The sequence below is a fragment of the Coenobita brevimanus genome, chromosome 47 (genome assembly GCF_032717465.1).
Source record: "Coenobita brevimanus isolate Jiangsu-jjx chromosome 47, ASM3271746v2, whole genome shotgun sequence".
NCBI classification, from domain to species: domain Eukaryota; kingdom Metazoa; phylum Arthropoda; class Malacostraca; order Decapoda; family Coenobitidae; genus Coenobita; species Coenobita brevimanus.
The window spans coordinates 12,858,883-13,003,061 of NC_137000.1; the positions used below are offsets into that span (position 1 = coordinate 12,858,883).

At 43.6% G+C, this 144,179-nt stretch overlaps 3 protein-coding genes across 3 annotated transcripts in view; all 3 read right to left on the reverse strand.

Annotated features, from left to right (window-relative positions):
• Positions 1-5,366, reverse strand: part of LOC145399087 (venom carboxylesterase-6-like) — an 8,082-nt gene extending 2,716 nt beyond the window's left edge. Inside the window, exons 1-4 of the mRNA XM_080271838.1 lie at positions 5,342-5,366; positions 3,246-3,431; positions 2,728-2,921; positions 1,686-1,836 (exon numbers count right to left, since the gene is read on the reverse strand). Of these exons, the coding sequence (XP_080127964.1) occupies positions 1,686-1,836; positions 2,728-2,921; positions 3,246-3,431; positions 5,342-5,366 (556 nt within the window). The remainder of the gene's footprint in view (positions 1-1,685; positions 1,837-2,727; positions 2,922-3,245; positions 3,432-5,341) is intronic.
• A 1,357-nt stretch (positions 5,367-6,723) lies between these two features.
• Positions 6,724-69,824, reverse strand: LOC145399088 (esterase SG1-like). Its single transcript, XM_080271839.1, has 5 exons — positions 69,794-69,824; positions 26,042-26,261; positions 25,424-25,588; positions 6,842-6,983; positions 6,724-6,749 (listed from the first exon to the last, which is right to left on the reverse strand). The coding sequence occupies exons 2-5, from the start codon at positions 26,252-26,254 to the stop codon at positions 6,724-6,726; spliced, it is 546 nt and encodes a 181-aa protein (XP_080127965.1). The 5' UTR covers positions 26,255-26,261; positions 69,794-69,824.
• A 33,236-nt stretch (positions 69,825-103,060) lies between these two features.
• Positions 103,061-128,512, reverse strand: LOC145399089 (carboxylic ester hydrolase-like). The gene is made up of 9 exons (XM_080271840.1): positions 128,488-128,512; positions 127,762-127,947; positions 127,183-127,376; positions 126,138-126,288; positions 110,324-110,583; positions 109,117-109,267; positions 108,391-108,526; positions 107,553-107,670; positions 103,061-103,120 (listed from the first exon to the last, which is right to left on the reverse strand). Exons 1-9 carry the CDS (start codon positions 128,510-128,512, stop codon positions 103,061-103,063), a joined length of 1,281 nt encoding a protein of 426 aa, XP_080127966.1.
• Positions 128,513-144,179: the final 15,667 nt, after the last annotated feature.

Here is a 144,179-nt window from a genome sequence, read left to right on the forward strand (position 1 = left end):
ACGTCACCGTACTGAAGGAGATAAACAAACAGCACAGCTTCTCTCATTACTTTGCGTCTGTCACCCGCCAAGCGAGTCAGACCAAGGCCGTCTATAGTTTCGCCTTGGTCAGACCCAGAGAGAGAGAGAGAGAGAATGTTATATTATGCTATATTATTATAGTTATTGTCGGACGAGTTAATTGAACTTATGGGAGAATTTTGATAGTGAAGGAGAACTACATTCAACTTCAGTTCTCTTTAAGAATCATCCTCATCATCATATTGATAATCATCATCTTTATCATCATCATCATATCATCATCATCATCATCATCATACTAGTCCTATGCCCCATCCCCTTAGGTTAACATGATAATAAGCAAATAAATATATGGGTGAAGACCAATAAATGAAGTTTGCGATCACAAATGTGATACAGTAAGCGAGAGATCAACAATGAGTACGAGACCAGACATGGAAAAACGAGGAACCAGTCATGAGTAAATGAGGAATCAGTTATAAGTGAGGGACTAACCCTGAGTAAATGAGGCAGCAATCATCAGTGAGGCAGGAACCAGTTATCAGTAAGAAAGGGTCCGACTACTGGTAAATAAGGAAACAACAAATGAGGGAGAGTAAGTGAGAGACCAACCATGAGTAAGTGAGACCAACCATGAGTAAGTGAGACCAACCATGAGTAAGTGAGACCAACCATGAGTAAGTGAGAGACCAACCATGAGTAAGTGAGACCAACCATGAGTAAGTGAGAGACCAACCATGAGTAAGTGAGAGACCAACCATGAGTAAGTGAGACCAACCATGAGTAAGTGAGAGACCAACCATGAGTAGGTGAGAGACCAACCATGAGTAAGTGAGACCAACCATGAGTAAGTGAGAGACCAACCATGAGTAAGTGAGAGACCAACCATGAGTAAGTGAGACCAACCATGAGTAAGTGAAGAACCAACCATGAGTAAGTGAAGAACCAACCATGAGTAAGTGAAGAACCAATCATGAGAAAGTGAGAACCAACCATGAGTAAGTGAGAACCAACCATGAGTAAGTGAGAGACCAACCATAAGTAAGTGAGAACCAACCATGAGTAAATGAGAACCAACCATGAGTAAGTGAGACACCAACCATGAGGAAGTGAGAAACCAACCATGAGTAAGTGAGAACCAACCATATGTGAGGAACCAACCATGAGTATGTGAGGGTCCAACCATGAGTAAGTGAAGAACCAACCATGAGTAAGTAAGAAACCAACCATAAGTGAGAAACCAACCATGAGTAAGTGAAAGAACCAACCATGAGTAAGTGAAGAACTAACCATATGTGAGGAACCAACTTTGAGTATGTGGGAGACCAACCATGAGTAAGTGAAGAACTATCCATGTTTAAGTGAAGAACTATCCATGTTTAAGTGAGGAACCAACCATTGGTAAGTGAAGAACCAACCATGAGTCAGTGAGGAACCAACCATGTGTACAGTAAGTGAAGAACCATCCATGATTAAGTGACGATTCAGCCATGAGTAAGTGAAGAGGCAACCATGAGTAGGTGAAGAACCAGTCATGTGAAAATGAGGATCCATCATGAGTAAGTGAAGAACCAACCATGAGTAAGTGAAGAACCAACCATGAATAAGTGAACAATGAACAATGATTAAGTGCAGAAACAAGCATGAATAAGTTAAGAACCAACCATGACTAATGAAGGCCCCGTCATGAGTGGTGATCCCCGTCATGAGGTCCACGCAGTTGTGTCTGGCATCACGCAGCATCAAGTGAGGGGCGGCGGGAAGAAAGTCTCCATCGACGCGGGGCGCCAGAAAAGTTGGAATTATGAGCCATCTCTGCCAGTAAAGTCAACCGTAACCATTCCTCTCGATACGTTGCTTTTTTCCCGAAATTAATTCAGCAAACAAGCTCAAAATAATCAGTGAAAAGAAATTCAAAATAACAAGTAATCTTAATCATCATCATCATCATCATCATACTCTGTTCTCCGCCTAAAGCTGGGATGAGGTAGGATCCAGAAACAAGGGATGAGAAAGTACAAAGTTGGAGAGCTATCAACAGCATGCCCGAGGAAACGGGTGGCACAGTCATTTGTACATAGTTAAACTCGAATTCAAAGCAGCCAATAAAATCTTAATAATGACTACTAAAAAGCCCAGAATAATCAGTATCAACATAAATTTCAGCAAGGACGAGAGCTACGACATTCTACAGACAATCTATGACCTGGGTAGAGTGGGAGGTATCAAAGTACTGTACCATTAAGAAGTTTAAAATAACAGTAACAAGTTTAGAATAAATAGTAAAAAGCTCAACATATCGAATACTATAACCTAACGATAACCATTATAAAGATTTTTAAAAATACGACCAGCATAACTAGCGATGACGAGGGCCAGGATGTGAGCTGGGGAATTATGCTGATGCACTTAAAGCCAGGGTTTCAATATCATAACAAAGAGGAAAACAGTTTGAAATAACTAATAAAAAGCTTAGCCTAATTATTACTAAGGACGATAGCCTTAGAGTGAACCTGTTCCCTATGCACCATGACCCAGGTGTTGAACTACTGCACTAATAAGCTCATAGTACTCAGTTATATAGAATAAATAAAGCAGAAATTTTTACAATAATTAACATGAAACCTAAATTATTCTCTTAAAACCCAAAAACAGTTACGAGATATCAGAACACAATTATCAGAGGCTAAGATAAAGAGTACCAACGTAATATTTAGCAGGGAGGACAGCCAATTCGTGAACCGGGGCCTTCTGCAGACACTCTATAATTCTTGCTGAGTCTGAGGTGTTGGGGCAGGCCAGGGCAAGGGCAGTCTCCAGCGCCACCTCCCTGTGTCTCGCACCCAGGGCAAAGGGACTCATGGCCGAGCCGGAATGTAGAATGGCTCGCGAGAAGAGGCCTGAAACGGAATTACCACCATAGTTCGAAGACGTAGTTTTTGCTTCGTGGTTAGCACCTTCAATAACCCCTTCACAACCTGATTTCTCTAAGTTGATTATAATCACCTGGAATAGCAAGAATAATAGTATATCTATCTATCTATAGCCAGATGGCTCAATCCCGGAGGGTGGCCACAAACGAATGGCCTCCATATCACCCTGCCCTCCACCATCCACATGACCTCTCTCCAACTCACAATCCCCTCTTGCATATGCCTCTCCACCCCGTTAAAAATCCGTAATCGAACTGAAAATCCTAATAATGTTCCCATAAATCTGCAAACCTGCTGATTTGGGTGAGAGAATGTGAAAGTGTGTGGATACAGCCCCAGTACCCTGGCTGAACAGCGTGACGCGGGTGGGGTCACCGCCAAAGCGACGTATGTTGTCCTGCACCCACTGCAGTGCTTGGGTCTGGTCCTTTAGCCCCACGTTACCTGGAGCGGCTGCGTCTTCAGTGGATAGGAAACCTGCGAGTGAAAATAATGTTAACAGACAAAATCCAGTTTACTTCATACGAGATGTATGACTCCAATATTAGGCGACAGTTGACTTATGCCTTTCCAGGTACTGTCTCTCTATAACCAGACGCGTAAATCCCTAAAAGGGTGGTCACAAACAAATCACCTCAGTGTTACCCACTTCTTCCCTATCAAGCTGCCCTCTCTCTCTAAGTCACTTCCCCTTCCTTCATACACCTCTCCTCTCCATTCCTCCATCTCATTTCGGTATTTTGCTCTCCATACCGCCAAACAGTTCTGTACAATGGAAGGGAAACCTCTCCCTATCTCTGTTTTAAGAAAGGAGGATTCTGCTTTTAAACTTATATACAACGTGGTCTCATTTCATCCTCCTCATCATCATCCTAATCCCATTTCATCATTATTATATTCATTATCATTATCATTGTTTCTTGTTCGTATTTTTAGTTAGTTGTTTTCCGGGGAGGGGCACCAACCCTCCGCCAACCCTCTTGTTGTTACGCAGGGAACACGTGTTGGTTGGTTATAAGGTTACCACCCAGCGTTGTAAATACTTTCCTGGTTTACAGGAACTCATTTGGCTTGCCGCTCATGGTAGAGCTACCCTAAAAACAGAGATCAGATATTTATTCTTAGATCTTTAGTGGAAAAGTTTCTAGAGAAGGGAAAGAAGTTGTATGCGGTCTTCGTGGATTTGGAGAAAGCATATGACAGGGTGGATAGACAAGGACTGTGGAAAGTATTAAGAATATGTGGAACAGATGGGAAGTTGTTGAATGCCGTATGAAGAGTATGTATAAGGATGCTAAGGCTGTTGTGCGTGTAGATAGTGAACTGAGTGAATTTTTCTATTTGAAGGTTGGATTGAAACAGGGATGTGTCATGTCTCCATGGTAGTTCAATCCATATATGGATGAGGTTATAAAAGAGATACAAGGTAGGGCAGCGGATGTTGGAGCGGCCCTAATGAGAGGGGGCAGTGTTTGGAAACTCCATATACTGTCGTTTGCAGATGATACTGTGTTGTTAAGTGAAGACGAAGGGGAGCTACAAGGCTTGGTGGATGAGTTTGGGAGAGTGTGTAAGAAACTGAATCTAAAGATGAATGTAGAGAAGAGTAAAGTTATGGCTTTCGAGAGAAGTGATGTCAGTGAATGTACAATGAGATTGGATGAGGAGGAAATGGAAAATGTGAGTGCGTTTAAGTACTTGGGTAGTGTGATGAGTAAGGATGGAAGTTTAGAGGGTGAAGTGCTTGAAAGGGTACGACATGGAAGAAAGTTGCTGGTTCCTTGAAAGCAGTAATAAGAAACAGGGAAGTGAGTATGAAAGTGAAAAAGTTACTACTTGACAGTATTGTGATACCATCTCTGACGTATAGAAATGAAGCTTGGACCTTGTTGGAAGGACAGAAGTCATGAGTGAGAGCAGTGGAAAAGAGTAATTTGAAAGGAGGTGTGGAGTCACATGGAGAGAGCGATTGACTAATGAGGAAGTGAACGAGCGTTGTGGTGCGGATATGGATGTGATAGAAAGCGTTAGGAAGAACACATTGAGGTGGTTTGGCCATGTGGAGAGGATGGAGAGTGAGAAACTGACGAGGAGAGTGTATATGAGTGAGGTGGAGGGTGGGAGAGGGAGGGGGAGGCCAAGGATGAGATGGAGGCATGGCGCGGAGAGGTATATGAGAGAAGGGGGTGTGAACTGGGAGCAGGGCAGTGAAATGGCGGGGGACAGGGTGGCATGGAGGCGATTTGTTTGTGGCCACCCCTTACGGAATTAAGGCGTTTGGCAATAGATAGATAGATAGATTATCAAGCTAAGCTTATTATATCATCGTAATTCTGTTTCATCACCATACTCATCGTTATCCGTTTTGTTTCATTATTGTTACAAACGGCGGTAGGTGGGGGCATCGGCCATCCGCTTACTTCATGTAGTGCTGTCTTCAGGTGACTCTCAAATGAATGACAAACCAAATGGTTTTCCGCAACCTATATTCCATTTACTATGGTGGGTGGTAACCACAGAATCAAATGACGCCTAATTGTCTAATGGAATAAGGCACTCCAAACGGACGATACCCGCAAGTGTTTACATACGAAGGGTGGTAGCGATTTGTTGCTTATGTAATACCACTTAGAGGCCAGTGTGGCTGGTCATCCTCGTCTTCAGTGTCAAGACTGGTTTAGACTGGCCCGAGTCCCTACGCACCTGATGGAGCAGGAAAGGACTGGATGATGGATGGATAGTTACAAATGGGCGATTTCATTCAACTTAGGAAGAGTCTCTCGAGCAGGAAGAGTTGCTGCCTATCATCTTTAATCCTTCACTACACGTGGTCTCTCCTAAGATGAATAAAATCGTCAGGTATAACAATAACAGAATTTAAAAGACGCCATCTTAATATGATGGTTACCCTTAACTGTATTGTCAGCAAAAATATATTATAAGTTACTGCTGCATCGCTCATCTCGGTATGATCAGTCTCTCAGTTCAGTTGCCAAAATAACTTTTTTATTATTACCTTCCTCCTTTTTAGTAATCCATTTCCTTGTTCGATTTTACCTTCCACTGTAAAAACAAGTGGTTCCAGGCACAACAAACCCCGCCCGACAGCAGTTATTTTATTATTGTTAGATACTAAACCGGTACTAAATGCCATGTTGATAATAGTAAATATCTCCCTAACTTCAACTTCTAGCCCTGTGAAACTCCTTGACGTTGCGTTTCACCTTTTAGTCTGGAAGACATTTAGATATACTTATAATAAAGGCGTTCAATTACATTATGCGTAAAGCTATAGCCTACTTATAGCCCATATGTGACTTCCTATATCTCGATAATAGTAAACATCGCTGTCTTCAACCAGTTTCGAGTTATAGCCTCCTGATTATCCGTGACCTTCATTTTGACCTTTCACGGGCACTCACGGTCAAAGGTCTTGGTGTCAGATGAAAGCCCATATGGAAGTTCCTGTATGTCGATAATAGGAAATATCTCTATCTTCAAGCGGTTTCAAGTTAAAGCCCTCTGAAAGTCCGTGACCTTGATTTTGACCTTTCAAGGTCACTCAGTTACCTCTTAAATTTAATCACTTCCTTTCCACCAGTGTCCATACTTCTTGAAAAGTTCCATGTAATTTCATTCAGCCGTTTTTCCGCGATGTTGCTAACAAACAAAGACACAAAGATACTCGACCAAAAATAATACCTCGCCGGACCCCGTCCTGGGTGAGGTAATTAGACAGACAGACAGACAGACAGACAGACAAAGAAAATTAGCTGCTGCTGGAGGACACTATACCTGTCAAGTGAACAAAAATATAAAAATCTCTCTGAGTTAAGCTTTCTGAAATGCATAAGTGCACAAACGACAGCAAGTCTCTAGTAACTGACCGAAAGTGCCAATTCTGAACTGCGGAACTACAAAGACGACGGGGTGATTCAGAAAAACGTATGGAGGGAATTTCTTTGCGGAACCACTCACGTACGCGCCCCCATGGAGGAACACAAGCACAGGCAGCCTTCCTCTGCACACCTGTTTGGATGATTAGATGGGATTAGACAAGCGTTAGATGGTGTTAAATGGTACTAAATGAAATGGTTGAGGAGGACATGTGAGGGAAACATGCTAGTGGAATCTCACACATACCTACCACCATGAAGGAACACCAGCACAAGCATATCTCCTTTGTATTTTTACTGGGATGGGGGCATGGTTAGATGGGGTTAGACAAGGTGTAAATGGAATTACATGGTGTTACATGAGATAGTTGACGAGGATATGTGGGGGAACATGTTAGCGGAACCTTCCACATACCCATCGCCATGTCGGAATATTAGCACAGTCGTATCTCTGTGTACCTGTTGGTGGTGCTGGAGAGTGATAACTTCACGTGGTAGCAATGATATAACCGGGTGGTCGCACTGCCTGATTATACTGGTCTCTCATTCTCTCCTGTTTCCCACAAGGAGATTGGTGTGCTGCAGAAGGGCAACTTCATCCTGCAGTCTACTGAATTCACATTCCAGATTAACCTGGGACTACAACTACTACTATTAGGACCCCTGTTGGGATGAGGGCATGGTTAGAGGGGTAGATTTAACTCCTTGGCTTTATCTGCCTACTTCTCTCGTTATTCCAGTGATACCATTCTACCTAACAGTGTCCACCACTGTCTTTATTACTGTCATTTTACCTAGACATGTACCCGTATGATGCGCAGTTAACCCCATCAGTCCCATGACGTATCTTCTTTTATTTTTTTCAGACTATTTTATTAAACGTACAATGGTTGTAGAGTAGCAAAGAAGGTAAATAATGGCTATATGTAACCCATCCAGTTCGAAAACTCTCTCCAAGGTTTCTCTAAAAACAGCAAGAATGCAAATAGTAACACGTCATCGGACTGAAGACTGAACTGTGTGGTCCATTTCACTAGCTATACCGTCTGATAATTCACGTGCTATTGTGCCTTATCTTCTTTTGTTTCTACATCCTGCTTCACTTCTTGTTTTAATTATTTCACTCAGACGTCGAATTGTTTAGGAAAATTCTTGCTAACCGAGGCCTACTTCCAGATTATGATCATTTTTTTTTTTTTTTAACCGAAAGGAAAATTGTCAAACTTTTCAAAATTCTATAGCCCCTTTACAAACAGAAATAATTAAAAATCACCAAAAGTTGCGACGTATCGTGGTACTGTGGCAAGAGTAAACTACTGTACTCTCTTCACCTTAACTTGGCCCAGATTTTCGTCCTTTTGGAGCTTATATTAACCCAGTGGCAGAAGAAAACAAAACTATGGGCTCTTTCCTTAGCATTTCCTCGTGACTAGCACCATATTTTAGTGTTGAGTTACTGATACCTTCCTACATTCAAAAAGGAGATACGGCAATTTTAGGCCAAGTTAAAGCGATAAAATATACTTTAATAACTTACTCTGGCCTGAAGGGGTTAAGTGGGAATCGAGTTGGGCTAATGGTAAACATGATAATTCATGTCCCTTCATATCAGCTTCGACTAAATTGACACCTTTCCATCTTGAATGCTTGATCTGGTGCCAATATTGTTTCCCATGACGAGTTGTAGTTTCACACTATTGTTACATATTACATACAAAGTTGTTTATTCATAATTAACAATGTGCAATATAGTGTGAATGATAAGCAATCAAACACCATTTCACTGTGAAGTGTGGCACGGGAAGGATGAGCGATCAGGACTTGCAGAGCCCAGCATTTTCTCTCATTAACACTAGAGTAAAGGGAAGGCGATAGAGAAATGTAAATTGTATATATGTTTAAAGTCTTGGGGGAAATACTTACCTTGTTGGTATACTTTAATGTAATCAATACTTCTTTACTGAGGTGTATAATGTACGTGGTAAAGTTATGATGCTTCTATTCATGTATAAATCCCAGTTGTCTGTGGGGTTTGGCACCTCTGAATATGCTGACCTCAGCGCCACACCCAGAGGGTACGCCGGCCAGCTAACAGCAGAACGCACTTATCATTCAAAAGAGATGGACGTATAAACTCTGAGCTCTCTCAGTGTCGCATGTGTATCTTTCTGTGGCCAATAAAGAGAGATTTAATCTGCTCAGTTTCAGTTCACCTGCACACACTACCTCTAATTTCCTTCAATAGGATTCTACACCGATTCCCACCACCTCCAGTGTGTGAGAAGACGTTTTGGTGGAGTGTGTCAGCCGGAGGTGACTTCGACTAGGCGCAACGTTATAACCTTGCTTGGAATAGAGAAGTCACGTCTAAGCTGATATATAAATTGGTGATCGGCTGTGGGGTTCCAAGCTGATATAATAGTGACCAGTTGAGGAATCCATACTGCCGAAACATTTTGGTGGTAGTGGTGGGATGACACACATAACACTGGTGTTCAGTGCTGGGATACGACAAGGTACAAAAGGGATTGTGCAGTGAAAACCCTTGCAACCGCTCGTGATCCTGCAGATGAAACAGAAAATCTTACTCTCCTGTTGCAAAAGGGACTAATTGCGGAGTAAGTAGAGCAGATATTAGAGTAATCTCGTTCTCTCTCCATCTTTGCCTGGCGAGATATCTCTACCTTCAAGTGCCAACTGGCAATTATCTTGCTCTCGTAGTGAGGCCAGTGCGGTGAAGGGTGGCATTGTCTAGACACATCTGGCAACTCTAGACGTGGATTTTTTTTTGTTTTGGGATATTCGTCCCAGTTGAACTGGGACACGGGCAAACAAAGAGCCCGTCACAGTTGCACATATAGTGCTCATTCCGAAATTAACGTGGTGGAGGGTAGTCCCTAACCATGTTAAGTAAAACATTAAAAGGTGCCCTGGCAACAATGCCAGCAGCATCCCTAAATTCATCACCCGATCGGGCATGGCCACCATCGGGGCAAGATCTTAGCAGAGATGTAGCGGGGCAGTGAAGGAGGTAATGTACGAGAGGCACATCGGACCTGGCCAAGCAATGAGGACACGGATCAGGCTCTGTACCAGCGATCTGTTTGAAGCAGGGGAACCCCAGGCGCAATCTCCGTATTCTCACTACTAAATAATTAGGCAGGCCCTTAGGAGGCAGGAGGGGAGAGTATGATGTAGCAGTGGCATACCAGTCTGCAGAGCTAGAGCCCCCCGAGATGCAGAGTTGGTGTTCCTCCCGGGACAGCCTGCCTATGGTTGCCTTTAGTGCTTCAAGAATGTATGAGGGGCTGGGGCGGAGGGGGAATGTTATCTCTGGATCAGTGCAGGCAGCGCGTGCCGCGTCATCAGCTCTTTCATTGCCAGTAATCCCGACATGACCTGGGAGCCAGTGAAGTATGATAGTGGCTCCCCTTTGGACAAGAAGAGTTGCAACCATGTAAATTGCTGTTAGGATGAACACATTATCATGGAGGGAGAAAGAGCGTAGCCGTTGAAGGGAGGAAAGACAGTCCGTATGGATAATGACACGTCTATAATGGTGGTGATGAGCATGGCGCAATGCACCCAAAATGGCTGCAAGCTCTGTTTGGAAGGCAGACACTCCTGGGGAGAGGCGCCATGATTCAACCATTCCCCACGACAAAAGCAGATCCAGTAGAGCCATCAGGAGAAACAGAGCCGTCAGTAAAGTAGGTGGCCGAACCCGGGGAGTCTAAAGCAGCCACCCGACTAAGACCATCCTGACGAATCATGGCGGGAATAGAAGAGCGAGGTTTGGCCTCTGATGGACTGATGATATGGAAAGGGAGTGGAGTCCAAGGTGGTGGATCTTCAAAGCCAGGGAAAGGAGAATCAGGGTCTTGGCACAAGCTTGGAGCAGCTCCCAAATTGTGAATGGTGGCAGCTGTGGTTCGGGCCCAGTCACGTTGAGGGAGCGCCTCAGGTGGATGGCCCAAAAGTCGTTTGAGCAGGGTTGAGACAGGTAGATCAGGCCGGCGCTGCACCAGCTGGAGTGTGATTGTTGCTGCGCGTAGCGCAATGCGGTGCATCAGTGATGACAGCCCACTCTCCAAACGCAAATTCACTAGACGGGTCCAAGGTGGAGCTCCGAGCATGATACGTAGAGCATTGTTTTGTAGAACTTCCAAGGACTTGGAGATAGGTGGGGAGAGACCAGTCATACAGATTGCTCCGTAGTCCACCAGGGATATTATGGAGTGAATGTAAAACGTGCGGAGGACAGAAAACGATGCCCCCAAGCTCCTTTTTGAAAGGTACCGGAGAGCAGCGAGGTGGGTGGAAGCACGTTCCCGTAGGTATCTGACGTGGCTTGCAAAGGTTAGGCCCTGGTCAAACCAGACCCCCAGATACTGGTGTGTAGTGACAAGAGTAAGCTGGTGACCCCCGAGAAGCAATGGAAAGTCTGGGGGACGGAGGCCGAATGGCAGACACTTTGTTTTTTCCAGATTGATTTTCAATCCAAGCTCGTTGCATTTGGCATGGAGTCGAGACAGGGCATAGTACGCCTGGGAGAAGCAATCTCGGCGTGTGAAGACCAGGGCCAAATCATCTGCATAGCAGAGGAGAGAGATGCCTGGCCCATAATCGACGGTTAAAAGCCCCTCCATTAAGATGTTAAAAAGGAGAGGGCTTAAGACGCTCCCCTGGGGGATGCCATTGGGATGGAGATGAAAAGCTGAGAGATGCCCCTGAAAACGGACCCCCGCAGATCGATCATGGAAAAAATCCTTGATCCAAGATAGGAGCCTGCCTCCTACACCCCTTGCTGCAAGAGCCGCAAGTATAACAGTGGGGTTTGCAAGTTCAAATGCCTTTTCGAGGTCGAGGAAGACAGCCATTCCCTTTCCTCCCCTCAGCTCTCCAAGGAGAGACGCAAGGCAATGAGTGGTACTCCTGCCAGGATGGTAAGCGTAAATCCTTGGGTGCAGTGGTCCCAGCCGCCAAGCAAGACGAGCCCGCACAACCCTCTCAGCTGTCTTGGCAACACAGCTGAGAAGGGAGATGGGGCGCATGGCAGTGGGATCACGAGGCTTCAGAATCGGGTGAATGACAGCCGCCTTCCACGACCTCGGCAGACGCCCCTCAGACCACGAGAGGTTAAGCAGATCAAGCAGTCGCTTGCTACCACAATCTCCAGCGTGTGATAGAACAGAGTATGTGAGCCCATCAAGCCCCGGTGCAGTGTCCTCCCTGCGTTGCAGAGCTTTCTGAAGCTCACCACTGGCGATTGGACAGTCAGCAGGGTCAGGCCTATTACACGCTGCCTGGATAACAATAACACGAGAGGGGGACAGCTGCGCCTGCAGGGCTCTGACAGACTGCGGGAGATTGGAAGATGCAGAGCGGTCGGCGAAGTGCTGAGCAAGACGGCTGGCCTCAGCGGCAGGGTCAGGATGGGAGGGAGGGCGAGGAGGGCGTGGATCAGAGACGGACCTGATTCTCCTCCACATCTCGCGGAGAGTGGAGTGAGAGTCTAGGGTACGACACCATCTGATCCACGCCTCCTCCCTAAGGCGGCGCTTCTCGGAAGTCACATGCCGTGTAACAGCAACCAGGTACCGGCGGTGCGGAGATGTACGGCGCCGTCGGTACTGCTTGCGCGCCGCATTGAGCCTCCGGTTCAGTTCCTTGACCCTGTCGCAGTAGATCCAGCCGTCTCGGTAGCACCTTGTCGAGCGCTGCCGCAACGGGATAGCAAGAGAGGCAGCTTGTGCAAAAGCACTTGCTACCTGATCCGCTCTGCTCTCGAGGTCTGAGGCAGGAGGGGATGTCTCAAAGGCCGTTGTGAGAGCATGGGCAAAGGCCGTCCAGTCCGCCCGGTGTAGGTCCCACCGTGGTGGTGGAGGTGGGGGTGGCGGGAGGGGAGCGAGAGGCAGATCAACCATAAGGGCAAAGTGATCACTCGCAAGGTGGGGGTGGAGTGACCACGACGCCAAGGCCGCAAGTGGTGCTGACACAACGGAGAGATCGAGGTGACCTCCCCGAATATGGGTGGGTTCTGCCACATCATTTAATAGGGAGACACCACCCATCTCCTCCAGAACCAAAGAGATGTGCCGTCCTGCTTCGTTGGACTGAAGAGGCGAAGATAGAAAGGCTTGGTGGGCGTTAAAGTCGCCCCCTATGTATACGGCTCCCCTGGCAGCCTGGGAGAACAGATCTCCCAACTCCAGGGTGCCCCTCTGGCTCCGGTAGACATTATATACCGTAAGGGGCGACGTAGCCAGATGGAGAACCACACCTTGAACCTCCACATCAGGTCCACAGAAAGGAGGGGGTTCACAATCCGTGCACGCGATGTGGTCCCGAACCAGAACGGCACATCCCCGTGTGGTGCCACGAATGTACGGGAGGAGATGGGTGGTGTAACCTGGGAGGCGAAATGTGGAACCGTCTGGGGGCAGGGTCTCCTGCAGTAGGATGACATGGGGGCAGTCCCTCTCGGCCGCCTCCTGAAAGAGTGGGAGCTTGTGCCGTGCTCCTAAACAGTTCCACTGGAGGAGTCTAAGGGAGGAGTCGTCCTGCTGTCTGGGGAGAGACAGAGACGACCCGCCTCCGACGTCTGAGTTGAGGTTATGTCCGTAATTGTCTCCACCGAGGGTGGAGACTCGTCTCTTTGAAGGGGGCAAGGTTGGGTCCGGTGAGGGGCTGCAGATAGAGCTGCTGAACTGCGGGGCTTGGACCGCTTGAAGGAGCGGGCTGGCTTGCGTGGGGAAGCCCGTTTCCCCCTTGAAGAGTGAGTAACGTGGCAAGGGGCAGGCCTGGCACCGAGGCCTTCCAGCTTCCTGGAGATCGCCTCGTCTATAATGCGATCTGCAGCGGAGCTGATCGCAGCCGCCTTTATGGTGATACCCAGCTTTAGGGACACTGCTTTGGCAACAGCCACAGCGATTTGAGATCCCAGATCTCTCATGTCCTCCTGTGTGAATGTTATGACAGGTTGAGCAGGGGCAGTGGGTGGGCAGGGCGCTGAGCTGGGTTTTGGTGGCAAAGTCGTAGATGGCGGACTGAGCGTCGGGCTGGGTGGCGATGAGAGGCTGGACTGCGGTGGGTAGTGAACCTCTGCAGTGGTCTGGCTCACTGTGAGAGCTGATGACAAGGGAGGAAAGTCTTGATCGCGGAAGGCTGGTGGGCGCGAAGCAAGAGGGCGGCGTTGTTGTCCCCATATGAAAGTGCCGGGGGGAGCTGGAGTTGCACTGGCGGCCTGTTGCTCTTGCACGAATGCAATCTGTCTCTCCCGACCCTGTTCCACGCGGCGAAGTCTCGCAGGGCAATTGCGGTGCCAGGCGTGATGTTTCCCTGAGCAGTTGGGGCACTTGGCAGCGACCGGTTCCTTCGCCTTGAACCGTTTCAGGTATTGGTCTGTGTCGTGCGCTCCACTGCACATACCGCAGATGACGGGGAGGTTGCAGGTGGCACGATGATGCCCGAAGCGTTGGCACCGGTAGCAGCGCAGCGGTTCTGGCGTGAAGGGGCGGAGATGAAAAGTGCCCCAATTGCCCAGGTCGAGGGACGGCACTAGAGGCCCGCGGAGGGTCACACAGACCTGCAGCGTCTCCTCCCGTGTCCTTTGATTCTGGCAGCGCTCTGCTGCCTCGACAAGAGGGTGCTGTAAGAGGATATCCACCGGCATACGCCGGGGATATCCCATGACTGTTGCCTTGACAGTTTGTCCTCCTGGAGACAGCTCCACTATCTTTATTATGGGTGCTTCCTCCTCTGCCACTGCCCTCAGCCGAAGGTATGACTCCTCCTCGATGGGGATCAGCACGCAGCTGTTGTTTCGGCCATAGCGATTCGCGGCCACGAGGCCTGGCAGGTGGTTCTCCAACGCCGCTACCGCATCGTAGCTGGTCTCGTATCCTTCCTGGAGAGGAACACGAAAGGCCGGGAAGGACGAGCAAGGAGGAGGAGGAGGCACAACTGAGACTGAAGGGCGAGTTGCAGACGGATGCTGCCGTGGCACCAAAGTCCTGTATGCAGGAGCGTGAGCGTTTCCCTGTGGCGCTCGTCGTGTTTTTTGTGTCACAGGAATGAAACCGTCGGCGTCAGAAGAGTCGACGGGCGTAGCAGAAGGGGCAGCTCCAGCAAGAGAGGCAACAGTAGCTGGTGCAATCGCAGCACAGGCTGCATCGTGTGCAGCCGAGGCAGTAGATGGTGACACCTTGGCAGAGGTTGGTGCCTGACTGCGCAGGCACTCAGAGGGAGAGACAGCTGGATGGGTGGCACCAGAGGTCTGTGCCTTAGCTCTGGGAACAGGAGGAGGAGCCGAAGCATCGTCCTCCATCGCCTCATGCACACGTGCAACCTTGGTTGCACGTGCCGAAGTGGAAGGGGGGCCTGAGGCGACATGCTGCGCGCGGGGAACAGTCCCCTTAAGCCTAAGAGAAGGAGGGGAGGCAGAGGCGTTGCCAGACGTCGACGAGTGGGAGCTAGCGTCTGAGAGACGCCGCTCCCGCTTCGCGCCTGGCATGGCAGCAGGGCGAGGCGTCCTCTGCTGGGAAGGGGTTTGACGGGCTGGGCCCGTGGGCCGGGGGATCTGCGTCCTTCCCATGTCCCTGAGGGACAGACACACAAACACACACAGATGTCACTCACACAGACACACAAACACACACAGACGTCACTCACACAGACACCCAGACAGGTACACCAACACTCACTCTGAAAATGGAAAGCAATAAACCGTAAAAATGGCCTAGTTCCCTACAGTGACGGGCAACCTATGCTCCCCGCGTAAAGGGCAACGTGGGAGGCCCCGCCACTGCCCCTTTCGGGACTTCCCTAATCTATAAGAGCCGCCCTCACTGCCTCCTTTAACCAGGCCCTAATGGCCCCCCTTCATGGAAGTGCCCTAACGGCACCCCTTCAGGGTTCGGCGTCGTACTACAGCGAGGGACACTAACGGCAGGCCAAAAACACACACACACACACACACACACACACACACACACACACACACACACACACACACACACACACACACACACACACACACACACACACAAACACACTACACAAACACTCTCACAGTCAAGCAGTGGCTGTCTGTCAGAGACAGAGTCAGAGCAAAAGCACAGGAAGAGAAAGAAATTCACTCTCTGTGCTGGAGACTAAGTCCAAAAGAGCCAAAAACAAGGAAAAACTGGCAAAAATCAACCTCAGTAAATGAGACTAAGTCCAGTCTGAGAGAGAGAGTGGCCAGAGCTCCGAACCAGACAGCGTCTGAGCAAGGAGTGTAGACGTGGAGATTGCAGTGAGGCAGGGTGAGCATGCGCTGTGTGTGGCTGTACGCAATACGGCGTCTCGTCTCACAAGACTAACAGTCACCTGAGGACCAGCGTGGGGAAAGGATCGTCGTGTGGTTGGAGGAGAAACCTGGCGAAGTGTGTGGACTTGCAGTACGAATCAACCGGGAACTTCAGCATCATATGACACGTAGGTAGTGTACATGCACAGTGAACCTTCAAACACACTTCTTAAGCAGCACGTGTTAGTTAGATAATGTGTTTAAAAAAATATAGGTTTCTCAGTTTATTCTAAATAGATACATTTGCTGTACATCTTGTCTGTGTCCAATTCTCTATTGCTAAGAGCCATAACTAATCTATTTGTGTCAGTTTAATTTTTCCTGTGACTGGGAAGAGAATAATTTCTGACAAGGTTAGATGGATACAGTGAAGAAGTGGGGACGAAAATTAAGGGGAGATTCAGACAAACCAACCTTGACGGAAAGTGAATCAGACTCAGAATTGTGAGTGGTTAGAAACTCTGGATAAAGGCACCCAGACTCTACAGAGTGAAGGACATCTTGAGGTTGAAAGTAGTCAGGACACTTCTGAGGAACTGGATAGTGGGAACTTGAACACTTTGCATTTGCGTTCTGGTCGTTCTTATTCAACAGTTCCTGAAAGTTCCGTTAGGTCCAAAATGGCCACTACTCTTGCTAATGAGGGTACTCCTAGTGAAGAGACTGTGGATATTGAACAGGCTACAACAGCACCCTTGGTCACTCAGGATAACCAAGGTCCAATAATCTCTCCTAGCTATGCAACCACTCACACACCCACTTACACCTCAGGCATGTTCAGTACACCATTAACTTTTGGACAGCAAGAACAAGACCATTTATTTGCTAATGTTTCTTATGTTAATCTATGGGGCATGAATACTAACAGTATTGGCATGCAAACCCAGGATCCTTCTGTTAATCCATGGGGCATGAATACTAACAGTATTGGCATGCAAACTCAGATGAATCTTCCTCCCTTATGGCAACTACCAAACATGGTGACCACTAATCTGGCTACTGCTAACGTTCCTTCAACTTTACCTCCTGTAGCGCCGGTTAGACAGTCCTAAGGACAGTTTGTTACTCAGGCATCTTCGAACCCAGATTGTATGAAGGTGCTACCTACAGCCCAACCGAGTTTACAGTTTACTGGGGAAGATGACTACTGCATCCACCATTTCTTACAAGACTGCGAGGCCCAAATAAATAGGCTGCAGCTTGCTAGTGATGGGGAAAAGATTTGGTATATTAAAGCAAATATTAAGCCAAATTCCCCAGTAGCGGAAATGCTAGAGGCCTCATTATTCCAAACTGGGCCTACTGCTCATGAATATGAAAAGTTTAAGGGAGCGCTAATTAACACTTTTGCAAACAACTGCTACATGTTGGATGCTTGGGTGTTTAGGTTCATAGATAGAGCACAGAAGCAACAACTGTACTGAAAGTCAGGCTTTGGCGAAGGCAGGCATATGCTATGCAAAAGATAGCAGAGCCTTGCAAACTTTGGGCTGGGGAGACACACCTTGGGGATTGACTTTTGAGAGAGTTGCAAGGTTACATGAATATTTACAATTCCTGTCTTGTTTAGCCCCTGCCAGGCGACGTCAGGTACTTAGGCAGACCAAAAGACCTCCTGAAATAGCCTTGCCTGACATGAACTTTAAGCTAAAAGCAAAGGCAGAAGGAGAGGGCGGTAGTGTCTTAGCTGAGCACACAGAGAAAAGCCCTGCTGGCAGATTCTGTACTGTATGCAATAAAGCTGGTCACACATAAGAAGTGTTGGCATGTTAAAAAGGCAGTTCGTCAGGCAGCCAAGCCCAACCTTCCCACCACGTCTGGAGCTAGTACTGAAAAGTAGGTAGACAACAAACAACCCAGTACTAGCTGTCCCCAGAAAAAGACCAAAGCTGTAAAGCCAAAAGTGCAAAGATGGTGTGTCATCCATGGGCAGTGTCCTCATTCGTCGGACTATTGCCCAATTGTTCTTGCCAATCAGGAAAAAACTAGGTAATCAAGCTAGTTCGGGGGAAGTTCAGGGTCGCACACAGAAGTAAATAAAATCGTACAGTCCACCGATGCGTGTGTGGCAGCTATTAAAAAGGTGGATTTGCTGTCGATACCTTGGATCATAGGGAAAGACCAGGTATCTTTGATAATGGACACTGGGGCATGTGCAAATATTATTTTTAGTAAGGCGCTAGAGAGGCTGAAGTATGAAATGCCTTAAGCTAATTGGACGTTGTCAGCACCTGACGTGATTTTGACAGGTGTGACAGGGAGTAAAATGAAGATCGCAAGCCACGTACCGTTGACATTGAGGGCAGATAAACCATCTCCTGTATTACGTGCTACATTTTATGTGGTTGAGGATTTCCCTCTGCCAGCTGATGGGTTATTGGGCTTTGAATCCATGGAGAAGTATAACGTGATTATACGCTCTCAGAGACATTCTATTTCCTTTAATGGAAAGGAGTTTGTAGGCCTTTGTCCCTCAGCAACACAAGCTGGAACTGGCATCCAATCAGGAGCCGTTCAACCAGTTGTGACCCCGACAAATGAAACGTCAAGGGAGTCCCCGGATGCACACGAAACAGACGGTATGGATTGCAAGCAGGTCAGGGCTATAGTGAGTGGGAATCACCACTTACCCAGTTGTACTGTCTGCAAAATTCCTGTCTGAGTACCTGATGTGTCGGAGGGAACTGATTGGTATGTTTAACAGAGACCGTAAAACATACGGCATTGTCGTTAGAGTCCACCCTGAGTAGTGTCGGACCACACCAGAAGATGCCCCTCTTCATCGCAAACATGAGTGGTGGCGCAGTTAAGCTCAGAGATAGTTGTTATATAGGTGACTTGATGTCCTGCGGTGCCCCTGTAAAGAAAGTCAACAATGTACAGTACCAGTGATCTCTCCCGTAGTCACATCACAAACAACGGCTCAGTCGGAACCTACACGTCCTGGGAGAGGAAAGCTGCTAGAACAATACGTGATGGTAACAGATAACATTGCCCATAAAACGCGGTTGCTAGCATTTCTTAAAGAATTCTCCGACGTAGTGGCACTTCCAGGAGAACTGCTTGGTAGGACGGACAAGGTGAAGCATCATATTGGGTTGTATCCTGGTACGAATCCGATATATGTGCCTCCATACTGCCTACCACACAGCCAAAGGAAAGCAGTGGAAGAAGAAGTTGAAGAGATGCTTCATGATGAAGTCATTCAGCCTTCTTCCTCACCTTGGAATGCACCACTCTTTCTAGTGCCTAAAAAGGATGGTGGTGTGAGACCTGTTGTAGATTTTCAGCAAGTGAACAAGGTAACCATACCGGAACGTTATCCAATTCCGCATCTCAGAGACTTACTGCAGTCCTTGGGTAAATGAAATACCATGTTCACCTGCCTGGATCTAGCATCAGGGTATTGGCAGGTGGACCTGACTGAAGAGTCGCATCCCATCACTGCCTTTAGCACTCACCGTGAATTTCTCCAGATGCCTTTTGGACTGAGTAATGCTCCTTTGACATTTCAGAGGATGATAAATCAGTTGTTTGGTGACATGATTGGGCAGGACGTCCTGGCGTTTCTAGATGACTTAATAATTGTGAGCAAGGATATACACACTCATTTTAGTAAGTTAAAACAAGTGATGGAAACTTTAAGATCCACGGGTCTGAAAATCAAGCTATAGAAGTGTGATTTCCTAAAGGCAAATGTTAGATTTTTAGGGCAATTAGTTGATGGAGATGGCATCAAGGCTCTGCCAGATAAGGTTACAGCCATGGTAAATTTCCCTACGCCCAAGTCCAAGGACGATGTTCACTCATTCCTAGGGCTCACTAGTTTTTACAGGAGCTTTGTCCACAATTATGCTACTATCGCATCACCATTGACGACGCTACTTAAGAAGGATGCTACATGGCAATGGGGACCATTGGAAGAGAAAAGCTTCAACGACCTCAAGAAAGCCATGACAGAGATACCTGTGTTAGCGTTTCCTAATTATACTCAACCTTTTTACCTGTGCACGGACGCCTCAGGTTTGGGACTGGAAGTGGTGTTACTGCAAAAGGATGAGGAAGGCAAAACTCACACCACTGCGTATGCCAGTAGGGCACTAAGACCCCCGGAGAAGAATTACTCGGTAACGCGTTTGGAGACATTAGCAGTCATGTGGGCGTTAGGACATTTCTGGGATATCTTCGGGTACCGTATAATTGTTTTAACGGATCATGCACCTATATGCGACTTGTTTAAGGGGAAGAATTTGCTCGGTAAGATCGCGCGTTGGTTCAGCAAGGTAATGGAGTTTGACCCAGAGGTCAGATATTTACCAGGCCGACAAAATGTCGTTGCCGACGAGCTGAGTAAAAATATTGCTGCTGCCATATCTGAGGATATCCCTCTTTCTGGGTATTACCCGGACACAGTAAAAGCGGCACAATGTAAAGATACAATGTGGTCTCAAGTCATCGATGCCTTGGAGTCTGGCGACTAGTCATGTCTACCTGACCTTCCGGTACCTCACTTCCATCTTCAACGGGGCCTTTTATATAAACAGTCCCCCGGGAAGGACACTGTTTATCAGTTGGTTGTTCCTACTACATTACAGCAAACCGTGTTACAGTTGGTTCAAGCAGGTCATCCTGGACGCGACAGATGCATACGTGAGGCAAGAAAGAAATACTATTGGCCGACCATGAGGAAGGACGTAGAAGCCCACATTAGTCAATGTATCAAGTGTACGGAAATGTAAGGAATAACAGGACCTCTGACTCCCATTTTGGAATATCCCCTACCTGAAAAACCGTGGGATACAGTCTCCATTGATCTCTTAGCGTTGCCAAGGAGTCATCAAGGCTCAAGCTATGTATTGGTGGCAGTAGACCATTTTTCGCAACTCACTGTTTTAGCACCTTTACAGACAAAAACTGCAGAGGAGGTGGCGCACGCTTTGGTAACTTCAGTGATATGTCCATAGTCAACATCTAAGGTATTGCTCAGCGATAATGGCAGTGAATTTCGTAACCAGGTGTTAGAGGAAATCTGTCGTACATATGGGGTAAGGCAAGTCTATTACGCCTTACAATCTCAAGAGGAATGGCCTGGTGGAGAGGACAAACAGGAAGATACTGGAAGTCCTGAGACCAACAATTACTGCTCAGGCAGACTGGCAAAACTGGTTGCCACATGTAGCGGCAGCCATCAGCTACTCAGAAAATTCGTCAACGGGGAAATCTCCTCATTATATCCTTTATGGAGAGAAGGTGTTACCCTACAATATGCTAGCTCGACCTCCTACCCCAGTGTATAATCAAGAGAATTATGCCAAAGTACAGCTTGCAAAGTTTCAACGCACACATTGTGAAGTACAAAAAAGATTAAAAGCCTCAAGAGCGGAGATGATGGTGATACAACACAGAGGTAGTCAAGAAAAGACGTTGGAGATAGGCCAGAAGGTTATGATCAACAACCCTGAGAGAACTTCCAAGCTCAGACCTAAGTTCCGTGAACCATATACCATTATTGAACACATGCGTGGACATACTTATCGATTAAGGAATGATGCTAGTGGAACTCTGGAGACAGTACATGCTGACAGGATCAAACCAGTAAGTCAAGAGCTAAGCCTAACTAACCAGTCGTCTGATGTGTTGTCCCCTCTGTCTTCGTTGCAGTCTATGTCGTCGTCCGTACCTGTCCCTAACCAAGAGTATCGCACCAAGCTACGATCCCACAGTAAGAGCGACTAAGAGAGTATCTTCTCTTACAGACATGTGGCTCGCACTTGGACTCCTCTTGCGTTGCTTGGAGTGGACCTATGGAACGACATCGGACACGGACACGACTGCATTGATGCCAGGAGCACTGAAGAGCCCACTTGGAGAGGTAGTGATAGTAGAGGATGCAGTATGCATATACTATCCAATGGAAGGGTATCTCCAAACTCCAGATATTGTTAAAGAGGTCTCTAAGGGATTGTTTCACCTCAGACAACAACTGTTGGAAGTCGACAAGTTATTCAACCGGAAACCACAGTTTACGACCTCAGATAATGAAGCTTTGGTACAACCAAGCTTCACACTGGACATACAGTTAGGGTCACAGACAGGCTCACTAAATTGCATGTCGCTTTACCTAATGCAGATTCTGATCTTTCCAAGCATGTAAATGCACGTACTAAGAGAGGACTTGTGGATCTCCTAGGTATCCTGTCTCAAAAGCTTTTTGATACACCACTAAACAAGGACGTAGTGCAATTGGGTAGACAGATGCATGATTTGGCATTGGCAGCAAAGATGAATAACAGGCTAATCGTACACACGTATGAACAATTAGGTGAGTTCACTAACAAAGCCAACGAGATAATTAAGACTACCAACCATCTCGTAGTTGTGAACAACATCCAAACTAACTTACCAACCCTGGCTAACTTAGTGTTAATTGCTGAGTACTTACATGCTCTCGACGAGTCAACCACTGCTTTGGAGTCGCATGCAGCCAATATGGTGGACGGCTTAATCGATGCAAGTTTGAATAGGGTTAATGCTTTATTGCTTCCTACTCACATTTTGATCAATGTTCTTGATGTAGCTATGGTGAAGCATGGATTTACGCTACTTTTTGGTATGAGTCAACTGGAATAATATTACCCATTGTTAGAGGCCCAGTTGACCCATGATGGCATCCTGATATCGGTACCTATGAGGAATGCTGTAGAATACCATGCATGGCGGTTCATTCCTTTCCTTTTTGCTACTACTAACAATACACTTGTTATTATGAATGAAGGACCAGAGTTGCTAGTTGTGTCGGATGACCAAGGGTATATAGCTGAACCGACTATGGATGAATTTGAGAAGTGTAAGGCCTCATTTCTTGATCTCCATGTATGCCCTGCTTTCCATTTTGTCTTCATTCCGTCAGAGGTAAAGAAATGTAAGATGACCTTGTTGGACACAAACACTTCCTCTGCACTGCAACATTGCACTTTCCAACCTATTCAGTTGAAGTCAGTTTTCCAAGCTCATGTACATGCGAAACAATACTTCTTCTCTCCTGAGACAGAGAACGTAAAACTCACATGTGCCTCACAAAACCAGTTCCTTACGGTAAAGGGTTACTATGTTGCACCCGATTATTGTGAATTACACAGTAAAGAGATAGCAGTTCTACCTAACAAGCACCATCTAGCCTTGTCGGTGAACTTCTCGCCTCAGTTACGACCCTTTTTACCTTCATTCAATGTTTCTACCTTGAATGTGAATAGCCTGTCTCATGTGCTCAAAGAGATACAGTTCCTCACCCACCTGAACAACACTGATTTAGAACCATATGTATTATCCTATCTCCCTTCATGCCTTTCTCGTTCCTATTTTGGTTCTGGCGTTGGTCTTCTACTTGTAGTGGTCTTATCCTGTGTTTGTGTTTGGAGTTACTATCTACGAGGCCGAATGAGAAACCCACTAAAACCACGGGTCCGTACTCGCGGATTGCAAGTGGACGTGGCTGAATAGTTAGCTACCCTATACACTGGTTAGGCTACACAGTAGTTAGGACAACAATGTCGACGGGGACGTCGAAAGGTGTGGCCGAGCAATGTTCTGGTGCCAATATTGTTTCCCATGACGAGTTGTAGTTTCACACTATTGTTACATATTACATACGAAGTTGTTTATTCATAATTAACAATGTGCAATATAGTGTGAATGATAAGCAACCAAACACCATTTCACTGTAAAGTGTGGCCCGGGAAGGATGAGCGATCAGGACTTGCAGAGCCCAGCATTTTCTGTCATAAACACTACAGTAATGGGAAGGCGATAGAGAAATGTAAATTGTATATATGTTTAAATTCTTGGGGGAAATATTTACCTTGTTCGTATACTTTAATGTAATCAATACTGCTTTACTGAGGTGTATAATGTACGTGGTATAATTATAATGCTTCTATTCATATATAAATCCCAGTTGTCTGTGAGGTTTGGCACCTCTGAATATGCTGACCTCAGCGCCACACCCAGGGGGGACGCTGGCCAGCTAACAGCAGAACGCACTTATCATTCAAAAGAGAGGGACGTATAAACTCTGAGCTCTCTCAGTGTCGCATGTGTATCTTTCTGTGGCCAATAAAAAGATTTAATCTGCTCAGTTTCAGTTCACCTGCACACGCTACCTCTAAATTCCTTCAACAGGATTCTACACCGATTCCCACCATCTCCAGTGTGTGAGAAGACGTTTTGGTGGAGTGTGTCAACCGGAAGTGACTTCGACCAGGCGCAACGTTATAACCTTGCTTGGAATAGAGAAGTCACGTCTAAACTGATATATAAATTGGTGATCAGCTGTAGGGTTCCAAGCTGATATAATGATGACCAGTTGAGGAATCCATACAGCCGAAACATGCTGAGCTGTTATAAGAGACTAACGTAAGAACATTGCGCAGGTCACAAGGAAGTGCTGTGGATAGGACGTAGAGCTCTAACCTTATTGTATTCTGCCACTGAAGTATGTGAAATTCGCCGAAAAAAAAGGACGAAAATCTCCCCAGGATGAGGTAAAAGAACTGTAGTATCACCTGACACCACCGCATATGATTTTGGATTATACAGGATCTTGTAACTGTAAAGGTGCAAACGTCTCTCGAGCGCTGCTAAATGTATTATTATTATTATTATGATGAAGATGATGATGATGATGATTATTATTATTATTATGTGGTAGGTGGTGGCGCTCACCATCCACTCACTCAGTGTAGTGCTGCTCTCGGGTGTCTGCCCTTTCCTCTCCTCCATCCTTTTTTTTCATCCTCTTCTGTCTTTCCTTCTTTCTTTCCTCTTCATTCTGTCTGTGGGTAGCTCTACACTGAGTGACAAGCCAAATAGTTTCCTGTATACCAGGAAACCATTTACTACTCTGAATGGTAACCATATAACCAAATTTTGGCGCCTGGTGGGTTAGTAGGTAATTATGGCGCTCCAATCAGACTGAGCCAGTGAAGGTTTATATTGAAGGGGTAGTTGGGGTTTATTGCTCACGTAATGCCATTCAGGGATGAGTGAGGCTGGTCACTCTCATCTTAAATGTCAGGACCAACTTGCCAAGCCCTGGGCTCCTACGCTCCTCATGGGGCAACGTAGGATTGGATTATTATTATTATTATTATTATTATTATTATTATTATTATTATATTAACTATTATTATTATTATTATTATTATTATTATTATTATTATTACCTGTGGAGTGAAGACATTGAGGTAGAGACAATCCTCAGAGCCCAACACGTCCTCCTGGTCGAGCGTATCATTGGCCTTGGTCACGGAGGAGGCTACTTGGATACAGGAATCAGGCTGCCAGCTCCCGTCCCTCACACCCACCCACGGTCTGGCTTTTATTGGGTCCTAGAAGAGAATGAAAATGAACAGTATGCAAGGACAACTAAAAAAAAAAAAAAGGATAAGGAAACGAAAGTGAATGAGACGAGAAAGAAGTAATATAAAAGAAATTAAAAAGAATAGAGAAGGGGTAGGAGTAGTACCAGCAACCCCAGTCTCATCTGGACGTGAATCCAATGGACTGCAGGCTGAAGTTGCCTGTCTTCTGTAGTCCACCATCCTTCTTTTGGAGGATAAGGAGGAAAGTGAGGAACGTCTGTACAACCCAGCAGCTCCACCACCCAGCAACATTGGCGCCACCACCTAAAGGCATCCCTCTCTAACACCAAACGAAGATGAACAGCTCCACACGGGAATCCGACGAAGACAAAATATGAAAAAACTAAAGATCTGACAAGGGCAAGAAATCGTCTGACGAAGGAAGCAAGGCACTGAAACAACCCTACTCCACTCACTCACCTGAAAGCGCAGTTTTCCCAAGGGCGGCTCAGCGTAAGGGATGCCGTAGAAGGCGAAGAAGGGGACACCCTTCTCCGAGTACTCCCTCACGCCCCTCACCACTCCCTGCCTCGTCACCACTACGGGGGCAACTTTCCTTGCTTCTACATGTGTGTTGTGAAAACTGGTGGCGAGAGCCAGGCCAGCCATCACCACTAACACCGCTACTGCCATTACGAGCCTGAAGAAGAATATGGTGCGTTTTTTCTTAAGTTTATGTTATTGTTTTAGGATTATGATATCCAGACAGATAGATAGATTGACTGAGAAAGGAAGACAGTCTGATACATAAATAACTTGAAACAGATAGAGATACATTAATGGACAGAGACCGACCGACAGACAGGCAGGCAGATCCAATATAAAACAGGTGCTAGCCAGGGAGAGATCGATGATGAGGATGTGCCTTTTATGCGTTACTGTGAATGTGACACTTGCTTTGATATCCTTTAAAACACACACACACACACACACACACACACACACACACACACACACACACACACACACACACACACACACACACACACACACACACACACACACACACAAAGCAACTGTTATATGAGATAAAAGAAAATTCAATAATATCAGACTTCACAATCACGTATAAAACTGAGGAACACACTAAGTAGTTGAGAGGCTGAGACACTCTTCATCAGAACTATAACAGCAATTAGAAACAACCATATAATGGCACAGCAAATTTACAAAAAGTCTGGAACACCAACAAAACGCTTAGGTTCCCAGAATCACACGAAGAAGAAACCATCTGAGTAAAGAACACTAATGTTATGCAAAGAAAAAGAAACCTAACAGGGAGATATGGACTAATAAGCCAAACTAATTAGATATCAATCATCCAAATGCAGGAGAATACCTATATATCTACCTTTATCAATATCTTTATGTGCACTTATGTATAACAAGAATTTAACGTAATGTACTAGCTCACTAATATCAACAGTACATTCCTGTTTGTAAAGAATAAAAATATATCTTTTAACTTGACAGCACTTCTTACTCCTAGTCAACTACTTTTCCTTCTTACCTTTCAAAACCTTCTATTACAGTGTCCACACCTCTATTCAGGCAATAAACTTTTGAAAATAAATTTAGTATTCCCAGTTTAAATTACTAAATGTATTATAAAAATGGTGATACTTAGCAACATCCCATCCATATACCAAGGTTACCTGTCCTTACCAAGGTCAGGTGGAGATGCGATCAGGGACGAGTGGACGAGAGCCAGGAGAGGAAGCGGCAGTCTTTCCTCCCAGCCACCTCTCTTTCCGCGTTAATTCTTCCCATTCTCTCTCCATGACCGTAAGGGGATTAGGGATTACTTAAAGCTTCACTCCTGTATTTGCATTCTGGAACTTAACTTCATTTAGGCCCTGGTGATTTTAATTACGAAAAAAAAAAAAATCCATGCAGTTACCTTTGCATTCACTGTGGAGGCAGAACGTGCATATTTTATTCTGCTTTACTCCTGTTGAATATTATTCAGTAGAAAGAATTTTTACACGGTTAAAAGGTTGAACACATAAGCAGAGAGAGAGAGAGAGAGAGAGTGTGTGTGTGTGTGTGTGTGTGTGTGTGTGTGTGTGTGTGTGTGTGTGTGTGTGTGAGTGAGTGAGTGAGTGAGCGAGTAAGCGAGTGAGTGTGTGCGTGTGTGCGTGTGAGGAGAGGCCAGGCTTATACTAGCATTCTAAGACCAGGCTTTTGTTGTTCGTAATCTTCCTCCACCTCTTTTCTTATTCCTTTCTGTCCTGTCACCCTTCATATACTCCTTTCTCCTCTCACCCGTTAGATCCTTCTCTCTCTCCTTCGCCTCTCAGATTCCTTCTCACCTCTCCTTCTTCCATCCCTACATTTTCCCCCTCTCACATGACACTTACTGCCCCTTCCTCTTCCCTCCATCCCTTCCAGTTCTTCTCCATTCCCTCACCTTTTCTCTTTTCCCCTTCACTACCCTTCCTCTCCCTCACAGTCCCACCTTTTCTCTCTTCCCCCACACCCTTCTACTTCCCTTCTCTCCTCTCCTCTCCTCCCCTCCGCCTTTCTTCCTTACCTACACCCCTCGTCTTTCTCGCCTCATCCCTTCTTCTACCTTCCCTCCCATCTCTTCATCCCCTTTCCCCTTACATCCTTACCTACGAGTTATTCCTCGCCCTTTCTTTCTATCTCCTCTCACACAATCTCCCTCATACCTACCTCCTGTCTTATTCTCTTCCCTCTCCTAATCCCATTCTTTCCTTTCCCCAATTCCTGTCTTCCCCGTCCCTTACTTTTCCTCATTCCCATTCCTACCACACACTTCCTTTCGTCTTCTGTCTTCCACTTCTCCCCTCTCCTCTTTTTTACCCTTTCTATCTCCTCGTTTATTTTCTCCTTCCCTCACTCCCATCTCGTGACCACCCCCTTACCCTCCCACTTCCCCCTCCTCTCACTCCCTCCTGAAGCTCTCCCCTCAGCTCTCCCTCATTCTTTACACTCTACCTTTTTCTCGCACCCCACATTTTTATAGTTACCCCTCTTTATGGTCTAATAAATACTCTCGTTTTCTTTTCTTTTTTTTTTTCTTTTTTTTTACGTGTCCGACTCTGGGCAAACGCTTCAAGGCTTATTCCCAAGTACCAGTAATCATCCTTGGGGCCCAGTAGTCCTCCTACATCTCCACATGTCACCATTTCGGCGCTAACATCCACCATCCATATTGAATATATGCTAGGGCTGTCTCATACGGGACTGGTGTACTGGTATTAACGGGGGTACTTTTATGACATGTCGGCGGATGATCTGGTAGATAAGAAAAGTCTGCTTTTTAAGAAATTCATATCCTTAAACTGTTCCCTGCCCCAGCCGGGATTCGAACCTAGGTCCATTAGGACTGCAGGCGCCTCTCTACTGATTCTGCCACCGCCTACCCCTATATCTACCTCACTGCTCACCTTAATTCATATTTTTACTGGATCACATTCCTATATTTACCAATCTCTCTCCCTCCCTCCCTCTCTCTCTCTCTCTCTCTCTCTCTCTCTCTCTCTCTCTCTCTCTCTCTCTCTCTCTCACTTTTAGTCTCTAACACATAAAATCACCGTCAAACGCACACAGACACATCCTAGCATCCACTAATTTACAAACACACACTCACACACCATTAAACACATTCAGAGTCAGTCATTGTCTGCAGAGTTTTTACAGATTAATTGTCTCATGATCTTGCAATCTTGCATTTGTCATTTTACTGATCCATTAAATATGAGGATGTCATTTTAAACTTTTCTTTTAAAAATCACACGAACATGACTACAAATACGAAGCCGACAAACCACAGGCAAAAAAGTAAAAAAAAAAAAAAAAGTGAAAAAGGACTTTAAATACAAAAGAATTACATGTTTTCAGATTCTCATCATTGAAGGTTTTCTGCTTCAGACCACCAGCGATTTTTCCTTTTTTTTTTTTTTTTTAACTACGGTGATACGTGTGGTAACGAAGGGCATGAGAGAGAGAGAGAGAGAGAGAGAGAGAGAGAGACAGAGACAGACAGACAGACAGACAGACAGACAGAGACATAGAGAGAGAGAAAGGGACAGAGAAAGGAAGGGACAGAGAAAGGAAGAGCGAAAGATAGAGGAAGGAAGGAAGGGTAAAAGGTAAATGGAAAAGTAGAAGAAGAGAGAGAGAGAGAGAGAAAGAGAGAGAGAGAAAGAGAAAGGGACAGAGAAAGGAAGAGAGAAAGAGAGAGAGAAGGAAGGAAGGGTAAAAAGTAAAGGGAAAAGTGGAAGAAGAGAGAGAAAGGGATAGAGGAAGTGAGAAAAAAAAAAAAAAAAGGAAGAAGAAAGAGAGGAGTTGAGGAAAGATGAGAGTAAAAGAAAGCGGAGAGGGAGGGAGGGCACAGAGAAAGGGAGAATGGGGAGAGGGAGGGAGGGCAAAGAGAAAGGGACAGGGGGGGGGGTGAGAGGATTATTAGACGACTGAGCACAATGAGAGACCAAGAACTATAGCCTCGACTGACCCGGGAGACCATGGAGGGTCGGGATGCTAGGGACGACCAACACCATCCTAGCTATGATCAAGACAGCATCCCTTTCACGGCAGCGGCAGCGGCGGCTAGACATCTCATTCGTGAGATATCGCTTTGAATTTTTGAGTTGTCTGAAGTGTAATGAGAAAACTGGGAGGAATTACGTAACGATCATCATTTTACAAAGGAAGTGAAATGTGATGACAAATCTAGAAAAAAAATGCATGTAGGGTTCTTTTGTGGATTTGCCTCCAGTTGACGAAAGAACTAACAAGTGCAACCCATCTATAAGAAGCCGAATTCTAATTTTCTTTTTTAAGTCAGTTCCCATCTATGGAAAGCCGAATCGTAAATTTTTTCAAACTAATCTCCATTTTAAGGGACAAGAGGTGTGATTATTAATGTGTACCTCATAACGCTGATGGTGTAGATTTTTATAACTTTATTAACGTTTTATATGTGAAGTGAAAGGTGCTGCGTACCAACAGAGCAGTAGATTCATATTAATGTAACTAAATGGCAGTGTTACATGAGAACTGGTTGTGTTGCGTAACTAAGGAAATGTAACAGTGTTAGGTAAATACTCGTAAAATTACAGGAGAAAAATACCGTAACTACACCGGCTTTGAGAGGTGACGGTAAATCTTGCCTTGCCGTTACAACGGTGATATTTAATTGGTGGCATTTCTAAGCATCATAGTGTGCATTGGTGAGATACCGTAACATTAGGTGTGGTGACGTCAAACAATCGTGAACGTTTAACACATAAATTTTAGGGAAGATCTCTTTTAGCCAAGGGAGTAAGAAGAGGCCTATATATCAGTTTTATCACACACACACACACACACACACACACACACACACACACACACACACACACACACACACACACACACACACACAATTATAAAATAGTAATGACGAAACAGCGATCTGAGATAAGAATGGTGAACAAACCACAAATAAATGAGAGTGGCAAACAGTATAATATTAGGCAAGAGACGACAGGGAACATTAGAGAAACTGCATGTACCAAAAACAATAGACTGGGCAGGTACTGGGGTGAACGTACTGGGTGGGGCGCTGGGGAGGTGTGTCGTGTTGCCTCCACCACGCAAGGACGCAGCGCCACACGAACCTATGGCCGTGTTATTACTTAAAAAGGTGCAATACAGGTGTGCTATATACTGTACTACTGCCGAGGGGGGCTGGCTAAGAGGATTACGGATATAGCATTATTACCAAAGAGAGAGAGAGAGAGAGAGAGAGAGAGAGAGGCGAACAATTAGAGGGAGAGAAGTGTCTGAGTGGAATACAAATCTGTATGAGAAAAAAGTGAAATACAATATTACTGAAAGTTCTGCGTCTGTGAATGTGGTGTTCACTAGAAATGTTGTTTGAGAATAAAAGGAATAAAGAATGTGAGATATAAGAAAAAAGGGAATAACTGAGGTGTAAGAGCAAAGCATAAATCTTGAAATGTTGGGGAGTTGCTTGAAACGGACGACCTTCCCAGCCATCTTGTTAATAACCCTGGTATAAGCTGCTTTGGTGCTTTGATGTGATAATGTACCGTGCGAGAAGTGAGCATAAAGTAAGTAAATGTGACAACAAACAGCAAGTGATATCCTGATGTGCAGGGAGTAGAGTTATGCATTGTGTAACTTAGTTTCTGAGATGTTTCTACTAAGCTGCATAAACTTGTCGCTTGTCTGGTGTTAGCAAAAATAACATTAAAAACACAGTCTTTTTATTAGGGGATTCATGGAGATTGTTCCCAAATTTTTCCGTTCCAAGGGTGTGTCACTGAATGAACAGCATCTTCTGGTGACAATAACCATCAAATAAAAGTAACTGAACTGAAGGGATTTAGTGTGAATAAATAACAAATGAGAAAGCAATGAGTACATGTGAGTGATGCACAGTGTGAGAAGTGCATATGCAATGAGTAAAATGTGAAAAAAAGTATGAGTGCATAGTGAAGGTTTTGTTTTAAAAAATGTAAGGGTGATGTGAGTGTACTAGTACAAATATGTCCTTGGATGAATGTAACAGAATAAGTAAAGCTGTGAGTCGAGATGGTTATAGTACCGGTATGTGACATGAGTACAATTATGCGTTAGTACCTGTGATTGAGTAGTAAGGATAGAATGAGTAATGTGTGAGTAGGATGTTAGCTCACGTTATTTGAGTTCAAGAATGAATATCAGCCTCAGTTTCAGTCTAAGTGATAGGTTGGGCAATGGCGTGAATGTTGGGTGTGTGAGGTTAGCTGTTATGGCAGAGTCGAGAGAAGTAACCTGAGTTCTCTTTCTCTTCCAGGGTATTTTCTTCATTCATCTAACATTTATGGTAGGTGTGTCTTGATACACTTTCTTCTTTGATACTCTTGTTTTCTCTCGTCTTTTCTCATTTGCCTTCTTTGTCCTTAAGCACTTTCCAGTCATTACATTTGGATTATTCCTGTCTCGTCTATTATGACTCTGTGCTATAATTCTTTAGTGTTGATTTTTTTGTCACTTCTTCCATTTATGTTTGATTTTTTTTTTTTTTTTCACGTGAGGAAGAAGGAACCAAAGGCAACGAGCCCGAAGAACTGTTCCTTCCAAGAAAAACGAAATACAAGAGAGAGTCAAATTCAAGATCCATTAATTTCGAGATGCCTGGACACACTGCGTTTGAAAGACTGGAGATCATAGGAAGCAGGAAATACAGACAGAGGGAGACAGTTCCAGAGTTGACCTGTTGCATAAATAAAGGACTGGGAGTAACGGTTAACTCTTGCATCAGAGAGCTGGACAGAAAAGGGGTGAGATTTTGCCGCTAGACGGGTGCTACGCGCCCGTCGTAGAAGTGGAGGAATGCATGCAGAATTTCAGAGGAACAGTAACCATTGAAGTAGTGATAGAAAAGAGATAAAGATGCAACAGTGCGGCGAGGAGACAGTGGTTGAAGGGAGTCAGTAAGAGAGGAAGAGTTAATGAGACGAAAAGCCTTTGACTCCACCCTATTGAGAAGAGCTGTATGTGGGGAACCTCCCCACACATGACAGTTGTACTCCACCCAGGGGCGGATAAAACCCCTGTATAGAGTCAACAATTGTGCAGGGGTAAAGAAGGCACGGAGTCGGCTAAGCACACCCAATCTCTTGGAAGCAGATTTTACAAGAGATGCAATATGATCTTTCCAAGATAAGTCTCGAGTAAATGAAACCCCAAGCTGCTCAACGATGATGCAGGATTAAGCTAAATATTATTAAATATTAGTGCGTATACCTATGGATGATCCTGTTGGGCTGATAGGTGCAAAAACTGAGTCTTTGATGCATTAAAAACAAACAGATTATTTTCACCCCAGTCAGAGACACGAGCCAAGTCAGACATTAGATGTGGCACAGCCTCATCCCTTGTTTGTTGAAGTAACTGCTGAGATGGACGTTGTGTGAATCGAATGGAAAGGTGAAGGGTGGAGTCATCAGCTTATGAGTGGATAGGGTTAGATGTAGAGCTTAGAAGGTCATTGATGAATATAAGGAAGAGAGTTGGTGATAGGACAGAGCCCTGAGGAACACCACTGTAACCGCCCCGCTTCCCCCACCAACGGACCCCAAGTATGACTGTAACCGCCTGCACTCTCGGAAGGGGAAACGGGTAATGAAACCCGCCCGGCTGGACTCGACTATTTATTCGGTCATACCTGGAATTGCAATTTTACTATCTCAGTATATTATAATAGCATTACTCATTGTTATAACACTTAGTCATACACATAATTACAATTTACCAAAGTTCACCTCGTATACACATATCGCTTTAATTCTCGTCCTTACTTTTCTACATTTATAATCAGATTATGTCGTGACATCAACCACGTGCAGATCAATAAGCATTCTTAAAGTAAGCAAGGGCAACTCACTCGTGGCGGGTCCAATTCTCATCTTACAGTATCAGTGTGTGGGTAGGGGTTTGAAGTACACAACACTACTCCCTCACGGGCGTAATATTCGTAGTAACACTTTCACGGGATGGACGTGGAGTCGCACATCGCTTGGAGTCTCTGTCTAGTAAATCCAAGGATCGACCTCACTTCGTCCCTCAATCGTCCCTGACTACCCACACACTGCCCCCACACTCGCCCATAGCGTCTATTCTAAGGCCTGGTGTTCATTATAGCTAGGCTAATGGATCTTATGCTGACGCAACCGTACATACATATAAACACCATGTCAGCATCCTTGTGCCTCTCTCTCTCTCTCCTACACTCTCTCTCTCTCTGTCTCTCTCTCTCCGTCTCTCTCTCTCCCTTTCTCTCTCTCTGTCTCTTTACTGCATTAGATCCGGTAAGACTCCCCCTGTTGGTCGGTTATGACCAATACCATATACACTTTCACTCGCAGCTCCCTTCCAGCAGACACAGCTTGTTTGCTTGCTGGGCGTGTTAGGGTTTTGTGTGTGGACATCCTGACCTTGACATGCCTCACCACACGATCGTCACCGGGATTCGCCTCTACCAGTCTTTCCAGAACCCAGTGATTATGGGGTACATTCCAATCCGTCACCAATACCAGGTCTCCCACTTGGAAATTACGCAACCGCTTGAAATGCTTCTGGCGTTGTTGTAAGGATGGTAAATACACCTTCAACCATCGCTTCCAGAACTGGTCCGCTAGGAACTTTGCATGCTTCCAACTCATCCGGTAGATGTCCCCTACAGGCTCTTCAGCCTTACCTCCTAATGGGCAATGAGGTACAGTCTTAGGGCACATAATATGCATTGGAGTAAGTTCTTCGAGGTCGCTGACGTGATTGGAGGTCGGGGTGATGGGCCTTCCGTTGACTATCTCCTCCACTTTGCAAAAGAATGTGTGGAGTCACTCATCGTCCACAGCTTGCACGCCTACTACCGCTTGCAAGACCTTCCTGACTGTCTGGATCTGTCGCTCCCATACACCGCCCATGTGCGATGCATGCGGAGGGTTGAACTCCCACTCAATTCCCTTCCTCAACAGTGAATTGAGGATCTTGTCATTCTTCTCCCAGTTGAGAGCTGCAGCCCAGAGCTCCTTATTTGCTCTAATCATGTTTGTTCCATTGTTGGAATGAATGCGCTCTGGTACACCCCTCCTTGCCGAGAAGTGCGTTATTGCATTGAGGAATGAATCAGCATCTAGTCCATCAAGAATCTCCAGGTGTATGGCTCTTGAGTTCAGGTAAATGAACAGACAACCCCACCGCTTCACCCACTTCCTACCCTGCTTTGTGATGAATGGTTTAAAGCAGTCCACACCAGTGTGTGTGAATGGTGCCTTCACCACGCATACCCTGTCGGCAGGGAGGTTAGCTTGTCTTTGCAGTGACTCCTTCCAATTGACTCGGTGACAAACGAGACACCGTTTTAGCACACAGTAAATCAGCCTTCGTCCCTTGGGCACCCAGAACTCCTGGCACATTACTGCTAGTGTATGTTCTCTTCCTGAGTGTCCAGCCTTGTTCTCATGGGTTTCTCTTACCATTAGCTCCGTGACATGGTGGTCCCGTGGCAACAGCACGGGGTATTTGCTGTCCGTCATCAAGGGGGCTTTCTCCAACCGTCCTCCAGCACCGAGGAGTCCGTCCTCCCCCAGGTGCGGCTCCAGCGGGAACAGTGGGCTTGTTTTCCTAAGTTCACCCCACTCCTTCAGGTCCTTTATCTTGGGTTCATAATATTCCCGTTGTACACAACCCAACACTGCCGCTCGAGACGCTCGGAGCTCACTCACCCTCAGTCTTGATTTGTCAACTTGCCTTGGTCCTCACATTTGTCTCCAATACAAAAACCTTCTAATCCATAAAACTCCCCACAGCAGCTTGTGCCAGGTTGAGTATCTGGACCACAATCTCACCAGCGAGTCTTCTCCATGCTTAGCCCCCATTGCCATAGTTGTAGCATCCCCCTTTACCTCTGGGTCCGCCCCCAGGTCGAATATAAGTCGGGGCTCTTGCGGCCAGTGATTTTTCTCTTGACAGAGAAAGTTGGGCCCTTCAATCCATCTACACCCTCCGTTCAGTTCGTAGCAACTCAGTCCTCGTGTCGCGTCATCTGCTGGGTTCAGTATTGAACCCACGTGCCTCCATTGGGTCACTTCTGATTGTTTGTGAATGGCCGCCACTCAATTGGCTACGAACGTGTGAAACCACCTCTCTATGTTACGTATATACTGTAGTACTATCACACTGTCTGTCCAGAAGACGGACCCTCCCACGTCGACCGATAGCTCGTGCCTTAATGGCTTGTCAACCTTGACAGCCAATGCGGCAGCACATAACTCCAGATGGGGTATAGTCAGCTGTTTTAGCGGGGCCAGTTTGGCCTTTCCTTAGACGAAGGCACAATGAACGTCTCCGGTCCCATCAGAGATCCTCAGGTATGATACTACTCCATACGCCACTTGCGAAACATCACAGAAGTGATGTAGTTGAAATGACATTCCTTTTGCACTTCTTGGGTCATAGCACCGCGGTATCCTGAAATCTGTGAGGTGAGTTAATTCTACCAGCCACTGTCGCCACTGCACCTCACTGCTGTCAGATATAGCCTCGTCCCACCCTTCCTTCCTTTTGCATTCCTCTTGAAAGAAGACCTTGGCGCGAATGAGGAATGGTGCAAGGAATCCGAGCGGATCATATATTGAGCTGATTACACGCAAGAGATCCCTCCTTGTAACTGACCCCCCTTGCTCAAAGAGTTTGATGACCACTGCCATTTGGTCCTTCTCCAGGTCCCACCTTACTCCAAGTGCTCGTTCCGCAGGAAGAGGTTTGCGTTCTATGTCGATCTCCTTTACTTCCTTATGCCTCTCTGATTCGGGAATGGATTCGAGTACAGTACTTCCCTATTGTTGCTCGCCCACTTGGTGAGTTTGAAGCCACCCAGCGAGGTGACGTATCACAGTTGTTCTGCCAACCTTATTCCTTCATCAGCAGATTGCATTGAGATAAGCAGGTCGTCCACATAAAAATTCCGCTAAGCATCCACCACGTTGTCAGGACATACATCTCTGTGATCTAGAAAGGTTTGTTTTAATGCATACGAGGCACATGACGGACTCCAGACCCCACTGAAAATGTGCACCGTCATCCAGTATGTCAGGGGACTCTGCTGTACATCCCCTTCTAGCCACCAAAGAAATCGTAGGGCGTCCCTGTGTTCCGGAGCTACCTTGATCTGGTGAAACATAGCCTCTATGTCCACCATGAGGGCCACTGACCCTTGGCGAAACCGGAGGAGTACCCCCAACAGTTTGTTATTTAGATCAGGCCCTTGTAGCACCTGGCTGTTTAAAGACACCGACCCACATTCTGCTGCACAGTCGAATACAATGTGCACCTTTCCGGGCTTGTTTGGGTTTAACACCGGATGGTGTGGCAGATACCAGGACACGTGAGGCCTTGCGTGAAGTTCATTATGAGGCACCGATTCTGCATAGCCTTTATCTAGTAGCAGCTGCATCTCTTCTGCATAGCGCTGGTGTAAGGGCGTGTTTCTGAGCAGCCCCTTCTTCAGGCCCTCTAACCTCCTCAATGCCATTAACTTGTTGTCTGGGAGCTTGGGTGGATTTCGTCTGAATGGTATAGGGAGCTGGTAGTGCCCCATCACCTTTGTCACCATGCTTGACCACAATTTTATCACCCTATTGTCTTCAATGGACAGGCCATCTCCCTTTTCCAAGTAACTTGCATCCAGTTCCAAAACTGTCGCACTTGCTCCTCCAATCGTGTTTCCTGGGAATTGTTGTCCACTACAGCCACATATCCTACCCCCTCTGGTCTGTCTTCTACCCAGAACAAGGTTGTACAGGTCCGCTGATGGTCCATCCCAGCGACATCCTTATCGCAAAGGGTTCTCCACTGCTCCCTGCCCTGACCTCCAAGGGCGTCAATGCTTGTGGAGCATCAAGACCAATCAATAGTTGCACCTCACCTTCATACATGTTCAGTGGCTCTATTCCCGCCAAATGACTCCATCGTGCTGTGTCCTGTACAGTGGCTGCTGAATCCTTCAACGTTGCAGGGAGTCGCTGAGTGACAATCACCCCATGCAGTGATATCTTCCGGTTCGGTTTACGGGAACACCCGCTGCTAACTACTAAGTCTATCTCCTCAGTTTGCTGCACTGTCACCTGAGTTATAGTGTCTTTTGTTACTCATACGTTTCTCCGTGGTGCCTCCAGCCTGCTTGCCAACTGGGTTGTACAGAAGGTTCGGTTGCTGCCAGAGTCGAAAAGTGCTCTCGTCCGGACTACGGCATCCGAGCCCTTACTAGCTGCCTTCACTTCAGTAATGGGCAACACCACCTTGCAAAGCTGCCCATGTATCCGTGTTGTTCTTGCCGTAGCAATGAGTCATTCGTTACCGCCTTTTGCCCCTTTCGAGCTTGGGCCTCTTAAGTGTTCCCTCCTTTCTTCAACTCTCATGGCACGGACTTTCTTGCAACCCACCAGGGTGTGCAGCCCCCCGCACAGCTGACACAAGTCTCTCTCACTTGCAGGTTTGTCATCACCAGTGGTGGCCAAGCCGATCACACGCCCATCTGGATTCCTTCTAACGCCAACCTCGGTGGATCGCTTGGTGGTTGCTCCCCTTTCCTTGGTTCTCCTCCTCACACACACTCTGTCTGCTTCCTCTAGGATAAAGGTTTTCAACCATTTAACGCCGGGATAATACCCGTATCGTATGTTGTGGGCATAAGTTTCATCCTCATACCGCATAAGTGCCCTTGTAGGCAACCGACGCGACAGCACGTCCATTGAGCGAATGGTGTCCAACTCCTGCAATCTCCCGATTGTCTTCAGACTCAGAATACAAGACCCCAACTTGTCGACGAATTTTTAAAGGCCACCCTCATCCTCAACTTGATCACGGACCCTTCAAGTATTCCTTCCACAATCTCTCGGACGTACTGATGTCTGACTCCATATCTGTCCTCCAATATGGCCATCGCCTTCTCATAACCCTCTCTTGGGTCCAAATAGTTGCATGTTTGTAGCGTGTTCCTGATAGGCACTGCACATCCTTGCATGAGCATCTGCAGCTTATATTCTTCTGGGACTGCGGCCCTCCCTATGTGTTGTTCGAATGCACGAATGAACTCCCAATACTTCCTCCGGCTATTCCCTTCGAAGGTTGGTAGTTGGGTCTGTGGCAACCTCATGGCTGCAATCAATTCCTTCACGCCAGAAGTTATCACCTCCATGCCCCTAGGGGCAGCGCATGTCAGCTCTTCCGTTCCTGATCTAGTCAGTTTCGGGTTCCCTGACCTCTGCCACCCTGGCCCTGGTCTGCTAACTGTTGACTCTTCTTGATGTAGAGTTGCGGCCTCTTGCATCTGTTCCTGCTCCCCCCGCTGGGTTCCCCTAGTCTCCCACATTTGTTTGTCTTCCGTGCCATCACCATGTCTTGGCCTCTTTGCCGATCCTTCGTGTACTGCTATAGTCTCTGGCTGCACCTGTGCCCTCAAGTTCATCTCGTTCCTCCCTTCCATTCCCATCAAGTTCTCCAACTGTGTCAAGCGATCATGGATCGCTTTGTTCTGTTCTTGCAGGGCTTCCAGAGTCGGCAGGAGGGCTCTCATGCACACTCACGTGCCTCAGCCAGTCTGCCTTCAACTGCCGGCCACTTCTCTAAGCATTCTTGCAGCCCAGATTCGGCCCTCTCCTCCTCTCTTTGTTCCATCATCGTCCCCGCAGCCTCCGTCTCGTACTCCTCTCCCCCCGTTGCTTCCCTTGCCTCCTCGATTATCCTTTGAGCCGTTCCAAGGGTTACGTTCTGCCCGTCATGTTCCGCACGTTCCTTTCCTTCTGGGTTGTCCATGGCGATATGTTCTGCCCGGTATGTTCTGCCCAGTATGTTAGGTTGGGTTCCGCCCAGTATGTTAGGTTGGGTTCTGCCCGGTATGTTAGGTTGGGTTCTGCCCGGTATGTTAGGTTGAGTTCTGCCCGGTATGTTAGATTGGGTTCTGCCCGGTATGTTAGGTTGGATTCCGCCCGGTATGTTAGGTTGGGTTCCGCCCTGTATGTTAGGTTGGGTTCTGCCCAGTATGTTAGGTTGGGTTCTGCCCGGTATGTTAGGTTGGGTTCTGCCCGGTATGTTAGATTGGGTTCTGCCCGGTATGTTAGGTTGGATTCCCCCCGGTATGTTAGGTTGGGTTCCGCCCTGTATGTTAGGTCCGGTTCTGCCCGGTATGTTGAGTTGGGTTCCGTCCAGTATGTTTGGTTCCGCCCTCTCTTCCCTCTTTTTTTTTTTTTTTTTTTTTAACTCTCTTAGTCACACTCTCGTTCATGCAACGTTTATCCCATCACACTCCAAAGAGCCAGACAGGAAGCACTAAGCTTTGCCTTTCAAGTATAGTGGCACACCAGAACCTTCTCTATGACAGCCTAGTATCAATCACAACTCTTAATATCCAAGGTGCACCAATTAGTTTTAATTCACAACCTTACAGCATATAAGCGACGTTACGATATCAATACCGACCTCCTGAATATTACACTCACATTTCTCACTGAGAGCCTAGTATCAATCACAACCCTTAATATCCAAGGTGCACTAATTAGTTTTAATTCACAACCTTATAACACATAATCGACGTTACGATATCAATACCGACCTCCTGAATATTACACTCACATTTCTCACATTTAATGTGTCACGATTATTTAACATCGTCTGGCACACGGGCGATAAATTCCTACCCAGTACGTAAACTAATGTATTTTTCTTCATAATGCACCAGACGTAACGTATCAACTCCCGGCTTTCAATCGCCTGAGTAAAGTTGCTTATCAACACTCGCGGTCCTGTGGAGTCTTCCCGCTCACAACCCAAGATGTCCTGAGTGGCGGTGTCACCGATCGTAGGTGGCCGGCCTCCGTAGACTTTAACACCCCCAGCGCTGTCGTAGGTCGTGATCGGGCCCGCTTCCCCCACCAACAGACCCCAAGTATGACTGTAACCGCCTGCACTCTCGGAGGGGGAAACGGGTAATGAAACCAGCCCAGCTGGACTCGATTATTTATTCGGTCATACCTGGAATTGCAATTTTACTATCTCAGTATGTTATATTGGCATCACTCATTGTTATAACACTTGGTCATACACATAATTACAATTTACCAAAGTTTACCTCGTATACACATATCGCTTTAATTCTCGTCCTTACTTTCCTACATTTATAATCGGATTATGTCGTGACATCAACCATGTGCAGATCAATAAGCATTCTTAAAGTAAGCAAGGGCAACTCACTTGTGGCGGGTCCAATTCTTATCTCACAGTATCAGTGTGTGGGTAGGGGTTTGAAGTACACAACACTAGTCCCTCACAGGCGTAATATTCATAGTAACACTTTCACGGGATGGACGTGGAGTCGCACATCGCTTGAACTCCCCCCTTTTGGAGTCTCCGTCTAGTAAATCCAAGGATCGACATCACTTCGTCCCTCACTCATCCCTGACTACCCACACACTGCCTTCACACTCGCCCATAGCGTCTATTCTAAGGCCTGGTGTTCATTATTATCAGGCTAATGGATGTTATTGTGACACGACCGTACATACATATAAACACCGTGTCAGCATCCTTGTGCCTCTCTCTCTCTCTCCTACACACTCTCTCTCTCTGTCTCTCATTCTCCCTTTCTCTCTCTCTCTCTCTTTACTGCATTAGATGCGGTGAGAACCACTGTTAATAGATCTAGGAAAAGAACGATGGCTGTCTACAACAGAGGCTATAGAATGACCAGAAAGGAAGCTAGAGATGAAGGCACAGATAGAAGGATAGAAACCGTAGGAGGGCAGTTTGGAAATTAAAGATTTATGCCAGACTCGATCGAAAGCTTTTGAGATGTCAAGTGCAATGGCAAAACTTTCGCCAAAGTCCCGAAAGGAGGATGACCAGGAGTCTGAAAGGTAGGTGAGATCGCCAGTGGAGCGTCCGTGACTGAACCCATACTGACGATCAGAAAAAAGGTTGTGATAGGAAAGATGCTACGTTGTTTTTCTTTTTTTTTCTTTTTTTTATCACTTTCATAACTCTGGTGAAATGCCCGTGTTGCTGAGTTTGTATGAAGTTGTGTGTGCTGTGATAACTTACTTAATATTGTTTCAGAGTCACCCAAATGTTTTACAGTTACTGAATGCAGAGTTATTGTATTCAGTGTTCTGTGTTAGTGTTCCTTAAGTTATGCATACAGTGCTGGGTTGAAGTGATCTATACTATAATACTGAAGCTATGCATTGAGTTTTGGGTGTTGTGTTGTTCAAGTGATCCATGAAATGATGTGTTGGCGAGGTAAATTGTACAGTATTATTAAACATATGAATAAAGGATGCGAAGATGTGTAATGGATGCAAGAGCTCATAGAGGTTGGGGAAGTGGACTTTCTGACCACTACTTGGTGGTGGCCAGAATTAGAATTCAAGTAAGATGGAGGAATAGGAGAAGGGAAAGACGAGAGGAAGGAGTAGTTGCAAGGGGATTGGAAAGGTTACAAGAGGATGAGAAAAAGGCAGAGTATAAGAGAGAAGTGGAGGAACTATTGGGCAAATATGAATCGGAGCAGATGGGAGACGTGGAAGGTGTGTGTAGGATATTTACAGAAGAAATATGTGCAGCATGTGATGCGGTGTGTGGAAGGAAGAGAAGACGGAGGGGGGTTCAAGGAACAGCGTGGTGGACTGAAGAGGTGAGACAGGCTGTGGCACAAAAGAAGAAAGCGTACAATGAATGGATGAGAAATAGGGTCGTGGAAGAAGTTGAGAGGCGGAAGAGAGAGTTATATGTAGAAAGAAAGAGAGAGGTGAAAAGATTAGTAAGAGAGAGTAACAAGAGAGTGGATGAGGAATTTGGAAGGAATTTGAGTGTAAAGTGGAGGGACTGTAAGAAAATGTTCTGGAAAGAGGTGAAAAGAGTAAGACAGGGTGGAAGTGAAGCAAGCAGGGGAGTGAAAGATAAAAATGGTAGATTACTAGTGGAGAAGGGAGAAAAAGTGAGCAGATGGAGAGAACACTCTAAGGAATTGTTGAACATAGAGGATGGAAGTAATGCGAGTATAAGTGGCTGGGGAATGGCTGGGAGAAGGAGGGAGGTGAGAAGACAGGAATAAATCAGTAGGATAGAAGTTGTGGAAGCAAAGAAGAAAGTTAAATCGGGGAAAGCCCCAGGAATTGACGGAGTGTGTGATGAAATACTGAAGCATGGGGGAGAGATAGTAGTTGAATGGATGTGGAAGATGTGCAGATTGGCCTGGGAGGAAGGTAGAGTCCTGGAGGATTGGAAGTCAGGTATAATTATTCCCTTGTACACAAGAAAAGGGGAAAAAGAAGTGTGTGGTAATCATAGGGGCATTTATCTTCTTAGTATAATAGGAAAAATTTATGGTAGGATACTTACTGACAGAGTTAGAGAAAGAACAGAGAAATTAGTTGGAGAAGAACAGGGAGGCTTTAGGACGGGAAGAGGTTGTGTAGATCAGATATTCATTCTTAGATCTTTAGTGGAAAAGTTTCTAGAGAAGGGAAAGAAGTTGTATGCAGCTTTCATGGATTTGGAGAAAGCATATGACAGGGTGGATAGACAAGGATTGTGGCAAGTGTTAAGAATATTTGGAGTAGATGGGAAGTTGTTGAATGCTGTGAAGAGTATGTACGATGGTGCGAAGGCTGCAGTGCGTGTGGATGGTAAACTAAGTGAATTTTTCTCTTTGAAAGTTGGGTTGAAACAAGGATGTGTCATGTCTCCATGGTTGTTCAATCTGCACATGGATGGGGTAATAAAAGAGGTACAAGGTAGGGTAGAGGATGTTGGAGTGGCTCTAGTGAGAGAGGATAGTGTTTGGAAACTCCCTGCACTGTTATTTGCAGATGATACTGTGTTGTTGAGTGAAGACGAAGGGGAGCTGCAAGGCTTGGTGGATGAGTTTGGGAGAGTGTGTAAGAAAAGGAATGTAAAGGTGAATATAGGGAAGAGTAAAGTGATGGTCTTTGAGAGAGGTGAAGTCAGTGAATGTACAGCGAGGTTGTATGGTGAGGAATTGGAAAATGTGAGTACGTTTAAGTACTTGGGTAGTGTGATGAGTAAGGATGGAGGTTTGGAGGGTGAAGTGCTTGAAAGGGTACAGCAGGGAAGAAAGGTTGCTGGTTCTTTGAAAGCAGTGATAAGAAACAGGGAAGTAAGCATGGAAGTGAAAAAGTTACTACATGATAGTATTGTGATGCCAACTCTAACGTACGGAAGTGAAGCTTGGACGTTGTTGGAAGGACACAAGTCAAGAGTGAGAGCAGTGGAAATAGGTTATTTAAGACGAGCCTGTGGAGTCACATGGAGAGACAGGCTGACGAATGAGGATATAAAGGAGCGTTGTGGTGTGGATGTGGATGTGATAGGAAGCGTTATGAGGAACACACTGAGGTGGTTTGGCCATGTGGAGAGGATGGAGGGTGAAAGACTGACGAAGAGAGTGTATGTGAGTGAAGTGGAGGGGGGAAGAGGGAGGGGGAGGCCGAGGATGAGATGGAGGGATGGGGTGGAGAGGTATATGAGAGAGGGGGGTGTGAGTTGGGAGCAGGGCAGTGAAATAGCGGGGGACAGGGCGACTTGGAGGCGATTTGTTTGTGGCCACCCCAAACGGGATTGAGGCGTCTGGCAATAGTTAGATAGACAGATAGATAAAGGGGCGTGTTGTATGTTGAATTGACCTACAGTGTTGTGTGGTGTGCTTCAGGAGCAGCCTATGCGGGTGTCTGCCACAGAGCTTCCTCCTGAGTAATGGTCTCTTCCTCCTGGCCATGGTTTGGAGTCTACACCACCGCGAGTCTGAGGAGCCACCCTTCATGGTGAAATTGATGGATGAATGAATGATAGATGGATAAATAAATGGATTGATGGATTCACAGACGGATAGATAGAAAACTGGACAGATTGGGAGATAGATAAATAGATAGATCGATAAAAGACTGGAAGGAAGAAACAACTTACAAATAAATGATGGCAGGTAGACACTTGACAAGTAAACGGCAGGAGGGAGACTGAGGGCATAAGACCGAAAACAGACAAGCACGGCTGATAAGATGTTACATATACTAGTACACATAAGGGCAGTACATAACATCCACGCCCCCCAACAAACTCACGCACACACATACACGCACGTACGCATATGCGCGAGCACACACACACACACACACACGCACGTACGCATACGCGCGAGCACACACACACACACACACACACACACACACACAACGTGAGCATTACACATTAATTTGTTGCCAGTGTATATACTGTACGTATGCTACAAAGTAAACAGGGATACGGTAGACAGCTCACAGGGAAGAAAGATGACATTAAGAAGATAAGAATGATGAAAGCCAACACAATGCAAATTCAAGTAATGCAGGAGTGTGACGACTTTCAGCTAGAAAGTATATGAGCAAAAGGATATAAGGAAAGCAACCAGCAGATTTAGGTAGGTAGAGGACAGGCAGAGAGGAGTATACAGGGAAGTGAACAGGACAGGTGGGGACAGGTAGGCAAGCAAGCAGGTGGAGGATAGGTGGGGAAGGGTAGGCGGGGAAGAAGACGGAGGACCGGTAGGAAGGGGTAGATAGGCTTCCAGCCAGATTGTAGGTAGGGAGGGGTAAGCAAGTACAAATACAGAGGACTGGCAGCGAAGAGAAGGCAGGTAAAATGGTAGGCACAGAAAGTGACTGGAGGGCAAAAAGTGAGATATGAGTTGCTTGGAGTGATGCGGCACGTGTGAGGCATCTGTGACTGTCATATGAGCCTCATTTTGTCTTTTTGTCTGCAAGTCTGTGTGTGTCTGTTATTCACGCAAACCTTCCACTGTAACACTTAAAGTTGAAAATAAACTGTAATTCTATTGCATGTGTCAAAATCGCACAACACTGGATGCACCACTTTGCTTTTTTCTCTCAGTAAATCCTCCGAAATATCGGAATGAAACCGTTGAGATTTTGTAAAGCATCACTGCTTCAACAGAAACAACGGCAGCGATTAGTAGCTGACTAGGGATAAGATGTAGAGAGAGAACCTATGCAATTGTTATATCAGACACCCATAAAGACGGCACTGCTAGATTCATGATCCGTCAGAAACGGACAGAAGTAGAAGACACAGTCACCATAATTAAAAACAAATGAACACTGGTCAGTAGCTTCTTTGCAGAATATATAACAGCTGGACGAAAAGGATAACGGAGTGGCAACACAGATTAAGAATGGTCAGGCAGAAAACGAACAAGGAGATATGCAGTTCTCTGCTGCTCCTGATGGTGATACAGAGGATGATGGTGGTAAAACTTAAAAAGTGTATATTAAAACTGTTTATACAAGAACTGTGATCCTCTCTTTTTCTTTCAGGCGATGTGCACTGATTTGCTGTCCATTATGTTCGACGTAGTGAACCTTTGCATCTTCTGGTCGCTGCGTTCGAGTAAATTCATACGTGAGATTAGTAGTCCCATTCTTCTCGTTAGCTTTGGAGACCTTCTAGCATCTCTACTTTGTCCATTTATTTCCTCATATAGCGCTTGAGGACGCAGCCACGGACACAGACACGCACACATACATACGAGCACACACACACACACACACACACACACACACACACACACACACACACACACATACACACACACACACACACACACACACACACACACACACACACACACATTGTACGGTGTACCCACTCCATCACAATCACACACCACTAAAAATCCTACTCTTCCTCCACACCACAAACATCAACGAACCCCATCTTTCTCCTTCCCCAGCCGGCAGTGTGCGCTTCGGTGCTGTTGCTGCTGGTGTTGCCAACCTCGCCCTGCGCCCCGTGTCGGCCTTCCTGCTGTACCGGGTCGTGCAGGACAGGGCCAGGGGTGAACCGGGAGGAACGAGACCGAAAACACCCAATCTACCCTCAGGCTTTGGTGGACTTGTGCCCAGTACGTTAAAACCACTTTATTTACCATTTACTACATACGTCTTTCTGTTCTGATTCGTACTGGAGAGAGGGGGGGGGAGAAACAAAGGGAACAAATACTAATTTACTTATTCTGTCTGCACACTTAGGGACCTATGCGCAGTAAATTAAGCCTTTGCACATCACTGGCTACTTGGATATGAAATTCTTAATCGCTGACATTTCCATTTTTATACAGCTAGATAATCACTGCCACTCAAGAAGGTAACCCCTTGAATGTGATGATATTTTAAACATTTATTCTAGCAACTTTCAACAATATTACGGATCTTACAAATGACATTCAAGCTTTCAGTAATTAGGAGAATCAAGAGGCACACACGGACCTAATACCACTGTAATCCTCTTAGCAGGTGCAGCCACTCGCGTCATCTACGAGGAAATTGACAGACCCAGCTCCACCGTCCCCCCTAGACCCCGAGACCGGCTCCACACCCACGTCCTCGTCACCACCACGCCCACCACCACCCTCACGCACCAGCATCCTCGGCAAGAGCAAGCCCATGTCACGAAAACCCTCACTTAGTCGAAACTATTAAAAAGATATTATTTATGGTAGTTCCTCTAATTTAATCATATCTACGGGGCCTCCAAGCATAATGACTAGTTACCAACAGTTGACAGAAAAAAATAATGAAGTGATTGACAAAAAAAAAAAAAAAAAAAAGTCGAATTCACTGAATCTGTGGCAAAGTCCAGAGTTTTCGGCAAAATCAAGAGTTAGTCATATTTTTCGTTTTCTATAGTGATGTTTCCTTAGGGAAGGTAGGTTTAGAGCTGCCTTGTGGGTAAAGTTGTATAGAAGGGAACATCCTTGGCTGTTGACCAGTGGGAGAAATATCAATTGTGGAGCATATGTTATGCACTGCAGTCCAATAAAGCAACCTATTCTCTGTTTAGTTTTTGTTACTTTCAGTCGGTTTTATTCGGTTTAGTAGAGGCTTTTTAACTCCTAATCGAAGGCTTTTTCCTACTGTATTCTTGATCGATTCAGATTTGGGGGAGACATTATGTATCTAAGAGATAGAATATACTATAGCTATGAATAACCCCTCCATTATTACAAGCCCTTTCCATATTGAATAAAATCGTCTGAAAACAGAAAGAATAAATAAAAAAACATGTCATCGGACTGAAAAGATTAAACAAGGTGTGAGCTATAGCTTCACTAACCCTTTCACCACACAAGGTACCCAACTAAGGTTAATAAAATCACCTGGAAGTAGCAAGTCAAAACCAACAGGGTATGTCACCTGGTTCAAGGGGTTAAAGATATCATTGGGTTCTTTAAGATTTCTCATCGCTATTCATCGTCTGAATGAAGGTAAATAAAGACAAAACTGGAGTGAATGTTAGCGAGGTTGGTAAATGGCGTAGATTCTGATGAAAGCGATATAAAAGACTTTTCGTCACGATAATGTTACACTAGCAGCCAAAATACATTCTGCTCGGAAAACTTTATAAACTGGTAAGATACAGCCCTCATTAACCATATCACTCTCCTAAGCAGTTTTAAATCATCTAGTACTAACTAGAATTGATTTACACTTGGTGTCTCAGGACTTGACGTTCTAACTTCAGGAGGTGACTTATAGGGTTCATTATGAGTAAAAAATGCAACATCAACATGGGTGTAATTCTCAACCGTTACAGAACTGCAATTACTGATGCCCTTACGGTTTAAAATGGCCTCCTTCATATTCACCTATAAGGTTATCCGCAATTTTGGCTCTGTGACAGCTCAGACTCGGACTCGTGTTAACACTGCAATTCATTTACAAAAATCACCTCAAGAATTACTTCTGAAGATAGCATCTCAAGTCTTGGGACACCCTGTGTATGAAGTACCTGGACTGAATGGATTAAGCCATGCATGACATACACTACACCAATACCGAATACTGCCTGATTACTTATGCATTGTGACAGTCATTTGGGAACGTATGATGAATCATAATCTACTGTTCAGCTAATACGTTACTGTTTGAAAATGAGGCGCGAATAAATAGTTGTTGTACACTGGGTCACTAAAGTATCGGTGCGCAGGGGGTCTGATGCCTCCCGAAAACATTCAGTCAACTGCTGATATTTACCAACGTGTCATTGTGTATGAACATTGTTTATATAAACATTACATCTGCTGCATGTTTGCAAGAGGATAGTGCTAGTTGGCGATATATAACACCTCCCGACATCAGGGCTACCAACGTGTGGTAGGTCGGATACTAATATTTCAGTGACCTTCGTTCTGTGTTCCAAAATGTTTCACGCATATTGTGCACAGATACTTTTGTGACCCATTGTACATTATACCGTAGATTTTACTTACGGGAAGACCCTACTGGCATATGGCTTTGATGTGAAATGAGTTTGCCAATAATACATGCCGTCTTTGTTGCTATTTTCCTATGCTTACCTTCAGAACTGAAAATGGAGTACGCTGTATGTGTTTTCCCTCTTCTGTCTCTCTGAGTCTGCCTGTCTGTGAGTCTGTGTCTGTCTGTCTAAGTGTGCTTGTATGCTGTGAGTCTGTGTCTGTCTGTCAAAGTGTGCTTGTCTGCTGTGAGTCTTCCTGTCTGTCTGGCTGTCTTGTTGTCTTGCTGTCTTGTTGTCTGGCTGTCAGTCTCTTTCCTCTGGATTAAGAATGAACTACCGGGAATGGGTGAATTGTGAAAAAAATTGTGGGAAGTTTCTATTGGTTGAGAAAGAACTAACGTATAGTAGATTAATCTCTCATTGTCGGACAACTCGAAGATTCTAATCCAGATAAAGCAAGACGATTTTACTGAAAGTGGTTCATAGGAGACAGAGTTCCTGCTGTCATCAATAGCACATCCGCTATCGAAAAACTCCAGTACTTTGGTCCACTTGTAAACCTACTCCATTCCCCTCCCATTTGGTAAACTACTCCATTCCTCTCCCATTTGTAAACCTACTACACTCTGCTCCCATTTCCAAACATGTCTCCATTCTCTCTCACTGCTAAACCAACTTCATTCCCCTCCCATTTTTAAGCATGGCTTCCATCAGCTCGCATTTCCAAACCAACCTCATTCCCCTTCCACTGTTGAATTTTCCCCATTCCCATCCCATTTCACAACCAACTCCATTCCTATCCCTTTTCGAAGCCTACCTCCATATCTCTTTTTTATAAACTTTCCTCCATCCCATTCTCTTATCAACTTGCTTCCATACCTCTCTCTCTTTTGTAAACCAGCGTGTGCTTATCTCTGAATGCCCTCCCTTCATACCTCTCTGCAATGAATCTACCTCAGTACCTCTTTTATAAGTATTCCTCCATGCCTTTTCCTTTTTTAACTCTGTTTCCATTTTTCTCCTTTTTCTAAAATGATCACTATCCTTCCCTTACAACACGTCTTTGTCCTCCCTTCCCCTGCCCCATGTCCAACACCCCACTCACCCCTTCTTTGGATCCTTTGTTGATCCTCTCAGAGCCAGACCACTCTGATTTGACCCTCTTCATTAGCCCACACTCTCTTGATCATCCATGCCTCTCCTACCTCACCCCCTACCTTCCTCACACCCTCTCTCCCCCTGCCTTTCCCTCACTCTGTCTCACCCTCACCCCTGTCTTCCCGTTTCCCCCTGTCTTCCCCTAATCCCCTGTCTTCCACTAACCCCTCATCCCCCACCATCACCTAATCACCTACCTTCCTCTCACCCCTGCCTTCCCCTCATCATCACCTCCTGCCTTCCCCTCATCATCATCATCAGCCTTCCCCTCATCATCATCTCCTGCTACCTCCATCATCACCACCTGCCTTCCCCTCATCATTATTATTTTTCCTTCATCACAATCTCCTACCCTTCCCTCATCATCACCTCCTGCCTTCCCTACGTCATCACCTCCTGCCTTCCCTACGTCATCACCTCCTGCCTTCCCCTCATCATCACCACCTGCTTTCCCTCACCATCACCTCCTGCATTCCCCATACCTCCTGCTTTCCCCCTCAACCGCTACCCTCTACTTACTCCTTTACCCTTTGCCTTTCTCCTAACCCATTGCCTTCCCTACATCCCCTCACTCCTCTACCTTTCCCTCACAGCTTCCCTTTTCCCTCATCTCCTACCTTCTCTCTCTCTTCCTCTGCCTCCTGCTGCTTTTCCCTGCCTCCCCCTTCCCCCTGTCTCTCCCTTCCCTCCTTCCTCTTCGCTTCCTGCCTCTTCTCTTCCTGCCTCTCTCTCTCTCTCTCTCTCTCTCTCTCTCTCTCTCTCTCTCTCTCTCTCTCTCTCTCTCTCTCTCTCTCATAATCATCATAAGTCCGGGAGATGCAATTTGACGACGGAATTAACATGCTTTGCTGCCCGGCCTCGGTGTGGTAGCGAGGTGGTGAGAGGTGTGGTGGTGGAAAGGTGTAAGAGGAAGTATTTGTGGCGTGGCTGTGGTAGGGGGATGTAACGCTATTTTTTTGTAAGGATGAGTAGTGTGATGTGGTGGAATTGATGACAGGGTGTTGTGGTTCTGGTGGAGAAGTACTAGTATAACAGTGTGCTAGTGGTGTGACTGTGGTAAGATGTGGTGGTTGTGGAGAGGTGTGGCTGTGGAGAGGTGTGGCTGTGGAGAGATGTGGTTGTGGAGAGGTGTGGTTGTGGAGAGATGTGGTGGTGTAATGGTGAGATGTGCGGTGTTGTGGTGGAGAATTGTGGAGAGTTGTGGTTGTGGAGAGATGTGGTGGTGTAATGGTGAGATGTGCGGTGTTGTGGTGAAAAGTTGTAAGACATGTGAGTGGCGTGTCTGGTAAGAGTGTGTGATGTCTTTGTGGCGTAGGTGAGTCGTGGTAAGTGGCTGTGGTAGGATGCTAGTGAGAGGTATGGTTCTATGGCGTTGTGGTGGGATGGTGGTTGGGTGGGCTGTGAAATAAGAGAATGTGGTGATGTGGAGTGGTGGTTAGATGGTGGTGGTGGTGGAGTCTGGGAATTGTGATGAATTGGTGTGTTGGTGGAAGGGTGTGGGTGTATTGTGGCTGGATGCTGGTTAGGAAATGTATGACAATGATGGGATTTAGTGGTCAAAGGGTGTGTTTGTGGTGTGGCGTGAGGGTAGTGTGGTATGACGTGAGGTGATGTGGTGTTAAAGTCGTTTGGCGGGATGGTGAACGGGCTTGGTGGTGTAGTGAGGGTGTTATGATGCAAGAGGGTCAGGTGTCGTGGTTAGGTGATGACAGGGTTTAGTTGTAGTGTGGCGTGCGGGTACTGTAATAGTCTGGTGGTTTGGTTGAGTGATGAAATATTAGGCTGTGGTGTGGCGTGAGAGTTAGTGTTATATAAGAGGCAATGGTGCTGGAATGTAGTATGGTGCTCAGCGGTGTAAGAGATAACTGACTGGTGACTGTGGTAAATATGTAGGTGTGTGATGCTTTATGTTGCTGTACCGAGGTAGTTCTGAAGTGAGACTGTAGTGATGTAGCGTAAAGATGTGCTGGATATGTGACGTTGGAAAGTGATTTTGATGTTGCCGTGTTGAGATTCTGTGGTGTGAGAGTGTGATACTGTTGCATGAAGTGTGCTGTAGAAATGTGATCAATGAACAGTTATGAGTTATGAGAAGGTGCTGTGATGTGGCATTCCTGTGTGGAGATTTTGTGGTATGTTGGTGTGATTATATTATAGTCTGTGTGTGTGTGTGGTGTGAAATTTGGTGATGAAGGTAATGTGTTATGATGTGGTGCAAAAATGCATTTATTGTACACTATGCTGGAGCTGTGATGTTGCTGTGTGAAGATTCTGTGTCATGGCTGTAGTTTTTTTGTGTGTGTGGTGGTGAGGTGTAGAGATGTACTGAATGTATGATGGTGAGAGAGTGATGATGTGGGTGTGCGACGGTGTAGTAGTGGTGTGAGAGTGTGTCCATGGAAGGGTGGGTGGGGAACAGTGGATGGAGAACAGGGGGAGGGGACTGCTGTTGGTGGGGAATAACAGTGGCTTGAGGAAAGAGAGTGAATGGGAGACAGACAGTGGGTGTGGGAACAGACAGTGGTATGGAAACAGACAGTGGTATGGGAACAGACAGTGGTATGGGAACAGACAGTGGGTATGGGAACAGACAGTGGTATGGGAAAAGACAGTGGTATGGGAACAGACAGTGGGTATGGGAACAGACAGTGGGTATGGGAACAGACAGTGGTATGGGAACAGACAGTGGTATGGGAACAAATAGTGGGTGTGGAAACAGACAGTGGGTATGGGAACAGACAGTGGTATGGGAACAGACAGTGGGTATGGGAACAGACAGTGGTATGGGAACAAATAGTGGGTGTGGAAACAGACAGTGGGTATGGGAATAGACAGTGGGTGTAGGGAACATACGTGGGTATGGGAACGGGTAGTGGGTGGGGCAAAGACAGTGGGTGAGGGAAAGACAATTGGTGGATGAAAGACAGTGAGTAAGGGACAGACATTGTGTGGGAGACAGACATTGTGTGGGGGAGAGACAGTGGGTGGAGGAGAGACAGTGGGTGGGGGAAACAGTGGTTGGGGGACATAGTGGGTGGAGGACACAGTTGGTGGGTGGAGGGGGGACTGGATCAATATAGAGATGTTAGGGGATTTAGCCAAATGAAAATGTCTCTCAGGCAGAGTTCTTGAGCACCTCCTCCTCATCACCCTTACAACTCTTTCCTCATTTGTCATATCTGTCCAATATTTACAGCATTCTAGTAAAAGTTGTGCTGAAAAAGCATTATATAACTGAAAATTTTCATGTAATACTCATCCATTACTGAGCTTATGTGAACTACTGTTTCTTGTTCAGTGGCCTGTCATGGCGAGGCAAAACAGAAAATTTTCATTGTCCGATCATTTTCTTAGGAAAACAAAATAATAATGGTTTATGTATATCATTTTGTTTGTAGATATATGCTTAACGCTGGAGTTTGAACAATGAAGGTATTGCTACAAGTTAATAAAGGACAAGAACAGAATACTCTCGCTTTGTTCACATACATAGGCAAACTTTGGTGTATGTGGTGTGTGTGATGCTCGCTAGGAGGGAAGTGGGGCAGGAGGGGCCTTAGAAGTCAACAGTGGAGAGCTGGTAACCCACAAGACCGGTACCTGTAGCTCTAGCAGATACTATTACAATTATGATTTATTATTATCATTATTATTATTATTATCATTATTATTATTATTATTATTATTGTAAGATATTCACGGAAGAGATAGGCGCAGCGTGTGAGGCGGTTTGTGGAGTGAGGAGGAGATGCAAGGGTGTGCAAGGGACAGCATGGTGGAATGATGAGGTAAAACGAGCTGAGGAACAAAAGAAGAAGGCATATGGTGAATGGTTAGCAAGTAGAGGTAGGGGAGAAGATGAGAGAGAGAAGAGAGAGGTATATGTGAGCAGGAGAAGGGAGGTTAAGAGACTGGTGAAAGAGGGTAAGAAGAAAGTGGATGAAGAGTTTGGGAGGAATCTGAGTGTGAAATGGAGGGAGAGTAAGAAATTGTTTTGGAAGGAGGTAAAGAAAGAAAGGTAGTGTGAAAGGGGAAATAATAGGGGAGTGAAAGATAAGAATAATAGATTGTTGGTGGAGAAGAGAGAGAAATTGAGGAGATGGAAGGAGCACTTTGAGGATTTGTTGAATGTAGAGAGTGAGAGCAGTGTGAGTATAAGTGGTTGGGGAATGGCTGGGAGAAGAAGAGATGAGAGGAGGGAGGAAGAGATCAGTGGGGCGGAAGTAGTGGAAGCGATGAAGAAGATTAAGCTGGGAAAGGCCCCAGGAATTGATGGAGTGTGTGGTGAAATGCTTAGGTATGGGGGTGAGATTGTTGTGGAGTGGATATGGAAGTTGTGTAGATTGGCTTGGGAAGAGGGAACGGTTCCAGAGGACTGGAAATCAGGTATAATTGTTCCTCTGTACAAAGGAAAAGGGGAGAGAGAAGTATGTGGTAACCATAGGGGTATTTGCCTTCTTAGTGTGACTGGTAAAATATATGATAGAATACTCATTGATAGGGTTAGGCATATGACAGAGGAGCTAGTTGTAGAAGAACAAGGGGGATTTAGGAAGGGAAAAGGGTGTGTAGATCAGATATTTGTTCTAAGATGTTTAGTGGAGAAGTATCTAGAGAAGGGAAGGAAAGTGTATGCTGCCTTCATGGACTTGGAGAAAGCTTATGACAGAGTAGATAGGCAAGGTATGTGGAAGGTATTAAGAATATATGGAGTGGAGGGGAAATTGTTGAGTGCTGTGAAGAGTATGTACGAGGGAGCTAGGGCTACGGTGCGAGTGGATGGTGAGCTGAGTGAGTTCTTTGATCTCAATGTGGGACTGAAACAGGGGTGTGTGATGTCTCCATGGCTGTTTAATATATATATGGATGGGGTTGTAAAGGAGGTGCAAGGTAGGGCAGTGGATGTGGGGCTGGCCCTAATGAATGAGGGTGAGATTTGGAAGCTTCCGGTGTTGCTGTTTGCTGATGATACAGTATTGTTGAGTGAAGATGAATGGGAGTTGCAAGGTTTGGTGAATGAATTTGGGACAGTGTGTAGGAGGAGGAAGCTGAAAGTTAATGTAAACAAAAGTAAAGTTATGATGTTTGAGAGGAATGAAGTCACGGAGTGTGCAGTGAGGTTGGATGGTGAGGATATGGAGAATGTGAGTGCATTCAAGTACTTGGGTGGTGTGATGAGTAAGGATGGAACTTTGGGGGATGAAGTACGTGAAAGGGTACAGCAGGGAAGGAAGGTTGTTGGTACACTGAAAGCAGTGATGAGAAATAGAGAGGTGAGTATGGAAGTTAAGAAGTCACTGCATGATGGTATTGTGATCCCTACCCTGACGTATGGAAGCGAGGCGTGGACCTTGCAAAAGGGGAACAAGTCAAGAGTGAGAGCAGTGGAAATGAGTTACTTGAGAGGAGCATGTGGAGTGACGTGGAGGGACAGGTTGACGAATGAAGAAGTGAAGGAAGGTTGTGGGGTAGATGTGGATGTGGTTGAGAAGATTAGGAGAAATACACTGAGGTGGTTTGGACATGTGGAGAGAATGGAGAATGAAAGACTGACTAAGAGGGTGTATATAGGTGAGGTGGAGGGAGGGAGAGGGAGGGGTAGACCGAGGATGATGTGGAGGGATGGAGTTGAGAGGTATATGAGGGAGGGGGGGTGAGTTGGGGGGAGGGTAGTCAAATGATGGGTGACAGTGACTTGGAGGCGTTTTGTCTGGGGCCACCCTTTGCGGGATTAGGGCGTCGGGCTATAGATAGATAGATAGATAGATTATTATTATTATTATTATTATTAGTAGTAGTAGTAGTAGTAGTAGTAGCAGTAGTAGTAGTAGTAGTAGTAGTAGTAGCAGCAGCAGTAGTAGTAGTAGTAGTAGTAGTAGCAGTAGTAGTAATAGTAGTAGTAGTAGTAGTAGTAGTAGCAGTAGTAGTAGTAGTAGTAGTAGTAGTAGCAGCAGCAGTAGTAGTAGCAGCAGCAGTAGTAGTAGCAGCAGCAGTAGTAGTAGTAGTAGTAGTAGTAGCAGCAGCAGTAGTAGTAGCAGCAGCAGTAGTAGTAGCAGTAGCAGTAGTAGCAGTAGTAGTAGTAGTAGTAGTAGTAGTAGCAGCAGCAGCAGTAGTAGTAGTAGTAGTAGTAGTAGCAGCAGTAGTAGTAGTAGCAGCAGTAGTAGTAGTAGCAGCAGTAGTAGTAGCAGTAGCAGTAGTAGAGGTGATACGGGTACTTGAAGTGTCACTGAACAATGTCTCTCATACGTACTGATATCTGATATTATCATAATCCTAATGTACCCTTAAGTATCAATGTTGCTACCTTGTGGTTACTAAAATTAGCTTCCCAATTTAGAATGTATAGCGACATTCGAAAGCTTGCAGAAGTACAATAATGAAACTAAGGATAACGATTAAGAGAACAGAAGGTAAGTGCCAGTTGAATATTGCCCCTTAAGGTATAATAGGCTACAGTGTGCAAGTATTTTTAAGGATGGGAAACCAAAATTTGTCCCTGGCGGCATTACATGATGAGAAACCTTGGCAGTTTTGAATTAACCACTCGATTTCGATCATGTATAATGCATTTTCTTCAGTCCATCACAAGACGTTTTTACACAACTTAAGAGAGGCATTTTGAAGTGAAGGGATTTATGAAAGTCTTATCTAACTACTTCAGGTCGATAAGTCTCCTTTGACCTGAATAAAAATGCCTGGAGACAGCAAGAGCAAACTATAGGAGACGCCGTTGCACTGAAGGGATTAATCTCTTCTGTCTGATAGCGATTTTTTTTTTCATTTTTATTATTTACACACGATTTTATTCCGCTTCGAGGAGAAGCCTTATACTGAAGGGGTTAATGGAGGCTATAAATAATCCCTCCAGATCGAGAAATTTATACATCATCATCATCATCATCCGGACCTCCTTTCCTACCCAGGGGCGGGGTGAGGAGTAGCAATGTCCAGACAGCCCAAATCTGCCCAATCCAATGGGCCACGCTTCCATTCACTCATCATTCAAGCCCCCGGAATTCTGGCTCTACCGGATACGCCAAAAACATTCACCACGTTCTGTAGCTTCACATAAACGTATCCGATTGAGTCAATCCGGATGCTGCCACTTTAAAAAAAGGGTGCCACAATCCCTGATCATGCACTTCTCCTCACAACATTCATCAGACTTCCTCACTCCACAGAAGCACGTAAAGAGACTAGTGAAGAGGAATAAGGAGGTAAATGATGATCTAGGAAGAAAAATGAATGTGAACTACTCTGAAAATAGGAAGTTATTCTGGAAAGAGGTGCGGAAATGTAGAAGTGAAAGCGGAAAGAAATGTGATGGTGTGAAGGATGTAGGTGGTAGATTATTAACCCATGGAGATGAAGGATGGACCAGATGGAAAGAATATTTTGAAAGTCTGATGAATGGGAATAGAGAGAGCAGAGCGACTGGTTTGGGGGATGAGCAGTGAAGGAATGCAGTGCCAGGAGACGTGACACTAGCACAGGTGAATAGTGCTGTGAAGCGGCTGAAAAATGGGAAAGCAACTGGGGTTGATGAAGTGTATGCTGAAATGCATGTAGTGGAGAGAGTGGAATGAAGTGCTTGTTGGAGATATGTTAGAAGGCATGGATGAGTGAAACTGTGCCTGCGGAGTGGAGAAAGGCTGTGATTGTACGCCTTGTACAAAAATAAAGGTGAGCGAAGTGAGTGCAAGAATTATCGTGGCATAAGTTTATTGAGTGTGGTAGGGAAGGTATATGGAAGGATTATTATATAGAGAGAAAGTAAGAGATATATCTAGTGAGTGATGAACAGGGTGGCTTTTGGAGTGGCAGAGGATGTGGATCAAATATTTGCAGTGAGACAGATAGCAGAGAAGGCTTGTGAGAAAGACCATAAGGTGTTTATGGCATTCATGGATCTGGAAAAAGCATACGACAAAGTAGACAGAGAGGGATTGTGGAAAGTGTTGTGCATTATGGTGTAGATGGTAAGCTGCTAGGTGCTGTCAAGAATTTTTATTATGGTAGCGACGCATGTGTAAGGGTTAATAGGCATTAAGTGAATGGTTTACGATCGGTGTGGGCGTGCGACGAGGTTGTGAGATGTCCCCATGGTTGTTCAACATATATATGGATGGGGTGATGAGAGAAGTAAAAACACCAGTAATGGAGAGAGGGATGGCGCTGGTAACGAATGGTGATGGAAGGAAAATCTCAAATTTGTTGTATGCTGATGATGCAGTACTGCTTACAAGTACCAGACAAGAACTTGGAAGGCTAGTGCAGGGTTTTGCTGATGTCTGTGAGCGTCGTGCCTTGAAAGTATGTGTAGAAAAGATGGTTACTGAGAGAGAAGGCGACTCCCAGTGTGATGTTACAGTGAATGGAGAGAGACTGGACTTGGAGAGAGAGTTCAAATATCCGGGCACAGCGATAGGAAAGAGAGGAAAATGTGCAAAAGAAGTTGAAAGTAGAGTGACACAAGGAAGAAAAGTAGCTGGTGCAATGAAGGCCTTGATAAGAAACAGAGACTTGAGTGTTGCAGCAGGTATAGACTTACACGAGGGAGTGTTAGTGCCAACTTTAATACATGGATGTGAGACTATGGTGTGGCATGAAAATGAAAACTCAAGAGTAAGAGCAGTGGAGATGGGACTGCTGAGGAATACTGTATATGTGGAGTACAAAGGGTGGATAGGAGAAATTTATACAAGGATAAATAAAGTCTGAATGTGGCTAGAGCTAACTAAAAAACGAGACGTCATCGTATTCAAGGTGTTAATGCACAGTAGTAGTAGTAGTAGTAGTAGTAGTAGCAGCAGTAGTAGTAGCAGCAGCAGCAGTAGTAGTAGTAGTAGTAGTAGTAGTAGTAGTAGCAGCAGCAGCAGCAGCAGCAGCAGTAGTAGTAGTAGTAGTATTAGTAGCAGCAGCAGCAGCAGCAGCAGCAGCAGCAGCAGCAGCAGTAGTAGTAGTAGTAGTAGTAGTAGTAGCAGCAGCAGTAGCAGCAGCAGCAGCAGCAGCAGCAGCAGCAGTAGTAGTAGTAGTAGTAGCAGTAGTAGTAGTTGTTGTTGTAGCAGTAGTGACAGTTGTAGTAACTAACTCCAGTTTCATGCAAAACGTGCACCAAGTGTACTGCAGGCTGAAGCTACCCTCTTCTTGCAGCTCACCAGGGACGTGTGTATAACCGAACAGTTCCATCACCCAGCTATATCGGTACCATCACGTGAAGGCGCCACTTTACAGTACCATGAAAAGGAGATTTGTTGAAACTTTAGGCTGAACTCGGTACAGACATAGTAAAGTCGTGCGCTGCTCCACAGCACTATCACTGTGACAAGACTTCAGACCACTAGACCCCCACGCTTCTTTCACCCTCTCGACCACCATGCGTCTACTGCAATACACTTTAGTTAGACGGTAATTCTTTGTACCTGCCAAACTAACACTTAACAAACTGAGCATTATACCCTCATGATAGAGTCCCTTAATTTTGCTTTAGGCACATCTAAAACATCTTCCTTCCTTCTATCTCCACCTTTTGCCTCCTAATAACCTCCCTCCCTCCTACCATTCTCCTCCAAAGCACCTCCTTGCCTCTCACCATTTTCCTCCTAAATACTTCCCTCCCCTCCTACCATTTTCCTTCACAACACCTCGTTCCCTCCTGCAATTCTTCTCCAGTACACTTCCTTCCCACCTGCAATACTTCTCCCTTATACTCCAGTACATTTCCCTTCTATTCCTCTCCAGTACACTTCCCTCCCTCCTGCCTTTCTCTTCCACTACACCTCTCTCCTTCTTGCCATTTTCCTCCAATACACTTCCCTCTCCCACTTGCTACTCCCTCCGCTCCTGGCCCTATCCATTCTTACCTCTCTCTTCATCCCTCATCCCGTCTCCTCATTTTCATCCCTTCAGTGAGAGGAACATTTCTGCTTCATTCTTATCACTGACAGAAAACTTTATTCAGACTCATAACCCTACTGGTGGAGAAATCAATGTATCTAATCCGTCTTCCCCGAAAATATCTCAACGGAATAAAATCGTCATGAGAAAGCAAGAATAAGATATAAATGATTACTCGGGTTGAAGGTATAGATCTCACTCCCTTTCACTGCAGCACCCCCTATTTTATTCCTTCACATGCTACTTACCCTCCCTTCCCTCTCCCGTACATATGCTCCTTCCCTCTCCCACCTTCCCCTATCCCGTACATATACTCCTTCCCTCTCCCATCTTCCCCTCTCCCGTACATATGCTCCTTCCCTCTCCCATCTTCCCCTCTCCCGTACATATGCTCCTTCTCTCTCCCATCTTCCCCTCTCCTGACAATATGCTACCTTCCCCTCCCACCTCTTCCTCAATTCTCCAGACAAGCCCAGCTCCTCCTTCATACTTCTCTCTCTCTGTATTTTTTTTTAAATGTCATTCATCTACCCGTCCATTCCTCTCTCTTCCTCATACATGCTCTCACCTTCCTCATTATTCACCTCACCTCCTACCTATTCCTCTTCCTCTTCCTGCTCCTCGTCTCTCCTTCACGTGTCCTCACCTTCCTCTACTCTCACCTCACCTCCTGCCGTTTCTCTAAATACCTCTTCGTCTTACTACATTTCTCCCCATATGTTTTGTACATTTCCTACCGCAATTTTATTCATGCCATTCTCTCCCTCATCACACTTCCTTTTTTCACCTCCTTATCTCCATCTATTCTTTTTCCCCTTCCCCTACACCATCTTTTCTTCTCTCTCTCCTCATTTCCTGCTTCACCTTTTCGTCTCTCCTTCATTTCCCTCTTCACATTTTCCTCTCTTCCTCATTTCCCTCTACCATTGTTTCTCTCTCTCCCTCCTCATTTAAATCTCGAACTTTTCCTTCTTTCTCTCTCTCTCTCTCTCTCTCTCTCTCTCTCTCTCTCTCTCTCTCTCTCTCTCTCTCTCTCTCTCTCTCTCTCTCTCTCTCTCCTTCCTTATTTCCCTCTCCACCTTTCGTCCCTCTGTTCTTTTCTTTCCATCTCTATCTTCCTTCCTCTCCCCCCCTTCCCTCCCACCCTCTCCTTCCCTCCTGCCTCTCTCTCCTTCCCTCCTGCCTCTCTCTCCTTCCCTCTATCCCACACTCTCCCGTTTCCATCACTGGAATTCACACCCACTTCTGCTTATGTTAAGGGAAAACTCGCACCCTCGCTCCGGGCCAAGAAGAGGCTATCCCGAGAGAGAGAGAGAGAGAGAGAGAGATTCATATATACATATGTACACACAAATACATATACACACATGCACACGCACACATAACGAGACAGACAGACAGACAGAGACTAAAACCTCCTCCTCACTGGTGCCACTAGGGTGAGATTTCGGCAATTTCGGTGACGCCTGGAGCCGAATTATTAAGGCCAGACGTATCGACCCGGAGAAGGAGTGAGGAAGGCTAATATACGCATAGACCTTATTTTTCTTCAGTATTCTTCTTTAGGACTTTATTTCCTTCCACATATTTTTCTGGGATATTTTTTCTGTTTTTCTTTTGGGATATTACTTCTTATATTTACCGTACCATTTGCTTCCATATTTCTCTACTTTTTTCTTCTGCTTTTCATCTGGACTATTTTTCTTCCACATCTTATTTTTGAGCTTTATTTTTCTTCCGTATCTTTTTTCGACTATTTTCCTCCGTTTTTATCGTTTGGGCTTCGTTAACCCGAGACATCCCGTCGACGTATGGGTACGTTGCAACATTTTGCATTTGCCAGTCCTGTTGACGTACTGGTACATTTTGCAATTGCTAGGTCCCTAATTTGCACAATTTTCAATTTTCGCGCGATTTTTCGTAAGTATACACGGGACACCTTCCTCAATCCCTCTACAAGATGCCAAGCAGGGACAATGCCTTACATCGCATAACCTCCCCCCCCCCGCACTCCATTGTCTCGGCAATTCACCTGTTACCAGTGACCTGGCCAATAAAGACATTCAGGGCCAGAGTGATTCCCCAGTCGATGACAATGTGGAGGACAAAGTTTACATAGCATTAGAGAAAGAAACAGTCAGAAATGATGATCAGGTAATGTTGCAAAAGAAGGTCAGGAATGGTGATGAGTTAGTGAGTTAAACAATGCTTATAATGTCTATATTACTGTTTGAAAACCAATATACTCTCATACTACATATAAATTCGTACCAAATAAATAAATAAATACCGTTTGGGAGTGGTGTGGAATAGTTACCCTCCCATAGAACTCGTTTTCTTTGCAGCCAGCCTGATAGAAAACCCTGTAAGGTAAGGAGGTACTCCTAACTGTATCGAGTATTTTAAACCTCAGGCAAGTGATTTCTCTATGAATTTTTGATGTTTCTCACCAAAAGCGGAGGTTTTAGCCCAAAAAAAAAAAATCAAAAATGGTCGGGACTGGATGGTGTCGGAGGTGCAAAAGTGGTCGGGACGTAATGGGCTAATTCAGCATTTCTTAGACTTTTATTTGGATTGTTTTCCTTTCGCAAATTCCTCTTCATTTTTTTTCTTCAGTATTTCTCTTTTCAACTTGTTCTTCTGTATTTTGCTTTTGAACTGATTTTCCTGCGTTTCCATTTGATTTTTCTTCTGTACTTTTTCATTACCCCCAGGGGGTAGGGGGGGTTTTCAAGAATACTCTTCAGTATCCCTGCTTGTCGTAAGAAGCAACTAAAAGGGTTGGCGGAAGGTTAGTGCCCCTCCCCGGAAAACAGTTAACCAAATAGACGAACAAGTAGCCTCGGACACGGACTGACCAAAAGATGACGACCAAGGACCGGACAAAGGACATGGTACAGATCGCGACGTGGAATATAAGGGGTGCGAATGTTGAGGTGAATGAGAGAGAGATTGTCCAGGTGCTTGAGGGTGCGAAAGTGGATGTATGTGGAGTAACTGAAACTAAATGGAGAGGAGACAGTGTGAGAGAATTGGAGTATGGATGGGGTATATGTGCAGGAGTAGGTGAGAATGAGAGGGCAAAAGAAGGAGTGTGTATTGTTGTGAGTAAAAGATGGAAGAAGAACATAAGAGAGTATGGATCAGTTGGCTCGAGGATTGAGTGAGTAAGATTGAAAGTTGGAATACAAATGTGGAAGATTGTGTGCATGTATATGCCAACACAAGATCGTGCAAGCAGAGTGAGAGAAGAGTTCTGGACAAATGTGGAAGTGTGCATGGAAAATTTTGGAAGGAATGAGAGTGTGTGTTTGATTGGTGAAATGAATGGTAAAGTAGGGAATGTGAAGGTGGATGGAATAGTTGATGAGTGGGGTGTGCCTGCTGAGATAGATGAGAATGGCAGTGTGTTAATGGATATTTGTGCCAGAAGGGGGTTGGTGATAGCCAATACCCTCTTCAGGCACAAAATGATCCACAGGTATACATGGCGAGTGATGAGACGGGTGGGTGGTAAACTGAATGAACGGAAGGCAATGATTGATTATGTGTGGGTGGATGAAAGGATGCGAAGATGTGTAATGGATGCAAGAGCTTACAGAGGTTGGGGAAGGTGACTTTCTGACCACTGCTTGGTGGTGGCCAGAATCAAGACCCAAGTAAGATGGAGAAATAGAAGAAGGGAAGGACGGGAGGAAGGAGTAGTTGCAAGGAGAGTGGAAAGGTTACAAGAGGATGAGAAATAGTCAGAATATAAGAGAGAAGTGGAGGAACGATTGGGTAAATATGAATTGGAGCAGGTGGGGGACGTGGAAGGTATGTGCAGGATATTCACAGAAGAAATATGTGCAGCATGTGATGTGGTGTGTGGAAGAAAGAGAAGACGGAAGGGAGTGCAAGGAACAGCATGGTGGAATGAAGAACTGAGGCAGGCTATGGCACAAAAGAAGAAAGCATACAATGAATGAATGAGAAATAGGGGCGTCAAAGAAGTCGAGAGGCGAAAGAGAGAGTTATATGTAGAAAGAAAGAGAGAGGTGAAAAGATTAGTAAGAGAAAGTAAGAAGAGAGTGGATGAGGAATTTGGAAGGAATTTGAGTGTAAAGTGGAGGGACTGTAAGAAAATGTCCTGGAAATAGGTAAACGTAGTAAGACAGGGTGGCAGTGAAGTTAGTAGGGGAGTGAAATATAAAAATGGTAGATTACTAGTGGAGAAGGAACAAAAAGTGAACAGATGGAGAGAATAACTTAAGGAATTGTTGAACATAGAGAATGGAAGTAATGCGAGTATAAGTGGCTGGGGGAATGGCTGGGAGAAGGAGGGAGGTGAGAAGACAGAAAGAAATCAGTAGGAGAGAAGTTGTGGAAGCAATGAAGAAAGTCAAATTGGGGAAAGCCCCAGGAATTGATGGAGTTTGTGGTGAAATGCTGAAGCATGTGGGAGAGATAGTAGTAGAATGGATGTGGAAGATGTGCAGATTGGCCTGGGAGGAAGGCAGAGTCCCGAAGGATTGGAAGTCAGGTATAATAATTCCATTGTATAAAGGAAAAGGGGAAAAAGAAGTGTGTGGTAATCATAGGGGCATTTGTCTTCTTAGTGTAATAGGAAAAGTGTATGGTAGGATACTTATTGACAGAGTTAGGGAAATAGCAGAGGAATTAGTTGGTGAAGAACAGGGAGGCTTTAGGAAGGGAAGAGGTTGTGTAAATCACATATTCATTCTTAGATATTTAGTGGAAAAGTTTCTAGAGAAGGGAAAGAAGTTGTATGTGGCATTCATGGATTTGGAGAAAGCATATGACAGAGTGGATAGACAAGGATTGTGGAATGTATTAAGAATATATGGAGTAGATGGGAAGTTGTTGAATGCTGTAAAGAATATGTATGATGGTGCTAAGGTTGCAGTGCATGTGGATGGTGAACTGAGGGAATTTTTCTCTTTGAAGGTTGGGTTGAAACAAGGATGTCTCATGTCTCCAAGGCTGTTCAATCTGTACATGGATGGGGTAATAAAAGAGATACAAGGTAGGACAGTGGATGTGGAGTGGCCCTGGTGACAGAGGGTAGTGTCTGGAAACTCCCTGTACTATTGTTTGCAGATGATACTGTGTTGTTAAGTGAAGACGAAGGGAAGCTGCAAGGCTGCGTGGATGAGTTTGGGAGAATGTGTATGAAACGGAATCTAAAGGTGAATGTAGGGAAAAGTAAAGTGATGGTCATTGAGAGAGGTGAAGTCAGTGAATGTACAGTGAGGTTGGATGGTGTGGAAATGGAAAATGTGAGTACGTTTAAGTACTTGGGGAGTGTGATGAGAGTGAAGTGCTTGAAAGGGTACAAGGAAGAAAGGTTGCTGGTTCCTTGAAGGCAGTGATAAGGAACAGTGAAGTGAGCATGGAAGTGAAAAAGTTACTACATGATAGTATTGTGATACCAACTCTAACGTACGGAAGTGAAGCTTGGACGTTGTTGGAAGGACAGTAGTCAAGAGTGAGAGCAGTGGAAATGAGTTACTTAAGAGGAGCCTGTAGAGTCACATGGAGAGACAGGCTGACAAATGAGGATATAAAGGAGCATTGTGGAGTGGATGTGGATGTGATAGGAAGCGTTAGGAGGAACACACTGAGGTGGTTTGGCCATTTGGAGAGGATGGAGAGTGAGAGACTGATGAGGAGAGTGTATGTGAGTGAGCTGGAGGGGGGGAGAGGGAGGGGGGAGACCGAATTTGAGATGGAGGGGAGAGGTATATGAGAGAGGGGGGTGTGAGCTGGGAGCAGGGCAGTGAAATGATGGGGAACAGGGTGACGTGGAGGCGATTTGTTTGTGGTCACCCTGTAAGGGATTAAGGCGTCTGGCAATAGATAGATAGATGGACATTTTCATAAGTACAGTGTGTGGTGAAATGCTGAAGCATGGGAGAGAGATGGTAGTAGAATGGATATGGAAGATGTAGAGATTGGCCTGGGAGGAAGGTAGAGTCCCTGAGGATTGGAAGTCAGATATACTTATTCCCCTGTATAAGGGAAAACGGAAAAAAGAAGTGCGTGGTAATCATAGGTTCAGTTGTCTTCCTAGTGCAACAGGAAAAGTATATGGTAGGATACTTATTGATCTAGTTAGGGAAATAAAAGAGGAATTAGTTGGAGAAGAACGGAGGTTTTAGGAAGGGAAGATGTTGTGTAATTCAGCTGTACATTTTTAGGTCTTTAGTGGAAAAGTTTTTGGAGAAGTGAAAGAAGTTGTATGCGGCCTTCATGGATTTGGAGAAAGCATATGGCAGGGTGGATGGACAAGGAATGCAGGAAGTATTAAGGATATATTGAGTGAATGGGAAGTTGTTGAATGCCGTGAAGAGGGTGCTAAGGCTGCAGTGCGTGAATTTTTTTATCTGCATGTTGGAATGAAACTGGGATGTGTCATGTCCCCATGGTTGTTCAGTCTGTATATGGATGGGGTTGTAAGAGAGATACAAGGTAGGGCAGTGGATGTTGGTGCGAATCTAATAAGAGAAGGCAGTGGTTGGAATCTCCCTGTGCAGTTGTTTGCAGATGATACTGTATTGTTAAATGAAGATGAAAGGGACCTGCAAGGCTTGGTGAATGAGTTCAGGAGTGCAAGAAACGGAATCTAAAGGTGAATATAGGGATGAGTAAAGCTATGGTCTTCGAGAGAAGTGAAGTCACTGAATGTACAGTGAGCCTGGATGAGAGGGATATAATATGTTGAGTGCGTTTAAGTACTTGGGTAGTGTGATGAGTAAGGATGGAAGTTTAGAGGGTGAAGTGCTTGAAAGGGTACAATAGGGAAGAAAGGCTGCTGGTTCTATGAAAGCAGTGATAAGGAACAGGGAAGTGAGCATGGGAGTAAAAAGGTCATTGCATGACAGTATTGTGATACCAACTCAAACGTATGAGAGCAAGGCATGGACTTTGTTGGAACGACACAAGCCAAGAGTCAGAGCAGTGGAAATGAGTTATTTGAGTGGAGCATGTGGAGTTACATGGAGAGACAGACAAATGAGGAAGTGAAGAGGCTCTGCGATGTTGATGTGGATGTGGTAGAAAGTGTCAGGAGAAATACACTGAGGTGGTTTGGCCATGTGGAGTGGATGGAGAACGAGAGACTAATGAGGAGGGTGTATGCGAGTGAGGTGGAGGGGGGAAGAGGAAGGAGGAGGCCGAGGATGAGATGGAGGGATGGAGTGGAGAAGCATATGAGAGAAGGGCGTGTGACCCGGGAGCAAGGCAGTGAAGTGACATTGGACAGGGCGACATGGAGACGATTTGTTTGTGGTCACCCCTTAAGGGATTGAGGCGTCTGGCAATAGACTGACAGATAGACTGTTTCAAAATGTTTCTTTCAGACTATAATTTTTGTAATTTTCTTATGCACTTTATTTTTCTTCCTTATTATTGCTCTGTTTTGGCCCGAGTTCACTGAAGGAAATGGATTCTTCCCGTGATGACACCGATATAACTGGGTGGCTCAGCTGCCCGGTTAAACAAACGTCCCTCAGCTCTCTCCCTAGTCGTGGAAAAAGGAGGGTGGACTGCAGGACAAGATGAATTTCAACCTGCAGTCCAGCGGGTTCACATCCAGATAAGCCTTGAACCACAACGATAATAAAGGCCAGTCATTCTTTCCTAGTGACTTCAAGAAGAGTCATCTGGTTTAACAATGACTATCAAAAGCAATTCTGAGTCAAAACTACTGAGGTACAGACAGGGAAATAAGTATCTTCCCAAGTCTGACGAAAACATAGCGGAAAAGTCGAACCATCTGAAACACACAATAGTAGAGAATGGGTTTTCATTGTATTTCTCATATTGTAAATTTTCTTCAAACGACACTGTACCATGACACAGGCTGTTGTTGTTATCAGTCACGAGTCGCCACTGTATATGTGGGCTATGCCCCATCACGCTGGAGGCTCCTGAGAACAATATTTTCAGGGACTTATTTTCCTTACTGCGCTTTAATATTCTCTTGTACTGTATGTTAGTAAAGCAAACTATGCCGTTGTTATATTAAAATTATTTTCAGTACTATTACTATTATTATTATCATTAGCAGTAGTAGTAGTAGTTGCAATCCCAAGCTTAACTGAATGTGAGCCCAGTGAAATGCAGGATGAAGTTGCCCTCCTGCTGCAGTTCACCATTCTCCTTTCGGCGAATAGGGAGTGAGTTGGAGGACAAGTACTGGATGTAACCGGGCAACGGAATCAACCGGTAATATTGATGCCATCACAAGAAGGCGTCCCTCTCCAGCACCACGTCGTTAAAAGATAAACAGCACGCAGTATGTAATACGCAAAATAAATCGATAAAAAGAATTATAAAGTCCCCTATACCAGGAAGAACACGCCTGCTTTCACAATACGCTGACACTCTAGCATAATGATGATGATGTTAGGGGTTATAGAGTGTAAACATCGCTTCACTCCTGCTGTACACATGCCCCAAAATGTATCTGAAAACAGGTAAGTGAAGGTTGAATAAGCTCTGTTTCTGTGTACATTTTCTCCCAAGTGCATTATATGATTTATGCTGTTTCAAGACCCTCCTTAACCTTTTCACTCCGATGACGTAGTTTTTATCTTAATCTTGCTGCTCTCAGACGATAATATTTAGCTGAGGAGAGACTATACGAATTTAAACATAGCTTTCAATGACCCCTTTCAATAACCCCATTCACTATTTCAGGGTCATCCTAAGCTGAATACAATCGTCTGGAGGTTGCAAGAGTAACACAAAATCTACATAGCAGTAAAGTGATTATAATGTACTGATAAAAAAAGGATGCAAGCATTTTCATTAAGCATTACTGCAGGTTGCTTTCACACGCTTCCTACAATGTTTACTTTTATTTAGTTTTGGGATGACCAGTTTCACTCATTGCATGCCTCCCGGCAGCAACTTCCCCCCCTCCCATCCCACACCCCAAGTTATCTCCCGACAGGGACGACAAACTTGCTCCAGCCTTGAGTTTTACGGCCTTCCCCTTGGTCTCCACCCCGGGTTGACTTTCAGATATCAGCCTATGAGCAGGATCATCCCCAGGGAAACGCGCCACGTGCCCATATAGCTGGGGTTGGCGTTCTCGTATGTGGGTAACAGGTCTCGAGTCAGTTTCACTCAGTAGCCGTCCATTATGCTCGTATGTTACATGAATATACTTAAAGAAAATGGCATACACTTATAGGCTTCTGTGTAACTACATACATATATGAACAAAACGTACAAAACGTAATCAAGTATGTACAGTAAACTTACTTGTGGTGGGTCGACCCAGGGGATAGGATGGTAACAGAGTGCTGTGGTCGGCAGCAACCTGCAGACTGAGCGTCTCACTCTGGGCAAAACAGATGCTTCAGCTCACCTGTATGAATAAGCAACACTCATTCCTCATTAAACACCCACTCGGATTCATTAACACTCCTTGATGCCTATCCCTTCTTCGTTCTCTTCAACCTTTTCAATCCGATGACGCATTTTACATTTTATTCTCGTTATCTTTAGACGATTTTATTCAGTACCGGAAAGACTTTTCGAAATGGAAGGGCCAGATATAGTCTTCATTAAGGACACACCAAGCATTAATCCTCTAGGTCTTAAGTTAAGCAGCAGTATTTATCCCCTCCTCCCTCCCCCCCTCCCCTTCCCCCTTCCCCTCCTCCCCTCCCCCTTCCCTCTCCCTCCCACTCCCCTTTCCTCCATTCCTACTCCCTCCTTCTTTGTAACGTGCATTTTTAGATTCAGGTCATCCTTTGTTGTGTTCCACGCCCTACTGCAGGTGACCATAAGTTAAGCCGCAGGTAAAAATTCAGGTCATCCATTGTTCTGTGCGCCACTACCTGCTGCGGGTGTGCATAAAAGACCTCTACCCTTTACGTTTCTGTCTCACTTTGTCTGAAGATGTAATATACGAAAGTACTCACTGTCGCTCCTTTCATTTCTCCTGTGGTTAGTTTGCATACATATCTTCACGGTGAAGTGAAGTCTCTGCAATATATATATATATAATATATATATATATATATATATATATATATATATATATATATATATATATATATATATATATATATTGTTAATGAACAGAGAGAGATAATGAACACTTCAAGTGAGAATACTAAAATCACTACTGTCCCGCAAAGTTCCAGGTTCAAAACAAAAGAGTTAGGTAAAATTACAAGTTAAAGTTTAATGCTCAAACTAACAACTAAACATTCAGGACTCATAAGGATAATGTAATGGCAAAAACAGGTTAAATATATGGTTAACTGCAATAGCCTCTATTAACACGAATTTAGCAAAAACATATTTAAGTCAGCCCTGATAAATGAGTGAACCGAATAATGCTCAGTTAAAGTAAGATATAATATTATTACAGATACAAAATATTATTAATACTGGCTGACATTAAAAACTTTACTTGAATCACAAAACCTTACCAGGCCTACGAATTAACGCCTTAGGCTATACAGTACAAGAAAAATGGTAATAACACTTATACTCAAAATATACAGCAGCTATAGTCGGACTCGCGCCCGTTTGCGGCTGTGGTGTGGCCCGCACCTGTGTACAATGGTGCCACGTTTCCCCAACTTGCGATGTGAAACGGAAGCTATTTATGTACAAGGCATCACAAATTCGATAAATTCAGATGAATAAAACTTACACTTGTGTATTTTGATGGATGAATCAACAGTAATCTTATTATGCATAAAATATTTATACAGTAACACAGAAACATGGCATACATATTGTACAGTGTTGCTAAAAGATATTGTAGTCACTTTCAATGGTTTTTAGTGTAGTTTTAGGGTGGGTAATAATATCACAGTTATGGATATAAGATAATGAGCCTGAAAAAAGAAGAAATATGCCATTATCCAAAGTAAAAGAAATAATTCATGTAATTCTTGTGAGTGGCAACACTTACACACCCAGCTGGCCTAAAATAAAGTACGTACCCCTCCGTATACCCAACAATAGCTTGTACAGGTGTTGCTTGGGAAAAATGCTCACATTTACTGGCTTTTACCATAATTTTAAGGGCGAGGAATAATCACATTTATAATCATAAGCTAATATGTAGGACAAAATAGTAGGCATATGCCAATACCGAAGTAAAAAAAAAAAAACATTATTCACTCGCGAGCGGCAACACTTCCACACCCAGTCGGTGGCCTTGACAGATAGCTTCCCTACAGAGAAAGAGAGAGAGAGAGAGAGGCAGGAGAGGGGCATGCATTGAATGCATTGTCGGCATCACTAAATATAACAAAACCAAATTAACAAATGAAAGCACAATTATAAATAACTTATAAAAGAATAAAAAGTACTCAGGGTGGCTCACATTTCCCGCCAGGAGAGAGAGAGAGAGAGAGAGAGAGAGAGAGAGAGAGATAACGGTATAGAAAACGTGGCAACACTGTACACAGGTGCGGGCCACACCACAGCCGCAAACGTGCGCGAGTCCTACTATAGATGGCTGGAGACTTCCTGAGCACTCACAAAAATAATAATACACTATACAGGGGAGGACAGAGATGTGAACAAAATAAGGAGTAGATCTAAGTGGCAATTAATGCAGAGACTGACCTCATTATATAGGGGGCCGGCAGAGCTTGATTCAACTTGCAAGAAGGACGCGGAAATGAAGGCACAGGGGAGGAAGAGTTGACAGTCCTTGTCTGAATAACAGAAAGAGCGACTTACTCTACTATAAGGAGGAGAAGGGGGGAGTGAGGTAGAACACGCAAGCCTGGTCACTATGGAAGCCACGAGGCGAATCGTGATCAAACATGCAGAATACTGTACTTTAGAATTATACAAAGGATGATGAAATCATAGGCTATGTAACAATATATATATATATATATATATATATATATATATATATATATATATATATGTGTGTGTGTGTGTGTGTGTGTGTGTGTGTGTGTGTGTGTGTGTGTGTGCTACCCAAAAGTTCCAGTAATTTGAAAAGAGGGAGCCAACCGTTTGGAATTTTGTCTTTTGCCGCTAGGAGGAGTCAGCACCCCTTGTGCGTCTGTGTGTCCCCGGCCATGTCTGTAAGCGGACGTGTAGTTGAGTTACGCTTATTAATGTAACGAGGTGTGTAGGTGGTTTGGCGGTTTAGCAATGGCGGACCTCACGGAACAAAAAACCTGCATCAAGTTCTGGTTCATGATCAAGAAGACGGCTCAAGAAACTCACCAGTTGCTTCTGCAAGCCTTTGGTGACAATGCTATGTCCCAAAGCAGAATATTTTTCTGGTACAAGCTGTTCAAGGAAAGACGAACGTCCATCGAACACGATGACCGTTCTGGACGACCGTCAACGGCAACAACACCAGAAAACGTCGGAAATGTTTGTCAGGCTATCCTTGCAGATCATAGACGAACTATCCATGATGTTTGTGATATCGTTGGACTGTCGTACGTAAGGGTGCAACACATTTTGTCAGTAGTGTTTGGCATGAGGTGCAAAATTTGTGCCAAGACTGCTAAGTGACGAGCAGAAGGCGCATCGCGTTGCAGTTTGCAGGGAGCTCAAGAATCAGGTCAGAGATGACGCCACCTTCATCTCTAACTGATGACAAGGCAGCAGTCATTGCAATGGAAGTCTCCCAATTCACCAAGGCCGAAAAAAGCTCGTTAAGTTCGCAGCAATGTCAAGTCGATGTTGATCATTTTTTTCGATATCCAAGGGATTCTTCACAAGGAATTCGTCCCACTCGATCAATCTGTCAGCAGAAAGTTTTACTGTGAAGTTTTGCAGCGTCTGGGGGAGAACATCCGCTGCAAACGTCCAGAGCACTGGAAGAACAAGGGCTGGGTCCTGCATCATGACAGCACCCTCGCCCGCACATCAATTGTTGTCCGGCAGTTCCTGGCTTCCACTAACACGGTAGTCATTCCCCACCCACCCTTGCCTGCTGCGACTTTTTCCTGTTTCCCAAGCTGAATTTACGACTGAAAGGGCGTCGAATTGACTCGAGTAAGGAGATCCAGACAGAATCGCAGGAGATGCTCAGGACCATCACGCCTGAAGCCTTCCAGGGACGCATGGACTCGTGGAAAAAATGCTGAGACCACTGTATACATGCCCAAGGGGACTACTTCGACGGCGACAGTGAGAACTAGGAGGTAAGGTAACTTATTATCCTACAGCATTCAGATTACTGGAACTTTTGAATATATATAATATATATATATATATATATATATGTACAGTATATATATATATATATATATATATATATATATATATATATATTATATAGATATATGTATATATATATATATATATATATATATATATATATATATATATATATCGAGCCTCTGTGGTACAATGGTAGAGTGTGAGTTTCGTACACGAGTGAACCAGGGTTCGCGCCCCGCCAGGGTAATAAACTTTGGGAGTGTTCACCCGGGCACGTACTGCATTAGCGGACACAAGGGGTGCTGTGGTTGAACCAGTGTCGCTTACTATAAAGTATGCTTGCACCCACTCAGCTTGCGCGGGCCGATTACACTTGGTTCACAGACTACACACACATCCAAAGCCACTGCAACACTACAATTACACTTACATGCACTTCTCACCCTACATACAATCTCTACCAGACAGCCTAAGTAACTTGGTAGAGATACATTGGCTGTATCGTCCCTTCGGTCAGGATAGGCCGGTCCTGCAGTGGATACTCAAACGGCTGATGATGATGATTTTATATATATATATATTTATATATATATATATATATATATATATATATATATAATTTTCTGTGACACCCCACGGGATGCATAGGGCCTCGATGATCTCTCTCCACCAATATTTATCTCTTGCCATTTCCTTCAGGTCCCACCAACACTCCTCTCCTGCTTCTTTTTTCATTGTCCTCAACCAGGTTTCCCTCGGCCTACCTCTACCTCTTCTTCCTCTAGCAGTCCACTCTGGCACATCCTGTATTAAACTACCTTCTTTTCTGTATATGTGCCCCATCCACTTCCAGCGAGACACTCACATATTCATTAATTGGTTCGACTCTCGTAATATCCCTTACTCTTGCATTTGTAATTCTGTCTTGCCACTTTACCCCAACAATCCTTCTCAGTATTTTATTCTCAAATCCTAATACTTTCTGATCTGTTGCAATTGTACTGTACCATGATTCATGCCCATAAATTTAAATTGGTCTAACCATGGACTTGTAAATTTTCACTTTAGTATGTACCGAAAGCATATTATTATTCCAAACAGATAGATAGATAAATAGATAGATAATTATATATATATATATATATATATATATATATATATATATATATATATATATATATATATATATATATATATATATTGTGGTAGGTGGGGGCGCTCACCATCCACTCACTCCATGTAGTGCTGCTCTCGGGTGTATGCCCTTTCCTCTCCTCCATCCTTCTTTCCTTCTATCCTCTTCTTTATTTCTCTCCTTCATTCTTTCCTCGTCCTTCTGCCTATAGGTGACTTTACACTCCCTCTTCTGTCTTTCTTTCCTTCATGCTTTCCTCTTCCTTCTGCCTGTAGGTGACTCTACACTGAGTGACAAGCCAAAAGGTTTCCTGTACAACAGGAAACCATTTACTACGCTGGGTGGTAACCATATAACCAAATTTTGGCGCCTGGTGGTTTAGTGGGTAATTACAGAGCTCCAGTCGGATTCAGCCTGTGAAGGTTTATATCCAAGGGATGGTTGGGGTTTATTGCTCACATACTGCCACTCAGGGATGCGTGAGGCTGGTCACTCTCATCTTAAATGTCAGGACCAACTTGCCTAACCCCGGGCTCCTACGCTCCTCATGGGGCAGTGTAGGATTGGATGATGGATGGATATATATATATATATATATATATATATATCGTTTTCGTTTTCGTTTTTAAAGGCTCCAACATGCTTGCATGTGTCGGCCTTGGTCACCTAATGGCGGCTCTTCACGCTGCACGATCCATTGCAGCCTCCCTGTTCAGTCCCTTAACCCTAAGGTCACACTTAATGACCTCGTCCCATGTCTTTCTCGGTCTACCCCTCATAACCCCACCCCCAATATTAACACTTCTCACCTTCCTCACCCAATTATCATCCCCCATCCTCTCCACATGTCCAAACCACCTCAATCTACCTCTCCTCATCACAACACCAATACACTCCAGTCCCATCCTACCTCTCAACTCTTCCATTGTAAACCCAGCTCCTCCAGGCCTTGGACGCAGGGACGCACTGCACATCCACCTAATCATTGTCATTTCTGTACGTCTGAGCCGGCGAATATCTTCCTCCTTCACTGCCCAGGTCTCACTGCCGTACAGCATTACACTCCTAACACATGCGCATACAAAGACCCCTTAGCACGTACGGAGAGCCCTCTCAATGTCAGGAGTGGCAAGAGCTCCCTGAACTTCTTCCAACCACTTCTCACCCTAGCCACAGAGCTAGCTCCAGCCCCACCTCCAGCACACAACATGTCTCCCAAATAAAACTCTTCCACACACTCAAGAGTTTCTCCAGCAAGTTCAATCCTTTCACGTCTGACAATCTCCACCTGCTCACCCCGGCACGCCGTACACATAAAATCAGCACTATCTCGCAGTCTACCTCTGATACCACTACATCTCTTATGCACCCATTTATCACACACACCGCACAAGATGGAATTACTTCCCACGCCCTTGTGCCAAACTGCACATGGCCACTCTCCCTCGTCTTTGACAGTACCGCCACCAACCCTAGATATCATCACTTTTGTTTTATCTGCATTTACCCTTAAACCCTTTTGCCCCATACCATCTCTCCACTTCCTAAACCTTTCCTCCGCCTCCCTTTCATTCTCTGCAATCAACACCAAATCATCAATATACAACAACTCCCACGGGAGTCCGTTTCTAAAGTCACGTGAAAGGGCTTCAAGTACCATGATAAACAACATGGGACTCAAGACTGACCCCTGATGCACACCAACATTCACGAAAAACTCATCACTCAAAACTCCATTCACTCTCACCTGGGTGTGAGCACCCACATACTGTACATGGCCATAACCACCCTAACCAGCCACTCCTCCAAGCCAAGCTTTCTCATTGCCCACTTCACCACCTCTCTAGGGACTCTGTCAAAGGCCTTTTCCAAATCAACAAAAACAAAATAAAGATCCCTTCTCCTACCAATATATTTTTCCTGAAGCTGTCGAACAATGAATATGGCATCAGTTGTCCCCCTACCTGGCATAAACCCAAACTGCATCTCATCAATATTCACTCTTTCTCTAATCATACCTTCTAAAACTCTCTCCATTATCTTCATTATCTGATCTAAAAGCTTTATACCTATATAATTTCCTCATTCCAGGGCATCACCCTTCCCTTTATACACTTTTACAATTATACTCTTCAATTATATATATATATACACACATTTAACTGTATCTATATCTATCAATCTGTCTATCTATCTATTGATATATATATATATATATATATATATATATATATATATATATATATATATATATATATATATATATATATATATATGTGTGTGTGTGTGTGTGTGTGTGTGTGTGTGTGTGTGTGTGTATCCATCCATCCATCCATCATCCAGTCCTACATTGCCCCATGGGGAGCGTAGGAGCCCGGGGCTAGGCAGTTGGTCCCGACATGAGAGTGAATATATGTATATATATATGTATATATATATATATATATATATATATATATATATATATATATATATATATATATATATATATATATATATATATATATATATATATATATATATATATATATATTATATATCTATTTGTATACCTATATCTATCTATCTGTCCATCTATATATCTATATATACAGCATATACACCCGGTATATATATATATATATATATATATATATATATATATATATATATATATATATATATTCCAAATACTATAGTTTGGCCATTCTCAACCGTGTTAATAAGCGTAGCAGAATCAAGAATGAATTAGAATGGACATCACCAGGTACGAGAGGTTGATGCTGACAGTTCAGTGTATAGACATTTGGTAACATGAACAATGTTCAAAGGATAAATGCTCAGGCGATGAATGCTCGTTTAAACGTGACGAACGAGCACATGATAAATGCTTACAAGATAAATTCTATAAAGATAAGATCTCACGCCATACAGTAACATTAACGAAGATATGCGCCCTCTCACATGCACGCTAACACGCTAACACTCACACGCACACCCAGAAGACGAAGGGGCGTGGTATACCCTTTCAGTCCAATTATTCGATTTTTTCCTCTCGTCAGGCGTTTTCATTCAGCTTAGGGAAATCTCCTATAGAGGAAGGTTTATATAGAACCTTCAGTTAACCTTTTCATGTCTAGAAATCCCTCCTAAACTTGAATAAACTCGTTTGTGGTTGCTTGATAAAAGTAAAAAATAAAAAAATAAAAATCTAACTGTAGGGATTTAGCCCGAGATTACTTACGGAAAAACATGTGTGTGTGTGTGTGTGTGTGTGTGTGTGTGTGTGTGTGTGTGTGTGTGTGTGTGTGTGTGTGTGTGTGTGTGATTATTACAACACAAAATGGCAATAAGATGTGAGCAGTTTCTTTTCTCTAATATCATTTCGTTAGACCGCAAGTGTTTTCATGATGCTTGATTTTTAAAACGTTCACAAGTGTTGTTAAAAATGACCGTCATTAACTTCATACCCGTGTTTCACAAATATTAATTTGTTGTTAATGACTCAGAATTATCTTAAACTGGGAAATCTGTAAATATCACTGGAAAATCATCTGGCGATATCTTTTGCGTTGTAGGGATGACTCAGTCTGCTGACGTGGGCGTGGGTGTGACGGTGTAAGTATGAAATGAATAAATGATGCGGGGAAAATTAAAAACACTGACAGATCTGTTCCCGCAACGCACGAGAAATCGCCTGGCGCAGTGAAAGAGGAGCGTTATATAGGAACCACCTTGTACTTACGAGATACCTCTTGTAGTGAAAAGATTAATGAATACTATATCTAACATCTATAGTTTTAAAAAAATCTCTAAAGTTGAATTAAATAGTCTAACGTAATCAAAAACAAAAAACAAGGTCACCTTGCTGAAAGGGTTATTCATGGCCTGCCTACGCTTTCGCCCACCTGATTTTAATTATACCTGACACTGGCTTATAATTTTTCCCTAAATGGTAATCTTATGCTGAAGGAATGGGATGGTAAATGTGTGTGTGTGTGTGTGTGTGTGTGTGTGTGTGTGTGTGTGTGTGTGTGTGTGTGTGTGTGTGTGTGTGGTGTGCAAGTGTGTGTGTGCAGTTGTGTGCATGCAAATGTGTCTGTATGTTTGTGTATCTGCGTGTGTGTGTGCAACCATGTGAGAGACAGAAGGTGACGGTGGTGGTGGTGGTGGTGTAGCTGTGCGCAAGACACAATAAATATATCAAACATTCCCTCAGTGCTCGTGTTTTCCACTAGGCTGGATATCATGTTTTATGAAGGAATACAAATTTCCTCCCGGCGTTCCAGCGACCAGTGAGCTGTGAGAGAATCCACCACAGATGGCTGTCTTTAATAACATATACATTCCCAGAGATAGATAGACAGACAGATAGAGAGAGAGAGAGAGAGAGAGAGAGAGAGGAGACAGACAGACAGACAGACAGACAGACAGCTAGCTGGATAAAAGAACTGAGAAAAGTAGAGAATATAATTACTACAATAAAAACTAGAATAGGATATGGACAGGTGACATCCTTCATAGAACGGATAGCAGATAGACAGCCAAGACATCGCTAAGGCAACCTAGTGATGGAGTGAGAGAAAGAGGCAGACAGCAAGATGACAAGCTGATATTCTGAGTCATTGGGATTGGATGGAACAGTTTAAACGCAAACAGACCAGAGTAGAAAAAGAAGGTAGAGGTTTTAGTACTGCAGTGGGTGATTTAAGCTGATGATGATGATGATTAAGACAGCAGGATATATAAAAAAGGATTCCACACATGTAGTTTGCAGACAATTGTATACTAATTACAACTTCATATGTATCCTATTCGATTCATCATCTTCCATTCCATCCCATTCATCACTCGTCTTACCATTCCATCTAATATCCTACGTAACCTAATGTAGATTATCTGCTGTCTTTCATTCCATCCCTCTTAAATTAAAGCTTCGCCCAAGAACAACACGAGCAAGGTAAAAAAAAAAAAAAAAACTAAGCATGTGACATCCTCACATGCGTTGCACCTCATGACGCAGGTAGAAGGACGTTACTAAGTTGATGTTATATTAATATGGTGACTCAGGTATCCGTCTTGCCTGAATTTGCCTTGGGATAAAAAGTTAGAATGCGTTTGGTGCACATAACATATCAGAAACTGGAACACTGATTTTAAAACAATAGCTAAACTGTTTATATTTGACTTCTATGTATGTTTGCATCAGTGTTTAATTTGTGTCTTTATCTATCTCTCTGGTATCTGTGTGTGTATATATATATATATATATATATATATATATATATATATATATATATATATATATATATATATATATATATATTGTCTCTGGTGTGCACGTATACAATATTTATATTTCTCTCTCTCTCTCTCTCTCTCTCTCTCTCTCTCTCTCTCTCTCTCTCTCTCTCTCTCTCTGTGACGTCTATGTATGCTTGTTTTTGTCTCTCTATGAATACTTGTGTTTTTCTGTTTATGTCTCTAACGTGTATGTATTTTTATTATCTATGTCTGCTTGTTTGTATGGTGCCTGTGTTTGTTTCTGTCCACCTTTCTGCTTATCTCTGGTGACTATGCAGGTTTCTATTTGTAACTTTTTGGAGTCTGTGCATATCTGTATCTATCTGTCTCTGTCTGAAACTTGAGCACTGACTTAAAGCAACATTGGAAATAATTATTTGTCTAGCAGTGTAATCTGTGTGTAAATATCATTCTGTGTACAGTGTTTCCCTGCCTGTGTTGTATGCATCATTTAGTCTGTCTGTGCTTGTCTTCTGATCTTCGCGTCGACAAATTTATCGACTTTTAGCTGCTTTCAACATATTTCTCTATCTTTCTGACTCTACCTGTTTATCTATGTTAATCTATCCGTCTATCACTCATTCGCTAGTGACTATCTATATTCATCTATCTGCCTGTCTGTTTATATTATTCTCTCTCTCTCTCTCTCTCTCTCTCTCTCTCTCTCTCTCTCTCTCTCTCTCTCTCTACCAATAATGATACCAATAAAAAAATATTACCGCTCAGATGGGTGGTTTACTCCTGCGTAGATACTACTACTTATATATAAAACAGGGTAACTACAATGTTTCTACTCATGGCTGGCCATAAAGCTCAAACAATGTTTTCAAAGAGCCTATATGCTTCAATGGGACCAAAAAGCAGCTATTTACACCATAATAACACATTTTACTTATGCATCGCGCCAGTGCCGTAACTTCTTTGCTAACACTGACGCCACCTTTCAGATAACTGCGTCATCACTGCACCAGGCAATGTGCGCTTGGGGCCCTTTTAAGCATAATGCATTTCTTTATCACCTGTAATAAAATTTTTGTCATATTCTATTTGATGAAACAAGAGCACCAAATTCAGCACATTGCCAAACCTTCACTCGGGCCAGGTTTCAGGCAGGGTATCGGCCAAAACAGTTATATAAGACCATGGTATATATATATATTTTTTTTTAATCTGGGAACGTGAAACTTCTTCACTGTGGTAAGCCTTCAGTTAGGCCGGGTTTTAGGCAGGGTGGGACCCCTAACGACCTCGGGATCCCCTAGGGGTCCTCCCACGAGAGGTGGAAGTGAAGTGAGGACGGGAACTGCTCCCAGAGGTCCCAGCAAAAGGAATTATGCAAAACTATAAGGTTTAACCTAAAAGCACGAAAATTTACACACTGGTAGACGTTCACCCCGACGGTGTTTAAGGCAGGGTGGGGTGCCTGAGGGCCATCCCCCACCTGGAGGGGCAAGGGGAGACAACACCTTAGTTTTTTACCGAGGAGCGCGAAATTTTGCAGTGATAAATCTTCACCTGATCCAGAGTTTGGCCAGTGTCGGACACCGAGGGTCGCACCTCCCCCATAAGATGTTATTTCCGGCCCTTTACAGTATTATAAGGGTGGGTGTGACTATCAGAGGTGCCCTTTATCTCCCTATCTCTCTGGTGTCTATGTATGCTTGCTTCTGTCCGTATGTTTGTCTCGATCTGTAAACACTTGTGTTTGTCTGTCTCTCGTGTTTCTCTGTTTATCTCTCTTGTCTCTATATATTTTTATTATCTATATCTGTCTCCTACAGCAGCCTCGAAAGAGCCACTAGGCCTGTTCACGTTTACTATCCTTTGTACTCCCTTGTCGCCCATTAATATTACTGACAGTATATTAGCTGGAAATAAAGTTAGGGTGACGGTAATGGTGGCGTAATGGTGGTGGTGAACACTACAAATCGACCAGAGGGTAAAACAGAGACCCACCTTCAAGCGCCGCTGGACTGCGAGGAACTGACCTCAGCTAGCGCGAGCGATCGTAAACCGTCACACGTGAACTCATTAATTCTAGACTAATTTTTGGTTCATGATTGTCTCTATGAAAATAACTTGAATACCACAGCAAGTCGCTATTGCCTGAATGTCGATGAGCTCTTTCATGTGGCAGGAAGGAGTCTCTTTGCTAACTACAGCTAGTTTCCCTCAACCTAGCGCAGATTTTCGTCCTTTTTGCCGTTTGTTTCACGTACCTCAGTGGCAGAAAAAGACAATGCAACTTCTTTTCCAAGGCATTTCTTCGTGACTACCATCATATTCTAGTGTTAATCGATTGCTACATCTCAATATTCACGATGGAGAGATGGCAATTTTAGGCCAAATTAAAGTGAAATGGGCATAGCCAAATCGTTCGTCCAGCCCAGCTACAAGTGGCCATTAACTGAGCTGAAGAGGGTTGCGGATATTCGTTAGGTTAGAAGAAACACGCTAAAGCTTAGACAGAAATGAGAACAAAGAACAAGCTGAAGGCTGGCGGAGATGTTAACCAAACTGCTATATTCTTGCTTCCTCCAGAGTTATATTCAGATTAGGAGACACCAGCTCGGAGTGAAACAAATATTCCCCATTGAGTCCTTCCTTTCAAGACGTTTCCCTAAAGGTGAATAAAATCCTCTGGTGGTTTCAAGAACAGAGTACAATATATGTCATCGGACTGAAACGGTTAAAGTATGGAGACGAGTTTTTCCTATAAATTGGTTAGGATCCTTTATAAATACTTTCCCTGTTCGTGAAATAGTATTTCCCCAACGTTGGTAACCTCTTATTTTATTTCATTTGCTATAGGGACTACAGAAGACAACAAAATTGCCTACTAAAGTTCTGTTTATACCCATACTACTGATTTGCGTGTTACCCCTTTGACAGTACCAATTGCGAGGGGGAAAATAAGTTGAGATATTCACTGACATAAATAGCACAATGTAGACGGACGGATATATATATATATATATATATATATATATATATATATATATATATATATATATATATATATATCAGATTTCTCTATTAGAGTTCCATTTATATTTATGCAGGTAATTTGTTAGTTTCCTCATTCGTATTAGCAAGAGAGTGAGAGAGAGAAAGGTCGTGATAATTTGTAAGACACTGACTGCAAATTAGGATTGATTATACTGAAGGCGAAAGAAGTTGCCCGGAAATCGGATGAAGTAGAGTTTCAGAATATCGCTGATGGACCGTAAACTTGATGGCATGGAGGACTCTACAGCGTTCCTCCAGCGATTTATTTTCTACATTTTTTTTTTTTTGTATGTAGAGAGAAAGGAACGAACGTTTGAGAAAGACAAAAACAAAAACAAACAAGGGAGCCAAATTCAACATCCTCTTTAATATTTCAAAAGTAAAGGATGTGGGTATTAATAAAGATATAGCTAGCATGCAAAATAAAATTAAGGCGCGATATGTAAAGAAAATCGCAAAGTAAGGAGTGGTGTGAAATCTCCTATGGTAGAGAGAATACGATGAAGTCAATTAACATAGGAAACGTTTTCTGTGTTCATTGGGTAAAGTTGTGAGCTGCAGATGTGAGGGTAAAAGATACGGGCGGGGGGGGGGGGGGAAGAGGTGAACGAAAGGAAGGAAGGAGAGAAGATGGGGACAGAAGGCGAGAGGAAGTAACAGAAAAGGAGAAACAGGACAAGACTGGACCCAGGAAAAATAAAGGAAAGCAAAAGAAGAGAAAGGCAAGGAGGATAGGAAAAAAAAATGTGTGTGTGTGTGTGTGTGTGTGTGTGTGTGTGTGTGTGTGTGTGTAAATCACTGGGTCGGTCAGGATCACTTGATGGTCGTGATCGCAGCTTTTTACCCTCCCGGAAGGGAGCTGAGAGCTCATGTAGTCCGATCTAAGGGCAAGGCTGTGACCTTCACACACGCACACATCCGTCCCCTTGCTCCAGGGGGACAGTAACCACCCACTTCGTCAGTGAAACTTTTCGCAACCTGAGCGAGGCGCGAACTCCCGTCCACCAGTTGGCAAGCGAGAACGTTACCACTGCATGTGTGTGTGTGTGTGTGTGTGTGTGTGTGTGTGTGTGTGTGTGTGTGTGTGTGTGTGTGTGTGTGTGTGTGTCAGCCAAAGGAAAAATAACGTGAATACGGAACCCCCGCTCAAACAGCCATCCATTTATAATTAGAAAACCAACGCAACTGGGCCAACCTGTAAAAAGCAAGTGGAGCCAATTCTAGCGCGTTTAAACTGACGAAGATTCCCAAGCTTTCTCAAATTGGAAGGATGATTTCACAGTACCCAAGGAGAGTTATTTTTACTTTATAACTCTGTAATCACAGCTGGCTCCTCATGTTGTTCTATTCAAAAAACAATGTGGTGATGAACACAGAGGTACGGCCTGCCTTAGTAATTTAGCAAAGACTCACAAGATCTCCACATAGTGCAGTATTTTAATTCGCCTAAGAAGCTTCGTGGCACCTCTACCTTGGCAATTTATTTTGAGTGTTACACCTTAACATTCTCTTGTATATTATATATATCGCGATAGTATCGACATAGTTGCGTCTGTAACATACACACCGACAGTGTGGTGCAAGTAACCGACGCCTAAGAGCTGCAACGGAGTCTCCTGTTCTACCTAATGTTTGAGTCCCGAGTCTCTAGAAGCTGTACCGACGCACAGGCTGGCCAACCTACCAGAAACGCTCAGTGAACCGGACTACTTCACGTCTGTATTCCTAAGTAGGCCACTTACTTGCCTTCAGTAAACAACAATAAAATGAGAGTAATCATTAATGCATAGAATCAAGAAATAAATGGTTAAAGAAAAAGTGCTGAAGCCTTCCAGGTCCATAAGAGAACAAATTCAAGTCATCAGTGTATGTGGTATACCTGCGCCGACTGCTCCTGCGTCGACCTTGGCCCGGCCTCCACTATAGGTGGAGGAAATCTTAAAACGAACGAACGAACTGCGTCGACCGACACACCACAAAGCCAGCCAGGAGACAGGACGTGTGTGCTGGGCAATCCCCAGGTCCTGTCCTCCCCCGTTACTATTTTTTAACCAGCCCATACCCCACTGACCGGGTTAATGTATGGCCTGGCCTCCATTATATGTGCAGGAAATCTTAAAACAACAACAACAACAACTGCGTCGACCAGACATCCATAAAGCCTATGACATGACATGGCGACACGGTATACTAATGAAGCTCTATGCTTACGGTTTAAGAAGGAATTTGCCTATTTTTATTTCAAATTTCTTAAGGGACAGGGCTTTCTCTGTCAAATTGCCCCGTAACGTAACATCGGATATATTTATCCAGGAAAACGAGGTGCTGCAGGGAAGTGTGCTTAGTCCCACTTTATTTAGTATTATGATCAGTAATGTTCTGTCATCAGCTCCCATCCCCAGGAATCTTAAATACTCACTCTACGCTCACGATTGTGCAATATGGCACTCTTACCATAATGCACAATTTTCGGCTGCGCGGATTCAAGCAGCCCTTGACTCCATCCACCAATGGGCCTTGCAGTGGGGATTTAAGTTTTCTGTCCCTAAGTGTGCCGCTGTATTCTTCACTAATCGTAACGTACCTAATTTGTGCTTAACTTTGGGTAGTCATGCGGTACCTTTTCAAAATTCTGTAAAGTTTTTGGGAATACATTTTGATCGTCGTTTGAACTTCAAAATTCATGCTAATAATTTGCTTGCTCGTTGTGATAAACCAGTAAATGACCTCAAGTACCTAGCGGGTACTACATGGGGTGCCGACATATAATCTTTATAAATGGTGTTTAAGTCCCTTATTTGATCGAAGCTAGACTATGGCGCACAGGTGTATGGCTCAGCATCCGATGCCACGCTGAAAGGATTGGATGTGTTGCAGAATAAATTTTTACGAATGTGTCTTGGAGCCGTCCGGTGTACCCGTGTAGCTCGTATGGAAGTGGAGGCGAATGTGCCTCCCCTCCGTATTCGCCGTGACCACCTGGCTTGGTCCTATGGACTTAGAACATCAAGGAAAAGTAATGTGGCCTGAACCCTCCTGCGTCAATACCACCATCTTCTGCGCGGGGTGCGTCGGGCACTTGCCGTTCGCCTCCACTTACTAACTCAGGAGCTTTGTGTGGACCTCAGTGACTGTGACAAGTTGGTGTTTAAAAATATAGTGCCTTGGGAGCCACCCGGTTTTACTGTTGATGTATTATGGCTCCCAGCACCAAAATCCAAGGCGCCAGAGGTGGAGGTCCACCACTTGTTTCGTAACATCATCATTCGTCTCTTGGGGTCCCACCAATTGTACACCGATGGCTCCAAGTCGAGTGAATGTGTGGGTGCTAGTGTATTATCGAGTGAATGTGTGGGTGCTAGTGTATTATCGACTGAATGTGCCATCAGGTATTGGTTGCCGACTCATACATCTGTGTATACTTCCGAACTTTTTGCTATTGACAAAGCCATAGACTATGCTCTAAATTCTCAGCATGACTCATTTGTCATATTTTCAGACTCGAAGTCAGCCCATCAGGCAATCGCATCTTGCACTACGGACTCAAACGAGATCCAGGTCCGCATTGTTAATAATTTGCATTCATGCAACAAGTCATTCACTCTGATCTGGGTGGCTGGTCATTGTCGCATCTACGGCAATGAGCAGGCTGACTTACTTGCAAAGTCGGCTGTAGAGCTCGAGGAGACTTGGGACGTTCCTCGTGATCTACGGTAGAGTCTCACTCTCGGGAAGAAATCAATAAATCTTCTGTGGCTAGGTCAGTGGACCAGACTAAATATTCGAACGTGTAAGCCGTACCTGAGCGACTGGGACACTGCCAACCATCCCAGTCGCCTGGAAGAAAAAGTGTTGGCGCAATTACTGCTTAATGCCACCATGCTTACGCACATGAAACCTTATATGGAAAAACGATTCCCACCGCACTGTGACATCTGTGATGCGGTGTTATCTATCAGTCATATCATCCTGCACTGTCAGCTATTTATTCGTGAACGCGCTTCACTTATAAATTACTGAGGCACAGCAGACGTCCCCCTCACCCTTTCCACCATTCTGGGTGATGGGGACATTGTTATGACTGATAAATTGATGGCTTTCTTGAGAGAGACCGGACTGATCAGAGAGATGTGACTTTTTTACTATATGATTTTGTTTTTTACTGACTGTAATTGTGTATATATTGTACTATTAATTAGGGTTGACAGTTGACATATGTGAAATAGTTCCTCCTTCCTACTGATCCATTGCTAATATAGATGTCCCCTACATTAAACCCCGTTCCTCGACTGACAGACAACAGCTAATGAGTGTAAGTGTGCAATATAGAAAGGTATTGGGCACTTGCAGTCGATGGTGGTCTGTTGGGCGAGGTACTTCACTTTTTGTACATATTAGGTAAAAACCTTATATCACCTTGTTTAAGTTGTTCTAATTAGGGCCGACAGCTGATGTATATGGAAATGTTCCTGACTCGTCTGGTTCTCTTTCATATACTGATGTCCCCTATATTAGGTTGTGCCTCGACTGACAGTCAGTTTGTGATGAGTGCAGGTATGTAACGAAGAAAAGCATTATATATCTTCAGTTGATTTTGTTCTCTTGGTCGGGGTATTTTTACCATTAGTGTAGGTCTAGCTATTTGTCTCTGTAGGATTTAGTATAGGTTAGCGATTTGTCTGTTAGGTGATTAGTTTTAGGGTCTATAGATTACGTTTTTTTTTATAATATAAGATCTAAAAAATATAAAACCAAAAAAAAAAATTAAAAATGAAAATACAAAAAAATAAATTAAAAAATTAATATACATATATATATATATATATATATATATCTATCTATCTATCTATATATATATATATATATATATATATATATATATATATATATATATATATATATATATGTATTGTACGTGTGCATGAAAGTGTGTCTGTATATATGCATGGAAGTGTGTGTGTGTGTGTGTGTTTATGTATATACAGTATATGTATATATGTTTATATGTATTTACATATATATATATATATATATATATATATATATATATATATATATATATATATATATATATATATATATATATATACACGGCCTTAATGACCAGGGACTTTGGCCCCAGTGGTCGATAGGCCAAAAAAAAAAAAAAGCGTCGACCGGGGACTTTGGTGGATGGTTGTGGAGAGAGTAGATGTATGTGCGTATGCTCTCGTCTCTAGCTTTCTAGGGTGCCTCGCTGGCATTAGTTATTTTTTTTCATCCTTCTGGTGGCGATTAGGTTAGCTAGTTACTCATATTCCTCCCCTCCCTGTAGCTATGTACAGTATGTGTCTGTGACATTTCACTGAGTTTACCTTTGCTTACTCGCCCACAGAGGGTCCCCCCCACTGATCGCTCTGGGGCGTGAATAGACACGGTCGGGCCTCCCTGGAGTGGTTTCAGAGGACAACCTCAGACCTAGGTGTTCTACCCCAGGTTATCTGTCCTTTGGTTGTTTTCTCTCCTCCTTCCCACTTTCCCCGTTAGGGGGGAGTGGATTCTATGGCGGATGCCCCTACTGCCTCCCCCCCCCCTTTCAATGGGGGAGGTAGTCCTGAACGACCCCCGACTGATGAACGGATGGACTGTCACCTTACTGAACGGCCCCGGACCCGATCACTTGATATCAGTGTAAATAATGCATGGTTTATTTTGATCCATGCTTTTGGTTCTACTCCCTTGTCCAGCCTCAATCCCTTCATCATCAAGTAGGTGACTGATGGGTGCGCAGGTGAGGTAGAACAAGTAAAAACACTTGCAAGTGGAGATCTCTTGGTAAAGACGATAAATTCTGCCAAGGTAAAGGATTGCTGAAACTGAGCAAGTTCCACTGTTATGATGTCCAGACAACGATCCCCCACTCCATGAATTCCTGCAAGAGTGTTATCACCTGCAGGAATCTTGTGCTTATGGACGAGGAAGAAATTGTACAGGAACTTGCTCAGCAAGATGTAACAGAGGCGAGGTTTATTACCAGATTCTCGGTAGGCAGGAGGACGAAGACTGCAACTAATATCTTGACTTTTGGTAAAGTATCTCTTCCAGCTAATGTGAAAGTTGGATACGAAATTGTCAATGTCAGACCATACATTCCAAATCCCCTTCGTTGTGCAAAATGTCACATCTATGGACATCATGAAAAGACTTGTCGATCTTCTAACGTAGTATGTGGCAAGTGCGCAACTGTAGGACATTCTGCTGACCACTGTACATCAGAGACTGAGTGTTGCTTCCACTGCCAGGGTGCTCACCCCACTTCCTCTTGACTTTGTCCCAAGTGGAAGGAGGAGAAGGAGGTCTGCATAGTGAAAGCGACGGAGAGTATATCCTTTTACGATGCTAGGAAGAAGGTGAAGGAGTTGCATGCAACTCCCAAACCTAATGTCTCCTATGCACCGGCGGTTGCGTCCCATCCCGTGATGTGCACCGTAGAGACACAGACTGACCTTACATTCGCTCCTCATGCCCCACGCCCTACCTCTCAGTCAAAGCCTCCTGTTCGTTCCAACTCTCTTACGGACATCCCTGTTGCTACTTCGTACTCTCAGGCTGCCACTGCTCCTTTGCAGTCAGTGCGGCAAAAACAGAAGTCTGACAAGTCTGACAAGATTAATTTGACCACCCTCACAAACAGTCACATCCTCATGTCCTTCCCGCTCCTGGTCCTGCGAGGGAGAGAAAGAATAGCTCGTCCTCGATGGAGTCTGGGAGCCTCGTTATTGACGAAAATATGGAGGTCTCCATGAGCAAGCACCGGGAAAGGTCCCCCGGTAGCCACTCGCCTGTTGTCGGGCGGCATAAAAAAATTAAGAGCACTGGCCATCCTCGTAAATCTTAAACATCGCTTTCACTATATTATAGTGAAATTGTAGAGGTGTCGGGAATAAGTTACAAAATATAGCAATCTTTCTTTCCCTACACAGGACAGACGTTGTTTGTTTACAGGAGACGCACCTGGAGGATCATCCTGATCCTCCACAGTTCAAACACTACCACTCATATAGAAGATATGAAGGTCACAGAGTTGCCATATACACACACAAATCACACCCACAAACGGAAGTGATTCTAAATTCTACTCTGGAAGCTGTCACGTGCAGAGTAAAATTTAATAACACATATTTGTCTATTTGCTCTCTGTACTGTCCTCCACATGGCCTCATTGATAGTGATGCTTTAAATTCACGATTTGAACATCTGCCTGGAAATAAGTTAGTGTTGGGCGACTTTAACGCCCATCACTATCAATGAGGTAGCTTGAGGATTGACGGTCGTGGGGAGCAAGTAGCAGACCTAATACTTCAGTCCAACCTCTGTCTTCTGAGCGATGGTAGAGTGACTAGTGTAGATGATCGTACTGGTAACTTTTCGGCCATTGACTTATCTCTGGCCTCCCTCTGGTATACATCAAGATTTATCGTGGGACCCATATGACGACTCCTTGGGATGTGATCATTTACCCATCTGTCTTTCATATACATGCGACATCGTTTCGGACAGTCCACCTCCAAAATTTAACTATAAGAAAGCAGATTGGGGATCCTTCTCAAGGATCGCCAATTTAGATATATCTGGGGAGACCGTAGATGTTGAGGTAGAAAACTTAACCAAATCCATATTACACGCAGCTGAGGCTGCTATTCCCAAGACTTCTACAGTTCATGCGAAGCATAGAGCACATTGGTAGACGCCGGATTGCCGACAAGCATTAAGGAAACGCATTAAGAGATACAGGATATTTGATAGTCAGCCCACTGAGGAAAATTTTATTGCATACAAACTGGCATGGGCTGAGGCAAGGAGAATAATACGGGCCAAACGTGACTCCTGGCGGTCCTTTGTGTCCAAGGTGACTCGTACTACACCCTTAAGTAAAGTCTGGTCCACTATAATAATATTGAATAATAAAGGCCGATACTTCCCTGTCACCATTCTACAGGTGAACAACACCATCTATGACGAGCCCATGGACGTTGCTAACATCCTCGCCAGGAGTTTTTCTCATGTAAGTAGCTCAGCCAATTATGATCCACGTTTTCAACATCATAAACGCATGGCTGAGCTACAGTTAATAGACTTTGCCACAGAAGACGCAGACTCCCCATACAACCAAGAGTTTACGCTAGATGAACTGCTTCTTGCCCTTAAATTCTGTAAAGACACCAGCCCTGGACCAGACACCATCACGTACGGTATGACCCAGCATTTTAATCAGGACTGCGAGAATAAGATGTTAGCATTGTACAATGAGATTTGGGCGTCTCGAACGTTCCCAAACTCATGGCACTTTGTGCAGGTCATACCGATACCCAAAGAGGCTGGTCGTCTTATGAATCTCACTTCATTTCGTCCTATTGTGTTGACTTCTTGTCTATGTAAGGTAATACAGAAGTTCAAGAGATCATTTAATGAATTTGGAGCATTGTATTTCAGAGGCATTTGCCAATAAAGAATTCACGATAGGGGTGTTCTTGGACATCCATAAGGCCTATGACATGTTATGGCAACACGGTATGCTAATGAAGCTTTATGCTTATGGTTTAAGAGGACATTTGCCTATTTTTATTTCAAATTTCTTAAGGGACAGGACATTCTCTGTCAAATTGCCCCGTAACGCAACATTGGATACATTTATCCAGGAAAACGGGGTGCCGCAGGGAGGTGTGCTAGGTCCCACATTATTTAGTATTATGATCAATGATATTCTGTTATCAGCTCCCATCCCGAGGAATCTTAATTACTCGCTCTATGCTCATGATTGTGCAATATGGCACTCTTCCCATAATGCACAATTTTCGGCTGGGCAGACTCAAGCAGCCCTTGATTCCATCCACCAATGGGCCTTGCAGTGGGGATTTAAGTTTTCCGTCCCTAAGTGTGCCGCTGTGGCTTTCACAACTCATAATGTACCTAATATGTGCTTAACTTTGGATAATCAGGCGGTACCTTTTCAACATACTGTAAAGTTTTGGGGAATACATTTTGATCGTCGTTTGAACTTCAAAATTCATATTAATAATTTGATTGCTCATTGTGATAAACCTTTTAATGTCCTCAAGTACCTAGTGGGTACTACATGGGGTGCCGACAGAAAATTTTTATTAATGGTGTATAAGTCCCTCATTCGTTCAAAGCTAGACTATGGTGCACATGTGTATGGCTCGGCATCCGATGCCACGCTGAAAGGATTGAATGTGTTGCAGAGTAAATATTTGCGAATGTGTCTTGGAGCCGTCCAGTGTACCCGTGTAGCTCGTATGGAAGTGGAGGCGAATATGCCTCCCCTACGTATTCGCCGTGACCACCTGGTTTTGTCCTATGGACTCAGAACCTCAAGGAAAATTAATATTGGCAATGTGGCCTGTACCCCCCTACATCAACACCACCACCTTCTGCGAGGGGTGCATCAGCCACTTACCTTTCTCCTCCACTTACTGACTCAGGAGCTTGGTGTGGACCTCAGTGACTGTGACAAGTTGGTGTAAAAAAATATAGCGTCTTGGGAGCCACCCGGCTTTACGATTGACGTATCATGGCTCCCAGCACCAAAGGCCAAGGCGCCGGAGGCGGAGGTCCACCACTTGTTTCGTAACATCATCGTGCATCACTTGGGGTCCCATCAATTGTACACAGATGGTTCCAAGTAGAGTGAATGTGTGGGTGCTAGTGTATGGTCAACTGAATGTGCCCTCAGGTATCGGTTGCCGACACGTACAGCTGTGTTTACCTCTGAACTTTTTGCTATTGACAAAGCCATAGACTATGCTCTCAATTCTAGGCATGACTCATTTGTCATATTTTCGGATTCCAAGTCACCCCTTCAAGCAATTGCATCTTGTACTACAGACTCTCACGAGATCCAGGGCCGCATCATTAATAAGTTGCATTCATGCAACACGTCATTCACGCTGATCTGGGTGCCTGGTCATTGTCGTATCTACGGCAATGAGCAGGCTGACTTATTTGCAAAGTCAGCTGTAGAGCTCGAGGAGACTTGGGACGTTCCTTGTGATCTACGGTCGAGTCTCTCTCTCGGAAAGAAATCAATAAATCTTCTGTGGCAAGGTCAGTGGACCAGACTAAATATTCGAACGTGTAAGCCGTACCTGGGCGACTGGGACACTACCAACCATTCCACTTGCCTGGAAGAAAAAGTGTTGGCTTGATTACGGTTTAATGCCACCATGTTAACACACATGAAACCTTACATGGAAAGACGATTCCCACCCCACTGTGACGTCTGTGATGCGGTGTTATCTGTCAGTCATATCATCCTGCACTGTCGGCGATTTATTCGTGAACGCGCTTCACTTATAAACTACTGCAGCGCAGCAGACGTCCCCTTCACCCTTTCCACCATCCTGGGTGATGGGGACATTGTTATGACTGATAAATTGATGGCTTTCTTGAGAGAGACCGGACTGATCAGAGAGATGTGACTTTTTTACTATATGATTTTGTTTTTTATCGATTGTAAATATGCATATATTGTACTATTAATTAGGGTTGACAGTTGACATATTTGAAATAGTTCCTCCTCCCACTGACGTATTTCTAATATTGATGTCCCCTACATTAAACCCGGTTCCTCGACTGACAGTAACCAGCTGATGAGTGCAAGTGTGCAATATAGAAAGGTATTGGGCAATTGCAGTCGATGGTGGTCTGTTGGGCGAGTTTCTTCACTTTTTATACATATTAGGTAAATACATTATACCATCTTCATAAAGTTGTCCTAATTAGGGCCCGACAGCTGACGTACATGGAATTGTTCCTGACTCGTCTGGTTCCCTTTCATATATTGATGTCCCCTATATTAGGTTGTCCCTCGCCTGACAGTCAGCAGGTGATGAGTGCAGGTATGTAAGGTAAAAAGGCATTACATATCTGCAGTCGATGGTGTTCTGTTAGTCGAGGTATTTTTACCATTAGTGTAAGTCTAGCTATTTATCTCTGTAGGATTTAGTATAGGTTAGCGATTTGTCTGTCAGGTGATTAGTTTTAGGGTCTCTAGATTAGGTTTTTCTTTATAAGGTCTAAAAAATATAAAAACAAGAAAAAATAAATAAAAAATACATACAAAAAATAAATAAAGTAAAATTTATTATACTGTATATACCTGTATATGTACGTGTGCATGAAAGTGTGTCTGTATATATGCATGGAAATGTGTGTGTGTGTGTGTGTGTGTGTGTGTGTGTGTGTATATATATATATATATATATTGCCAGACGCTTCAATCCTGTTCGGGGTCGGGGTGGCCACAAACAAATCGCCTCCACGTCCCCCTGTCCCCCGCCATTTCACTGCCCCTCTCCCAACTAACACCCCCTTCTCTCATATACCTCTCCACCCCATTCCTCCATCTCATCCTCGGCCTTCCCCTCCCTCTTCCCCCCTCCACCTCACTCACATACACTCTCTTCGTCAGTCTTTCACCCTCCATCCTCTCCATATGGCCAAACCACCTCAGTGTATTCCTCCTAACGCTTCCTATCACATCCACATCCACACCACAACGCTCCTTTTTATTCTCATTTGTCAGCCCGTCTCTCCATGTGACTCCACAGGCTCCGCTTAAATAACTCATTTCCACTGCTCGCACTCTTGACTTGTGTCCTTCCAGCAACGTCCAAGCTTCACTTCCATACGTTAGAGTTGGTATCACAATACTATCATGTAGTAAGTTTTTCACTTCTATGCTCACTTCCCTGCTTCTTATCACTCCTTTCAAGGAACCAGCAACCTTTCTTCCCTGCTGTACCCTTTCAAGCACTTCACCCTCCAAACCTCCATCTTTACTCATCACTATACCCAAGTACTTAAACGTACTCACATTTTCCAATTCCTCACCATCCAACCTCGCTGTACATTCACTGACTTCACCTCTCTCAAAGACCATCACTTTACTCTTCCCTACATTCACATTTAAATTCCGTTTCTTACACACTCTCCCAAATTCATCCACCAAGCCTTGCAGCTCTCCTTCGTCTTCACTCAACAACACAGTATCATCTGCAAACAACAGTACAGGGAATTTCCAAACACTACCCTCTCTCACCAGGGCCACTCCAACATCCACTACCCTACCTTGTACCTCTTTTATTACCCCATCCATGTACAGATTGAACAACCAAGGAGGCATGACACATCCCTGTTTCAATCCAACCTTCAAAGAGAAAAATTCACTCAGTTCACCATCCACACGCACTGCAGCTTTAGCACCATCATACATACTCTTCACAGCATTCAACAACTTCCTATCTACTCCATATATTCTTGGTACTTTCCACAATCCTTGTCTATTCACCCTGTCATATGCTTTCTCCAAATCCATGAAAGCCGCATATATATCTATCTATCTATATACTACCTATATACCTAGGCTGCTTCCCTCAAGGAAAGGGAGGTAGCTGAGACAGGACGACACACTCCCCATTTACTCATCCATTCAAACACATTCATTCGCATTTTAGCCCCAAAGGGGAGAACGGACAGATCCTCACTGCACCACACCGCACAAGGGTCAACTGCGCAATGCAATCAGTGACATCCGCAGCAGGGTCCGACAGCAGAGCTGGTTTACCCCTGCCACATCATAACAGACTCATCCCCTTACCCACACCTGACCTAAAATAGCTGATCAGACCAAATGTGGGAGAATATCCCCTCAGGGCTGCGTCATCACTTATTCATTCACAATTTCTCTCCATTTATTTCTGTCATGCACAGCCACTCTTCCTTGCTCAACAGACATCCCTCTCACATCCAGCGCTCTCTTCACACTGTCCATCCATCCTATTCATGGTCTTCCTCTCAGCCTTACACCTCTCACATCAGATCTAGTTATCTTTTTCACCAATCGCTCATTATCCATTCTCTCCATATGCCCAAACCATCGCAACACCTGCTCAACTCTACCAGCCATCTCCCGAACAACATCAGTTCTCCTTCTCACTTCATCATTCCGCACTCGATCCATACGCGTCACTCCACACAAACTCCTCAGACACCTCATCTCCATTACATTCAAACTTTTCCTCTCTGCTACACCCATATTCCATGTTTCAGCCCCATATAATGCAGTCGATACCACGACACCCTCATACAGCCTTCTCTTTACATCCATTCTAAGCGAACAACATCTAAACACTTTTTTCATTCCTCCCAGCACCTTTCCTACTTCATTTATTCTAAACTTCACTTCTGCATCTATTCTTCCATCCACAGCAACATGTGACCCTAGATATTTAAAATACTCTACCTCCTCAAGCAACTCGCCATTCAAAACTATATTCATCCCCCTACCATCTACCAAACTCATCACTTTACTCTTATTCTCATTTACTTTCAATTTCCTCCTTTCACACACCCTTCCAAACTCCTCTACCAACTGTCTCAATCTCTCCTCTGAATCAGCCACCAGTGCAGTATCATCTGCAAACAGCAGCTGCTTCAGATTCCACTCTCCACCATCAACATTCACCAGACTCAGACCTCCACCTAAAACTCTTGCATTCACCTCCCTTACAACACCATCCATGTAAATATTAAACAACCAAGGCGACATCACACATCCCTGTCGCAGCCACACTCTCACAGGAAACCAATCACTCACAGCATTTCCCAGTCTTACACGTGCTCTCTCTCTCTCTCTCTCTCTCTCTCTCTCTCTCTATCTATCTATCTATCGATCTATCTATCTATCTATATATATATATATATATATATATATATATATATATATATATATATATATATATATATATATATATATATATATATATATATATATATATATATATATATATATATATATATATATATATATATATATATTTATATATGCAAACTAACCACAGGAGAAATGAAAGGAGCGACAGTGAGTACTTTCGTATATTACATCTTCAGACAGAGTGAGACAGAAACGTAAAGGGTAGAGGTCTTTTATGCACACCCGCAGCAGGTAGTGGCACAGAGAACAATGGATGACCTGAGTTTTTACCTGCAGCTTAACTTATGGTCACCTGCAGCAGGGAGTGGAACACAACAAAGGATGACCTGAATCTAAAAATGCATGTGACAAAGGAGAAGGGATTAGGAGGAGAGGAAAGGGGAGTGGGAGGGAGGGGGGAAGGGGGAGGGGAGGAGGGGAAGGGGGAAGGGGAGAGGGGGGAGGGAGGAGGGGATAAATACTGCTGCTTAAGACCTAGAGGATTAATGCTTGGTGTGTCCCACACAGGTGTGACTACACCACCAGGAGATGACAGGGAACAATCACGTGTTAGTCTGGGGAATACTGCTTTAAAATTAATTCAGTTAACAATTTATCACACTTAAAATGACCATAGCTCATGTTTACATTTTTTTCTGTGTATTGTTCATAGCCCAGTTCCATCACATACTCCCTGCTAAGAAAATTCTTAATTTTTCTTGGTGTTCTCAACATAACCTCAACTACCATCAAGGAGCCAACTTCTCAGTTGTCGCATACCCAGTTCTTCCACATCCTCTCTTCTCCATTCTCATCATCTCTCATTTGCGCTGTAAGACAGTATGAAGTTGGGTTTTTCATGTTCCACTGTGCGATCCCATTCCTCATCCGATCATCTTCTCTATATTGCTCTAAAGACCATAAATCCTTGGTGAATCTCATCAGTGTCAGAAATACTGTATCATTCCCTTAAGATGACTCCCAGGCACATTTACCAAGGCGGTTTATTTTGCTTAGTACCGGGTACGCCTTGGTATCTTCTTGTGTCATTTGTTTTATATCGATATAGACTGCATAAATACACATAAGGGAATATTAACGACATATAAAAGGGATAAACAGGGAAAGGAAAAATACTACGAACCTTCGTTATGGAGGCTACTTAATACCACTTCCTTACCAGCCAATTTCTGTATATGGCATGTTAATATTCTGTTGATATTTATCTCACCTATTTTGATAAGTTGCAAATGACATACCAGAAGATAGCAAGATTTAGTGAGCAAACCAAATCGCTGGGAAAAGGATGCTAGGGACCCTTCCTTAACCAGAGATAATACGGCCAAAGTAACTCTTCGTCTGGATTAGTAAGACAACTAAATGGATATATTCTCCTTTCACACTTTCCTGTAAAATGTCCACGCCAGTTTTTCTATACGGCGTGGTGTTCTTTCTGACTTTTTCCTGCCGGCTTCGGCTGGAGGGTTTGGAGGGCGGGGGAGAGCCTTCTTCTTTGCTATCCTTATCTCATTCTAGTAGTTCAGTTACTCTTCTAGGAGCTGCCTAGCATGGGCCAACCGGCCTACTGCAGTTATCCTCTCTTCTTATGTTCTTATGTTCTTATGTTAAAGTTGTCCCGAGCTAACGACCCAAGAGTTACGGTGTCCCAGTGCGAGCCACATCACATCACGCACCCCTCAACGCCTCACAGACTCTGAAATCCTCAACAAAACAACAATGTGCACGTGTTCACATCATAATATTTTGCAGTTGCTGGTGTAAATAAATAGCATAATTTCTAGGTCTATAGATTATAATTATTATTATTACGTTTCTGTTAGTTTGTTTCATGTTAAAAAATACTGGTGGCCACAGTGACCTATCGCAGCAAATAACAAAGATGTAGGAGATACGCAGATATGAGTTCCGCCACCGTCTAACCCTAGGACGCCTCGATAGGCAAAGATAAAAGGTCAAACAGCTTACCGGGGCGACCTTGTCTACCTGACGGAGGCGATCCTTGGAAACTTCGTTGGCATGCGCCGCGAAGTAAACAGGTTATATAAAGTAAGCAATGTTCTTCTTGTATACTGAAATCCAAGTTGTGTTTTCAGCAAACATGTGTGTGATTGTAGTGACCATCATAACCCCAGGCATCTGTGTGTATCGTACCATGTGTCTGGTGGTCGGTGGTCGCTTCTGTTATGTCGGGAGTGAGTGTTTTGTCGTTTCCTGGTCTCTTGCTTCCCACAGAGGAGATATTTCTTCATGCAATGTATGAAATTTTGAGAGGAAATTCTTCAAGGTGACGACGCGAGATAACGGAGCAGCAAAGCTGGACTTAACGTATGAGTGTGTACATACTGTAGTGTGATGTGGAGGTCATTGGCTACAGCCGTGTGTCTGAAGTTAAGTAAAATGAAGTGAAGTAGAAGTGAAGTGTGTCGCAACTGATACTGAGTCGTGATGTCTCTTAAATAACGCTCAAGGAACCTCAGCTCTTATACAATAAAGTTATTATCCTTTCGTTGGTCCCCAGGCGTCCCCGTGGATTGCCCAGAGTTTTATAACAATGCCGCTCGCCCTTTCCTGGTGTCCCTGTCCGAACCTCGTCTTGGCAGGGTGTGAGGGCGGTGGTGGCAGGATTAGATGAGTGCAATGTTTAGTCATTAGGCTTAAGGGTTTAGGACCGTATTACTGACCCATTCAGCCCGAGGACTTAATCTTTATTTCTTTCTTGTTACCTCCGGACGATACTGTTAAGCTCAGAAGAGCTTATTACATTTTTAGGGACGAGATTAGAAACTGTTTTCATTAACCTTTCCACACGCTGATTTCTTGCCGTAAGCTGACTTAAATCGTTTAAAGGTAACAGGAATAAAATACGAAGTACGTCATCGGACTGATAGGTTAAAACTGAGAGCGCGAAAGTTGGACATACCCCAATTTTTGACGATATTTTTTGAAACATGTGATGATGATAGAGCATGCCTGACCATAAGCATCGTCTCTGAACACGCCGTTATGTGGGATGCAGTTTGATCACACCTAACCATCACAGGTGTTCCAGCCACCGTTAAAAATAAGAGGGTTGCCCCTTTTTGCCTCGGCTGACTCCGTTTTTTTTTTTTTTTTTGCTAATAGGGCCGTTAGTTTATAGAGTCTGAGGATGTATAGAGTGCACAGTGTCTTCTCCATCGTGACCCCTGATGCCCTACCAAGACGTCTCCTTCCTCCTCGCCCTACCCTGCCCTTAGGCGTTTGGGGATCATGTTCTCCTCAGCTTATGAAGTTTCCTAGCACCTCTTCCTTGGCGATTTTTTTTTTTTTTTTTTATGTGTCCGACTCTGGGCATTTGCCATGCTACACGTTAATTTTCTCCTATATGTTACTTTTATTGGGTTCTCTCATTCACAAGCACAACCACTCCAACATAATTTCCATATGCACACAACCACTCCAACATAATTTCCACATGCACACCACCACTCCAGAATAAGTTCCACATGCACACCACTACTCCAGCATACTTTCCACATGCACACCACCTCTCCGACATAATTTCCACATGCACCCCTCACTCCAAAATTGTTCCACCCTTGTACCTTGTGCCCATGTGTGGTACATTGGGTGAGGGCGGGTCACATCTCAGCCCTACAGATCATTTGCCCTTCAGGACCCATAAATTACCGTTCATATGTAATTCACCGGGTAGGTCAGGATCACTTGATGGTCGTGATCGTCAGCTTTTACCCTCTCGGAAGGGAGCTGAGAGCTCATATAGTCCGATCTAAGGGCAAGGCTGTGACCTTCACACACGCACACACCCGTCCCCTTGCTCAAGGGGGACAGTAACCACCCACTTCGTCAGTGAAACTTTTCGCAACGTGAGCAAGGCGCGAACTTCCGTCCAGCAGAGCGTGTCAGGCGTGTGCAAGCCCATCGCCACAGTTAATACATAACATCGATATTGTTTGCACATCACATACAAGAGAATATTACAGCGTCATATCTAGGAATAAACCGGTAAGACAAATGTGCCAGGGGATCTCCTAAGCCTACGAGATTACAGGCCTGGAGCTCACACCGGGATCACAGTAATGTACATGATCCAAACCCTTTATTTCCCTGCCGAAATTCCACTCTGTACTTTTCCTAACTGTGAATGAGTGTTCTTTCTTTATGTAGTTCTGAGGGTTGTGTTCTTATCGACTTGCAGAGGTTGTCTAATACCTTCCTTGACGATTTATCCTGCAAGCTGCACCCCAGGATCCTCTTTTATGTTACTGATGCAGACTGGGTCAGTATTAAAAAGATGCAAACTACATACAAAAATTTATTAAGGTAGAGCATAAGTAGTATAAATCGCTCAGGATGAGGTGCTACGAAGTCTCCAATGCCATCTAGAATACGTTCTCGAGTACAGTGACTGGTACACTAAAGAGTTATAGTTTTTGCCCACCATCTATCGTACTCTGACTGGAAGGAGACAACCAGTTCACACCGAACGATGGCTTGTTTTCCAGTGTTTACTATGAACCTTTGTTAGCATGCAAGAAGAATCGTTTGCAATGACACTACTCGTCCAGCCTAGAAAAGCTTCACGGTGCCAACAACAGATTTTTCTTCTTTGACATGAAGCCTTAGCAACGATTTCCTACCACATCTGGAATGAGAATAAGAGTGCGGAGAAACTATGGCTGACGAATGTGCACTTGGCCACGCATGAACCAGGAACACAGCCTGTGTGACGCTGAAGTCTAGCTACAATTTCCGACGTTCATACATCATACTTACGAGGTCACTTCATGTAATATTTAACAGTCCTGTTCATTCATGGCGATGTCTTTAACAAGCAAGAGAATACAAGGTTATAAAGTACAGCAAACAGTAGACCTCCGCCACACACTGATGCTGTCTCAGGTTCTTTTACTGCCAGCTGAACTTGGATATAATAGATACCTGATACTGTGATATGAATCTTATAAAGAACAAACACTTACTCGTGACTAGGAAAAGTACAGCATCAAATCTGGTCAAGAAACGGTAAGTTTAGATCGCTGTCTCAGCATCAGGAGTCAAGAAAAAAAAAAAAAAAAAAAAAAACACTTGAATGTTACGGGTTTTGTCAAGATGATATTGCGAATGACTCACACAGATTCTCATGGAGTACACTACATGAGGATTCATGTACTTTTAAAGGTCATATAATAATTACCGATGAATATATTGTATAAAAAATAATTATCTTCCATTATTATCTGTATCTGTGGCAAAAATACACATTAATCATTATAAACAAGTTAAGAATTTCACATAGTTTACCTAATCCAGGGCACACACTTGTACCTTGCCAACGTAATCTACCCCTTTCCCCTCCTTCCCGCCCCGTGTTTTCCCCCCCCTCTCCCCTACCCTCTCCACTGACCTCACCCCAAGGACATAAGGAGGGAAGTGGGAAGGGGTGAGGTGGGGTGGCGGGGCCAGTGGGGGGTGATGGAGTAGTGGGGGTGGAGTAGTGCAGACTGACTCCCTCTGTGTGTTGTAGTCTTGTCCTGAGCGTGTGTGTGTACTGTATGTAGAAAAAATAAACAAGGCAAAAAAAAAAAAAAATGAAATGTTGAACAATCTTTATTTCTCTACATATCTTTGCCAATAAAGTAAAATGCATTTCTGGGCTACTACTGTACTAGCATCCCCAAACATGACTATAATTTGTTTGTGGACACCTTCAGGGATTAGGGCGCATGCCTATGGGTACAAATAAAGATAGAGAGATCGACAGTGAGAGAAAGGCAGACAGACAGACAGAGAGAGAGAGAGAGGCAGAGAGAGAGAGAGAGAGAGAGGGATAGTAGACAGATAAACAGATAGATAAAAAGATAGACAATAGAAGTTGCAGCTGCCACCCCAGGCTTATCTGAACGTGAGACAAGTGGACTGCAGGCTGAAGTTGTCCTCCACTCACAGCTCACGATCCTCCTTACAGGGGATTGGGAGGGGAATGAAAGACTTTTGTATAACTGGACTGCACCACCTGGCCATATTGGTGTCACCACGTGAATGAAGTCTTCCCCCTCCAACACAAGCCTGATAGATAGATAGATGGATAGATAGACTGTAGAGAGATAGACAAGAGGACTTCAACAAGGTAAGACTCATCGATGCGTTTTTCTTCTTCTTAATCCTCAATGCACAGGAGCTGATGAGTTGACAGGAGTGATCTCAGAAACTCTCGGAACTGAATAGAGAAGAAAACGACTCATAACATCAATATCAATAATCATAATAATAATAATAATAATAATAATAATAATAATAATAATAACCTGGAGCGGTGGCGTCTTCGTCGTGGGTCTACCCCCCAGAGGCTGTCGAAGAGAATAGGAGGACAGCATGGGGGCCAAACCACTACAAAACCCCCCGGCCCCTCACGGGGATCGAGAACCTGGGAGTGGCTTCGGTCGCCCGGGCAAGTACCACATCTCCCAACACAACACACACAACAACACCGTTTTTTCTACACCGAGAAATGACTCCCCGGCTGTCATTTCTCGACGACTTCTTCTAGCCGGGGACATTGAGAGCAATCCAGGACCCACCAACAAATACATATGTCCAACATGCTCAAAACCTATCACGTCGAGCCGACAAACAAAGGGTTCAGTTCACTGCAATTCCTGCAAGAACTGGACCCATTACACCCGCACAACACTTGCATCCAGATAACATTACACAAACACCTGGACCTGCTCCTTATGCTCCTTCCCCTCACCCATCAACCCCCCTTCCAATCCTACTCCTACTTCCTTCACACCTCCACAGCCAAACCCACCGACCCTTCCCGCACCAATCATTCCCCCAACTCCTCCCATTCCAACCCATCCTAATCCACCTCAACCCTTTCCTCCATCACAACCTCCTTCTACCCCTTCCCCTCCACCCACACCACCTCCCCCCCGTGCTGCAGCAGCCAACACACATCGCACACACAACATAAACATCCTTCAGTTAAACACAGATGGCATAAACACCAAAATACATGAACTCACGCAATTCATCAAACAACAGAACATACACATTGCCATCTTACAAGAAACAAAACTACACAGAGCACAGAAAACACCGACATTTCATAACTTCACCACCATTCGACAAGACCGGGCCGACGGCGGTGGCGGTGGACTCATCACCCTGGTACACAAATCCATCAACTTTGCAGATACCAGTGCACACACTAAGTCACTTCTCCCCCCACATGACACCACAACAGAAATACAATTAATTAAAATACGCACTGGTAACAAATCACACATAACAATCGCTAACACACACATTCCCCCCCAGTCGTCCCCCACAGAACCAGACAATTACTCTCCACAGATACACCACATCACTAACATATCCAACATCATCCTGGCTGGTGATTTCAACGCCAAGTCGTCGGCTTGGCATGTCAACAACCCTGACACAGACAGAGGGCTGGTACTACAAGCCCAGACAGATCATCTCTTCATACTAAACAGTCTAGACCAGCATACCCATATCCCACACCAAGCTCTCTTCCTCCCATCATCTCCAGACATCACCTTCTGCTCCCCAAACCTCGCCCCCACTACATCATGGAGAGTGGTCAAACCCCTAGGTTCTGATCACCTCCCAATCATCATCACTACCAAAACCAGAATCACCCCAGCTGGCCACAAACACATATACACTAATTATAAGAGAGCCAACTGGGAGGCCTTTGTAACTGAAACAGAACAACATTTCGAAGTACTAAACAGTACACCCATCACAAACATCAACACTGCTGTGAACACTTTCAATACAATCATACAAAATGCAGACAAAAGACACATCCCTAGAGGCAACAGAAAGAAACACAACCCAACTTCACACCAGAAATTCAAGGCCTCATCAGACAACGGGACACACTGCGACACTCCTCAACACCCAATACACAAGACACCATACAACAAGTACAAGAACTCGACACTCAGATAAACAATAAAATATCAGAACAGCAAACACTAAACTGGAAAAATTACCTCCAAACACTTAACCACAAAACAAACATCAGTAAACTCTACAAAACACTAAACAGCATCACACTTTCCAACAGCAACACCACACAATCACACGCTGCCATCACAACAACAGACACCATACCCTCAAACAAACAACAAGCAAACACTCTCATCAATCACTTTTCACAAATCAGCCATCTAAACCCCCATCCCGAACACCGACGTATCATCCGACGTAAGAGACAGTTCCCCACAGAACCAGACTACGCACCTTTCACTTACAACAAGACGAAGCACATCATTAACAACCTCAAGCACTCATATGCCTGTGGACCAGACAACATAAGCAACATTCACCTTAAACACCTAGGACCACAAGGCATACAAGCACTCACCAACACATCAAACTACAGCTACTCACACAACATAATACCCAACATCTGGAAGCATGGCAATATCATCACTATCCCTAAACCCAACAAATACCCCACGTTACTCTCCTCACTTCGCCCCATCACACTCCTCTGCACCCCCTCTAAAGTCGCTGGACGACTGGTACTACAACTAGTCACACCTCACATTCCCCTAGCCCAGTCACAACATGGTTTTAGGCCACTACACTCCACAAACACCCTTCTTACAGACCTTACACAGAGAGTTTTTGATGGCATGAATTCAGCTAGGCCACCACACAGAACGCTCCTAGTCACACTAGCCATTAGCAGAGCTTTTGATGCCATTCCCCACCACAACCTCACAAACAAAATACTCAACACAAACATGCACAATAACACAAAAAAGGTAATGGCAAACTACTTAGCAGGTAGATGTGCACACGTAACATTTGCCGGTCAGTCTTCTAACATCAGAAACTTCACAAACGGCGTCCCCCAAGGATCTATTTTGTCCCCTACACTCTTTAACTTATACATGCACGACATACCCACACCCCACACACCACAAATACACATAGCTTCCTATGTAGATGATATAACACTTACATGTACGCACCAAAACGCAAACACAGCTGCACGCTTCATTCAACCTTACCTCAGCACACTACACTAATGGTTCACCACAGACAGGCTCAAAATAGCCCCTGCCAAATCTACAGTGACTCTTCTCACAAACTGGACAGCAGAACACAGTCACATCCCACACCTCACCATAAACAACACCCCCCTACCACACACACACACAGACACACACAAAAAATCTTTGGTGTAAAATACAATACATCAATGTCTTTTAAACAACACATCACAAACATTAAAAATAAAATAACACCAAGACTCGGTGCTTTGAGGTCACTTGCCCATACAACATTCGGACACAACAAAGAAACCACCACCACAGTATACAAACAATACATACGTTCACTGATGAATTATGCAAGCCCTGCCTGGGCTTCTAACCTCACCAAAACACACCACAACACCCTACAGACCATACAGAACAAGGCCCTAAAAATAATCACAGGCTGCACAGCTACTACACCCACAGACCACCTACATCAAGAAACCAAAGTTCTCAAAGTCAAGGATCACCTAGACATGAGAGGCACCCAGTTTCTTGCTGCAGCCTCCACAAACCCACAACATCCACTACAGTACATGGCAGCACATCCACTCACACCAAGGAACATCAAAACAACACCCAGCACACGATACCATACACAAATACTGTCATCTCTGCCACCTCGCCCACCTCAGACCAGCTTCCAGAAGCATATCCACACTCAGATCACTCGCCGCTCCATTCAGTCACTTAAAGACAACACACAGCTGCATGCACGGCCTCCTGACATCCACCCTTCTGGATCCTATCTTCCTCGTGAGGACAGGGTCCACCTGGCCAGGCTGAGATGTGGGTACCTTCCAGCCCTCTTGAGCTACCAGAAGAGGCTGGATGACTCCGTTGCTGATGCCTGTCCAGGATGCAACACAGCATCCCATACTAAAAAGCACATTATGGAAGACTGCATTGCACACAATCACCTACGCCAACAACACAACATACACTCTTTGAGAGCTCTGTGGGAAAGCCCGGTCTCGGCCATGGCCTTCCTAAGGGACTCGGGGCTGTTCGGCCAGACAGCCTAGGGAACAACTAATAACAGTATCAGTAGTATTAATAATATTAATAATAATAATAATAATATCAAAACAATAACAACAATAATACTAATACTACTACTACTAATAATAATAATATTATTATTATTAAGAATTAATAATGATAATAATAATGATAATAATAATAATAATAATAATAATAGTAATAATAATAATAATAGTAACAGTAATAATAATAATAATAATAAAGATAATAATAATGATAATAATAAAGATAATAATAATAATAATAAAGATAATAATAATAATGATAATAATAATAATAATAAAAATAATAATAATAATAATAATAACAATAATAATAATAATATCATTATTCATTATTATTATTATTATTATTATTATTATTATTATTATTGTCAGGCAGTAACAATAATAATCAATAATAACTCTATCATCAGCAATGCTCTATTTTCTCACATCATATTTCTCTGCAGGTCTGTAGGTCTCTCTCTCTCTCTCTCTCTCTCTCTCTCTCTCTCTCTCTCTCTCTCTCTCTCTCTGTCACCTGTCTTCGCGTGTCATTTCTCATAATCGGCTGTGGCTGAATGTCTAGGTGGGGAAGGCCCGTCCCCTCACCCACCGCCTCCCACTCGAAGCCAAAGGAACCACTGGGGGTCGGGTTTCTGGGGGCAGGGAAGGCATGTTTGAGATTAAGTATGAGGAGAGAAACAGAGGAAGAAGAGAGTAATAAAACGATTAAAATGATGATGATGACTGATGATGATGGTAATAATAATAGTAATAATAATAATAATAACAATTATAATAATAACGATAATAATAATGACAATAGTAACAATAATGGGATTAATAACAATAATGAAAAGAGTAATAATAATAATAATAATAATAATAATAATAATGAGAAATTATGATCATAAAGGCAAGAGAATACTAGAAATACCTTAAGACTGAGAGGGGGGGCTAAATACACAGAGAAGTGAAAAAGAAATAAGAGGTTAAAAAGAGTGAAAAGGGGTAATGGAGGAGGAGGAGGAGGAGACGAATACTCTAACTAGCCCCTCAGGATGGTATTCAAACTGGCTATAGAGATATCTTAACACCTCTTCCTTAGCGATTTGTTCTACACACTTTATCTCAGTATCCTCGTGCATGTTACTGAAATAAGCTACGCAGATACTGAAATACTGTAGTATGAATAACAGGCAAGAGAATATAAACTAAACTACAAAATAAATAAATCAGTAAGAATTGCTACACAGTCTTCTATAACAATAAAATGATAGAAAACCCGCAAGAGAATACAATACGCAAAATCAATCGCTAAGAAAGATGTGTTAAGAAGCCTCCTATGCCACCTAGACTCAGGCCCTTATCCTTACCCTGTGGCGGCGAAGTTGACCCAGAGCTGCGTCATGATGGCCCTAACCTTGAGGTCGTCGGGGCGGGTGAGGTTGAAGAGGGAGTAGAAAGGCCCACCGGAGAACAGGTACAGTAGGTCGTCTGCGTGGGTCACCCCTGCAAGGAAATTACACGAACTGAAGACACAGCAAACAGTAACAAACTATGAAAAAAAAAAAAAAATGTGGAGCAAACTACAAACTAAAGTAGCCGAGTATAAGGCACGCAGAGATACAACTATGTATAGGCCAAACAAACGATAATGATTTTATATGAAGTAAAGCAAGCTACAGCAATTGGGAATAGATAAAATAAACTATTGCAAGAGTATAACATAAAAAAAAAATTGTAACAGAATACAGAGCAAACACTAACCAACCACCATAACTGAGTATAGGGTAAACAAACTATGATAACTAAGTATAGGTCAAACAACCTAACCATGCAGCAGTAACCAAGTATACTACACAGTGAGTATTCTGAGTGAAATAAATTATACTTATTATAAGGAAAACAAAATATAGTAAACGAGGACAGGCAAACAAACTGAAGCACGTATGAAGGGCAAAAAATCTGTAGCTACATTTAACCCTTCCGGTTTGAAAAGTCTTACCTAAGCTGGAAAAACAAGAAAGTCTGAAGATGGCATGAATGAAATGTGAAATACGTCATGGGACTGAAATGGTTTAGAAGGAAAACAGACTCACAGTGCTTGCCAACTGTGGGCTTTATCGGGTCTGCCAAGAAATGCTGACCCCTGTACGTGAACTCAAAAGCGTACACCTTCCTGTTCGTGTTTCGTGCGTGGAGCTGGGCTATGAGGTCGCTTGGAACACCGAAGATGTAGTCAGTGAACAACTGTGGGAGTAGACGTTACGGCAGTGAGAGGACCCACTTTAACAGCTGAGAGAATTTGAGACGCGGGTAGCAGTATGCAGTGAAAGAGCTCGAGGAGATTATATAAATTAAAAAAGATAATAGGAGAGGAAAAAGGTGCGTAGATAGCGAGAAATACGAATGTCGGGAAAGTAGGAAAAAGGTGCGTAGATTGTCAGATATGCGAAAGCTTGGAAGGTAAACTGAGATCGGACAGCGCAACATCCAGGACCAGTTTAGAGCCCCAGTTAATATTTCCTTTGTAATACTGGGAAACCAGACTAATACCACATTTCATTACTGTTATTTGGCTCTGAGACTGCTTAAAGGCTTTATTAATCTCAGGCGATAAAGAGGAGCCCACAAGTTCTGGTGCAGTGTCCTTGGGTAAAGCAGCTGCGGGGTCCACTCGAGAGCCAAACTTCCCTATATTTTCTCGGTGATGTGCTGTCTGCCACAAAGAGGCGCCGGACCCTACACAGTGTATGTGTTGTGCTGTACCTGTAGGACGGCCCCGCGGAAGCAGTTGCTTGTCTGTGGTCGATGGGTCTGCTCGGTCAGGCAGACCGAGGTTAACCACAACCACAAGAACAACAACAACTGACATCAACATTGTATTATACAGCTAAATATTATGAGAGATTAGAATGCGGGATAAAGAAAGTGATAAATGCAAAGATGTATAAGCAGGTTATTAAATATAACAAGTATGTGAAGCAAGACATATAAAAATGCGCGTATTGGAATGAGAATATAGCGAATAGCATATGAAATGCACGTTATATAGACGGGATCATGGGTGGGACGCTGGTAAAAAACATTTCCCTTCGTAAGAGTGTCAAAATCATATTTAAGAGGAAGACATGTAGAGTGAAGAGAGTAATATTACAGTAAGCTTTTTTTGAGTTTAAGTGAAACATATTTGGCCTTCCCTGAGTTACAAACTATTAGGCATGCTTTTTTCTCTAAGTCATATCTTACTAGTAACAAATGAGAACGTGATGAAGAATAATATCAAATTCTGCATTGTTTTACTACCTGCGTTACTTCTTCGCTGTTCGTCTCGTCCACATTCACACCACCAAGATAGTGGTTGAAGATCGCTGTGGCAATGGCAAGGTTGGTGGAGGCGTTGATGGCAGAGTTGGTGGTGGTAGAGTTGGTTGTGGTGGCACAGGCGGTGGTGGTAGAGTTGGTTGTGGTGGCAGGATTGGTATTATTCGGCAGGAGGCTGAGGGGGCCGATCTCCTCGAAATTATTAACCAGTTCTGCTCTTATCTCCTCATTCGTGTACAGCGCTGTTGGATGAGGATAAGGAGACTTGATACTTATAAACCCCTTAAATCCCACGACATGTTTATCATTCTTTTCTCGCTGTTTGAAGACAGTTCTGTTCAGCTTTTGAGAGACTTTAAATAGGGGAAACTAAATGCTTCATCCATTTGCCTGTTTAAAAGGAAAAGGTCTCTCCCAAGATGAATGTAATCGACTGAAGGCACCCATCATCCACCCACTTAGTGTAGTGTTGCTCTGTTTTTAGGGTAACTCTACACTGAGTGGCAAGCCAAAAGTTTTCCTGTAAACCAGGAAAGCATTTACAGCGCTGGGTGGTAACCTTATAACCAACCAACACGTGTTCCCTACGTGACAACAAGTGGGTTGGCGGAGGGTTAGTGCCCCTCCCCGGAAAACAACTAACTAAAAATACGAACAAGAAGCCTCGGACCAGGACTGACCAAAAGGTGACGACTAAGGACCGAACAAAGGACATGGTGTGGATAGCAACATGGAATGTAAGGGTTGTGAATGATGAGGTGTAAGAGAGATTGTCCAGGTGCTTGAAAGTGCGAAAGTGGATGTATGTGGCTTAACTTAAACCACTTGGAGAGGTGACAGTGTGAGAGAATGGGATTATGGATGGGGTATATGCGCGGGAGTAGGTGAGAATGAGAGGGCAAAAGAAGGAATGTGTGTTGTTGTGAGTAACAGATGGAAAGAGAAAATTTGAGAGTATGGATCATTTAGCTCAAGGATTGTATGGGTAAGATTGAAAGTTGGACTACAAATGCGGCCGATTGTGTGCGTGTATGCGCCAATGCAAGATCGTGCTAGCAGAGTGAGAGAAGAGTTCTGGACAAATGTGGAAGTGTGCATGTAAAAGTTTGAAAGGAATGAGAGGGTGTTTTTGATTGGAGATAAGAATGGAAAAGCAGGGAATGTGCAGGTGGATGGAGGAGTTGGTGAGTGGGGTGTGCCTGCAGAGATGGATGAGAATGGCAGTGCTTTAGTGGACATTTGTGTCGGGAGGGGGTTAGTGACGGCCGATACCCTCTTCAGGCACAAAATAATCCACAGGTACAGTTGCGAGCAGATGACTCGAGGCCACCTAGTCCACCAAGATGTTGGTGTTTTGTCTGGCAACAGTGGCAGCTGTGAACTTGACCGAGATTCAGTCAGCTGTCCGGGCGAAACAAACCCATGATAATTTGTCAATGTGTAGTTCTAACTGGTCTCCAATCAGTATCATGCAAGTAAACGTATAATACTGATAATGATTAACGTGTCAGACACGTGGTAGATATATTTATAACGATAGTATTACAACACAGGCATCCAAATTGTGGTGCGTTCATTCATGTGAGACACACGGGTATCCCGAGCGTGCAGCTCCATCACCACCTTGGTTTGTGACGTAGGCACCACGTGACGCCACGTATGGGGAGTGGAACTAGTTGACCCGTTCATGATGATAAACATTTATAGAGTGTAATCGTTCGATTTCATCACTCGAATATTAAAGAAACATTGGTTTTCTCCGTCAAAACAAACCTATTATAACATCTAATCTCATATACGTTAAATACTGCAGCCAACCACTTGCCCCCTCACCCCCCTCCCATCACAATTCCCACCTCGTCCCGCCCTTCCTCACCCACCACCCTCCATATAACTCACCCCCCCCCCCTTGTTCCGCCTACTGTGATGTGAACCTTTACTGTCGACGAAAGTGAGGTTAACGGTGAGGGATGACTGGCATGACGGTGTTTTTTGTGATTATAATAATGCTAGGTTGCGGGGAAGCCGATAACCCTACGGCATATCTCCTGAAAACTGGTAAAGGTTGTTTGGTTCACGACAATAGTCGAACAAAGTAAATCACTACCGATAACCGTGTGTCTCACATGAATGAACGCTCCACTATTTGAATGCCAGTGTTGTAATACTATGGTTATAGAAATATCTACCACGTATCTGACACGTTAATCATTATCAGTGTTATACGTTTACTTGCATGATATTGATTGGAGACCAGTTAGAACTGCACATTGACAAATTATCAATGGGTTTGTTTCGCCCGGACAGCAGACTGAATCTCGGTCAAGTTCACAGCTACCACTGTTGCCAGATAAAACACCAACATCTTGGTGGACTAGGTGGCCTCGAGTCATCTGCTCGCAACTGTACATGTGGCGAGTGATGAGAAGGGTGGATGGTGAACTGAATGAAAGGAAGGCAATGATTGATTATGTATGTGTGAATGACAGGATGCGAAGGTGTGTAATGGATGCAAGAGTATGGACTCTCTGACCACCACCAGAATCAGTGTCCAAACGAAATGGAGAAATAAAAGAAGGGAAGGACGGGAGGAAGTAGCTCATTAGTCCATTGGCTGGGAGGGTTTTCATGTGCAAACAATGTGCCCGAAGTTTCTGTTGAAATTCACAAACCAGAACAATTTATGTAGCATAAAAGTTAGGGTAGCCACTCTGAATCATGGCAATAGAGGATAAAATAGCATAATATGGTTGGTATTTATAAATGAAATAGTTGTATGTAACGGGCATGAAAATGGGTCATTTTCTGACAGAAAACAAAGACGTAATATAGACCGAAAACTATAATAAAATATAAAAAAAATAATAATTGAAAATACATAAATCTAAGTTCACCAAGGATCTTTATGTATTAGTATTACATTAATTATATTAAATGCGTTTGTACGAAATCAAAACTGATGAAAAATTTATGCCTTTAAAAATATTAAACATTGTGATAACCCATTAGCCTAGTCACAAAGGCAACAACCCAAAATAAAACCTTCAGATACTGAGATATTTTCATATATCTAGTAACTCTTGTAGAAAATTTAATTCGAAGTGATCATAAGGGAAATTTGTTCTTACACTTTAAAACGGTTCAAGAACTGCTACCTGTATTTGCTGCCTTTGATTCAACAAACCACCTACGCTGGTGTTCACTTTACCTGGAGGACATGCGGAAGCTAATTAGTCAGTCTGCTTCACAAAATCTTATGGCCTTTGAGAAAGGAGAGTTTGCAGTTAAACATACAAATGGACATTTTAGAGCTGTTGGAGCAGGCGTGACTTTGGAACAAACATTCAACAAATCCGCCAGAAGTAGCTGATCTGGAATAATAATTGGTTGCACTCGTAAAAAGAAAAAAAAAAAATGTTGCCAAATGGGAACTGATCTACCATGAAATGCTGGCAATATGTAACGTACAAAGAGAACTAAGTGGTTTTAAAACAAGTAACTATGAAATCACAGTTAACCATGAATTCAGTCATTCAGAGACAGCAGTGGGAGAGAGAAATGTCCAAGCTATTCTGACATTCATTGGAACACATGAGAATCCTTTTGCATCAGCTGTAGAGCCAAAGCTTCATAATAACATTACTAATGAAGACATGCCAGAAGATATCCGCAATCAGCTCTTAGGAGTGATTGACACTGGGTGTACGGCATATGTGAAGCTTCAAAAAGAGCGTCTTGTTGAGTTGATCAGAATCAATGAACCTATCCACAGAACTAAGCTAAGAACATTCCAGAGTATACACAAGTCAATGAAATGTGGAAAAAGTTCCGGAAAGTTGTCTATAACAAAAGGTAAGTTCTGTCAGCAACTTGTCACAGAAGTTGCTCGAGCTAGGGGTGGAGTTATTGCAGTATGACTTAACATCAGCATAGTGTGAATATGATGAAGAAATCTGCAAAAAGGTCTCTAGTCACTGAACTAAAAGAAAAGCTTCCTGAGAAGAATATCCAAACCCCACAAACAAAGGATTGCTTACATACAATATATATATATATATATATATATATATATATATATATATATATATATATATATATATATATATATATATATTGTTACGGAACAGAGAAAGATAATGTACACTTTAAGTGAGAATACGAAGAGTCACTACTGTCCCGTAAAGTTCCAGGTTCAAAACAAAAGAGTTAGGTAAAATTACAAGTTAAAGTTTAATGCACAAACTAACAACAAAACATTCAGAACTCATAAGGATAATGTAATGGCAAATAAACAGGTTAAATATATGGTTAACTGCAATAGCCTCTATTAACACGAAATTAGCAAGAATAAATTTATCTAAGTCAGCCCTGATAAAATGAGATACCAGATAATACTCAGTGAATGCCAGATAAATAATTACAGATACAAACTATTATCAAAAATGACTGACAAAGAACCCCACATAAATTACAAAAACTTCACTAGGCCTACAAATTAAACTTATGCTATACAGTACAAGAAAAAATACAACAACAGTTATACTCAAATTACACACAGCTGCTAGATGGTTGGAGACTTCTTGAGCACTCACAATAATAATATCTGTACAGGGGAGGACAGAGATGTGAACAAAATGAGGAGCAGATCTAAGTGGCAATGATGCAGAGACTGAGCTCATTATATAGGGGCCAGCAGAGCCTGATACAACTTGTAAGCAGGACGCGCAAATGAAACCATGGGGACAAAGAGATGACAATCCCGCAAAGTATAACAGAGATGTCGACTTACTCTACTATAACGGTAGAAGGGGGGAACTGAGGCAGAACACGCTCGTGATCAAACATGCAGCATACTGTGCGTTAAAATTACACAAAGGATGATGAAATCATAGGCTATGTAACACCTCCCCACAAAGAAAAAAGAAATTTACAAAGGAAATTTCTTATTACTCTAAAACAATCAGTACATGGCATTACAGAACATGCAAATGTCTTTCCTAATGTTACAAAACATGAGATCTCCCTAGCACGTTCAGTCATAGGTACTTGCCAGTATCCCTTTAACAAATCAAACTTACTTATGTACCTAGCCTTTCCGATCTTGTCTATGCAATCTTCCACACGAGGGAGAGGGCAAGTGTCTGTTTTAGTTATCTGATTAACACGTCTGTAGTCGATGCAAAGCCTATGTGACCCACCTGGCTTAGGGACTAGAGTGACAGGAGAACTCCACTCGCTCTGACAGGGCTCAGTCATCTTGTGGTCCAACAGGTAGCCAAGCTCCTTCTGGATGAGAGGAACTTTCACTGGGTTCACACGGTAAGGAGGCAATTTAATTGGCTTTGCGTCTCCAACATCGACATCATGCATCAACACAGTAGTTCTTCCTGGAGTGGCACGGAACACTTGCGGGTACTCCTGCAGTAATGCCGAAAACTCCTGCCTTTCCTTGAGAGGTAGATGAGAAAGCTTAGTCTGGAGATCATTCATGACATCAGGATTCTTCCCCAAACTATCACTCAGGCTCATACTGCATGGGAGAGCTTCACTTGCAGACTCGGGTGGAACAGCTACAGTGCAGACTGGTTTATTTTCGTCCCGCCTGTGATATAACTTTAGCATGTTGATGTGACAAAGTTGCTTGCTCTTTCTACGATCTGGTGTGGCGATGACATAGTTGACATCACTGAGTTTCTTCTCCACGAAATAAGGGCCACTAAACTTGGCTTGAAGAGGTTGCCCATGAACTGGTAGCAGAATCAAAACCTGATCTCCTGGCTGAAAGTGGCGTAACCTGGACTTCTTGTCATACCAAGTCTTCATCTTCTCCTGAGCAGCTCCTAAATTCTCTCTCGCCAGCTGTAAAGCAGTGGACAGCCGTTCTTTGAACTTCATCACATACTCCAGCAGGTTGACGTCATCTTCCTCCGACAGCCAGCATTCCTTGAGTAACTTAAGGGGTCCTCTTACTTCATGGCCAAACAGTAGTTCAAAAGGTGAGAAGCCCAGTGATTCATTTGGAGATTCTCTTGCGGCAAACACAACGAATGGAAGACCTTTATCCCAGTCTTTCTGATGTTCCAAACAGTATTTCTTGAGCATCGATTTGAGTGTTTGATGATATCTCTCCAACGCTCCTTGGGTCTGGGGATGGTAAGCTGAAGACGTGATCTGGGAGATGCCCAACTCTTTCAGAGACTGCTTGAAAACATTTGACATGAAATTACTTCCTCGGTCTGACTGTACCTCCTTAGGCAGACCAAACTTTGTGAAGAACCCTAGCATTTCCTTAACCACGTTCTTTGCTGAGATGTTTCTAAGTGGAATGGCTTCAGGATAACGAGTAGCCATATCAATCATGGTCAACACATAAGAAAATCCTGAAGAAGTCTTAGGAAGAGGGCCCACAATATCCACCAACACACGGGTGAAAGGCGCCTCAAAAGGAGGAATGGGAACTAGAGGTGCAACCTTTTCGGTCTGATTACACTTCCCCACAACTTGACAAGTGTGACAAGACTTACAATACCAGGAAACATCCCTGAAGATACCTGGCCAGTAGAAGTGTTTCAAAATGCGTGCCACAGTCTTCCTCACTCCAAGGTGTCCTGCCAAACTGGAATCATGAGCCACTCTAATGATATCCTGCCTACAAACACGAGGGATGACAACTTGATGTACAACCTCCCATTCACAGTCGGCTGATGCTGTTGGGGGTCTCCACTTCCTCATAAGTACTCCTGACTTTACATAATAACAAGTAGAAGCACCGGCTGACTCTTCTTCACTGTAAGCAGAGTTAGCTAGCCCTTTCAACTCAGGGTCAGCAACCTGCAACTCAACCAACTCTTGACGAGACAAATTATCAACACTACGGGGTACTGCCTCATCTGGTGAGTGGTCCAAATTAGCAAGAAAAGTGTCAGCTAGGATAACATCATCATCATCATTATCCTCTAAATCACCAGTAACTTTAGACTTAGCCCTAGTGACAGCACATGCAGGGAACACATCAGGGACATCACAATCCAGGGACACAGCCACTGGCTCACTAGACAACTGAGGAGCTGGACACACTTGACTTCCACCAATATCATTTCCAAGTAAGAAAGTTACACCTGACATTGGGAGTGTCTCAACCAACCCAACCATAACAGAACCATTAACAAAACCAGACTCTAAATTCACTCTGCACAGAGGAACAGAGAAGTAATTATTCCCTACACCTTGTAAGATTACAGTTTCATCAGAGGAATTAAAATTAGAGCCTAGAACACTGGTCAGCATAAGGGATTGGCAAGCACCTGTATCACGATATATTTGAACTGATTTCCTGTCATTACTGTCCAGAGGACTGACAAAACCATCAGACAGGAAATTAGCGCATGAACTCTTGAGAGTGTCACCCACGTTACTGCTCAAAAGAGGAGCTCCATCATGAGAATTTAAGTTACCCCTCAAAGCAGGTTCAGTTAACTCAGTTAAAGAATTCTGGGAACTCTCAAGAGTGGACACTAGACCAATTGACTGAATATTTAAAGACTCCTTTTTGTTCACATCACGCTGTCTCCTGAAACATCTCTCCGTAGTATGACCAAGCTTACTACAATAAGTACATTTACTTTTCTGAAATCTAGAGGTGAAGCTGGTATTTACTTCCTGAGAAACATCATCCTTATTCTCTTTCCTGTTACCTGTACTCTGGGTAGAGGCAACGTACTTACTCTCAGCTTTCCCTTTTTCTCTAGAATATCTCTTGTGAGTGAGAACATACTCATCAGCTAAAACTGCAGCATCAGACAAATTATCTATTCTTCTCTCATCAAGATATAGGCTTACATCTTTACTAATACACCTTTTGAAGTCCTCCAGCAAAATCATCTGCTTAAATTTACCAAAATCAGAATCCACATTCTTAGAATTTAACCACTGCTCTAACAAATCTTCTTTGATTTTTGCATACTCAACATGGGATTGCTTATCTTGCTTTTAAGTTGTCCTAAATTTTACTCTATAGGCTTCAGGAACAAGCTCATAGGCCTTAAGAATCAAGCTCTTAACTACATCATAATTATCAGACTGATCCTGAGGCAAAGATGCATAAGTCACTTGAGCTTTACCGGTGAGAACAGTTTGAAGGAGTACTGGCCAATACTCCTTAGGCCAATTAAAACCTGTAGCTACCCTCTCAAACAACTGAAAATACTATGTTAAATCAGATTCATTAAAAGGAGGGACAAGTTTAACATTTTTAGCCACATCAAAATCATCAGAGCTAGATGATCCAGTTCCACCTAGTTTCATGCGATACTCATGGTCTGCCTGAATCCTAGCAAGTTCAACTTGTGCCTGTATCTGTGCCTCCTGAATCCGAGCCTGAGATTCCGCCTCCTTAGCATTTGCCTGAAATTCAGCTTCTTTAGCACGAGCCTCCTGCAGAGCTAGCTGTAACTTAGCTAATTCAATCTGCGTTTGCTCATTTGGAGGAGTTACATTAAACAAGCTTTTATTAATCATGCCAACAATTTGATCTTTAGAATGATGAGAGTGAACTGCAATTCCCAATTGTTGAGCAACAAGCTTAAGTTCATTCTTTGTTCTGTTTTCTATATCACACACTGTTTGCACATTTGACAAAAAATCTTTGGCTTCATCAAGTGTAGAAATAGTAGCCATCATGGATAAGTAACAGTCACAAAATATCAAGCAATATCCTTATGATAATATCCTGAATATCCTGATATGAGGTCGCCAAATTTATGTTACGGAACAGAGAAAGATAATGTACACTTTAAGTGAGAATACGAAGAGTCACTACTGTCCCGTAAAGTTCCAGGTTCAAAACAAAAGAGTTAGGTAAAATTACAAGTTAAAGTTTAATGCACAAACTAACAACAAAACATTCAGAACTCATAAGGATAATGTAATGGCAAATAAACAGGTTAAATATATGGTTAACTGCAATAGCCTCTATTAACACGAAATTAGCAAGAATAAATTTATCTAAGTCAGCCCTGATAAAATGAGATACCAGATAATACTCAGTGAATGCCAGATAAATAATTACAGATACAAACTATTATCAAAAATGACTGACAAAGAACCCCACATAAATTACAAAAACTTCACTAGGCCTACAAATTAAACTTATGCTATACAGTACAAGAAAAATACAACAACAGTTATACTCAAATTACACACAGCTGCTAGATGGTTGGAGACTTCTTGAGCACTCACAATAATAATATCTGTACAGGGGAGGACGGAGATGTGAACAAAATGAGGAGCAGATCTAAGTGGCAATGATGCAGAGACTGAGCTCATTATATAGGGGCCAGCAGAGCCTGATACAACTTGTAAGCAGGACGCGCAAATGAAACCATGGGGACAAAGAGATGACAATCCCGCAAAGTATAACAGAGATGTCGACTTACTCTACTATAACGGTAGAAGGGGGGAACTGAGGCAGAACACGCTCGTGATCAAACATGCAGCATACTGTGCGTTAAAATTACACAAAGGATGATGAAATTATAGGCTATGTAACAATATATATATATATATATATATATATATATATATATATATATATATATATATATATATATATATATATAGTGGACATGATGGCTACTATACGGAAGATGAAAACAAAACATCTCAGCACTTCTGGAGACTTCTGTGATGCTGCAGTGAACTATCTCAAAATGTCAGCCAAGTATGCCAACAGAATTGATTTAGTCTTTGACTCATACACTGATAAGTCAATCAAAGATTCTGAAAGAAGAAAACATCAGATCACTTCTCCCATTGAACTAAGATCAAAGAAGAGACGCCATTACCATTAGAAACGGACAAATTCTGGGGCTCCAATAAAAACAGAATTTTCAGTGCTTACTTCATGAACAAGCTGCAACTAAGCTAACGAAAAATATCCATCTGTATGCTTGGTAAGTCACATATCAGGTGAGAGGGCAGTGCTTTGCCAAGGCGTGTATGAAGGCTCTTTAACAGTTACCCCTGAGCTAAATGTTGACACTGAAGAAGCTGATCAGCGTATAATTCTTCATGTGATGCATGCTGGACAGAAAGGAACTTCCAAAATCATAGTTTTGTCCCCTGACACTGATGTTTTTGTAATATTAATGTACTACTGGGATGCGTTTAAATCTGGGCTTTCAGAGCTTTAGGTAAAGAGGGGTCATGGTGACTCAGTAAGCTATATTCCTATACACGTTTTGGCTTCTGTTGTAGGACTAGACCTCTTTAAAGTATTGTCTACTCTTCACACTTTAACAGGTTGTGATTACATAAGTAAAGTGGAAACTAAATGCTCAGCACTGAGTCCACACCCGGACTAATTCTTTAAGGGTTTTGGACTAAGCACTAATGATTCCAATCTTGAAAAGATGATTGAAATGAGTGAGGAATACCTTACACAGGTGCTGAAAAATGGGACCAAATGCAAAACTATGAATCAACTAAGAAATCATATGTACCATCACAGTAAAGGGATGAATATAGAAGAGTTACCTCCAACTAGCAATCCCATAAGACATCATATTTTGAGAGTATATTATGCAACTTATCAGATGGTCTTTCTTCTGTCTAGTCAACCACAGTCGTTAGATCCCACTCATTTTGGATTTGAGGTGGTTGATGAACTCCTAATGCCAGTACTAGGGCTCAACTATACCGAAAGAACATGCTGTGTTGCAATTGTGTAAAATGTGTAAATATTAGGTGCACCTGTGATGGAAAGAGAAACCATGCTGTAAGTTTTGCAAATGTCAAAAGGAAAAGCTTGATTCTGGCACAAGTTGCAGCAATCCATTGGGGTGTATGTTAAATTTAGATGTGTCACTTAGACAGGTATGATGAAAGATTACATTATTTACTTTACAAAGAGATTCGTTACTTCTGTCAATGAAGTTAGAGAATTTTGGTCATAAAATCCACACTGGTAGTGGAGAAACATATTATCCAGACAATTTCAATGTACAGTGCCACCCTCCTCAGTGGTGAAGGGGTGAAAAATTAGTTATGAAAAAAATCTCGAACGTACAGATGTCATTACCACAGAATGGACGAGAGAATTATTATTATTATTATTTTTGCTAACTGAGGTGAGTTTGCCTTACCTTTTTAAAGGGAATGGTTACATTATAGTTAAATATGATTATAAAAGGAATATTTAGTACCTGTTTGTTATACTAGCATGTGAACTACAGTATTTAGCCACATAAAGTCCGTCCTTCTTTGCATGTTATACTAGCACGTTGAACTACTATGCTACATGAAGTGCTTTATTTAGTTATTTATTTATTTATTTATTTTTTGCTAGATATTGCTATTAAAATGCCATAAGTAAGTCTTCTAAGTATTCATATAATGATTATGCACTTGCAGCTGCCAGGGAAAAACTGAATGTACAAGTGTCGTTGCCAAAGAAAGGAAGAAATATATTTTTTTTACTTATCTGGGGTAATCGTTCCTTATATATGTACACAAGTTGCATTGTAATTAAATATGAGTATATATACATGGAATACTTAGTACCTGCATGTGATGTTGGCATGTGAACTATTCATATGAAGTGCATGCTTCTTTTTTTTCTGATTATACGTATTAAAATGCCATAAAAGTATGTCTTTTTTTTTTTTTTTTTTTTTTTTTTTACGTACAGGAGTAAGAAATTTGGCGACGCGAATAAGCTCCTTCTCTGACTTATTGCCAGTCTAACAAAAGTCTACCCTCAATTTTTTTAAATGTTTAATGGTATAATTTATTAATGTGATGAGCAACTTAGGTCACATTTCATGCACACTTCCCTCCCTATACATCCAAAGGACTACATACAAGGAGGGTGGAAAGGTTACAAGAGGATAAAAAAAAAAAAAAAAAGGGGGGGGGGCAGAATATAAGAGGGAAGTGGAGGAGCCATTGGGTAAATATGGATTGGAGCAGATGGGGGACGTGGGTGTGTGCAAAACAAATCTGTGCAGCATGTGAGGTGGTGTGTGGGGTGAAGAGAAGACGAAAGGGGGTGCAGGGAACAGCATGGTGAAATGAAGAGGTGAGAGAAGCTGTGGCACAAAAGAAGAAAAACATATAATGAGTGGATGAGAAACAGGGGCGTGGAAGAAGCTGAGAGACGGAAGAGAGAGTTGTACAACCCCTGTATTTAGAGAGGAAGAGATAGATCAAAAGATTAGTAAGATTAAGAAGAGAGTGGATGAGGAATTTGGAAGGAATTTGAGTGTAAAGAGGAGGGAATGTAAGAAAATGTTCTGGAAAGAGGTAAAGAGAGTTAGACAGGGTGCCAAAGAAATTGGTTGGGAAGTGAAAGTTAAAAATGATAGATTACTAGTGGAGAAGGGAAAAATGGTGAGTAGATGGAGAGAACACTTTAACGAATTGTTGAACATAGATAATGAAAGTAAAGCGAGTATAAGTGGATGGTGAATGGCTGGGAAGCAGAGAGATGTGAGAAGAGAGGAAGAAATCAGTAGGATGGAAGTTGCGGAAGCAATGAAGAAAGTTATAATGGGGAGCGCCCCAGGAATTGATGGAGTGTGGTGAAATGCTGAAGCCTGGGGGAGAGATAGTAGTAGAATGGATGTGGATGATGTGCAGATTGGCCTGGGAGGAAGGTAGAGTCCCGGAGGATTGAAAGTCAGGTATAATTATTCCCCTGTACAAAGGAAAAAGGGAAAAAGAAGTATGTGGTAATCATAGGGGCCTTAGTCTTCTTAGTGTGATAGGAAAAGTACATGGTAGGATACTTATTGACAGAGTTAGGGAAATAACAGAGGAATTAGTTGGAGATGAACACGGAGGTTTTAGGAAGGGAAGAGGTTATGTAGATCAGATATTCATTCCTAGATCTTTGGTGGAAAAGTTTCTAGAGAAGGGAAAGAAATTGTATGCACCCTTCCTGTATTTGGAGAAAGCATATGCCAGGGTGGATAGACAAGGATTGTGGAAAGTATTAAGAATATATGGAGTAGATGGGAAGTTGTTGAATGCTGTGAAAAGCATGTATGATGGTGCTAAGGCTGCAGTGCATGTGGATAGTGAACTGAGCGAATTTTTCTATTTGAAGGATGGATTGAAATAGCGATGTGTCATGTCTCCATTGTTGTTCAATCTGTACATGGATGGAGTTATAAAAGAGATACAAGGTAGGGCAGTGGATGTTGGAGTAGCCCTAATGAGAGAGGGCAGTGTTTGGAAACTCCCTGTAATGTTGTTTGCAGATGATACTGTGTTGTTAAGTGAAGACGAGGGGAAGCTGCAGGGGTTGGTGGATGAGTCTGGGAGAGTATGTATGAAACGGAATCTAAAGGTGAATGTAGGCATGAGTAAAGTTTTGGTGTTCGAGGGAGGTGAAGTTAGTGAATGTACAGTAAGCAACAATAATCGTGTCGTTAAATTTGGTGAAAACATAAGCTAACTGGCTAAGCGTCTGGTACATTCCGCCGTCTGTCATACGGACGGTTCATAATGTTTCACGAGTTACATTTAATCTTCGGACAAAACCGCGACACGACTACTGTTGCTCACTGTACAGTGAGGTTGGATGAGGAGGAAATGGAAAATATGAGTGTGAGTACTTGGGTAGTGTGATGAGTAAGCATGGAATATGAAGGGTGAAGTGCTTGAAAGGGTACAACAAGGAAGAAAGGTTGCTGGTTCCCTGAAGGCAGTGATAAGAAACAGGGAAGTGAGCATGAAATTGAAAAAGTTACTACATGACAGTATTTTGATACCAACTCTAACGTATGGAAGTGAAGCTTGGACCTTGTTGGAGGGACAGAAGTCAAGAGTGAGAGCAGTGGAAATGAGTTCTTTGAGAGGAGCATGTGGAGTCACAAGGAGAGACAGACTGACAAACGAGGAAGTGAAGGATGTGGATGTGATAGGAAGCGTCAAGAGAAACACACTGAGGTGGTTTGGCCATGTGGGGAGGATGGAGAATGAGAGACTAACGAAAAGAGTGTATGTGAGTGAGGTGGAGGGGGGGAGAGGGAGGGGGAGGCCAAGGATGAGATGGAGGGATGGAGTGTAGAGGTATATGAGAGAGGGGGATGTAAGCTGGGAACAGGACAGTGAAATGGCGGGGGACAGGGCGACATGGAGGCGATTTGTTTGTGGTCACCCCTTACGGGATTAAGGCGTCTGGCAATAGATAGATAGATAGACGTACTGAAGGAGATAAACAGAGAGGGCAGCTTCTCTCATTACTTTACGTCCCTCGCTCGCCCAGTGAGGCAGAGAGAGAGACTGAGAGAGAATGTTTATAATGCTATATTACTATTGCTATTGTCTGACGAGTTTATTCAGCTGATGGAAGAATTCTGATAGTGAAGTGGTAGAACTACATTCAACTTAATTTCTCTCTAAGAATCATCATCATCATCATCATCGTATTAATCATCATCATCATATTAATCATCATCATCATCTTTATCATCTGTCATCATTGCCATTGTCATCTTTATCATTACTATAATCATCATCATCGTCTTTATCATCATCATACTAGTGGTCCTAAGCCCCGTCTCCTCAAGTTAACATGATAATAAGCAAATAATATATGGGTGAAGACCAATAAATGAAGTTTGCTGTCACAAATGTGATGCAGTAAGCGACAGACCAACAATGAGTGCGAGACCAGACATGGAAAAACGAGGAACCAGTCATGAGTAAATGAGGAATCAGTTATAAGTGAGGGACTAACCCTGAGTAAATGAGGCAGCAATCATCAGTGAGGCAGGAACCAGTTATCAGTAAGAAAGGGTCCGACTACTGGTAAATAAGGAAACAACAAATGAGGGAGAGTGAGAGACCAACCATGAGTAAGTGAGACCAACCATGAGTAAGTGAGACCAACCATGAGTAAGTGAGACCAACCATGAGTAAGTGAGAGACCAACCATGAGTAAGTGAGACCAACCATGAATAAGTGAGACCAACCATGAGTAAGTGAGACCAACCATGAGTAAGTGAGAGACCAACCATGAGTAAGTGAGAGACCAACCATGAGTAAGTGAGACCAACCATGAGTAAGTGAGAGACCAACCATGAGTAAGTGAGAGACCAACCATGAGTAACCATGAGTAAGTGAGAGACCAACCATGAGTAAGTGAGAGACCAACAATGAGTAAGTGAGAGACCAACCATGAGTAAGTGAGACCAACAATGAGTAAGTGAGACCAACAATGAGTAAGTGAGAGACCAACCATGAGTAAGTGAGACCAACCATGAGTAAGTGAGACCAACCATGAGTAAGTGAAAGACCAACCATGAGTAAGTGAAAGACCAACCATGAGTAAGTGAGACCAACCATGAGTAAATGAAGAACCAACCATGAGTAAGTGAGAGACCAACCATGAGAAAGTGAGAAGCCAACCATGAGTATGTGAGGAACCAACCATGATTAAGTGATGATTCAGCCATGAGTAAGTGACGAACCGACGAACCAACCATGAATAGGTGAAGAACCAATCATGAGAAAATGAGGATCTAACCATGAGTAAGTGAAGAACCAACCATGAATAAGTGAAGAGCTAACACTGAATAAGTGCAGAACCAAGCATGAATAAGTGAAGAACTAACAATGAATAAATGCAGAAATAACCATGAATAAGTGAAGAACTAACAATAAATAAGTGCAGAACCAACCATGAATAAGTGAAGAACTAACAATGAATAAGTGCAGAACCAACCATGAATAAGTGAAGAACTAACAATGAATAAATGCAGAAACAACCATGAATAAGTGAAGAACCAACCATGACCATAAACGGCCCCGTCATGAGTGGTGATCCCCGTCATGAGGTCCACGCTGTTGTGTCTGGCATCACGCAGCATCAAGTGAGGGGCGGCGGGAAGAAAGTCTCCATCGACGAGGGGCGCCAGAAGAAATGGAAATATGAACCATCTCTGTCAGTAAAGTCAACCGTAAGCACTCCTCTTCATACGTTGCTTTTTTTCCGAAATTAATTCAATAAAAAGACTGAACATAAACAATGAAAAAAGTTCAACATAACAAGTAAAAAGCTGAAATCATCATCATCATCATCATCATCATCATCATTCTGTTCCCCGCCTAAAGCTGGGATGAGGTAAGATTCAGAAACAAGGGATGAGAAAGTAGAAAGTTGGAGAGCTATCAACAGCATGCCCAAGGAAACGGGTGGCACAATCATTCGTACATTAAACTCCTCGAATTCGAAGCAGTTAATATAAGCTTATTAATGACTACTAAAAAGCTCAGAATAATCAGTAGCAACATAAATTTTAACAAGGATGAGAGCTAGGACATTGACAGACAATTTCTGACCTGGGGGAGGTATCAAAGTCCTGTACCATTAAGAGGTCCAGAATAACAGTAACAGCTCAGAATAAATAGTAAAAATGTCAACACATCAAATAATAACCTCAAGATAACCATTATAAAGATTTAAAAATTAGTACCAGCATAACTAGCGGTGACGAGGGCCAGGATGTCAGCTGGGGAGTTAGCCTATGATGATGTACTTTAAGCCCGGGTTTCAGTATCATAACAAAGAGGAAAAAGGTTTGAAATAATTAATAAAAAGTTCAGCCTTATCATTAATAGGGATGATAGATTTAGAGTGAGCCAGTTCTCTATGCACCATGACCGAGGTGTCGCACTACTGCACCAATAAGGTCATAGTACTCAATTAGCAAGAGCAAATAAAGCAGAAAACATCACAGTAATTAGCATGAAACCTAAATTGTTCTCTTAAAACCCCTAAGCAATTAAGAGAAATCGGAACGCAATTATCAGAAGCTAAGATAAAGAGTACCAACGTAATATTTGGCAGGGAGGACAGCCAATTCGTGAACCGGGGCCTCCTGCAGACACTCTATAATTCTTGCTGAGTCTGAAGTGTCGGGGCAGGCCAGGGCAAGGGCAGTCTCCAGCGCCACATCCCTGTGTCTCGCACCCAGGGCAAAGGGACTCAGGGCCGTGCCGGAATGTAGAATGGCTCGCGAGAAGAGTCCTGAAACGGATTTATCGTCATAGCTCAAAGACGTAGTTTTTGCTTCGTGGTTACCACCTCCAGAAGATTTTATCCATCTTAGGCTAGACTTGGAACAAGAGAGGTTAAATATTACCTTCAATAACCCCTTCACAAACTGATTTCTCTAAGCTGATTAAAATCACCTGGAATACGAAGAATAAGAGTATATCTACTATATCTATGGCCAGATGGCCCAATCCTGGAAAGGGTGGCCACAAACGAATGGCCTCCATATCACCCTGCCCTCCGCCATCCACCTGACCTCTCTCCAACTCACAATCCCCTCTTGCATATGCCTCTCCACCTCGTTAAAAATCTGTAATCGAACTGAAAATCCTAATAATGTTCCCATAAATTTGTAAACCTGCTGATTTGGGTGAGAGAACGTGAAGGTGTGTGGATGAGGCCCCAGCACTCTGGCCGAAGAGCGTGACGCGGGTGGGGTCGCCGCCAAAGCGACGTATGTTGTCCTGCACCCACTTCAGTGCTTGGGTCTGGTCCTTGAGCCCCACGTTACCTGGAGCGGCTGCGTCTTCAGTGGATAGGAAACCTGGGAGTGAAAATAATGTTAACAGACAAAATCCAGTTTACTCCCCTTCGAGATATATGACTCCCATGTTAGGCGACAGTTGTCTTATCCGTTTACAGGTGGTGTCTATCTATAACCAGACGCTTAAATCCCTAAAAGGGTGGTCACAAACAAATCACCTCAAAGTTACCCTGTTCTTCGCCATCAAGCTGCCCTTTCTCTCTAGGTCACTTCCCCCTCCTGCATATACCTCTCCTCTCCATTCCTCCACCTCATTTTGGTATTGCCGTGCATACCGCCAAACAGTTCTGCACAGCGGAAGGGAAACCTCTCCCTATCTCTGTTTTAAGAAAGGAAGATTCTGCTTTTAAACTTATATACAATGTGGGCTCATTTCATCCTCCTCATCATCATCCTAATCCCATTTCATCATTATTATGTTCATTACCATTGTCATGCTAGGCATGCTATATCATTATAATTCTGTTTCATCATCATCATCATCATCATCATCATCATCATCATCATCGTTATCCTTTTTGTTTCAAAATTGTTACAAACGGCAGTAGGGGGGGGCATCCGCCATCCGCTTACTTCATGTAGTGCTGTCTTTAGGTGACTCTGAAATGAATGACAAACCAAATGGTTTTCTGCAACCTATGCGCCATTTACTACGGTGGGTGGTAACCACAGAATCAAATGACGCCTAGTGGTCTAATGGAATAAGGCATCCCAAACGGACGATACCCGCAAGTGTTTACATACGAAGGGTGAAAGCGATTTGTTGCTTATGTAATACCACTTAGAGGCCAGTGTGGCTGGTCATCCTCGTCTTCTGTGTCAAGACTGGTTTAGACTGGCCCGAATCCCTACGCTCCTGATGGGGCAGGAAAGGACTGGATGATGGATGGGTAGTTACAAATGGGCGATTTCATTCAAGTTAGGAAGAATCTCTTGTGCAGAAAGGGTTAATGGCGATCATCTTTAATCCTTCACTACACGAAGTCTCTCCTAAAATGAATAAAATCGTGAGGTATAACTATCTATCTGTCTATTGCCAGACGCCTTAATCCCGTAAGGATGGCCACAAACAAATCGCCTCCATGTCGCCCTGTACCCCGCCATCTCACTGCCCTGCTCCCAGCTCACACCCTCTCTCTCATATACCTTTCAGCTCCATCCCTCCATCTCATCTACGGCCTCCCTCTTCCTCTCCCCCTCTCCACCTCACTCACATACACCCTCCTCGTCAGTCTCTCACCCTCCATCCTCTCCACGTAGCCAAACCACCTCAGTGTGTTTCTCCTAACGCACCCAATCATATCCACGTCCACAACTCAACACTCTTTCACAACCTCATTTGTCAGCCTGTGTTTCCATGTGACTCCACATGCTCCTATCAAATAACTCATTTCCACTGCTCTCACTCTTGAATTCTGTCCCTCCAACAACGTCCAAGCTTCGCTTCCATACGTTAGAGTTGGTACCACAATACTGTCATATAATAACTTTTTCACTTCCATGCTCACGTAACTGTTTCTTATCACTGCATTCAGGGAACCAGCAACCTTTCTTGTTGTACACTTTCAAGCACTTCACCCTCTTAACTTCCATCCTTACTCATCACACTACCCAGGCACTTACACGCACTCTCATTTTCCATTTCCTCCTCATCCAGCCTCATTGTACTCGTAAATTCACTGACTTCACTTCTCTCGATGACCAAAACTTTACTCTTCCCTACAGTCACCTTTAGATTCCGTTTCTTACATACTCTCCCAAACTCATCCACCAAGCCTTGCAGCTCCCCTTAGTCTTCACTTAACAACACAGTATCATCTGAAAACAACATTACAGGGAGTTTCCAAACACTGTCCTCTCTCATTAGGGCCACTCCAACGTCCACGGCCCTACCTTGTATCTCTTTCATAACTCCATCCATATACTGTACAGACTGAACAACCATGGAGACATGACACATCCCTGTTTCAACCCAACCTTCAAATAGAAAAATTCACTCAGTTCACTATTCACATGCACTGCCGCCTTAGCACCCTCACACGTACTCTTTGCAACATTCAACAACTTCCCATCTACTCCACATAATCTCAATACTTTCCACAGTCCTAGTCTATCCACCCTGTCATATGCTTTCTCCAAATCCACGAAGGCCACATACAACTTCTTCCTTTCTCTAGAAACTTTTCCACAAAAGATCTAAGAATGAATATCTGATCTACATAACCTTTTCCTTTCCTAAAACCTCTCTGTTCTTCCCCAACTAATTCCTTTGTTATTTTCCTAACTCTGTCAATAAGTGTCCTACCATATATTTATCCTGTTACACTATGAAGACAAATGCTCCTTTAATTACCACAAACTTCTTTTTCCCCCTTTTTTTGTAGAAGGGAATAATTATACCCGACTTCCAGTCCTCGGGGACTTTACTTTTCTCCCGGGCCAATCTGTACATCTTCTACATCCATTCTACCATTATCTCTCCCCCATGATTCAACATTTCACCACACACTCCATCAATTCCTGGGGCTTTCCCCATTTTGATTTTCTTCATTGCTTCCACAACTTCCATCCTACTGATTTCTTCCTCTCTTCTCACATCTCTCCTTTTCCCAGCCATTCCCCAGCCACTTATACTCGCACTACTTTCATTCCCTATGTTCAACAATTCCTTAAAGTGTTCACTTCATCTGCCTTCTCCACTAGTAATCTACCATTTTTATCTTTCACTCCCCGACTAGCTTCATTGCCACCCTGTCTAACTCTCTTTACCTTTTTCCAAAACATTTTCTTACATTCCCTCCACTTTGCATTCAAATATCTACCAAATTCCTCATCCACTCCTCTCTTACTCTCTCTTACAAAAATTTTCATCTCTCTCTTCCCCACTACATATAACTCTGTCTTCTGTCCCTCAACTTCTTCCACGCCCCTGTTTCTCATCCACTTACTTTATGTTTCCTTCTTTTGTGCCACAGCCTCTCTCACCTCTTCAGTCCACCATGCTGTTCCTTGCACCCCCTTTCGTCTTCTCTTCACCCCACACACCGCCTCACATACTGCACAGATTTCTTCTGTGAAAATCTTGCACACACCTTCCACGTCCTTCATCTGCTCCAATCCATATTTACCCAATCGCTCCTCCACTTCTCTCCTATATTCTGCCTTTTTCTCATCCTCTTGTACTCTTTCCACACTTCTTGCATATACTACTTCCTCCCGTCCTTCCCTTCTTCTGTTTCACCATTTCACTTGGATTTTGATTCTCACGATCACCAAGGGGTGGTCAGAAGTCCACTCCCCCAACCTCTTTATGTTCTTGCATGCATTACACACCTTTGCATTCTTTCATCCACACACACGTAATCGGTCATTGCCTTCCGTTCATTCAGTTCACCACTACCTTTCCCAAGACTCACCATTTTGTGCCTGAAGAGCGTATTGGCTATCACCAACCCCCTCCCTGCACAAACGTCCACTAACCCACTGCCATTCTCATCTATCTCAGCAGGCACACCCCACTCACCAACTACTCCATCCACCTTCACATTCCCTACTTTACCAAGCATATCGTGCATCAAAAATACTCTCTTATTCCCTTTATACTTTTCCATGCATGTTTCCACACTTGTCCAGAACTCTTCTCTCACTCTGCTTGCACGATCTTGCTTTGGCGCATACACGCACACAGTCGCCCACATTTGTAGTCTAACTTGCAATCTTATCCACACAATCCTTGAGCCAAGTCATCCATACTTTCTTATATTCTCTTTCCATCTGTTACTCACCACAATATACACTCTTCTTTTGCCTTCTCATCCTCACCTACTGCCGCACATATACTCCATCCATACTCCCATTCTCTCATACTCTCACTTCATTTAATTCAGTTAATCCACATGCATCCACTTTCGCACCCTCAAGCACCTATACAATCTCTCTCTCTCTCTCTCTCTCTCTCTCTCTCTCTCTCTCTCTCTCTCTCTCTCTCTCTCTCTCTCTCTCTCTCTCTCTCTCGCCTCATCATTTGCTCCCCTTACATTCCACGTCGCCATCCGTGTCATGTCCTTTGTTCTCTCCTTGGTCGTCACCTTTTGGCCAGTCCTTGTCCGAGGCTTCTTGTTCGTATTTTTAGTTAGCTGTTTTCCGGGGAGGTGCACTAACCCTTCGCCAACCCACTTGTTGTCACGTAGGGAACACGTTTGGTTGGTTATAAGGTTACCACCCAGCGTTGTAAATGCTTTCCTCGTTTACAGGAAGTCATTTGGCTTGCCACTCAATGTAGAATTTAAAACACGCCATCTTACTATAAGGGTTACTCTTAACAGATATTTTAAGTTACTGCTGCATCGCTTCTCTCGGTATTATCAGTCTCACAGATCAGTTGCCATGATAACTTGATTATTATTACCTTCCCCCTTTTTAGCAATCAGCTTTCCTTGTTCGATCAACCTTCTACTGTAAAAACAAGTGGTGCCAGGCACAACAAACCTCACCTGACAGCAGTTCCTTTATTGCTGTTAAGTACTAAACCGGTACTGATATTTAGTGTCAGTACACAACTTAAGTCAAAGGTAATAACGCAAAAGAAATGGAACTTGTTATCTGTCAGTACTAATTATTTGTAAAATATGCCATAAAGAGTTCCAGTGTTGATAATAGTAAATATCTCCCTAACTTTAACTTCGTCTAGCCCTGTGAAACTCCTTGACCTTGCGTTTCACCTTTTAGTCTTGAAGACATTTAGGTATCTGTTTACCTATCTATCTATTGCCAGACGCCTCAATGTCGTTCGGGATGGCCACAAACAAATCGCCTCCACGTCGCCCTATCCCCCGCCATTTCACTGCCCTGCTTCCAACAATAAAGGCGTCCAATTACACTATGCGTAGTTATAGCCTACTTATAGTCCATATGTGACTTCCTATATCTTGATAATAGTAAATATTTCTATCTTCAACCAGTTTCGAGTTGTAGCCTCCTGAATATCCGTGGCCTTGTGCCTGACCTTTCAAGTCAATAAAGGTCAAATGTCATGGTACCAATTAAAAGCCCATATGGGACTTCCAATATGTTCTTAACAGTAAATATATATCTGCAACCAGTTTCGAGTTGTAGCTTCCTGAATATTCGTGACCTTGAGTTTGACCTTTCAAGGTCACTAACAGTTGTAGGTCTTGGTGTCAAATGAAAGCCCATATGGGAGTTCCTGTATGTCGATAGTAGAAAATATCTTCAACCGTTTTCAAGTTAAAGCCCTCTGAAAGTCCGTGACCTTGATTTTGACCGTTCAAGGTTACTCAGTTGCCTCCAAAATTTAATCACTTCCTTTTCACCAGTGCCCATATTTCTTGAAAGTTCCATGTAATTTCATTCAGCCGTTTTTCCGTAATGTTGCTAACAAACAAGCACAGACAAAGATACTCGACCACAATAATACCTCGCCGGACTCCGTCCTGGGTGAGGTAATTAGAGAGAGAGAGAGAGAGAGAGAGAGAGAGAAACGGACAGCCAGACAGACTGACAAAGAATATTAGCTACATCTGGATGACACTATATCTGTCAAGTGAACAAAAATCTCAAAATCTCTCTGAGTTAAGCTTTCTGAAATACATAAGTGCACGAAAAACAGCAAAAGTGTCTTGTGACTGACCCAAAGTGCCAATTCTGAACTGCGGAACTACGAGGACGACGGGGTGGTTCAGGAAAACGTATGGAGGGTATATCTCTGCGGAACCACTGGAGTACGCGCCCCCATGGAGGAACACAAGCACAGGCAGCCTTCCTCTGCGCACCTGTTAGGATTAGATGGGGTTAGACGAGGGTTAGATGGTGTTAGATGGTGCTAAATGACATGGTTGTCGAGGACACGTGACGGGAACGTGCTAGTAGAATCTCGCACATACCCACCACCAGGAAGAAGCGCAAGCACAAGCATCTCTCCTTTGTATATTTGCTGGGATGGGGGCATGGTTAGATGGGGTCAGACAGGGTGTAAATGGAATTACATGGTGTTACATGAGATAGTTGAGGAGGATATGTAGGGGGAATACGTTAGCCGAATCTCCCACATACCCATCGCCATGTCGGAATATTGTACTGGCATGTCTCTGTGTACCTGTTGGTGGTGCTGGAGAGTGACAACTTCACGTGGTGGCACTGATATAACCGGGTGGTCGCACTGCCCGATTATACTGGTCTCTCATTCTCTCCTGTTCCCCACAAGGAGATTGGTGTGCTGCAGAAAGGCAACTTCACCCTGCAGTCTACTGACTTCACATTCCAGATTAACCTGGGACTACAACTACTACTATTAGGATCCTTGTTGGGATGAGGGCATGGTTAGAGGGGTAGAATTAACTCCTTGGCTTAATCTACCTACTTCTCTCGTTATTCCAGTGATACCAGTCTACCTAACAGTTTCCACCGCTGTCTTTATTAATATCCTTTTATCTAGGCATGGATGATGCGCAGTTAACCCCATCAATCCAATGACGTGTCGTCTATTTTTTTTTCTTCTTGAAGTCGATTTTATTAAACTTCCGATGGTTGTATAATTGCAAAGGAGGTAAATAATGGCTATATGTAACCCATCCAGTTCGAAAACTCTCTCCAAAGTTTAAGTCTCTGAAAACAGCAAGAATATAATTATTAACACGTCATCGGACTGAAGATTAAATTAACTGTGTGGCCCATTTCACTAGATATACCGTCTGATAATTCAAGTGCTATTGTGCTTTATCTTGCTTTGTTTCTACATCCTACTTTACTCTTAACTATTTCACTCAGACGTCGAATTATTTAGATAAAGTCTTGCTAGCCTATCCTACTTCCAGATTATTATTTCCTTTTTTACCAAGAGGAAACTTTTCAAACTTTTCAAACTTCTTTAGCCTCTTTACCAACAGAAATAACTAAATATCATCTAAAGTTGCAAAGTATCGTCGTACTGTGGCAAGAGTAAACTATTGTATTCTTTTCACCTTAACTTGGCTCAGATTTTCGTCGTTTTGGAGCTTATATCACGTAGCCCAGTGACAGAAGAAAACAATACTATGGGTTCGTATCCTTTCCTTAGCACTTCCTCGTGACTAGCACCATATTTTAGTGTTGATTTACTGATACCTTCCTACATTCAAAATGGAGAGATGGCAATTGTAGACAGAGTTAAAGTGATAGAATATACTGTAATAACTTAATCCGGCTTGAAGGGGTTAAGTGAGAATCGAGTTGGGCTGATGGTGGACATGATAATTTATGTTCCTCCACATCAGCTTCGACTAAACTGACACCTCTCCATCTTGAAAGCTGAGCTGTTATAAGAGATTAACGTAAGAACATTGCGCAGGTCACAAGGAAGTGCCCTAACCTTATCGGATTTTGCCACTGAACTATGTGAAATTCGCCGAAAAAAAAAAAAAGGCAAATCTCCCCAAGATAAGGAAAAAGAACTATAGTATCACCTGACACCACCGCAGATAATTTTGGATTATACATTAATACTTTCCCAGCTTCTTGTAACTGTAAAGGTGCAAACGTCTCTCTCGCGCTACTTAATGTATTATTATTATTATTATTATTATTATTATTATTATTATTATTCATTCATTCATTCATTGCCAGACGCCATGTATCCAAACGGGGTGGCCAAGGGCTTAGAGTTAAATGTTTTACAGGGAGGGGCACTAATCCTCCACCAACCCCACTTGACACGTAGGGATGCCAACAACATCTGGTGTTCCCAGGCGGTCACATATCCAATATTGTTATTATTACCCGTGGAGTGAAGACATTGAGGTAGAGACAATCCTCAGAGCCCAAAACGTCCTCCTTGTCGAGAGTATCGTTCGTCTCGGCAACGGAGGAGGCTATTTGGATACAGGAATCAGACTGCCAGCTCCCGTCCCTCACACCCACCCACCGTGTGGCTGCTATTGGGTCCTAGAAGAGAATGAATGTGAATAGTATGCAAGGACAACTGAAAAAAAAAAAAAAGATAAGAAAACAATAATGAATGAGACGAGAAAAAAGAAATATCAGAGAATATAAAGAGACAAGAAGAGGGGTAGGCTGAAGTTGCCTGTCTTCTGTAGTCCACCATCCTTCTTTTGGAGGATAAGGAGGAAAGTGAGGAACGTCTGTACAACCCAGCAGCTCCACCACCCAGCAACATTGGCGCCACCACCTAAAGGCATCCCTCTCTAACACCAAACGAAGATGAACAGCTCCACACGGGAATCCGACGAAGACAGAATATGAGAAAACTAAAGAGCTGACTAAGGCAAGAAATCGTCTGACGAAGGAAGCAAGGCACTGAAACAACCCTACTCCTCTCACTTACCTGAAAGCGCAGTTTCCCCAAGGGCGGCTCAGCGTAAGGGATGCCGTAGAAGGCGAAGAAGGGGACACCCTTCTCCGAGTACTCCCTCACGCCCCTCACCACACCCTTGCCTCGTCACCACTACGGGGGCAACTTTCCTTGCTTCTACATGTGTGTTGTGAAAACTGGTGGCGAGAGCCAGGCCAGCCATCACCACTAACACCGCTACTGCCATTACGAGCCTGAAGAAGAACATGGTGCGGTTTTTTTTTTTTTTTCTTAACTTCATATAATTGCTCGAGGATTTTGATATCCAGATGGATAGACAGATTGACTGAGAAACGAAGACAGGCAGATAGATAAATACATTGAAACAGATACAGATACAGTTATGGAAAGAGACAGACCTACAGACAGACAGACAGGCAGATCCAATATTAAACAGGTGCTAGCCATGGAGAGGTCGATGATTAGGGTGTGCTTTTTTGAGTTGCTGTGAATGTGACACTTGCTTTAATATCATTAATACGGATAATTCACTGACACACACACACACACACACACACACACACACACACACACACACACACACACACACACACACACACACACACACACACACACACACACACACACACACACGGTACACACATACAAACACAGAAACACACAAACACACACACACACACACACACACACACACACACACACACACACACACAAAACAACTGTTATATGAGATAGAAGAAAATTCAATAACATTAGGCTTCACAATCACGTACAAAACTGAGGAGCACGCTAAGTAGCTGGGAGGGTGAGACACTCTTAATCAGAACTGTAACAGCAATTAGAAAGCACCACGTAATAGCACAGCAAATTTACAAAAAGTCTGGAACACCAGCAACACGCTTAGGTTCCCTGAATCACACGAAGAAGAAGCTATCCGAGAGATATGGAATAATAAGCCAAACTAATCTGATACTAGTTATCCAAATGCAAGAGAATACCTATATATCTACCTTTAACTATATCTTTATCTTTATACGCACTTATGCTTAACAAGAATTCAACGTAATGTACTAAGTCACTAATATCTACAGTACATTCCTGTTTGTAAAGAATAAAAATATATCCTTTAACTTGACAACACTTCTTATTCCTAGTCAACTACTTTTCCTTCTTACCTTTCAAAACCTTCGAGTGTCCACACCTCTAATCAGGCAACATACTTTTGAACACTAATTTAGTTCTCCCAGTTTAAGGTACTAAATGTATTTTTAAAAATGATGATACTTAGCAACATCCCATCCATATACCAGTTACCTGTCCTTATCAAGGTGAGATGGAGATGCGATCAGGGATGAGAGCGAGGAGAGGAAGCGGCAGTCCTTCCTCCCAGCCACCTCTCTTTCCGCGATAATTTTTCCCATTCTCTCTCCATGACAGTAAGGGGATTAGGGATTACTTAAAACTTCACTCCTGTATTTGCATTTTGGAACTTAACTTCATTTGGGCTCTGGTGTTTTTAATTACGAAAAAAAAAATCCATGCAGTTACATTTGCATTCGCTGTGGAGGCAGAACGTGGATATTTTATTCTGCTTTACTTCTGTTGAATATTAATCAGTAGAAAGAATTTTTACACGGATAAAAGGTTGAACTTATAAGCAGAGAGAGAGAGAGAGAGAGAGAGAGAGAGAATCGCAGGTAAGTGAGGGAAGCGTGAGGAGAGGCCAGGGCACACACTTATACTAGCATCACAAGATCAGTCTTTAGTTGTTGGTATTCTTCTTTCATCTCTTTGCTTATTGCTTTCTGTCCTGCCCCCCTTCATATACTCCTTTCCCCTCTTACCCCTTAGATCCTCCTCTCTCTCCTTCACCCCTCAGATTCCCTCTCACCTCTCTTTCTTCCATCCCTACCTTTTCCCCCCTCTCATATGACACTTCCTGCCTCTTCCTCTTCCCTCCATCCCTCCCAATTCTCTCCATTCCCTCACTTCTTCTCTTTTTCCCTTCACTACCCTTCCTCTCTCTCACAGTCCTCCCCTTTCTCCCTTCTCCCACACCCTTATGCTTCCCCTCCCTCCCCTCCCCCTCCTCCTCTTTTTCCTCCTCCTCCTCCTCCCTTCTGACTTTCTCCCTTCCCTATACCCCTCTTCTTCTTCGCCTCATCCCTTCTTCTACCTTCCCTCCCATCTCTTCATCCCCGTTCCCCTTACACCCTTACCTACAAGTAATTCCTCACCCTTTCCTTTTATCTCCTCTCACACACTCTCCCTCATACCTACCTAATCTCCTCTTATTCTCTTCCCTCTCCTAATCCTTTTCTTTCCTTTCCCAAACCCCCGTCTTCCTCTTCCCTTACTTTTCCTCATACCCATTCCTATCACACCCTTCCTTTCGTCTTCTGTCTTCCTCCTCTCCCCTCTCCTCTTTCTTACCCTTTCTGTCTCTGTTTATTTTCTCCTTCCCTCACTCCCATCTCGTGACCATCCCCTTACCCTCCCACTTCCCCCCTCCTCTCACCCCCTTCTTAAGCTCTCCCTTCAGCTCTCCCTCCTTCCTTACTCTACCATTTTCTCTCACTCCACATTTTATAGTTACCCCTCTTTATGGTCTAATAATCCCGTTTTCACTTTTCTATAATTACCTCACTTTCTTGGATCAAATTCCTATATTTACCAATCTCTCTCTCTCTCTCTCTCTCTTTCTCTCATTTTCATAACCTTTAACACAGGGGTTCCCAACCTTTTTGTTCCTCTGTACCTCTTGGGCATTCTGACATGTTCCCATGTACAGTCTCCAGCAAAAATCGAGCAACCTTCTCGACGAGCAGGATGGTATATGTGGCACCGCCGCACCCCCAGTTTCACTCCCCCATCCCTCGTTCCCGTTCATTCGTCTACCGTCCACCCTCCCAACATCCAAGGGCAAGAGAGTAAGGCCTACTCGCATTGTCTCAACCACTCTTCCATCATTCATTTGTCTTGGGAAATAATGGTTTTGTTATGATAGCGAATAAAAACACATTACACTGATTTTACTCCATGGTATAGTTATTTATGCACCACGATCTGAACGCAGGGTGATATAGTAATATATCCTTATGATAGTGAGGTTTGTAATCATACAATTTATCATTTTGACGGTTATATCCAGTCAATGTGTAACATTAAACAGTCGGACGCTATAAGCAGATGTTTGTGGTGGTCCGTGGTGTGTGGGGGGGTAGCTGGCCGTCACACGTTGCGGTGGGGACATGGGAAGGGGGAGATGGGCCTGGGGCCGACGGCTCTGCCCGGGGTGGATAGTGTGTGTGTGTGTGTGTGTGTGTGTGTGTGTGTGTGTGTGTGTGTGTGTGTGTGTGTGTGTGTTCCACCAATTCTCATAAGCACGTCTTTATCATCATGAAGTGTGCATTACAGCACTGTCCACTGCGGCATATAATAGTGATATTTATAGTTTACGACATGGCAAATAAGCATTCAATGATTAGTACACAGTAAGACCTTATTTTCTAAATGTTATTCAGTCAGATGTGCAGTGCAATACCGGATCATAATACATTAGTTTGAACGCAGCCTTTACCTCTTCAGGGTAAGTCAGGCTAAAACACCAGATCTCTAGCAAAACATTCACTATTGTCACTATTCCACATATTATTGTAGGGCAACTGGAACAGAGCGACAGCAAAGATGGTCGTGGGTGGTCCTACTCGGTGTTGACGGGGTTACCTTATCACTCCCCATGTTACCCACAACATTCCATTATCATATCAATCCAACGTCTGACCCCACTGTTTCATATCGTTTTAAAAATTGTTCTTAAATATACCGGTAGTCAGTTTTCCGTATTAAATATTTGCGTAACTAAAACCGTTTGTCCATTTTAACATCTTTCCCCTTCTGAGGCAATTGACGTAGCTGACGACGGTTAATGGGAAAAACCATGGCCACACAGAGATAGAGGAAAGTAGTAACAGACATGGGACACAAGTTGAAGAACAAAAAATCATAAGGTTACCCTGACTGCCACGTCCATTACGTTGCTGTAAGTAACACTGACCAGTGTGAACTGTAACTCGTCAAACCATTCTTGAAAACATTCTCGCTGAAAACGAATAAACTGAATTTTCTGTTGTATGGCACGATAATGTTGATTAGCGTAAGCTGCAATAGGGACAAGTTTGTTTGGTTACTGTGCAGATCATCCATTTGGCCAATTATTTAGTTATTGGTTACCTTTTTCGAAATATGTCGTGTTATTAACGAGTGAATCGCAATTTACACCTTATTGCAGTTATAACTATATAAGGCAAGGTTATATTCCTGATATTGTTATCAGGTGGTGGCGGGTCTCTTGCTGGAATGAGTGGCGTTAAGCGGCTGAGGCAAGGGGTGGAGGGGGTTGGTTGTATGCAGCGCCGGATGAACCATGCTGTGGCCTGGTAGGCAATGCAGACTGTTGACCTGCAACATATAGATCTCTTTTTTTCTGTTATTTCCAGTAAAATATTGGCATGACCTATTATGGCCTTTTCTGATGGCCTGATGGGTGATGGCATTTATTTGGACGCCCAGAGCGTATATTTATTCCGCTCTGGAAGTCTGGATGGCCTGTGACAGGCCGTGGCCAGGTAGGCAGTTGCCCATTTTGCCTATACCTGGTAATCTGGCCCTGGTTGTATTGTGAGCGCGGGGTCAGCACACCACGCGGCTCACTCTACTGTTGGCTGTCCTTTGTATGAAATTGACCTTGATGCTTATAATACTGGCAGAAGCAATGAATGGCATCTGACTATTGACTGGCCTTTGGTAATGCCAGTAACCACGTCATGGCCTCAGCTTGACCAGCTTAGGCGGTTTAACCACCAGACAAGCTGTCATCCAGTCCCTGTTGCCCAGCGTTATCCGATGTCATGTATTAAGACATCAATAACCAAGATAATACTTATGTGTTTTACTTATCAGCAACACTTCGTAATTATCACACATGGGGTATTAATAGTAACTAATGGTAATGACCTATAACAGAGTTCGTAAAGTAACAGTGATTACGTCGAGTAAGGGAAGGAGCACACCACCGACCACTACAAACATCTACTTATAGCTTCCGACTGTTTAATGTTACACACTGACTGGATACAACCGTCAAAATGATAAATTGTATGATTACAGACCTCACTATCATACGAATATATTACTATATCACCCTGCGTTCAGATCGTGGTGTATAAATAACTACATTTGGAGTAAAACAGTGTAATGTGTTTTTATTCGTTATCATAACAAAACCATTATTTCCCAAGACAAATGGATGATGGAAGAGTGGTTGAGACAATTCCTTGGCTCTGGGGAGGGTGGAGGGTGGACGAATGAATGGGAACCAGGGAGGGGGGGGTGAAACTGGGGGTGCGGCGGTGCCACAAATACCAACCTGCTCGTCAAGCTGGTCGCTCGACTTTTGCTGGAGACTGTACCTCTAAAAGTTAAGGAACAATTATTGATAAAATTATATTACTTTTATATTACCATGAAATCTGTATGTGTAGAGTATACATATTTTTTCCGCCGCATACTATATATATATATATATATATATATATATATATATATATATATATGGCATTACCATTAGCAGAAAACCTAACCTAACCTTTCTAATAGCCCCCAAACACATATTGGTTAAGTTAGGTTTTTGGTCAGGTTAATGTAAAAAAAAAAACAAATCCATCTGCAGCAGCAAAAAAAATAAAAAAATAGCAACTTTTTTTTTTTTTTCTGGCCTATCAATCATTGGGGCCGAAGCCCCTGTCATTAGGGTCGGATATATATATATATATATATATATATATATATATATATATATATATATATATATATATATATATATATATATACACACTTCCATGCATACATACAGACACACTTTCATGCAAACGTACATATATATATAATAAATAATTTTATTTTTTTTATTTTTTTTTTCTTGGTTTTATATTTTTTTATACCTTATATTATAAAGACAAACTAATCTAAAGACCCTAAAACTAATCACCTAACAGACAAATCGCTAACCTATACTAAATCCTACAGAGACAAATAGCTAGACCTACACTAATGGTAAAAATACCTCGACTAACAGAACACCATCGACTGCAGATATGTAATGCCTTTCTACATTACATACCTGCACTCATCACCTGCTGACTGTCAGTCGAGGCACAACCTAATATAGGGGACATCAATATATGAAAGGGAACCAGACGAGTCAGGAACTTTTCCATATACATCAGCTGTCGGCCCTAATTAGAGTAACTTAAGCAAGATGGTATACTGTATTTACATAATTTGTACAAAAAGTGAAGAACCTCGCCCAACAGACCACCATCAACTGCAACTGCCCAGTACCTTTCTATATTGCAACTTGCACTCATCAGCTGGTGACTGTCAGTCGAGGAACGGGGTTTAATGTAGGGGACATCAATATTAGAAATAGATCAGTGGGGAGGAGGAACTATTTCAAATATGTCAACTGTCAACCCTAATTAATTGTACAATATATACATAATTACAGTTGATAAAAAACAAAACCATATAGTAACAAAGTCACATCACTCTGATCAGTCCTGTCTCTCTCAAGAAAGCCATCAATTCATCAGTCATAACAATGTCCCCATCACCCAGGATGGTGGAAAGGGTGAAGGGGACGTCTACTGCGCCGCAGTAATTTATAATTGAAGCACGTTCACGAATAAATCGCCGACAGCGCAGGATGATATGACTGATAGATAACACCGCACTACAGATGTCACGGTGCGGTGGGAAGCGTCTTTCCATATATGGTTTCATGTGAGTTAAAACGGTGGCATTGAGCCGTATTCTCGCCAATACTTTTTCTTCCAGGCGACTGGGTCGGTTGGCGGTGTCCTAGTCGCCCAGGTACGGCTTACATGTTGGAATATTAAGTCTGGTCCACTGACCTTGCCACAGAAGATTTATTGATTTCTTTCCGAGAGATAGACTCGACCGTAGATCACGAGGAACGTCCCAAGTCTCCTCGAGCTCTACAGCCGTCTTTGCAAGTAAGTCAGCCTGCTCATTGCCGTAGATACGACAATGACCAGGCACCCAGATCAGCGTGAATGACTTGTTGCATGAATGCAACTTATTAACGATGCGGCCCTGGATCTCATGATAATAGCAACGAAGCATAGGATGATAGGAACCAATAGAACTGAGGTCCCCGCTGTGGTGCGAGTCCTTAATATTGACCAAAGTTACCTATAAATAACAAGAACAATAAATGAAAAGACAAGAATTTCCAAAATTAATTTAAAAATGTATTTTTTACAGATAATATCGACACGACATTTTAAAAATACTTTCTTTTTATTAATTTTGGAAATTCTTATCTTTTCATGTATTGTTCTACTTATGTATAGTAAATCTTTTATGAAATATTTGCAACAAAGCTACGGCAACAGTGCTGGTGACGAGTAATGTTAACACACCTTCACTAGCTGTGAGCTTCAGTAGGAGTGACTCAGACATCACCGGGCTACACCTTTGCCTCGAGTCGTCGTATACATACTTGATCGTTTCACGTCCAATACAGACTGCAGGACGCGGGAAGTCACATAATAGTAAAAAAAAAAGAAAAAAAAAATGGTATAGTCATCTCACTGATGTAATTTTAATAAAAGTTTTGCTTACTTAAATGAGGAAACTGATAAAAACACGATTTAGTGCAATCTGACTGTAGACTAGAGCACCATGTATTGTACACTCAGACCCCTATGTACCCCCAGAGAAGTGCAAATGAACACCTGGGGGTACATGTACCTCAGGTTGGGAACCCTTGCCAACACATGAAATCACCGTCAAACGCACACAGACACATCCTAGCATCCAC

Bases quoted from the DNA above. Each gene is read 5' to 3' on its own strand.
- LOC145399088 (XM_080271839.1), bottom strand. From the start codon at position 26,254: ATGGCAGTAGCGGTGTTAGTGGTGATGGCTGGCCTGGCTCTCGCCACC. The intron at 25,589-26,041 runs GTGAGTGAGTGG...ATTCTCTTCTAG, and splicing joins TGGGAAAACTGCGCTTTCAG to GACCCAATAAAAGCCAGACC. The intron at 6,750-6,841 runs GTCAGTTACTAG...TTCACTTGACAG, and splicing joins GTTCAGAATTGGCACTTTCG to GTATAGTGTCCTCCAGCAGC.
- LOC145399089 (XM_080271840.1), bottom strand. From the start codon at position 128,512: ATGGCGGATGCCCCCCCCTACTGCC. The intron at 127,377-127,761 runs GTTTACAAATTT...AATCCGTTTCAG, and splicing joins TCTCTCACCCAAATCAGCAG to GACTCTTCTCGCGAGCCATT. The intron at 107,671-108,390 runs GTAAGGATAAGG...CCCTGCCCCCAG, and splicing joins GTCAACTTCGCCGCCACAGG to AAACCCGACCCCCAGTGGTT.